Consider the following 114,440-nt stretch of genomic DNA (forward strand, 5'->3'; position numbering starts at 1 on the left):
TGCTGTTGCTTTTTTTTTTCTTTTGACTTTATACTGTTGAGTCTAAAAAGATTTGAGGGGGCTGACAGATTGAAAAGCCAACACACTTCCTCCTGACTTTTTCTGCCCCTTGTATCATAAAGGCTGACAATTGATTTGCTACTGCTGGTTGCTCTGTAAAATTAATATTCCTCAGAAGTTTACCCACCTCAGCAACATTTTTTAAGTTCCTGAACTATGTGCTAGACACTGCTCCAGGCTGTAAGGGAGATGGGTCACATCTAGGTGAGAGGAAAATCTAAAAGTGGGTAAGTTATAAAGGAAAGCCAGGAAGTACTTACCTCAAGATCAGGCTGATGGTACCTGTTTAATAACTGGCTGGGAGAGGGGGTCAGGGGCGGGGGGCATATATACATACATTTACTGCAAATTTTACTGGTATAATGCCCCCTAAGCCACTAACTAGTTTCCCACTAAATACTGTCATTAAATGGAATATGTAATGTGAATGTTGGTTGATATTACATTAATGAGTAAGACAGAAACGAAGCCAAAAAGACAGATGTTTATTCATCAGTGATGTGAGCAGCTTCTTTGCTGTGTTGGATCCTCGTCTCCCAATGTTGGATGAATATTTCATCAGTATTTTGTGCTATTCACAGTGTAATGGCTAAAGACCAGACACCAAAAATTTTAAGTTTAACTGCATTGTTATTTTTCTCCATTGCTTTCTTAAGTCTAGATGAGGCCTTGGCAAATGTTTTCTACAAAGGGCCAAATAGTAAATATTTTAGGCTTTGCTGAACACATGTGGTCTCTGGCACATATTCTTTGTTTTGTTTTATTCTTTACAAACCTTTTAAAATGGAAAAACCATTCTTAGCTTGAGCAAGGGCCAGGTTTGGCCCTCAAGCTCTGAATTGTAGCATTTTCAGATTTCCACAGTGTAAATATTTCTCTGATGGCCGATTTCAAGCTACCAACATGGAGTGTCTGAACCAAGACAAAGTATCTGAACACAGAGTTGGGAAGAGTATTTCCAGCATCCAGATACAATCGATATAAGTAACCTTGAGCATAGGTCAAGGTAAAATCATTAGGAAGTAAGGAATTTTGAGGCTTTGTTTTCAATAGAACTGATTTCACTGTAAGTTTATGTCATTTAATTTTTGATATTGTCTATGTTTAACTGCCAGCTCACAGAATTCCTAAATATTTAACCATCAGCTCTCATGAACTGGCTCCAGCTCACCACTGGTCTTCCTTCCAAGTGGATCTGAGGTGGGTAAGCTAGACTTCTGGGACAGTAGGCAATGTTCAGTGTCTTAACCTGGGTTCCACTTAGACACACCTTAAGGTGACCGCCAGTCAATCATGCCGTGTATCATCTCCTCTTGAGTGTGGGCAGGACTGTGACGTGCATCTAACCGAAAGAATTTGGCAAAGGGGATGGGATGTCATTGCATTGTCCCACTTTACATGGCAAACTAATCAGGATGCAAGTTCAGCCTGTTGAGTACAGGGAAACCCCACTCAAAGTGGTCTAAACACTGCCGAGATGGATCTGCCTACATGACTGAGATCTGGATGTAAGTGGAATTTGGGGTGGAATTTTTGATCCACAGCTCTACTTCCTCAGTCGATGATGAGGCTGGCCCTGCTCTCCTCTTGTGGCAGCCCGGAAGCCTAATGGCCAAACCATTCCCCGCCACCCACAGCAAATGCTCTCCCACAGCATCTGGAGTGGAAAAAGCCCTCTCTTCTCCTGGCTGCCTTTTCCAGAATCTCCGTCATTCCCCAAGTGGTTCGGGAAAGATCTGACATCCAATTTGAAGGGGCATTTGGTGGGAGATTCTTGCGTCCTGATTAGTTTGCCACGTAAAGCCATTAACCAGGGCTGTGTACTGGGGGATGGGGCCGAGGGACAGCTGACGTTGGATTCTGTGTCTGCAGCCCCGCCTGGAGTTGAGCAAGGTGGGAGTGGCATGGCGGCTGGCATTTTGTCATGGCCGAGGCCCTTTGAGGCTTCCCACATGCTGGCTCCAGTTGCTTTCCAGCTATTCAGTCACTTAATCCTCAGACAGCCCTGGGAAGCAGGTGCTGTCATCAACCCTGTCTCAGTCTGCTCGGGCCGCCATAACAAATACCACAGACTGTGCAGCTTCATCAACAGACGTTTAGTTCTCACGGTTCCGGAGGCTGAAGTCGGAGACCAACGTGTCAGTAGGTTTGGTTTCTCCTGACGCCTCTCCCCTTGGCTTGTAGGCAGCCCTCTTCCCCCTGTGTCCTCACATGGTCTTCCCTCTGTGCATGTCTGTGTCCTCATCTCCTCTTCTTATAAGGACCCCAGTTCTATTGGATCAGGCCCACCCTACTGACCTCATCTTACTGTAATCATCTCTGTAAAGGCCCTAGATCCAAATAAGGTCACAGTCTGAGGTAGTAGGGGTTAGGACTTCAACATATGGATTTGGAGGGGACACAATTCAGCCACAAAAAAACCCCACTTTACAGATGAGCTCACCAAAGCAGAGAGAGGCCGCGCCCCGTGCACAAGGCCACATGGCTTATCAGGAGCAGAGCCTTACTCCCTGCTACAGACTGAATGTGTCCCTCCAAAGTTCGTACATTGAAACCCCGGACCCCAATGTGATGGTGTTAGGAGGTGGGGCCTTTGGGAGGTGATTAGGTCCTGAGGGTGAAGCCCTCATGAATGGGATTTGTGGCCTTGTAGGAAGAGACACGGGAGTGATCTCTCTCTCGCCCCCTCCCTCCTTCCACCATGTAAAGACACAGAGGGAAGGCAGCCGTCTGCAAACCAGGAAGAGGGCCCTCCCCAGACATCTAATCTGCCAGCACCTTGATCTTGGACTTCCCAGCCTCCAGAACTGTGAGACATGAATGTTCGTCATTTAGGCCGCCCAGTCTGGGGTATCCTTGTCACAGCAGCTAGCTGACTAAGACACTCCCCCACACCAACCACCAGCTCTAATGCCTCTGACAACTTGTCAGGAGACACTGACGTGCTCAGGTGAAATGGCCATTGGCCGGGGTGTTATTTGCCTCTGTATGGTGCCTCCTAACATATTCAGAGCCTGGCAGAGGCTCCCCAGATGCTTCCGGGCGCCTGACTTGAATTTGCACAGGATGCTGCTGTCCTAGCAGGCGCTAGGCAGTTGTTAAAGGAATGAAGGAAAGAGGCCCGAGCTCTGAGGAAGTCCTCATTTGTCCTCATTCCAGGGTGACCAGAACAACCTTCTGATCCCCCCATTCAGCCTCAGGGACAAATACAGCCTGACGAAGCATCGAGCCACAGTGGGATCCACACCGGGGATGGTGTCCAGACCCGGGCCTGCTGCCTGGTGCTTTCCTTTCTGTCTCAACTCTGCTGTGCCTTGTCACCTTTCTCTCACTTTCCAAGCTTGCCCTGGCTTCTCTTGTCGTAGGAGCCCGCTTAGCCAAGGCTGGCCGAGTGCGGTGGCCCTGTTCACTGGCCTGCTTTGGCACCTCCAGTGGGGAGCCCTCCTGGCTTCCCCAGAAGCCTACCCCTCCCCAGCCTTGTCTCCTGCGTCTGCAAGATTTCACAGCAAAAAACCAGGGTCTCCAGCCCCCAGCCCCAGCCTGAGTGCCTTTCAAGGCCCAGCTGCCCCCATTGCCCACCCACCCCGGCGGAGAAAGCTCCTGCTAATCTGCCCAGACCAGCTCAGGTCGAGAGGTTGTCCTGGCAAAGACAAGACCGGGCAGGCCCGAGGCCTGGGTTCCCAGCCACCAGCCCCTCCTGCTTTATCGCTGAACAAAGGCCTGGCCGGCCCGGAGCTCACGCTGCTGCTCTATTGAAATCTCGAGGTGGTTCCCTATTAATCACTCTCTTTGGTGCCTCGGAGGCCAAAAAAGGAGTCAAACAAAACCTCTTTTCTAAGCAGGAAGAACTTCCCAGAGGCCTGAGCTGAGAGACTCCCCAAGCCCTCTCGCCACGTAGCGCTAACAAGATGCCTGGGCCTCCCAGACTCGCAGACAAACAAGAGCGGCGGCCTGGCTGCCTGGAGAGGGGATCTGGAATGTGACCAGCTCCGCCGCGCACTCCAAAAGGCTCGCGCTGGAGGTGGGGCAGTGAGCAAGGGGTCTCACGGCACGCAGCCCCTTCCCTGTTCTACTTGAGAAACCAAAAAGACCCAATGAAATTATGTTTTTTAAGTAGACACATACTAGGAGGATGGGAAAGAAAAGCAAAAGTCCCATTTCCTTTCCTCCTTGGATATAACCTTGAATCTCAACTCCTTTGTCTCTTTCTGTTTTTCCAAGGTTGCTGTTCTGCATTAACCAATATTATTCATTATTATGCATTATTCATTCATCTATAAATATGAAGTTTGGCTTCTCTTTTTAAACAGAAGACACAGGCCAAAACACCATGCCATCATTTCCCCAGACAAGTCCTCATCTCCCAGGGACCAGGCCTGTTATCTGTGGGCCGGCGTGTGGATTGCCCTGTGGCAGAGAGAAATGGCCGTTTTATAAGATGCTGTGGCTCCTATCAGGCATGAGGAGCAACAGGCCTAGATTTTTCTGCCTCTGAGTGGAAGCACGTTCTTTTTCATGAAAATTTAATAAATCTTTTTAAAAAGGAAAGGAAAAAAGCTGGCTCCAAGAAGACTTGAGTGCCATTCATTCACATTCAAGGGCAGAGGTCCATCCAAATCCAGTATGTGGCATTAGCTTGGAAAATCAGGAGAATAAAGATACAGCAATTCATTGTCAAGGCGTCGTCCTTCGCTTAGCATGGTAGAGAGTGTACTTCAAAGTATAGATTTTGGCCTACCTCGGATGCAGCTGGAGTCTCATGAATCTAAAACAGAGATGGTACCCACAACAGGAAGGATGAGGGACAAGTAGCATCGTTTCATTAAATGATCAAAACAGTGCTTGAACCCAAGAGAGCAGACGCTCTTCTCACAAAGAAAATAAACCTGAGAAACAAATTGTATGACTTGATTTGTGATCTGCAATGCCTACTCATTCCCTAAAGGTTAACGGAATTAAATGACTGGAACTTATTCACGTGAGGTGTAGGGATAGTCTAACCTAACGTGCACTGTAATTAAGTAGCGGGGGGGTGGAATCCTACCATGGCAGTTACAAAATACTTCTGGAACTTTGCGGTTGTGAGATTTTTTTTTTTTTAATTAAAAAAAGGACACGCTATGGGGCTGGCCCACTGGCGCAGCGGTTAAGTGTGCGTGCTCCACTTCGGCGGCCCAGGGTTCACGGGTTCAGATCCCCGGCGCACCGACGCACGGCTTCTCAAGCCGTGCTCTGGTGGCGTCCTGTATAAAGTAGAGGAAGATGGGCATGGATGTTAGCCCAGGGCCAATCTTCCTCAGCAAAAAAAAAAAAAAAAAAAGAGTGGCATCAGATGTTAGCGCAGGGCTGATCTTCCTCACACACACACACAAAAAGGACACGCTCGGGGCTGGCCCAGTGACGTAGTGGTTAAGCTCACGCACTCCACTTCGGCAGCCTGGGGTTCACAGGTTTGGATTCCAGGTGCAAACCTATGCACCACTCATCAAGCTGAGGTGGTGTCCCACATACAAAAAAATAGAGGAAGATGGGCACAGATGTTAGCTCACAGCCAATCTTCCTCATCAAAACAAAAGAAAAAGGACACTCTAAAGGGAGAGATGATTCTAATAATGGCCCTACAGGGCTTCCTAAGGATTCATCATTCCAGTTAAGGTAGGAAATTTAAGGTACAGCTGAGGGCCCGCTCTCTATAATTTCAGGAAGTGCTCAGGCACTCGATGGCTGCTCTTAAAATGCCTCTAATAATTGGAAATTTTGGTGTTTTGCTTCATGGGTTTGTAGCACAAATCAATGCACAGGCTCCCACACACACACACAAAATCAGAGACATTCCTCCCACTGCATCCTCAGCACAGGTTTTTATTTTCCCCAAGCTGGAGCAGAGATTAGAAGGATGCTAAACCTCTGGCCTGACTTCAAAATGCAACAAATAAGAACAGTGAGGAAGGTTGGCATTTGGGTTCTCAACTCAGTCCCCTTTCCCCATGATAGTTCTTCCAAAGCACAAATTGATGGTGTTTTTGCAAAGAGTAATTGATCAATGCATGTGCTAGGCAGTTATTTAAAAGGATATCAACTAAGGATTTTTAATAACATGGGGAAATACTATAGAAAGTGAAATGAAAAAAGCAAGATGTGAAACTGTGTGTGTGTGTGTGTGTGTGTGTGTGCTGAAGGAAATGCTATTAAAAGTAGTCAGCGGTGAGATCAGGCTTGCGATTAGTTTCTTTTTTATATACACTTTCCTAATTTTCTACAACGAACGTATGTTGCATTTCTAATCAGAAGCAGTGTTGTTTTTAAAATGCAATGTAGCAGAAACCGGAACAACTTTCTAATATTCTTTTTCTCCCAAATGCTGCCTTTTTTTGATGATTGACTTTTGTGGTCCATCTAAGTTCCTTTTATTCAATTCTTGCTATGCTAGCTTGTTGCTTGGTAACAATCATTTTTAATGATTACCTTTTTTCTCACCGGTACTCTTTAGTAATGCTGCATTGCAGAGCAATCTGGTGTGAAATGATTTCAGACCAGGGCAATGAACGAAACTATCTGACCTTCTCAATGATCACACCTTCCACCTTATGAGACGTGAGTACTGCTGCCAGCTCCCCAAACCATTGCGTTTAATAAATGGACTAGGAAGAATAACACCTTAAAGATGCGTGGCTCCTAGTTTTTGCTTCCACACCCAGCCATAAAAATCTCTCCTTCTCCCTGTGCCTTATACACTGCTGGTCTCCAGAATTCCTTTCTTTGGCCCTGTTGTAGCAGATGCATTTGGTTGCCTACCAGCTGCCCCTACTCCTTTTCCTGCCAAGAGAACCCACATTTTGTCCAGATACGCGCTTTCCGTCAGCTTCAGCAGAGCTGAGACCAGCTCTAAAAAGAGAATCATGATTTGGCTAAAAAGCCTGGTGGCCTCTGACCCCTTGCCAGGAAGTGGTTTGAGCATGGGCATGTGGTGTAATTTTGGCCAATGAGACATGAGGGGGAGTGGGCTGGAGTAGGGAGCCCCTGAGCAAAGTGTCTTTTTTCCTAGAAAGAGATGCATGATGCAAAAATGGTCTCTGGATCCCGGTTTGTGAAGTTGGGGGGCCTAAGGCCCCTGCAGCCACCTCGAAATCATGAGAGTCAATATGTCAAGGACAGAGCAGCCAAATGGCAGACAGAAACTGAGTCCTTGAGGGCATCACTGAGTCACTACCTCATCACTCATCCCGGGACTGGCCTGTCCCCGAAGTTCTTATATGTAGGATCACAAGTCCCCTCAGCGTGGAGCCATGTCAAGTTGGGTTTTCTGTTATCTGCAGTCAAAGCCTTCTAACTGAGCCAGTGCCGAAATTAAGTGTTTGCATGACGTGAATTCCCCCGGTCCTCCTCTACGCAGGGTGACACACACGTCCCGGGTCCTCGGAGCACTCACCGTTTATGCCTGTGAGCCTGGTGTAATTATAACCAGTGCCCCATTCTACTCTCAAAAGTGTCCTAGTTTCAGATGATCAATTATACAGTTATTGTTATGGATTGAGCTGTGTCCCTGCAAAATTCATATGTTGAAACCCTATACCTAGTACCTCAAAATGTGATCTTATTTGGAAATAGGGTCATTGCAGATGTAATCAAATGAAACCATACTGGAGCACAGTGGGCTCCTAATCCAACTTTACCAGTATCCTTATAAAAAGGGGGAATTTGGACACAGACATGCACACAGGGAGAACGCAGTGGAAAGATTGGAGTTACGCTGCCATGAGCTGAGGAACCACCAGAAGGTAGGAGAGAGGCCTGGAATGGATCCTCCCCTAGTGCCTTCAGAGGGAGCGCAGCCCTGCTGACACCTTGGTCTCAGACTTCTGGCCTCCAGAACTGTAAGAGACTACATTTCTGTGGTTTAAGCCACCAAGTCTGTGGTACTTTGTTGTGGCAGCCCTAGCAAACTCATACAGTCATCCTGCCTACAGGTTGTGCCAGGGCAGGAAGGAGTCACTTCTGGCTGCAGGTGATCAGAGGTGTCGGCTTTGCAGGGCGGGGCCTTGAAGGAAGGCTGGGATGTCAACGAGCAGGGATGGTGTGTGGACAGAGGGCATAAAAACACGTGAGCAAACGCAGAATTATAGACAACCTTGTTAACTCCTCCTGACGGTGAGGAGATGGGGCAAGGGAGCAACTGGACTTGAGGCCCCCCGAAGAGGAAGAACCCACCTGCTGTAAGGGGCAGCAGAAGAGGAGCTAGGGCATCCCACACAGGGCGGTATCAATTCAAGTGTACACAAATAACCAGCAAAAGAACAGAGAGCTCCAGGTACATAGGAACACTCAATTTATGACAAAAGTAGCACTGCAGAGCTGTGGGGGAAGACATATTTTTCAATCAATGCTGCTAAGAAAATTAGGTATTTATGTGAAAAAAGAAAGAGAAATGGAACCCCTACCTTACATCCTATGCAAAGAGCAATTCCAGGTGGATTAAAGAATTAAAGGCAAAGCTACAAAGTTTTAAGAAGACATTATAGGAGAATATCTTCATGACTTTGGGGTAAAGAATGATTTCTTAAATAATCAAAAGCACTAATGATAAATAAAAATAGTGATAAATTTGGCTAAATTAAAATTAAGATGTTGTTCATCAAAGTACAGCAACACAAAGAAAATGAAAGCGAGAAGGCCAGTCTCAGAGCAGTAGAAGATGCTGCAACAAATAATAACCAACAAAGACCAGTATTCCAAATATTTAAAGAACTTCAAAGTGATAAGAAAAATCAGAAAACCCAGTAGAAAAATGGGCAAAAGACTGGAACAGTCACTTCACAAAAGAGGCAAACCGAATGGCCAATAAATGTCTGAGAAAGGTGTTCCACCTCATTAGAAGTCATGCAAGCACCTATTAAAACTATGAGATATGTTTATGCCTCCAGACTGGCAAAAGTTTCAAAATCTGACCTAGTCAGGTGATGGCAAAGATGTGGAGCAATGGGAACTCCAATGCAGTACAGGTGGGAGTGTAGGTTGGTGCAACGACTTTGGAAAATAGTTTGACATTACCTAGAAAATCTGAACATTGCATATCCTACCACTCACAAATCTACTTCTAGATATATAACCATAACAGTGGTTCTTAAGCTTTAGCATACATCAGACTCTCCTGGAGGGTTTCTGGGCCCCACCCCCAGAATCTGAGTCAGTAGGTCTGGGGTGGGACTCCAGGATCTGCATTTCTAACAAGTTCCCAGGTAATGCTGATGCTGCTGATCTGCAGACCACACTTTGAGAACCACCTAGAGAAACGTGTGCTCATGTACTCCAGGATACATATACAGGAACTGTTCTTAGAGTGGTAGCTTAAAATGTCCATCAACAGCTGAATTAATAAAATGTGGCATATTCCTACAATGGAATGCTATAAAGCACTGGAAATGAATGAACTACCACCCCCTGCAAAATATGGATATGTCTCCCAAACAATTTGAATTTAAAAAGCCAGATACAATAGACCATAGACAGTATAATTCCAATCATAAAAAGCTTAAAACCAGGTAAAATCGAACCTTATTACTCAGAGTTGCATGCGTATGTGATAAAACCCTAAGAAAAAGCAAGAAAACAACACAAAAGTTGGTGTAATGCTTTCCTCCGGGGTAAAGGGAGAGTGATGTGACCAGGGAGAGTGTGCTAGTTATGAGGTCCTGGCCTCTCGGCTCCAAACCCAGCCTATACTGGGCATTGTGGTGTTGGGGCTGGGACCTGCCTTCCACACTTGTTTGGCCCACTGGCTCCCTCTTAGGATCTTCCAATAGGTGGCACTAGACGAAGCCTGAGAGACTGCAAGAGGAAGGAAGGGCTTTCTCCTTCTGGTTTCTACGCTTTGGATCTCCACCCGTTTCCTATCCGGTAAGCTCTATTCTAGCAAAGCCTCTTTGCTCCTTGCGGAGTATCATCGGGTCCTTATGGTATAGCAGCTTCTTTCTGCTATTTTTCTAACACAGAGACAGCTCATCGTGACCCTGGGATTCACCAGCACCAGCCAGTCCCCACCTCATGAAGTGGAGTTTCAGCTCCTCCAAGTTCCTAAGTCTCAATAATTCCAAACCCTTCGCTTTGTCCCCCACCTATCCCTAGGGCTAGTAGGCACTTCATTAGGTTGCTACCTCCAAGACACACTTAGAGTTCTCTTTTTACCCTTTCAGTTATCTAGTTAACAACTTTATACCTAGTTATCCGTTCTTTATATCAAGTTCTTTCCATTAAAATAACTTGCTGGCTCTTGTCTTGACACATTGCTTCATAGTCACCTCTAGTTTTGAGCCCACACCCCATGCAGCAAGAGGGAGACAGACAAATGGGAAATGACAATTGCCAGCTGCGTCTGCCCCTTTCAAAGAGCCTTCTACTAGGATGACCAACCGTCCCAGTTTGTCTGGGACTAAGGAGTCTCCCAGGATGTAGGACTTTTGTTGCTGAAACCGAGAAGATCTAGGCAAACTGGGATGAGTTGCTCACCCTAAGCCCTGTGACCTCCGCTGAAACACATGAACCATAGTTATGCCTATGGCCACCCCTGGCTTCACAGAAGGATGGAAAATGTCATTTTTTAGCCGGGCTCATTACCATCCCAGGCAAAATCAGAGTTATGTTAATAGGAGGGAGAGCAGAATGGATATGAGGGAGGCTGCTAGTGGTTCTGCCCTTTTAACTCCAGACCATCAGCACCAACCACCCTGCAAGGTTGCCCAAGCTCACACGGCTGTCATCAGAGTTGTGACCAGAAGCCAGGTCCTCTGACGGTGGTCTCCCCTAGGACACGCTGCCTGTTGTCCTCATTCAAACAATGATTCATTTCTGGCAGCCTAGAGAGGAGAATCCATTCTTGAGCATTTTAAATCTTCAATGGCTGATTAAACTCTGTAGGTGAGGGGTTGGGCAGTAACTTTCCCGCCACGTGGTGGGTAGTTTCTGAGCTCTAGTGGTCGCCAAAGGGGAACATGGCCGTTTAATGTAAGCTCCCTTTGTCTTTCTGTGTTTACAGTCAAGATGGCTCTATCCGAATGGAAATAAGAATTTTTTTTTTTTTTGTAAGGAGGACTAGCCCTGAGCTAACATCTGATGCCAATCCTCCCCATTTTTTCTTGAGGAAGATTGGCCCTGAGCTAACATCTGTGCCCATCCTCCTCTACTTTATATGGGACACCACCACAGCATGGCTTCACAAGCAGTGTGTCGGTGCACGCCCAGGATTCGAACCTGCGAGCCCCTGGCCGCTGAAGCGGAGCGTGCGCACTTAACCATTGTGCCACCGGGCCGGCCTGAAATCAGAATTTTAAGTCCTTAGTTTTGAGAAGGGCTCAGGAATCTTGGGTCCTGTACTCTTTTTTATGCTGTATTTATTTGGTGATTTTCTCAGACGTTAGTTATCCTTGTATCCTAGGTTTATTCTAAATATCCTTCAGCACCTCCATTTGCTACTGTTGGCTTGGTTGGAAAACGCTCGCTAGGGAGGGTTTCAAGTCTAGTAAGTCAGTCTGCCGACTCACTTTAATTTCAACAACTAGCTGCTTATTCTTTACGGCAGTCATAAGCGTAAAAAGAGGGAGGCAAAAGTATGTCTTATAGATTTAATCTCTTTCCAATTAACTTAAACTTTGTAAGACTCTCTTAGCCAACTTGTTTTCTCCTTGGACACATTAATGGGTTAAACTGCATGGGAAATATATGATCAACAGGTATTTGCCAGCCAAGGGAGGCGGGACTCTGTGCGTTTCGCGTGCGTTGTGGCCTCCCCGCGCCACACAGGACAGGAGGCTGCGTCTCGTCTGCTTCCAGTCACCCAGCACTGTGTGTGTTCAGTACAACAAGGCCCCTTATCAACGGCTGAGAGTCGGGCCGGAAGCCAGGGCTTCCCACATTCCATTTCCTTCTCTAGGATACAGATTTCTCCATAGACGTGGGAAGTTACATTAGCTTTTTTTCTCTCCCACTTCCAAACAGGAACTATGTTAATGTCTATTTAGAGTAAAATAAGAAAGAAGCAGTTCTCACCTATGGCACATAATTCACTCAAGTCCAATTTCATTGTCTCCCATTGTCTTTATCTAACGCCATCTTCTTCCCTGTTCAGAGCTCTGAAGATTTCAAGTTGAACTCCTACCCTCGGGTCTGTGTTTTTTGTTTTTTGTGGGTTTTTGCTGAGGAAGATTAGTCCTGAGCTAACATCTGTGCCAATCTCCCTCTTTTTTCGCTTGAGGAAGATTAGTCCTGAGCTAACATCTGTGCCAATCTTCCTCTTTTTTTGCTTGAGGAAGATTAGCCCTGAGCTAACATCTGTGCCAGTCTTCCTCCACTTTACACGTGGGGCACCGCCACAGCATGGCTGATGAGTGGTGTAGTTCTGCATGCCCAGGATCCGACACGCGAACCTGGGCCACCAAAGCAGAGTGTGCCAAACTTAACCACTACGCCACGGGGCCGGCCCCTTGGGTCTGTTTTTTTAAACTTAAGTTTTGGTTATGATTTTAGGTTGAACTATATGAAATTAACAATTGACTGCATTTGACCATTTTTGAGTGGCAGTGGCATCTGATTCAACCTCACACTAAGTCGCATATATTGAGGTCTTGCTCACCTGCCAGGCCCTGTGCCAAGCTCTTGACACACAGGACGCTCATTTAACTGGAGGTTGACATGAAGTGGGGAAACTGAGGCATGCAGAGAGATTGAGTAGCTTGCCCAGGGTCGTGCATTGAGTAAATGTTGGAGCTGCAATGGAAACCTAAGGGGGTCTGGCTCAGAGCGGGCTCATGTACCCATTACACCAGCGTGCCATCAGCTCTCCTGACCTCAAGGACAGAAGCATATTATCATCTGTGTGGGTTACAAAGCATTTTGTAGGAAGTACAAAGGGAAAGCTTTTAGCTTATGTATCTTAGTAACTTTCCCTTCAATTAATAATTCCTATTAATTTGCAAAGAGCAAGGAGTACAGAGACCTAGAGTGGGCTTTGGCATCAGACTGGCCCAAGAGTTAGACCTCAGCTCCACCATTTCCCCCAGCGGCGTGCCCTCGGGCAGGTCACTTCCCCTCTTTAAATCTTAGTTTCACTTTTCTGCGCTGTCAAATGGGGCTGGTAATAAAGGCTCTCCCAGGGTTGTCTGGAGAATTATGTGATATATGCCAGGTGCCTGGCACAGTTTCTGGCATACGATGAGTGCTCAACAAACCTTAACTAAAATAAGTGATGATGCAGTGAATTGCAAAAGAAAGAGCTGGGGACTGGGAAGGGGGACAGCTGCTTCTGGGACGAGTCTGCTTATTTCCTCACTAGCAGCTTCTGTGAGCTTGGATGAGACACTCAAGTCTAAGTATCCATCTTCTCCGCTGTGGAACCAGGATAACAATAATCTCTCTAAACACTGCACAAGGATGGGCTGAGAACGTGCGGCTAGTAGGGTGTCATGGAAAAGACCCTGGGCTCATAGGAGTAAGAACCCTGGGCTCCAGGCCCACCTCTGCAAGCTGAGCCATGAGACGTGGGTATATCCTTCATCCTACTCGAACCTCAGCCTCCAGGCTACAAAATGGATGTGATGATGCCTCCTTCTGTTTTGACATCTGCAAGCAAATCAGATTAAAAAAAAAAAACGAAAAACTGTGAAAATGATAAAAGCCGGGTATTATTATTATAAAACATGAAGATGTGCTCCCTAAAACGTATGCAGCAGGTGTTTCCTGATATATAAATTTGTATTTTGTCCTCTCTCTATTTATTTCTGGAAGTAGCCGGGCCTTGTGCTCTCTTGTTTTAGGGGAGCTTGGATTGCAGAACTGAAAGCACACATTCTCAGTGAGGGGATTATACCAGGGCCTCTGAGAGGGGAGAAGGAGAGGGAAAGTGCCCAGAAGGGGTGGCTCCCAGCCCCAGAGAAGGGTCACAAACCAAGATCAAGAAAGGCGACAGGTTGCAGGGTGCTGTGAGCCACGGGAACACGAGTCCTCCTCTCTTGGAGAGCCCCAAGAAGGGAACAGGGCCACAGATGGGAAGGCTGGAGCCCAGCAACCAGGCCTCCCCGGCTTGCCGAAGATTCCTGTGCCTTGGCTTGGCCATGAAGCCGGAAGATGCTCGTCCTCATTGGCCTTGGACAACGGACATATCAGCAAAGATCAGTGTGGACGAAAACCTGAGCCCTCCTCCAGGACCTTCTAGACAGTGTAAGAGGCCTCTGTGCAACCCTGGAACGGAGGGAGAGGACGCCCAGGGATGACAGACACTAAGCCATCACCCCCAAACCTCTAATCCCACTCAGCCCAAGCAACCACTAATCTACTTTCTATCTCTATGGATTTGCCTATTCTGGACACTTCAAATAAATGGAGTCATACAATATGTGGTCCTTAATGACTGGCTTCTTTCACTCAGCATAGTGTTTCCACGGCTCCTCCACGTTGTAGCACGTATCAGTACTTCATTCCTTTTTATGGCAGAATAATATTCCATTTTCTTTATCCATTCATCAGTTGATGGACTTTTGGGTTGTTTCCACTTTTTGGCTAGTATGAATAGTGCTGCTATGAATAGTCATGTACAGGTTTTTGTGTGGATATAGGTTTTCATTTCTCCTAGGAGTGAAACTTGTGCTAATTCTTAGAATGAAAAAATGAATGAATTGACAGTGGGGTTTTTGTTTGTTTTTGTTTTGTTTGTTTTTATGTTTTGGGAGGAGAGGTGGTTACAGACCTGGAAGGGCAGCTAATGTTGTGAGTGGCTTTGTAGGGGTTATCTTTACATTATAATGGCATTTCTTTTCCTTCCCACCTGCACAGCATTGGGGCTTGGATGATGAACACTCACATGAGGACTGTAATGTGGCAATTAAAAGTTGCCTTCTTTGACCTGGGATTGGAAGTCTGACTTTTTATGTTATCTCATCAGATCCCCAAGAAGTCTATTGCCATTTCCAGCACTGAAGTCCCCTGATGAACATTACCATGCATGGACACGTCACCAGTAGGAATGTCTGTCCCACAAATTCCTACCACGTCCCTGATAAAGAAGAGGGAATAATGGTCAAAATTTCTCTTTGGTCTCTGGCAGGATAAAGCTAGCTTCCTCTGAGCAATCAGTTTGTTTTTATCTTACAGACAGTGAATCTTGTAACTGAACCTGTTTCCTTCTTTGTTTAGGCTGTTAGGAAGCTCAGAACTAAAACCAGGATCCATCTCTACCAACTCTATTAGACTTTAAGGTTTGCATTTTTTGTACTGACTTTATCTGTGGCTTCATCTTATCATTTTGGTCACTATTTCCCTGTTTTCCAGTTTCCTCATTTACCAATATACTATTATTTTGATATGTGTGTATATACCTGAGTATATCAGAAATGCTTTTTTTTTTTTCAGTTCAGATGAACTTGGACACCATCAGATGCAATCAGCAAAAGTCAGACGGTGGGACTCTAATGAACACATGACCCAGTTTGTTAAATAAATTGAAAGGGGAAAAAAAAGGAGATGGAGGGAAAACATAGACTAAAAGAGATGAAGAAACTCCTGCTACGCTGTTGTTGGGAATGTCAGATTCTGTAGTCACTTGGGAAAACAGTCTTAAAAACTTAAACATACCCTCAGCCTGTAACCCAGCAATTCCACCCCTCGGAATCTACTCGAGAGAAATGAAAACACATGTCAAAGAGTTTGTTTATAGCAGAATTGTTCATAATGCCCAAACTGGAAGCAATCCATGTGTCTATCAGCCAGTGGGCTGATTTTTAAAACATGTGGTATATTCACATACTAAAGCATTATCAGCAAGAACAAGAGATGAATTGCTGATACATGCAACAACACAGATGAACTCCAACACCATGTGTTTAGGAAAAGAAGCCAGACACAAAAGACCACATATTGTGGGATTCCATGTGTGTGAAACTGGCAGGAAAGGGAAAACTCTAGAGAAGAAAGCAGATCAGTGTTGGCCTGAGGCTGAAGGTCAGAGTGAGGATTGATTGCAAACGGGCAGGAGGGAATTTTTTGGGTGATGGAAATATCCCAAACTATTCTAAAACTGGATTGTGGTGATTATTGGACAACTGTATGAACCAACTAAAATTCATCACACTGTACAGCAACAGTGTGTGAATTTTATGATATGTAAATTATACCTCAATAAACTTGTTAAAAAAGGAGAATGTAAACACTGGCCACAAATTTGATAGTATTAAGGATTTTGGGGCTTCTTTTATGGGTGATAATATCATGGTTATGTTTTTAAAATGAACTCTTACCTCTAAGAGAAACACACTGAATTATAGGAAATGATATAATGCCTGAGATTTGCTTTAAAGTAATATGGGAGGACTTGGGTGGCTTAAAGATGAAACAAGGCTGACCATAAACTGACCGTTGTTGAAGCAGGGTGATGGGTACATGGAGGTTTATTTTATTATTCTGTCTTCTTTTGTATATGTTTTAAATGTTTCCATAATTCAGAGTTTTAAAAGATGAACTTAAGAGTCTTTTTAAAAAGCTGAGTTGGCCGAGCTCTCCACTGGTCCCTGATGAAATCTGGTTGGAATGAGGTAGTGGACATCTATTGTTTCTGCCTGCTCAGCGTTCCTTCCCCCTCCTGCTAACAGCAACCAGACTCTGCTTTGAGGAAGGGCCAGCCCTCTGCAGGCTGTCTTCCAGGGTCTGCCTGTCATGGCGCCTGCCCACCTTTGGCCCAGGCCTGGGCACAGAGCCCCTGCGAAGCCAATCGGCTGCTTTCTCCTGGGGGCTCCAATCTCGTATGGAATGATGCAAGAAGGGGAAAAGCTTGGAGCTGATTAATCCCAGTGGGGCCTCCTGAGAGACCAGCCTTGGGGTGTTGCTGCTAAATCCCACAGCCGCTCTGACTCCGGCCCTTTCTGAAACCTGGATCTCAGCTTTCTTCGGTTATGTGAACTAATAAGCATCATGCCAAGAAATTCCCTTTGTGTTTAAGTTGGCCAGAGTTGGCTTCCGTGGCCGAAAACCAAAGCACCCTGTGGCAGACAGTACAGTTTACCAAGTAGTTCGTGTGTTCCCTTACATCTCTCATCTCCCTCAGGCTGATTCAGCTCAGAGCTCGGACCCCTTGGATGTTGCAACTCCCACGAGGCGATCTCATAACTCAAAGAGGAAGGAATACAAATGATACAGAGAGACCAAATTGACAGTTATGAGCCCACGTTCTGCGAAAACACAAATTCAAAGCATTGTCATTAGGACAGAAACATCTATTGGAACAAAAAAAGTTTCATTGGTCTGTAACAGCACTGTCCGATAGAAAAATAATTCGAGCCACAAATGTGAGGCACAGATGTAATTTTAAATTTTCTAGTAGCTGCATTCAAGTGGTAAAAAGAAAGAGGTGACATTAATTTTAGTAATACGTTTTATTTAATCCAACATATCCAAAATAATATCATTTCAAGCTGTAACTAATATAAAAACTATTAATGAGATTTTGCTTTTTTTTTTTTTACTAAGTCTGAAATCCAGTGTATAGTGTATGTTCCACTTACAGCACATCCCAATTTGGACCAGCCACATTTCAAGTGCTCAGTAGGTATGTGTGGCCACTGGCTACCATATGAGAAACGCAGGGGCTCTCAACCATCACTCGGGCCTGTCCACATGTGTTCTCCCGCATCATGAAGCCTTGGGATGGCCACCACATCTGCCCAGCTGCATGCTCAGGATTCTACCTAAGGCTCCTGCTGAGGGCACAACCGTGGGTGGGTCATCAATCATGGGTGGGTATTGTCTGCAGGGGGGACCCCTACATGTACCACTGAGTGGGCACTCAGAGGGCCCAACGCCAAGCAGCCGACTGAAGGACAGGAAACTTAGCATGACCCTTTCACCAGGTACAAAGGTGACTTACAGGGCCCATTAGACCTCTCTCCAAAAGAGCTGTCACTTGGGTTGTTACAGAATTGAGCAGTTAGTGGTGGAAGTAGATGCACAAAAACTTTCGCAGAGAAGAAGAAATAGAGCTGCTAAATTATCATTTACAATTATTTCCAGTTTCCAGTCCAACATATAATGAGCTTACACATCTTCGCTCCCATCCACACTACAAGAAAAACATTGAACTAACTGAAAACCAACAACTCTTCTTAGATCCATCAGAGAAGTGAGGTCACAGGGCAAACCGCTGTCAGCAAATTGGAACGACAGACAGGTGAGTTCAGAGAATCAACTTTACCAGAGCAGAAGCCCCCAAACAGGAGGACCAGTGCCAGGTAAGAAAACCCACACTGCAGTGGACAAATTGCTGGAGGCTCAGGGAGGACAAGTGTGAGAGTTAAACACTCTCAGTCCTAGGGGCCCCCACACTTTCGTGAGATTTACCACCAGAAGCCCTATCAGGTTTTCACAGGAAAAATCAGAAAAAAAAAAACCCTGGAGCTTCTATCAGGGGGAGGGGAAACAGCCATCTTGCAATACATCCAGAATGTTCTATTCTTCTCTGCAAGGCCTGCCCAGCTTCGCAGCTTCGCGGGGGCTTCCGTGGTGCTGGCCCTTGGGCTAAGCGTCTTGCTTTCCTCGTTTCTAAGTCTATTCTTACAAAACACTCTGCATTTCTTGAGGTAACACGAGTGAGTTTCTGAGCGTCTCAAGGCCCCATTGACATTATCTCTTTGAAGCCTCCAATAACCTTAAACCCATTTTACAGCAGGGGAAGCTGAGGCTCAGAGAGGCCAAATAACTTGTCTGTGGCGCATGGCTGGTTAACAGTGGAGCTGGCTCCACAGTCGGTGCCGCTTCCACTCTACCTTCATGTTGCTTTGACTGAACGTGGAAACTCAGTTTGCTTTGTTTCACTTCTCCAACCAGGCCAGGCTGGACTTATTCAGGCTGCTTCCATTGTTATCACTAATATATCGTCTGGCTGCTAAATAAATGTGTGGAACACCAACTCCTCATTCCAACTCCCCTCCTGGAATCCACACTCCTGTGGCGTCCCCTCCCAGACCGGATTAGGCTGACCTGTGTAACCACTAGGATATTGCAGAAATGGTAGAGCGGGGCTTCTGAGGCGAGGTCAGTGAAAGACCTCGCAGCTTCGTCTTTGCTGTCTCTTGGATCCCTCGCTCTGGGGGAAGCCAGCCGCCATGTTGTGAGGACACTCAAGCAGCTCTGTGCAGGGGTCAGATGGCTGGTGAGGATCCGAGGCCTCCGGCCAATAACAGCACCGACTTGCCAGGCAGATCCTCCAGGCTCAGGCAAACTTCCAGAAGATGCAGCCCCAGCCAACATCTTGGCATGATCGCAAGAGAGACCTCGAGCCAGAGCCACCCAGTTGAGTCATTCCCGAATTCCTGATCCACTGCAACTGTGAGATGATACATGTTTTTTGTTTTAAGCCACTCCGTTTTGGAGCCATTTGTCACACAGTGATAGATGAGTAACACACAGCACGTCTATATTTTTCTAAGTGCCAACACCAGTGTATTCTGTCAAGAGCAGTTTTCACCTGTGCTTTGGTTTGAACAAGTTTCCTGTGGAATCGAAGTCAGACATCTCTTTTCCTGAATTGGTGTTTAAGAAATATGTATGAGTTCTAAATGATAGGGTGGCTGGGGGTAGGCTGTCAAAGAAAAGCCAGTTAGCCTGCTCCACGTGAGCTGAGGACACAGGGTGTGTGTCTGTCAGGTTTTGGGGCTGTGGTCTCAAATGGGTAAGGAAGTGTTTCCACGGAGGATTATTCTGTGCCGCTGTGTCTGTCTCTCAGTCTCTCTTGCAGTTGTACAAAAGTGCAGTCCTTCCCAGTAATGGCCAGAGGTGCCATTGCTGCAGGATGTGAAACCCTAGGGACTCAGTGAACAGGCAGGAAGCAGTATTGGGAGTGCAGGAAGGACCCGAGAAGGATATAGAAGCAGCAGGAAGTGACTTCAGCAGACAGGAAAAGGAAGGGGATGATGAAAAGATAGAGGATGGTCTAGGGTCCCCAGTCATTTGCCAAATATTAATTGAGTTTCAGGCCCTCGAAGATGCTAGTATGGACCAGCAGCTTTCAGATTTTGAGGCTTCTCCTCCTCAGCCCCATCCACCTGCCTTCAGGCTCAGCCAGGACTAGGGCACTGGGGTTTCCATATGGATCCTGTCTTGTGCTGGGAGCTCTATTCTGCTGCCTTGCTCATATCCACCTAGGAACAAGAGTCCAAGTGAGGACCCCTCAGGGTTGTCGAGGGCTCAACACAGAGGGATGACCTCAGCATGGCTTCGTTGTGGGTCTTGTTGTATAGCTGCTACGTGCCTGGTGCATCTTGCTTGGCATGATTCCCCAACTTTGGGAGATAAAGGGAGGAGAGGGCAGAGGTAGCCCAGCCACACCCCACCCTCAGAGCAGCACGGTCCAGTAGAACTTTCTGCAGTGATGGGAATGTCCTTCATCTGCACTGATCAGTACAGTAGCCACATGGATCTCCAGATCCAGCACTTGAGACGTGGCTCATGTCACTGAGGAACAGAATGTTTAATTTTACTTCATTTTAATTAGAGTATAAATGTAAATAGCCAGTTGTGGCTAGTGGCTTTTGAATTGGACAGCACAGCTCTTAATCCTTATTTTGGGGGCTGGCCCCGTGGCTTAGCGGTTAAGTGCGCGCGCTCCGCTGCTGGCGGCCCGGGGTTTGGATCCTGGGCGCGCATCGATGCACCGCTTCTCCAGCCATGCTGAGGCTGCGTCCCACATACAGCAACTAGAAGGATGTGCAACTATGACATACAACTATCTACTGGGGTTTTGGGAGGGGAAAAAAAAAGGAGGAGGATTGGCAATAGATGTTAACTCAGAGTCAGTCTTCCTCAGCAAAAAGAGGAGGATTAGCGTGGATGTTAGCTCAGGGCTGATCTTCCTCACAAAAAAAAAAAAAAAAGATGGGTATGTGTGATTGGAGACGCCATGTGATTATTAAAAAAAAAAATCCTTGTTTTGGGTCTATAAACACAATCTCTATAGAGTTTTTTTTAACTTTTAAAGTAAAGTATCATTGACATAGAGTAAAATTCACTTTTATAGCACAGTTCTGCTACTTTTGACAAATACATAGAGTCATATAATCACCACCACAATCATCACCTCCCCTCCAAAATTCCCACATGTCATTTTGTGGTCAACCTCTCCCCAGACCTCCAGCCCCTGGCAACCGCTCTGTTTCTGTCTCTATAGTTTTGCCTTTTCCAGCATGTCCTAGAAATGAAAGGAACACAGTGCATTTGGGATTCATTTGTGTTGTTCTGTGTATGCGTACTTTGTTACTGTTCATTGCTGTGTAGTATTCCATCATGTGGTTGTTTGTTTATTCATTCCCCAGTTGAGGTACATTTGGGTTCTCAGGTTTTTTCCAGTTTTCAGCAATTATGAATAAATCCACTATAAATATTCACGTACAGGTTTTTGTGTCAACACAAGTTTTCATTTCACTTGGGTAAGAATCTAGTAATGGGGATCACATGGTAAGTTAGTTGAACTTTATAAGAAACTGCCAAACTGTTTCCCAAAGTGGCAGTACTATTTTGCCTTCTGCTAGCAATGCAGAAGCACTTCGGCTACTCCACATTCTCCACAACAGTTGGTTTGTCATTTTCCTTAAGCAATTTCAATTGGTGTGTAGTGATATCCCATTGTGGTTTTAATTTGCTCCCTAAAAATTAATGACATTGAGCATCTTTTCATGTGCTCATGTGTCATCCTATATCTTCTTTGGTGAAGGATCTGTTCACATGTCTTTTTTTGTTTTTTTTTTTTTTTGATGAGGAAGATCAGCCCTGAGCTAACATCTTTGTGCATCTTCCTCTATTTTGTATATGGGGTGCTGCCACAGCATGGCTTGATGAGTGGTGTGTAGGGCTGCGCCAGGGATTCGAACCTGTGAACCCCAGGCTGCCAAAGCAGAGTGCATTAACTTAACCACTACGCAACCGGGCAGGCCCGTCTTTTTTGTTGTTAATGCATTGTTTCTCCAGATATTTCATTGCCTGTTTTTAACATGGCCTTAATTGTTACCTCCCAAGACAGTGTACTTTTCTTGTCAATAGCTTAGTGCCTTGGAGTTAGTTCTGTTCTTTTTTGTTTCTGCGACCAGCTCCAGAGGCTTCTATCAAGGTAAGGGCCTGGGTGTCGTGGGCTCCCAAAGGTTGACCAGATTCTCCCTTGCAAGCTTTTCATTTTTCCTTTTTTGAGTGAATGCTTTGAAAAACAGCTTTAGTGTGAACCTCCAGACCTGGAGAGAGTGAGAGAATTCAGTTTCTCCTGTTGTGATTCTTGAATGGCTTTTTATTGGCCCTTTGCCTGCCCTCTCTGTTGAAGCTGTCGATCTATCCAGTGGCTGCTGTTGAAGGAGAAAGGAATTGCAAAGGATTAAATGAGTGTCTAGGCTGGGCAAGGTCACCGTGAGTCACCCTGTGCACTCCTGGCATTATTATCATACAGGTTCTTGCTCCTCAGGAAAAGAATCATCTAGACCTGTCAGATTGTGCATAAGTCTTTACATTTAATGTTAAGTTAAGCCTGAGGGGCCTGGAAGCACGTATGTACCTCTTGTCATCAAACAGACTTATTAAAAAGTGAGAAGTCACCTCAGATGAACCAGAGGAAAGAACTTTGGATGTTGTACATAAATCCCTATCTCTTTTAAGAAAAATTGTGGTAAAATACACATCACACAAAATGTGCCATCTTAACCATTTTAAGTGTAGAGCTCAGTAGCGTTAAGTACATTCACATTATTGTGCAACCATCACCACCATCCATCTCTAAAACTTTTTCATCTTCCCAAACCGCAACTCTGTCCCCATTAACGACAACTCCATTCTCCGCCCCTCCCCCCTGCTCCTGGCCACCACCCTTCTACCTTCTGTCTCTGTGAACTTGAATACTCTAGGGACCTTATAGAAGTGGAATCATACAGTATTTGTCTTTTTATGACCAGCTGATTTCACTTAGCATAATGTTCTCAAGGTTCATCCCTTTGCTGCAGCATGTGTCAGAATTTCCTTCCTTTTAAGGCTGAATACTATTCCACCGGATCTCTATACAAAGTATCCATGGACCTTTGGCTTGCTTCCAGCTTTTGACTACTGTCAGTAATGCTCTATGAACATGGGTGTGCAAATATCTCTTCAAGACCATGCTTTCGATTCTTTTGGGTTTATACCTAGAAGTGGAATTGCTGGATCATATGGTCGTCCTATGTTTAATTTTTTGAGGAACCGCCATACTGTTTTCCAGAGCAGCTGCACCATTTTACATTCTCACCACCCGTGTCTATATAAGTGTCTTTGTATGAGATAAATACTGCTTGACTCCCCCAACTTCTCTCTATCTCCCTCCTTCAACCTCTCTTGCCTGGTCTACTAGCTTCCTAACTAGCCTCCCACAGTCACTGACCCCTTTCGGATTCAGGCTGCACATGACAGCCACATATTCTCTCAAATATGTGGGTCTGCCTAAAACCTCTTAGTGGTTTCCACGGCTCCTGAGATCAACCCAAATCCTTATATGACCTGACATGGCCCCCTTCCTCTTTAGCCTAATCTGGTTCAGCTGAGTGGTCACTCTTTCTTCCACCCACAGTGACTGACCGTCAACCCCTTGAAGGCACCATGCCCCTTTCCTTAGCACATGCTGTTCCTTGGCTGGAATGCCCTCCCCGGCATTCCCAGCCCCTCCCCTAATCATCCTTGGACTTCAGTTCAAGTGTCATTCTTTAGGGAAGAGATCCCTGACCCCGTTTTTACTGTCCCCTTCCCTCTGTCAAGTAGGTTGTCTTGTTATAGTTTCTCATAAAATTGCGTTACTTGCCCCTCAAACACTTATCTCTGTACCTAAATAGTCACTCATGTGATGACTGCGTTAATATCTATTGCAGCCCCAGGCTGGAGCGTGGGTAAGCAGACAAGCTTCCCACCCTAGGCGGCCACATCTGCCTACATACTCGCAGGTCACCACCACCACTGCCTCTCCGGACTTACCACAGGGGTCATTTTATATTTATTAGTGTGTGCTCTTGACTCACGTCCGCATCCCCACCAGACTGTACGCTCCACCAGGGAGGAGCTAGGTCTATTTTCTCACGATCAATCATTACTAAATGACGCAAATGTGGAAACACTGCCCCCCTTTTTCAGGGGACGTGGCTGAATTAGGAAGGCATGGCCAGGATAACTGAAGTTCTAAAGGAATCTGAATGATCCCCAAATTGGCCAATTCCATGTTTTCAGCTAAGATCTCTCTCCGGACATCTGCCTCCCCTGATTAGACTGTGAGGGGCTTAAAGAGCAGGCGGTCTGCTTTACTTTGGCCGGTGTCTAGCATGGGTCCCAGGATATTTGATCTAGCCATTTGTTGAGTGAATGGATGACTCCAAGGAACACAGGGGATCGCAAGCATCCTTACACAAACTTGATCTTCAGTTCAAGTATGGAAACCCTTAATTTTGGTGCTTAAGTATGATCCCACTTTAGGGTGGGCGGATGGAGCGACTCAGACCCAGGAGACTGCTGAGGTCATTTGTCCCTTTCTCCAGGGACCCAGGATCAAAACTTTCCAGTTAGACACTGGGCGTTCCCCACCCCCGTCGCCCCAGGAGGGAGGAAAGGACAGCAGGCGGGGGGCTAGCCCGGGGCAGGACGCGGCGGGGGAGCGCAGCCCCCACCGCCCTCTGTGCGCGCCCCCGGCCCCGCCCCAACGAGCGCCGGCGGGCGGGGCGCGCGCCCTGCGGTCTGCGCGCGGGTCCGCCCCGCCCCGCTCCGCTCCGCCGCCGCGATCCGGCCCGGGATGCCGCGCCCGCCGGGCCGCGGAGCCCCGCCCCCCGCGCCGCGCCGCCGCCGGAGGCCGCTCGGAGCTGCGCGAACATGGCCGAAGTCGGCGAGGACAGCGGCGCCCGCGCCCTGCTGGCGCTGCGCTCGGCGCCCTGCAGCCCGGTGCTGTGCGCCGCCGCCGCCGCCGCCTTCCCGCCCGCCGCGCCCGCCGCGCCCGCGCCCGCGCCCGCGCCCGCCGCCCCGTCCCCGCCGCCGCCCGCCCAGCCCCGCCGCCGCCGCCGCCGCCGCCCGGCGCCGCCTCGGGGGGCGCGACCGCAGGGGGCGCGGGGGGCGCGGCGGGCGAGGCCCTGGTGGCCGCGGCGGCCGCCTCGGTGCGCCGGAGCCCCGGGCCCGCGCTGGCGCGCCTCGAGGGCCGCGAGTTCGAGTTCCTCATGCGGCAGCCGAGCGTCACCATCGGCCGCAACTCGTCGCAGGGCTCGGTGGACCTGAGCATGGGTCTGTCGAGCTTCATCTCGCGGCGCCACCTGCAGCTCAGCTTCCAGGAGCCGCACTTCTACCTGCGCTGCCTCGGCAAGAACGGCGTCTTCGTCGACGGGGCCTTCCAGCGGCGCGGCGCGCCCCCCCTGCAGCTGCCCAAACAGTGAGTGCGCCGCCCGCGTCCCCGGCCCGGACCCCGGGTCACCTCTACCCGCCTGCCCCCGACCCTCGCCTGGAGCCCGGGTCACCTCCACCATCCCCCCGCCCCGACCCCCGGGGACGCCCCGACCCCCGGGTCACCTCCATCCCCCCCAGCCCCAATCCCTGGGCTCACCCACGACCCCTCCCCGCCCGACACCGGGGACGCCCCCGATCCCAGGGGCCCCGAGGACTCCCCTGATTCGCCGCCTAGCCTGGGACCCGAGGGTCGCCCTTGTCTCTCCCCCACTTTGGCCCGGGGTCGCCTTTGCCCCCCTATTCGGCCTGGCTTGGAGCCCCGAGAGCCGCCTCTGCCCCCGCCTGGCCTGGACCCTGAGGGTCGCCCTTGTACTCGCACGTATTCCCGAGAAGGGTTGCATCAGGCGGTGTCGCTCAGGGGGGTGCGGGGTTCCCGGGGGCAGAGCCAGTCCGTCCCCCCACCGCCCTCCTGGCCCGAGCCCCGGGCACTTCGGGCCAGATCTGAACAGGCAGCGATATGGGCAGGGAGGGGACATTCCCATCCTGGGGGCAGTGGGACAGGACAGGAAATGCCCTCTTCTCGGTGTGTCTGAAGACGCAGGTCAGGAGCCTGCCTGCTCCTGGGATGGGGCAGTAGTACCCAGCACTCGGGGGCGTTCCGAGCCCAGTTAGGGTACCTGGATGGGGCGGTGGCACCCAGCACTGGGGGCACTCAGAGCTCAGAGTTCTTGGGCAGGAAGGGGACGCATCAGGGCGTGGAGGCCAGGGCCTGGAAAAGGCGGACCCAGGTCGCAGGGCCCCATGATGCCCCGATGTGCTTTGGCAACATCTCGGTATTCCTTCTGGTCTTCGCTCGCTTTCCCCTCTCTTCCGGTGTCCACGTACACTTCTCTCCCTCATCTGCTCTGCCCCCGGAGATCCTTGCTTTCTCAAGATCTGTAGATCCGCAGAAGGCCTATTTAATTACTCATTTCCTCTTTAGACACTTTCTTTTTCTACGTAGTAATTGCTTTAACTCCTCGCTAGTGTTCATCTTTCTCCAGTGTGCCTCGTGGTCCAGAGTTGTCTCTAATTATTCCCTCTTTTATAAGCGCCCTGAGTCCAGGGAATTTTTGCTGGGGTAATTCCCAGGGCCCAAAGCTTGTTTCTGTAAACTTCTTCCCTTTGTAGGGCCTTGGCATGTTGGTTGTAAATACTGTATTGAATAGTTTTCAAATGCAACATCAACAATGACTCACGCCTGCTTAGGGCGTGAAAGGGAGAGTATATCTTGACTTCCCAAACATGAAAGGTATGTATTTCGGTAAAATCAGGACCTGGTGAATAACAAAGTTGTTCTAACTCTTGGTTGTTATTACTCTGTGGTATCTTTTCCGTAGCCTACCCACTCTCTCCATTCTGGCCCATTAAATGCATTTCAGGGCCAGTCGCTCTTCTTGTGAGAAAGTGATAGGTAAACAGCTCCTTCCCCTCCCTGCCCTGTGGCTCTTAAAGGTCTGCGCTTGCTCTGTGCCGTTGTATGTAGTGCAGATTCTGTAAGTGCTTTCTTGAAGCAGTCTTGTTCTCAGAGTTCCTGAGAATAGGTGCTCTCCTGACCAGGAGCTGGCTTTCTGCATCTTGAATGCACTAGGATTTTCTCTAACTCAGGGGAAGAAATCTCAGCCCTCAGAGTCATCAGATCATCTGCTAAATAGGCGAGTACCAAACCTATTGTTTATAAAATGGCATTGGTGTTCACGATGCCTGTAGGTCGGCGCCCAAGGAGCTTGCCTTGTGAGTGGGTGCATCTCGGAGCTTGGGCTTGTAGCTGGCAGCCTAACCTTTGACCGCCCTCTGGCCTGGTGCTCTGCCCACCCTGTGCCTGTCTGACCCACTGGCTTCAGCTGTGCTTCTGAGCGTATCCACGTAGGAGGTGCTGTGAAGTTTACAAGAGCAGAACAGACATGCAGAAGGAGAAACGCTGAGTGGATGTCTGTGTCTGCTCTCCTAGGGCAAGGCTGTTTGCTTCTGAAAACTGACAGAGCCTGTTGACAAATATGTTGAGCAGTTTTATGTTGTTTTTTATTTTGGAAAACTTAGAAACCTAAGTCATCACATATATGCAATGGGCTGTTGTAAACTTCTGTTTAGAGTTAGGTCCAGGTTCTTTGGCCTATCACGTTGCAAGTAATCAAGAAATTTTAATGAATTCAGAGCAAGGAAATTGAATGTGTACATTTTTTCCAAAACAAGAAATTCATGACTTTCAAAGAATGGCAGTAATTATCATCTATTTCCTCTCCAGCTTTGGTATGAGGTTTTGCCATTAATACTTGAAATTATGAATTACTTTACAGTAAATTTGAAATTCTTCTTGTATTGGAATGTTGTTGACTCGACCATGCTTGGATTTAGTGGACGGCAGTTATGTGAGACTCGGAGCTTTTTCTTTGCATGATGGTGGCGTGCACCACCCCTCCCTACACAGGACTTCCACCTCGAGTGGCATTCGCATGTGCCTCACAGTCCCTCACAGCTCCACTGTGTCATTCCTCCTTTTTCTGTCCCACTCCGGAAGGCACATGGTTAAGAGGAATATCAGAATTTACCCCCATTTGTTCACACCGGTATGGTTTCCCAAAACTGCAACGTGTTTAAAGCATTGGTAGAAAAACAATTCCTTGGGACCTTGGTTAGAGCCGATCTTGATATACTACCACGTGCTCACACTGTGCTCGCAAGTCCAGCGATGGCTCCCTCCCGAACGGAGGGAAGCGCACACGGTTGTGATTCCCCCTGCGTTCCCCCCATAGACTGCACGGCGTAGGAACTGGCTGGCATTAGGTGCACACACTGAGTTGTGTTCGTTGAGGGATCAAATCAGTGACTAAATGAATTTGCAGCACGCATGGGGCAAAAGCTGTGTCATTGACTTGGCCTGGTTTCCCGAGGTAGACGGTCAGCGTGCGTGGGGTGGTGTGGACAGCCTTCCCGGGTTGTGTGGGCGGGTGTGGTTTGTGTGTGTGACTGTAGTTCTTCATACCATCCAATTTGGAATTTGAATTAGATGTTGTTTGTGAACTAAAAAGACCCATACACAGCCCCTTACCTGCTCTTCCCTCTTTTCTCGACCTTTCTAACACTTTTATAATAAATACGGACTACTTGAATAATTGTGGTAAAAACGAGACTTCTGTTTGTTGTAGCCTCTGTTGTAGCCTCTGTGAGTGGTAAGATTTATGGGATTCTTTTTACTTTTCTTTGTTTTCCAAATTTTCTGCGATAAGCATGACTCCTTTTTTTTTTAACACTTTTTATTACAGAAAGTTTCAAGAACTTCCACGTCCCCTTGCCCCAGCCTCAAAATTATCGTCTTGTGCCAAGCTCGCTTTATCTCCGTGCTTGCTCATCTTCCCCTTGCCCCCAGTTATTTGGAAGCGAATCACAAATGTCATATTCTGTCTGTAAATACTTCAATAAAAGATAAAGATTCTTTTTTAAAAAACCTAACCACAATGTCATTATCACACCTTAAAAATTAATAATAATTTTTTCTCATCATCAAACACCCCATCACTGCTCAGATTTCCCTTACTGTCTCATGAATTTTTTCTTTTCTTACATTGTGTTTATTTGAATCAGGAACCAAATGAGGTCCAGAATTGTGATTGGTTGCTGTATCTCTCACATCTCTTATAATCTCATTTTAATAGGGTCGTTTCACTCTCTTTTTTTTCTCGCCAAAGAACCGGGTCATTTGTCCTGGGCAGTTTGCCACGGTCTGCTTTTACAGATTGGGTTCTTGTGGTGTCCATTTAGTGTGTCCTCTCCCCTGTCATTCCTGTACATTGGTTTTTGGACCTAGAGATCTGATCAGACTCAGGTTTGATGTTTTTTGCCGACTGCCTCCGAGGCAGTGGTGCATGTGTCTGTCAGGAAGCATAGACGTTGTCTGTCTCCCTTAGCCGCTTTTCGGTCATTGCCTAGCTCCGTGAATTTATCATCACCTGTACCATTGCCCTTCATTTTGGTTGCCAGCGTGCGTACTTCGCCCTGCTGACGCACTCTCTCTCTGAAAGAAATACTGTGAATGGCATGTGTTACGGATCACAGCTTCTGCACATGTACTGTGATACAACGTAATTAATTGTAACCACCAAAGCATCTTACTACATAAATAGTTGTTTTAGGCCCTGTGAAAAAATACAGAACATAGTTTCTTATTGCTATTCCGACTGGTCACTTGAAGAATATCGAATTGGTTACTAACCATCATACCAGTAGTTATCAGATTGAAATTATTTTGAAATTAGTTGGAAAATGCCCTAGGCTTAGTGAAGACAGCAGGTATTTGGTGAATGCCTTGCTCCCAGGCATTCCTGGAAAACAGTGACTGGTTCCTTTTCTCCCTCACCCTGTCACCACGCCTCCCCAGTCCCGTGGGAGCTGCAGGGTCCTTATGTGACCCGATGCCTTGGTTGTGGGTGGTTGGTCCAGGAGTGGGCGTGTGTGCTGAGCTCTGTTTGCACTGGGGACAAGAGAGGGTGTCAGATCAGTCTGTTTTTAGTGGCCCAAACTGGAATATGTGAAAACTGAGGTTGTGCTGGCTCTGTCCCACTTGGAGAGAGGAGCTGTGATTAGAGAGGAGGGCGGTCTGTTGGGATGTGTGCGGATGTGTGCAGAGCTGAAGGGCCCTGGAAACCACGTAGGAAAGGGTCACTCAGGCCTGACTCCTTCAGACGTAGATGAGGCGGCCCTGGGACTAGAGAGGAAGAGATGGAGCTGACAGATCTTCTAAAGGAAGGAATGTTCCGATTTGGTGATTGTTTGGTTAGAGGAGATGGTTTGAATGTGAAGCTGGAGGAATGGTAACTGCTATGGAATGAAGCTGAGAGATGGGAAGGAGGGAGCATTTAGTGGAAGGAAATGAAGCTTTAGATTCAGTCGTGCTGTATGTGGAGAGTACGGTCAAAATACAGAATGTGGTATCTTCTCTAAATAAATGCTTTACTCTGGATTTCTTGCTGGTTGGCAGTTGTGTATTACATATATTTGTTCAAAGTTAGACTGTCATCTTGTTGAAAACTTACTTTAAAAAGGTTTTTGAGAGTGTAGCAAATTGGGAACTAGTCCTTTGAATCTATGTTAATAAAAATAGTGCCACTTACTAGTAGTTTAGTTCACGTTGAGTTTTTTGGGCTTATCACCCATATAGGAAAACTTATATAGTATTTTAAAATCAGTCTATGAGAAGGATGTTATTTATCATGTAGTATGTGTTGAATTGAATTTATAATAAATTTATGTAAGCCTTTGTCATTGCTGAGGAATAAGACTGATTGGTGCTAAAGTGTGTTATGTCAAGTTTTAATGGTGTTCATAGTTAATACTTTTGACAAAGACGCAGCTATGTTTAAAATTTTGTGCTGAAATGAATGAAGGCATTTGCTTGGAGATACAGTCATTTACTACTTGCTGTTTTTGCATCTTGTGAATGTCAGGGGATAAACTTGCTAAATTAATGACAACTCGAATTACAGCAATGCCTCGTTTCCATAATTATCCTCCATTTAAAGCATTTCATATTAGAATGAGAAGATTATATAAAATGCTTTTACTTTGATTTCTTGGAAGTAGACCCTCCGTTGTGACTTGTTAGGAGATTTCCTAGTTAATTTTCATTGCTGCCATCACTTTTCACGAGTTTCTTGTTTTCTGGTAAAATGTTGCTGATTGGTTAAAAAGAAAGAAAAGTGGAATCTGTATGTGAACATATTTTGTGACTGTGTACAGGGAGCCAGGGAGGCGTGCTGTGTGTTGTCCAGAAGTCTGGACAGGGGCTGTGAGAGCAGTGTGACCCAGCCAGTTTACTGAGGACTGGTCCCTCGCTACAGCCCTCAGGCCTCACTCCACCCACTTCTAGAATGTTGACAATGTGGGCTTTCTTTGGATGTGATGAGGATGGGCTAGCGTGCCCTTACTTTACTTAGACGTAACTGTTCTAGCGTTAAATCTTGAGCTGCTTGCAAATGTGTGGCTTTTCTCTCCCAAGAATAATTTCCAGTAGACACACAGAATGGAGACGGATATTTTATACATGATTTGATTACAGAGAAACTTTTTGCCCTTAGTCATCTGTAACATGTTTAACCACGCCGAGAAGGAGAAAGGCACAGACTTATCTTCCGTTTGTTTCCTCCGAGGGCACTCGTTCTTCCTGACATGTGTATGCAGAGCTGAGCTCTGACCACGTTGCACCCTGCTCGAAACCGCAGTGGCTGCCCAGTGCCCTCAGGGCCAGGCCCTGTCCCTTAGCAAAGGCCCCAGTGTTTCTGAAAGTCTTCCCCGAACCTGCCACCCTACGTTTCAAGGTACACGGTTCCCTTTGGGCAGAGATGCCTCTGGGCATCCCATACATTTGTTTATTGCAGCAGTTCTCAAGATTTTCAGTCCAAGAGCACTTTTACACCCTGCCACATTACTGGGGACCCCAGAGAGCTTTTGCTTGTGTGGGATTTGTCTGTTATGCTTACCATGTTAGAAATTAGAACTGAGAAATTAAAATGTGTATGTTAATCTACTCAAAAATAGTAATAATAAACCTATTTCAAAAATAACTTTTTGAAATGAAACTTTTTAAAATGAAAAAATAACTATTCTCCCCACAAAAAACTAGAATAAGGGTATTCATTTTTTGTGTGCGTGTGTGAGGAGGTCTAGCCCTGAGCTAACATCTCGTGCCAATCCTCCCCTTTTTTCTTGAGGAAGATTGGCCCTGAGCTAACATCTGTGCCCATCTTCCTCTACTTTATATGGGACACCGCCACAGCACGGGTTAACAAGTGGTGCGTCGGTGCGTGCCTGGGATCCGAACCTGCGAACCCCGGGCCGCCGAAGCGGAGCACACTCACTTAACCGCTTGTGCCACCGGGCCAGCCCCAAGGGGTATTCATTTTTTATAAAAATTGTTAATTTCTGGCTTAATAGGAGACAGCTGGAATCTCATAGCTGCTTCTGCCTTCAGTCTGTTGTGACCCATTGTTTCTGTTAAGTGCTATATATGAAGAAAATCCAGCCTCACACAGATGTGTAGCTGGAAAGGGAGGGGTATGTTAGCGGCCTTTCAGATAATTGGGGATGTTGTTCTTTGATACTTACCAAAAGTTGACAGGTGGTAGTTTCTTAAAGGTTAATTGCAATGTGGAATCTGAAACTTGTGGACTTTTGTGCTGTTACATTAAAATCCTTTGCTCTGTCTTGCATTTGTCAGTGCATGATTTTGTAACCTCCTGCATTGATCATTGAGGAAAATATTGACTGAATTATGCAGCTCTCGTAATGTCGATATGTCTTATACAAAGAAAAGTATATTTTACCTGTAAGTTCAGTTGGTAGTTAAATTTGATCCCCTTGAGCCCAACAATTCATATTTTTGAAAATAGAAATCTTTGGAAGGATCAGGCTTTTTGGTGTAGTTTAATTTTTAAATTTGCTTTATTTATTTATTTTTTTTAATAATTTTATTTATTTTTCCCCCAAAGCCCCAGTAGATAGTTGTATGTCATAGTTGCACATCCTTCTAGTTGCTGCATCTGGGACGTGGCCTCAGCATGGCCGGAGAAGCCGTGCATTGGTGCGCGCCCGAGATCCGAACCCGGGCCGCCAGCAGCGGAGCGCACGCACTTAACCGCTAAGCCACGGGGCCGGCCCTAAATTTGCTTTAAAAGTTGAATGGCAGTATATTTTTGTAGAAATAAAAAAGTCATATAATTTAGTCATTGACCTTATTAGCATCTTGTGACATAATTTGGTTTAAATTTGGTATTTTTTTGTATGTATAGTCAGTTCCTGATTATTTCAGATGGAGCCATCAATTATTTGTTACTTTCCCATAACCAGATAGGGCGTCTGGGCCTTTCCCTCTTCCCAGCTGGTCCCCGGATGATGCCCCTGCTGTGTTTCTTCAGCCTCAGGTGTGGGGCCACTAGGGCAAAGGCAGAGTGTGGGGGGGGAGCATGGAGAAGGGGCTGGAAGTAGAACCGTGTGAGTCCTCAAGAGATGTCAGGGACAAAACGTGCTTTTATGGAAATAGGCCTTGTTTGGGATTTTCATGGAACCTTTCTAAGCACACTTCTAAAAACATGCTGCTTTTGATAAACATGAACGTTCCTTCTCTCCCTCCCCAATATGATACTTTTCTCAGTGGATATCTTTCTCTCTTTCTTCCCTCCTCATAGTAAGTCAGGGTGACACAGAGGGTAAAAGCAATCTTCTGACTATTCTGAAAGAGCTTTGCTCTTTTAGATTTGTATCACAGAAACAAAGGTACTTACTGTTTTTCCAAATGGACAGTTGTAAGCTCAGACATGCTCGGACACCCCCACCCCCTCGCACAGACTTGCATTGCCCTATTTCACGGGTATTCTGGGTTTTGGGGGTAGCATATAGGACTCAAAAAATAATTTTGTAGCTTACAGTTGGACTTGGTGCCAGATCTTTGTGTAAGATGGCCGTGTTGATCAGATGTGGTGACTGTGCTGTGATGGTGGATCCACAGCCATCCATTGCTTCGTGAGCTGCAGGGAGGACGTCAGCTGGAGGCGACTCCTGGCTAGTACTCGTGAGCCATGCGTGATTCAAGCTCAGATAAACACACGAGGTGGGGGGACCAGTTGTCCATGGAAAACCTTCCCAGAAATACTCGCTCCTATCGTGTGGTTTGGATACAGTTTACTGATGAAATTAAGGAGCCTCCTGTATGCTACCAGGGCTCTGTGGCTGGACATGTAGTCAGTAAAAAATCATTTGTACTGGTAACTCTTTGGAGCTGATTTTGAAAGAGTGTTAAAATGAAATCTGAAGATACTGATGACAGAGCAGCCAGGTTGGAGGCCAAGAAGTGACATAAAAGGAAAACTGCACAGTAGAAGTTTGTGTTCCTCCACTTCTACCCTTGGGGACATAAATATCCTGTCTGCTTGGCAGGTATATCCCTGAGGCTGGGAACAGTGACTCATCACAGCCGAGGAAAACATCTCTCCCCTCAGAGAGTCCCCCTCCCTGTGGTTGGATTTCACATTAACCGGGCACATGTACAGCCCTTACTCGGCTACTGCTACAGGAAGACTCGACAAATATTCAGCTTTCTTAGCAATTGTATTTTTCTTCGTAAATTATGGTGTGAACAGATTTTCCAGGCCTGGTAACTCTTGGGTTAGCCAACCAGGGATGTCAGAGAGAGTCTAGAACATTCTCCAGTGGCAGAAATATTGGCTATCTGTGCTGTCCGGGATGGTAGTACTAGGCTTGTGTGGCTTTTGAGCATTTGAAATGTGGCTGTGTTTCTGAAGAACTGAATTTTTAATTTTGCTTAGTTTTTCCATGAATTTAGGTTTAAACAGCCACGTGTGTTGCTGCCGCTGGTGTCCTTCAGGAGGTTGCAGGTCTGTGTGTCCCCAGGCTCCTGAGTGTCCCACCACCTCAGTTTACCCCATTCACCTCGAAGGCACAAGTATTGTCTTTTGCATTATGCTTCGAGGTCAAAGAAACCAGGCCAGTCTGGTGTAGGCTGTGGGACTCAGGCAGACCCACTAAATAAAGTTGTCTGTGGTCATACGGTGTGAGGTGAGGAACCCGCCAGCCATACCCTTTCTTAAAGACTGTTCTTGAAACGCCTTGTTGCTGAGTAGGTTGGTAATTCTCTTCAGTTTCTACCACCCTAGAATGAGCAGCTTCCTTTTTCCCTTTATTACCCTCGTTCTTGAGGCCAGAGGGAAAAGTAAAGGGATCTGAGAGATGATTCCTGTGGATAGCAGATAAAGAGGAGAGAGAAATTTGCTGGTTTAGGGGGAAATTAAAAAAAAAAAATCTCTGCGGCCCTTTGCAGCCCGGGGTTTACTGTGAATATTGGTTATCGGTGGATTACGTGTGAGTCCAGCTCCTTAATAGTAATATTTGGGTTTATATCCTTGCAGAGTGTGTAATTCCTTTATAAACAAATGTGTGCATGTTGCGTGTGGCTGCCGTCTGCACGGCCACCATTCATCCCAGGTGGCGCTGATCAGCACCGTTGGTCCTTACACCGCGTGAGTGTTGATCAGTGTCGGTAAGTTCCCTGGGAGCCGTGCTGAGTTCCTTGCACGTTATGTTCTTGGTGCCAGCATAGTGCTTGGCTCTTGGAAGACACTAAACATCTGTTGAGTGAATATTTATTGATAGACATAATCTTCTGTAGCCTGCTGACTATTGTAAGAGGTGAATTCCACCATCTTGCTCACAGGACATCCAAAATAGGTGTTTCTGATCAGTGGTCAGAAAACACCGCCCTCAAGTGGTAATACAGGGACCCAGGCTGGCCCCATCTGGTGACCCCACCGTCCCAGCTTGGCTCTCCAGGCTGCAGTGGTGTCTGATCAGGGTGTCTGCGGGAGGGTCGTGCGGGGGAGTGTCGATGGGCCAGGCATATCTCACTTCTGCTTGTGTGCCAATGACCAGAGCTCAGTCCAGGGCCGCTCAAGGGAGGGCCGTGTGCCCAGGGAGAAGAGGAAACACTTTGGTGAACAGCTAGCCAGTCTTGGCCACATTTAGATCCGGGCAGCAAGCTACAGCCTGTGGGCCAGATCCTGCCAGGCTTCTGTTTTTATAAATGAAAGTTTTACTGGAGCACAGCCACGCCCATTCGTTTACAAGCTGCTTATGGCTGCTTAATTGAGACGAGATCATGTGGCCTGCACACCTAAAATATTTACTGTCTGGCCCTTTATGGAAACAGTGTGCACACCCCTGCTCCAGATCATAGACCTTCTTCCCTGTCGATACATTTTACTGAGATTAATCAACACCTCCTATCACTGGTTTTCTTTATATAGAGCCCCTTTATTTCTTGTTGTGTTTAATCCTGGGTGTTTTATGTGTTTGTTTGGGGACGGTTAATATGAGTGGGATCTTTTTTTCCCTTATTATTTTCTGAAGAGTTAGGACTTACACGTAGGAAAGGTGGACTGTGCGTGCATGTGTGTACTTGCACGCGTGCGTGTGTGCACGTGTGTTTCTTTTCTTCTTTTGGGGTGGGGGTATGGGCTTTATAATACTAATTTATTTATTTATTGTTTTTAAAGATTTTATTTATTTATTTTTTTCCCCCCAAAGCCCCAGTAGATAGTGTCATAGCTGCACATCCATCTAGTTGCTGTATGTGGGACGTGGCCTCAGCGTGGCCAGAGAAGCGGTGCATCGGTGCGCGCCTGGGATCCGAACCTGGGCCACCAGCAGCAGAGCGTGGACACTTAACTGCTAAGCCACGGGGCCGCCCAATACTAATTTATTTTTAAAATTTTGTATCTTGAAAAAATTTCAAGCATCCAAAAAAGTTGCAAGACTAGTAGAAATAACTCCCATATATCCTCTAGGTTCATCAATTTTTAACATTTGGCCAAGTTTGCTGTAGTATTTCACTATATGTTATCTGAGAGAGGGTTATATACATTGTGCCCCTTTTTTCCTTAATGCTACAATATATATTTCCTAAGAAAGAGGGTATTTTCCATAACCGCAGTCTTGTTATTAAGTTCAGGAAATTTAACATTGCTGCAATGATGTTATTAATCCACAGCCCATATTCCAGTCTGGTCAGTTGTCCCAGTGGCGTCCTTTGTAGCATTTCCACCCCCGCCCAGGGTCCAGTCCAGGAGGGAGCCTTGCATTCGGCTGTGCTGTCTCTCGATCTCCTGACTCTGGAACGGCTTCTCAGCCCTTTGTCTTCATTGACCTTGACATTTTTAAAGAAAACAGGACGGTTACATTATTGGGTGTCTCTCAGTTTAGATTTTTCTGGTTAGATCCGTGTTAAGCATCTTTGGGAGCTGGGAAAGGGACGTGCGCCCTTCCCCTGGCATCACATGCAGACTTGTGGTGTCCTTCTGGACGGAGTCCACTTGGATCGCCTGGCTTAGATGTCGTCCGGCTCCTTCACCAAGTGGTAATTGCTTTTCCTTTTGTAATTAATAAGTAATTGTTGAGACTCAGTGCTGGAATAAAATACTAATTTTGTGTCTAGTCTCATTGGTCATTTCTAGTAATGGTTCTTTAACGCACTTTTTGTATGGTTGTCTAGGTCATAATCTTCATCTGCAAATAATGATTATTTTGTCTCTTTCTTCAACTGGTTTATATCTCAGTTCTTTTTGTTGTCTTATTGGATTGGCCTGAACCTCCGAATAACATTGAATAAGTACAAGGATAATGGGCTCTATTCTTGTTTCTAGAGTAAAAATGGCTTTGCTTCTTAACAGCCACTTTCTTAAGGTGGCCTTCCGGTGCCTTTCTGAGGCGAGTCTCGGGGGCAGCCCCTTACAGCGCCCCAGGGTTCGTGGTGTCGCCTCGTTGTTGCTGTGGTGGTTTGTAGTTCTGTTTCTCTGGTACACTCTGAGTGCTGTGGGCACAGGACTGTGCTTTTCTGGTTCACTGCTGTAACGCCAGTACCTACCACTGTGCTTCGCCTATAGTTGGTGCCTCGTAAATGCTTGTTGGCAAAATGAATAAACAAACAAATAGGAGAGATCTGAATGCAGAAAACAGTCTGGCCGAAGAAAGTGATGGGAGGTTATAGAAAAGGTATGGATGGCTTCGTTACCTCCTAGCTGGCTGCCCTTGTGCAAGTGAGTAACCTCCAGCGTGGGGTTCCTCATCTGTAAAATGGGCACACTGCCCACTTCCCGGGTGACTGTGAGAACTGAAAGTGGTACGTTAGGAGTATCACCTCGGTGCCTGGCGTATAGAAACACTCACCACATGCCCGAATCATCGTCATCGTCACTGCTGTCACTGTGACCGTGTAGGAGGGGAACTGTGTTGGCTCTGCAAGGCATCTGGGTGTTGGAAGTGAGATCTCATTCGTTGGTAGGGAACTGTTGCAGAGCCTCGAGCTGATGGCAGTGGAGTGGACCCGCCCTCTGCCTCCCAGCAGAGGCCCCAGTCACTGATGGCATTCTGGCATTGGCTGTGGAACAGGCTTGGCATCGCCAAGACCCCTCCCGGCTCCTAAGGTTGTATGTGATCAGAGAGAACAGTAGAGTTTTTTTTCTTGTGTTTCCCTGAGCTGCTTCTCCAGAGGATGGGAGCTCAAAGTACAGGGGATTTGAAAAGATGAACTCGGGTTACCTTGAATCAGTTTGAATAACCTTTGTAGGGTGCACAAGCGGGCTAAAACTTAGGCAGGGCCCTGAGAGAGATCAGCAGGGCAGAGGGCTGTGATGTCAGGCCGGCTTCGCATTCAGCCAGTTCCATCACCTCGGGGTTCTGACCACCGCCAGCTGGGCCGCAGGACGTTCTGCAGAGGAAAAGTTATGAATTGGAGATGGAAGCCCAGAACTGATTAAATAATTCATATATATTTTAAGACATTTAAAAAATACAGGAAAGTACAGAGGATAATTTAACATGTAGTTGTGTACCCACGAAGAATTGACACTTGTGCCCATTTTGTCATATGTTAACAACACGCTACAGATGACACTGAGGTCTCCTCTGTTCCCCTTCCCACCTCATTTCCCTCGCTTCTCCAGAAGCAGGAGCCTTAGGAATTTAGCTCCAGTCCTCTCTCATACTTTCCTGCACGCAGAGATGTCTACGAATAACACGTGTACTTTTGTGTGTGTGTGGGGGGTTCCAATTTAAGTAAATGGTGTCACACGGTCTTTTCATTTTACTGTGCGTGTTTTCCCCTTCTCCAAAAGATTGCCTCATGGATGATACTATCTGACAAATAACTGTGACTGTTTACTCGTAGCCCTAATATTTGGACCTCAGTCCTTCCCGGCTCTGCACCCTCCTTGCCTACCTGTCCCTGTTCTCGTAGCTCTAACCAAAATGGCTTCTTTCAGTGCCTGGAGTGGCCTTGCTGACCTCCAGCGCAGCTGTGCGTGCCCGGCCGTCAGGAGCTCCCTCTGGGTCTGAGATTGAGCATCACTGCTGCTCCGCCCCACCGAGGCCAGATCGGTTCTGGGTTCCTTGTCCTGTCAAAGGGCTCGTCTCCAGCCTGCCTTTCCTGAGCTCCTGGCCATCTCTGTGCTGGAACTGATGGAATCTAAAGGTCACCCTCACTCCCCGTGTCCACGCTGCCAGCATCCAGTCAGTTACTATTGCCTCTGCTTTTACCTTCATTGGCAAGTGAGTGAGTGCTGCGTGTTAGGTGTGTGGGGGCTGGGAGCACCGAGGGGAGCAGGACAGAATCCCTCGGCGAGACACCAGGACCACAGAGAGCAGATGTGCCGTGTGATTTCAGGAGAGTGCAGGGCTCGATGAGGAAAACCAGCCGGGAGGACGTTTAGACAGGTGGGCGGGAGGGCCTTTCCAGGGAGGTGATATTTTACGACCTAAATTACAGGCAGGAGCCCATGAGTGAGAGGCTTCCCAGCAGTGGGACTTGCAAGTTCAGTGGCTCTGAGGCGAGGAGGGAAAGGAAGCCAGAGATGAGGGGACAGCGTCGGTCGCCTGTGTGGAGGGAGCCCTGGAAGGCTCGAAGGAGAGGAGTGACGGGAGCAGCCCTGGCCACTCTGTGAGACGGACCATGGGGGCCGTGCTCGGGCACGGGGACCAGAGGGCTGCGCCGAGGCTGTGGCAAGAGGTCGATAGACCTAAAGGTCCTTCGGGACTTAAGTCAGTACGCTGGGTGATGGGCTGCCTCTGAGCACCACAGGGGAGAGCTGTGTAAGGACAACTCAGCGAAGCCCTCAAGAGGAGCCGCCTCTCCAGGGTCGGGGTCAGCCCAGGGTGCGGGGCCCGGAGTCCTCGCCTGATATGCTTTCTTCCTGACCTCCTGGTGCAGGAAGGAAGGAAGTGGGCATAAAATTTAAGGAGCCCACGAGACTTGGGGGGGTTTTATTCACCTGGGAGTCAGGGACAGAACATCATTAAGAAGAAGTGTTTTATTCTGTGTGGCAAAACTAAAAGCTTCAGTATTAAGACTACATGATCTGGGGAAGCCCCAGACGGGGGGACTGTTGCTTCATGAAATTCATCAACTAAGATCTAGACCACAGTGGAATGGACCAGGTGTCACAGAAAGACTGGATTAGTGGCGGAAGCGTTTGGTTGTCCTCAGCTCTCAGTCTAGTCTGCATTTTCTTCTACTTGCTGGGCCTGTGGAATGCAGAGAGAAGCAGCCGGAATGATTCCCTAAGACTGTTAATGGGGCGGCCCTGAAAGTGCATGGTAAGCTCTTCGCACACTGAGCATCTCCCTGCCGACTCCATTCACACCAGTGAGACCTGGGGTCTGGCCCGCCATTTCCAAATAAAACCCAAAGAATTTGTCTCTAGCTGCCAAGAGCCTCGGCCCTGGTCACTGTCTACTGAGCCAGACAGACACACGCCGGGGCTCTGGGACGGGAGGATGTGGCAGGGCTAAGGGGAGTATGAAGGCTGGAGCAGTGGCCCTGGGGGGTGGGAGAGGAGCGGTGTCTCAGGAACTTCACCAAGGGTGACACTTGCAGGGGCCTCTGAGGGTGGCTGTGGGCAAGGAGGAGGACAAGGGAGCAGGTAGCAGAGGGAGACCCAGCGCATCTGGGGAAGTGGACAGAGTGTAGGAGGTGGGGGGGTGTCCTCAGGGCCTTCCTGCAGGCTGTTCCCTGTGCACGGCGCCCTGCCTGTGGGCCCCGTCCTCTCCAGGCCTTGTGCCCTGGGCTGGCTGTATCCATCTGGAGGGACGCTTGGTTCTGATGTTAGGAGGCGTGCTATTCATTCTCCAGATCTGAGGCCTGGGAGGGAGAGAACCTGACCACCCCTCCCCTACCTTTGCTGACCCAGAGGTGAAATGGGTGGGGAGGTTCTCAGAACTCAGTTAATCACCATTTGAATCGTCAGTGCTGTCCGGGATGCCTCCGTGCCTTCCCAGGCCATCTTTCTGCAGACTCTCCGCAGGCCAGCTCCTCCAGGAGCGCCCTGACCCCTTCATCCCCGTGCGTCTGTGCCTCCTCATCTCCCTGTGCTGTCTGGTCCCACAGCTTTTGTCTTTTATGTGTATCATCTGCACAGGTACGCGGAACTCTAATTGTATTTGGGAATAATTAATTCTTCAAGCTTCCTACCTTCTGACGTACCTCTAACCTCTACGGGCTTGAACTAGAACTCTGACATTTGGGGATTTGATGCACATGTTCATTTTTAATTTTTCTAATCAATAATTTTATCAATTTTTAAATTATAGCTCCTCGTAGCTTTCAGCATTTACAGTTTACAGAATAGTAATTTCATTTTGTTCACTGTCATCTAAGAAGCCAGGGCGGTACGACATGTTTTTAACAAGATAACTGTAAAAAAGTAGGTAAAAATTCTAAAGTCAGAAACTTTTTAAAGGAGTTGATCATTACCTCTTTGGAGAACTTGTCTGTCCAAAATGACTCTTTTCACAGTTTTCCAGATTACCAGTATGGTAGTTAGCAAAAAGGAAAAAGTCTTGAATTCTAGAGCTCACTTGGGAGTTTTTCAGCCTGCATTCTCTAATTTTCTTAAAAGGCAAATTCTTCAGTGTCATTTCTTTTTTGAGGAGCCAGTTTTTAAAAGAAGGCAAAAAAGAACAGTGCCTTTCAGCTTTTATGTTCTATATCCATATAAGCTTTATTACTGCACGCTTTGTGGCATTGTATCTGCAGTCCGTGCTTACGGAAAACTGGGAAAAGACGGAAGTGTGGATGGGGGAAAGCCACGGTAGCTCCCCCCACAGAGGCGACCACTGGTACCGCTCAGGGCGTTTTCCTGCGTCTGTTTCTTTTTAAAAAGCCTTAGCAGGCACTTTTCTGAAACTGCATATTTTCGAGTTCACAACTGCCAGCACTCCGAACCCCATCAGTCAGGGACTTTACAGCCCTTTTTTATGTTAATGTCTGTCTAAACCGGTAGGTTAGGAAGGTTAGGATCGCTTTGCATCCTGAGTTAGTTCGCCCCCCTGGCCCCGACAGCTGAAGCCTCCCACAGAAGGGAGGGGTCACAGCGGGCTCCTCAGACGTGGTGGTGGCCCCGTGCTGCCTGGCGTGGTTCCTGTGACTCCGTCTTATCAGGAAGGAGCCTCCCCACCCGTCTTCGTCATAGACCCGAATTCCTACAGACTGGATCAGATAATGCTCCTGGTAACCAAAACGCAAAATGTGGATTCTAGTTTTTCCTCAATTGTTTTCAGAGTGGAGACAAGTACAGGAGATCCTGACGCGCCTAGTTAGAGACTACCACAAGGTGAAGCCTTTGGAGTGTGTGCGGGAGGGGTTCTTCCTTTGCTGTAAATGTCTGTCGGTCGAGTAGTGTTGAGCCCATGGTCAGGGTGGACCCTTCCTTCACCTGCCTGGAGGCCGTCCTGACACACCTTTCGTTTGCGCTTCCCCTTCTTCTGGCTGGAGCTCCCTCTCAGGGATCTACAGAGACTTCCCGCTGTTCTCAGCTCGTTTTTTTTGTTTTTTTTGCAGGGTTTACAAATATATAGAAACTGAACAAATAACAGCTTGTGAAAAAAATCTCATGAGGAAATAACTTACTACTTTGCACCTTCATGGAGCTCCACTGTGGTTTCTTGGTGAAAATGAACAACCCAAGGGCTTCCTGTCTTCGTCCATGATGGGGGAGAGATACCGTGTTAGCCCGGGTGCGGACCCCACGGGCAGTGACCCCTCAGAGCCCAGTGGCAAGTGGGAGGGAGACCTTTCCAGGCTCAGGGGAAGAGTGATGTTTTTCCCTTTTCCTGCTGTCCTGTAATGCTGTGTCCCCATTTCTTATCAAGCACGTGGGCACTGTGGAGACAGGTGCCCCACAAACACTGACGGAGATACAGGAGTTGTTGGGAATTCCGGACACGGGGGCTGGCGGTGTGGGGAGGGTGGGTGCCGGGAAGGAGTGTCTGGCTAGTTTTTATTTCAGAGAAAACGGTTCTGATGAATAGGCCATCAGGGATAAATTGATGGGATTGAGAATGCCATTTACATAACAATTAAACTAGTTTAGTGTACCCGACACTGCTGAAACCAGGCTTCTCCCTGCGCGATTATTCAGTGTTATTAATCTGTTTTATGACCCAGTTTCCCCAGATGGATAATTTCTTCTGTGTAGTACTAAATATATTCAGCGATGGGAAGCTGCAGGAGCTGGCGAGTGGCTTTAGGAGCAGGCCGTGGAATGATTTCTTCCGCCTCTGGCAATTTGCTTGAAGGCTTGGTCACTGTCTTTCCAGTTTGTTTGTCCCCGACCCACATGTTCTTCTCATTTACGTGTGTGAAAGCGTACTTTGCCATCGATGCGCAGTTTTTCACATATTCTCCCAGTTCTGAATAAATGTGGAGGAGGAGATCGCCGGGCACAGGGCCCCCTTGGTGGCCGGTGAGGATTGATCGGAAGGATGAGGCGTCTCCCCGGGTCCAGGCGCTGTTCGGGCTTTCCACGATCGTTAGGAATGTGCTCTTGGAAGGGCCTGCGTCTTAAGCCAAATAAAGGCCTTTTCAAATTCTGCTTGGAGCTGAGACTGCTGCACTGTGTTTAGTTTTGGGTTTCGTCCGGGATGGCGTGGAGGCTCTAAGATGAGCCTTGTTGCTTTGTAAACATCATCCGTTTGCCAGCCAGCGATTACCCCAGCCTCCCTGAGGAAACTGGCCATACTTCCTGACTCGCTGGTCTGCCTGCTGTTGTATCAGCGGCTGCTAATTTGGGGGAGATTAACCTGAACATAAATCAGAGTGGATCTTGGAAGAAAACCACTCCCTTGGCAAAGGTTGAACTGGTCAAAATCTAATTTGACCTTCAGATATCCAAAGTAATTTTCTCGGTTCAGTATGGAATTTTATGTGACAGAATGAGAACAGAACAGAGGTGACGAAAGTATAACAAATTGGTGTGATCAAAATACAGCAATTTGCCCCAAATAGTGTAAACTTCTACTTTGGTGTCAGCTGAAAAAGAGTTTTCTCCCAAATGTTTCTGCGGTGAAGCTGCGGCAGCTGCAGGGGCAGACAGGGGCGGTGGGCTCTCCAGCCTGTGGCGTGAGTGCTGGCTGCACCGGTGGCCCCGGCTCCTCTGGGCTTCTCCCACTTGGGGAGTTTGCGGGGAGGACTGGCAGTCAGCTGCTGCTTCTGGAAAAGAGGCTGCTGGAAGGTATTGACTCCTGGAAGCAGCCGGAGCAGCACTGGGTGGCTGTTAACCCTCGAGCCAGGTCCTCACATCCTGGCGTGTTATTCATGTTCTTCTGGCCCCGAGTGCCATTCCTGCTCCCTGTCTCCCGGAGAACCCCCACTCAGCCCTCCTGGCCTGTGCAGACCTTTTCTCCCCCAGTTTTGTTTTACCAGGTCAGGGGAGGCTCTTCGCTGTGGCTCCTTATCATCTTTATTTCTCTTTTGCAGCATCAGTCACATTGCTATGTTCATTTGCCTCTGTGACTAGGTCACAAGCCCTATCTTCTAGGATAAACTGCCATTTATTTTTATTCTTAGGGCCTGTACAGGGCCAGTCAGTTAACAAGCACATAATACTTGTTGGTGAATTAAAGGCTGACCGAGCACACAGTGGAGTAGGACGTCTCTGGGCAGGCCTGGGCAGACTTGCTGCTGCTGGCCCGTGATCTGGTGAGCATGGGCCCAGTATACCAACAAGGGCCATATCCCGGAACTCTCACCCTGTCCCCCAACAAGGGCCTTATCCCAGAGCTCGGACCCTGTCCCCCAACAAGGGCCTTATCCCAGAGCTCGGACCCTGTTCCCCAACAAGGGCCTTATCCCAGAGCTCGGACCCTTCCCCCAACAAGGCCTTATCCCAGAGCTCGGACCCTTCCCCCAACAAGGGCCTTATCCCAGAACTTGGACCCTGTCCCCCAACAAGGGCCTTATCCCGGGACTCGGACCCTGTCCCCCAACAAGGGCCTTATCCCAGGACTCAGACCCTGTCCCCCAACAAGGGCCTTATCCCAGGACTTGGACCCTGTCCCCCTACAAGGGCCTTATCCCAGGACCTGGACCCTGACACTTATCCAGAAACTTGGGCTTTTCTCCATGAATGCGGACCATGTCCTCCAAAGCCTGGGCACAGTTGTTGGCTTCAGGACAGGCATGTGTGGTCTGCTAGGCATTGAAAGGATGAAGTTTCAGAATTTAACTTTGGTGAAGTTGTGAACTAATTTGCCACAGTGAAGTTTAATTCACATGATAAAAAATGTCAGTTGCATGTTATGCCATTCATTTGAACATTTGAGGGGTGAAATTCTACAAAGTAATCCTAATTCCTGAGTCACCTCATGCTATTTGTGCCTCCTCTCTCTGCCCAGTAGCAGCGCTCGTCTGCATGGTGGGTGGTGGGCTTCCTGCTCCTCCTGGTGAGAGGCTGGAAGGAGCTCATGCAGGGACAGCACTAGGGTCGGTCCTGGTGCACAGGACACGCTGTGTGGGTCAGCTCTCAGTGCTGTTCTGAAGCCTGAGAAGGGAGCAGCAGGCAAGAGAAGTGATTTCTTAAAATTAAATTGTATGGTAGTGAGTCGATTCAGCAGCAGTTTTTATTGTCAAGATTTTTGACAAATTTTAGTTTCTTTGTTTTCTTGTCTGAGGAGTTAGAAGGTCAGAGCTTAAATAGAAGCTGTCATTTACTGTTCTGGTGACTTGAGGACTCTGGATGAGTGACTTGTGTCCTCGCAGCCTGGTTTTCTGTCTGTGAAACAGTGCAGATGCCCGCTTCCTTTCTGAGGTAGTGGGTGCCTCAGGGAAGGTGCTCGATAAAGGGAGTTGCCTTCCTCTGGGTCTGCATACTTGACCGGGTTCATTTACAAAGACCCACAGGTAGGATTCAGATGCAGTGGACTCAACGTTTGGTTTGGGTGGAGTAATGGGGATTTACGTAGAGGACTGTGTTCTAGCTGTAATAAAAATGTCACCTGGACTGCAGAGAAAGTCGTGCTGCCCGGTTCATGCCTCTGCCGGTTCTGCGGCAGCGGGCGGTCTTCTTGCTGTGGAGGGAGGGCCGCTCGGGGGCAGGCCGGCGGCTCTGCAGCGAGAGGCGCCTGTTCCGGGGGTCTGCGCGGGCCGGGCTGCTTTTAATAGAAACTGAGCTCCGTGGAGCCACTTAACCTCCACCACGTGGAATTATAGCAGGTCCATGTCCTGAATTTCCCCCCTTTCATTGTCTTCAGTTTGTTGTTGTTCTTCCTTATCATTGCCCTATTGTTCTCATTTCTTTCCTATTCTCTGTAGTTCTTCCTTCTTGCTAGAGATGTGTATCCATCGATACTCCCGTGGAGCCATGTTAGACACCGTCCTTGCCCCTGGGGCATACGGGAACCAGCACACAGTGCATAGACTTGCAGTGTTTCAGCACGCCGAGGGCTCTAGAGGGTGTGTAGAGCAGAGGCCCCGAGAGCCAGTTAAAGGGCAAGGCTGGGACTGGATCCACGTCTCCTGACCCTGAGTCAATTTTGCTTTTTCTACTAAAACACGATGTTTCGTCATGATGCCATGCCTGAGACAGAGTTTATTCTCGTTCAGTTTAAGAAGCATTGTGCTGGCATTAGTCCTGCAGGTGCTGCCAGAAACACAAGGGCACTGAGCTCCTGCACCGGGAGGCTTTTCGTAGGGCAGCTCTGGTAGAGCAGACGCAAAGGCCGAGTGCTCACAGGCTGTATTGTGTGATGTACCAGTCAGGGAGGCTAGAGTGTAGTAACAAATACACCCAGTGAACATACAGTGGCTCACACACAGAGGAAGTAATGTTCAGGTGGGGGTCCTAGTCGTAGCCAGCTCCTCCTGTGGTGAAGAGCTCCTTCCCTGAGGGGCCACATAGTCAGTTGCACCCAGCCTGTGGAAGGGGAGAGAGCGGGGAGCAGGCACTCTCCCTTCTTCAAAGAGATGGCCCAGAAATGGTTTCTGTCCTACATGCACATTCCCCTGGTGAGAACTAGTCTCAGAGGCACACATATCTACACAGGATGCTAGGAAATGTGCCCCGAACAGAAGAGATGGATTTTGGTGAGCAGCTAGCAGTCACTGTAGCAAGAGAGAGCTCATCTGGACATTGAGGAGGAGGGACCTTAGGTAAAGGAGGATGTGGTGCTCTCAATGGACCTCAGATGTCTTGGCAAGTGAAGGGGTAGAAAGGTATGCTGAATCCCATGGCCAGTGGGAAGCCATTGGAGGTGTTTAGAGTAGACAAGCGATGCGATTAGCACCTCATCTTAGGAATACGAGTCAGCAGCAGCCAGTAGGTGGGTTGCAATGAGGTGGCCACTTTGCAAGAAAAGATCTAAACACTCACGTCTGTAGGAGAAGAATGATGATAGGAACTGTGTATTTACTGGCCTTATCATGTGCACTGTCTTACCATATCCCCATAATCCCATGAGGTAGGGATGGTGTTCCTACACTTTAGAAAGGAGGGACCTGATTCAGAGAGACTAGGTACCTTCCTGAGGTCCCTCAGTCTGGATGACCAGGCCAGGCTGAGTTCACACACAGGGTCGCCAGGAGGTAAATGTTCAGACGTGCAGACGGTAAAGAAGTTTTGTGACCTTGGGGAGAAGGGATCAGGGCCTCGAACGTGAGCTGGGCCTTGAACGAAGTCGAATTTGGTTTAAGATGAACTATGGTTGGGAATGGGGCGGGACTCCAGGTGGTGGACGGGGTTCCCCGAGAAACAAGATGTGCCTTTGGAGGGAAGTGCGGGGCGGGTGGGACTGGGGGGCTGGCCAGTGTGCAGAGGAAGGACGTGGGCCATGGGGGGTGTCTCGGGAATTCTTTTCCAGCAAGTCTGAAACTAGGCATTCCCATTCTTCCATATTTGAGGTGGATTGCTGGTGCTTATTTGCTATTAGTTCCTTGGTTTATTTGCCCTTAAACGTACGACGGGTGAGGAGAGTGGAGATGAAACCCAAACACGATGTTGGATGGTCAGATTTACAGAGGGCATCCGCTGCCCGCTCCCCACGCAGTAACTGCAGGTGCCGGGCTCACCTCGAGGTGCTTCACTGCAGTGTGCGGTGGCTGTCTCGTCAGTGTGGTGCCTCCAGGCGGACGTGTAACTAGTGCTGTCGGTTGGTGTCGACTTTGCGTATAGTGCAGACTGCAGGGGGTTCTGAATAATCCGGAGAGTTGACCCCTTCCTCTAGGAGGGCAGGGTTTACTCTCCTCCGTCTTCACCGTGTCTTGCGCTTCACGTGGCAGTCACTGCAGACGGTGCAGGTGCTACGTTGATTCAGTCTGAGTGTTCACCGCCGAGGAAGAAGCCCTCCTGAGAGGTGGCGGGGCCCCTCTGTGCTGCCTGCTCCTTCCTTGGGCGGGTGCTGACGATGGACAGGGTCAAACCGCTGCTCTCTGTGAGTGCTGGTTCATGCCTGTAATGGGGAAGATGCTCGTGTCTGTGTCTGACTTCATATACCAGCTATCTGGCTTCCCATTTTACACCCGGGTTTTCTGTCCTCTCACCGGGCTCATCTGTGACGCCCTCGGGTAGGTGCTGTTAGTTCTGTTTGTACTCCTGAGTGCTTTCAAATCCATTTATGATTAAACACTGCTCAAACAGCCCGGTGAGCTCTGTTGACACAAAGCAGGGCTGGTGGGTCGGTGCGATGGCGGGTGGCGGTGAATCATTTCTCTCCGTTCTGTTTGTTTCCACTTGGCAGGAGATGACATTTATTTTTAAGTTGTGCTCAAAGCTCTGTGACTTCTGCAGAACTCCAAACAAGATTTCATTTTAAAATTATGGTAACAAAGGGGATAATGGTCAGTGCTTCCGAGGGGCAGGTCCCATCCCTCGTCCCCTTCAGTGGGTAAACTTCACAGCTAGACTCATAATCTAATAACTTGTTTTGGGTAGTTTATCCAAGTAAATTTGTCGCTTAAAAAAATCTCTTCTTGCCCTGTTAATTTGCTACTCACTTACTTTTATTTATTTATTTATTTTTTGTGAGGAAGATCAGCCCTGAGCTAACATCTGTTGCCAATCCTCCCCTCTTCGCTGAGGAAGATTGGCCCTGGGCTAACATCCATGCCCATCTTCCTCTGCTTTATATGAGACACTGCCACAGCATGGCTTGACAAGCGGTGCATCAGTCCATGCCCGGGATCCGAACCTGTAAACCCCGGGCTGCCAAAGCGGAGTGCGCGAACTTAGCCACTATGCCACCAGGCCGGCCCCTCACTTAAATTTTGAAATAGTCAGCAGAGAAAGGTTATACCCCTTCAAAGCCCGTTGTGTAAGTTTAGAGTGAAAATGTTTCTTCTGTGTAGTTATTTCAGTGCTTTTGTGTGCCAGGCCCTGGGCTGGGAGAACGTCAGGGCCCCTGCCTGCACAGGCCCTGGTGCAATGGAAACCAAAGCAGAAGAAAAATCACGAGACATGCAGCCCACGCAGCTCCTCCTTCTAGGAAAGCCCACGTGAGGTCAGCTTCCTAAACAGAAAGATTCTGATGGCCGCGGTCCTTTTGGTTTCTGACTCATCTGTAGGGTGTCTTTTAAGTTGTCTGTCTTTGAGTGCTGTGAAGCGCCCACTTTGTGACTCCCAGGCCTTGTCACTGTCACATGGACAGGCCGAGGAGAGAGGAGAGATCGTCTCTGTAAAGTTAACCTGCTCGGAGCTTTGAGGGGAAGCATTTGCCTCTCTTCTCTGCTCTCTTCCACATGGCCCAGGTGTGAAGATAAGATCCAGTTCTTCTTACGTTCTTTCCTAAAAGTAGGCATGCCTTTTTGCTTGTTTTGTTTTTAAAAGGCATGTCTTACAAATTTTGATTTAAACATTCTCTGAAGAGATAGTACGTTGCCACAGTTCAAAACTCCAAGGGTTTACACTCAACACTCTCTCTCTCTCTCATCCATGCTTCCCTCCCAGGTAATCCGTTTCTGGCTTCTTGTATGGGGAGAGCATAAAACTAAAAGTAAGTGTCCTTTCCATCCTGAGTTCCATTTCTCCAGAGAGTCGTGATTAGCAGAATGTTTCCATGTGCACCTTCAGAAAGTGTGTGCACACGGAAGTGTGCGCAGAAGCATGGTGCTGCTCTGCATCTTCCTTTCCTTGGTGCAGAACAAGATCCACACCAGCAGTAATCAGGCTTTATGTGGGGATGCAGGGGGACCTTTCTGGCCAGCTGAGTTTCATGGCTTTGTCTAGTGCAGAAAATATTCAAGGGCCGTGTAGATGGAATTGTGCTGTAGTGTTATGTGCCGTAGTACACGGGGGGCTTCATTTCAGGGAGCCATCATATGGCTTCAGTTTGCTGGCAAGTGTGTCTCGGAGTGAAGCTGTTAGTGTCAGGCTTGTGTGTGACATGGGGCCAGGTGCGGAGGCCGCAGGGCAGTGGCCTGGGTGCAGGCTCTAGTGAGCTCGTCTGTGCACCCGCTGCCCAGCCTTCCTCTTCTCCGGCAGCCTGGCTGGGGCTTGGGCCTTCTTTGGCCGGTGGCGGAAGGCTGGAATGCCTAACCTATGAGAAGCCTTCTGTTTATCAACAGTCAGCTTTTGACTTGAGCAGAGCCAAGTTTGGAATGAATGAAGAGGATATTTTGAAATACTCTGGTGTTGTGAAATACGAAACTTTGCAAGTTCTTTGTTTCTCGCTGTAGCTGACTGATAGGGACTGGGTCCTGCCAAGTGGCTATGTGGTGCATGTATTAAGCTAGGCATCCTTGGCTGCTCACAGCCAGGCACTCTCCGGTTCTCTCGCTGTGATTCCACCCAGAAGAGTGCTCACACCCACAGTTGATTCTTTGCAGATAAAGAAATGTAGGAAAAACAAGCAAAAACAATCCTTCCAGTGGCTAGTCATGGGATGGAAGTTGCTAAACTGGGACCCCACCACATGGAATCTGTAATTAAAGGACCAGAAATAAGGACCAGCAAAATGTGGTGCCTGTTTCAGAGTTTGTGGGAAGCCCACCCGCAGGGTGGAAGCTGTGGTCCCGTGTGTGAGTGGATTTCTGACTTTCCGGCAGGACAGGCAGACAGTGGCTCTGCAAGTTGTAGAATGCACAGACACCACCTTGGTCCCATCTGCCTCGTGGCTAAGGCCAGTCTGGGTGAGAAGGTGGCATTGCCTGTGACAACCAGGCCTGTTTCCTGTAGGTAGGCAGTGGTTCCAGAAAATGGCCTTAATCCTAATCTTGAGCTGTCGGCAGTCATTAAGCTAAATCACATAAAGATTTTTCTTAAGCTTTAAGAGTGAGAATAATTCCAGCCAGCCCTCCACCTGTGAGTTCACGGCTGGTGGCTCAGAGGCAGTTTACCTGTCTTTCTGTTTCACCGAGTGTCGATGCGCCTCTCCGGTGTGACGGTGAGCAGGAGAGGCCTGGCCCCTGTCCTGGGGAGGTGGCCGACGGTGGGCAAGGCCGAGGTGAGAAGATGTTCCCACCACGGGTAATCTCGAGAAGAAGAGCAAGGTGCTGGGAGAGGGAGGACGTGGGGCCTATGTGGATTGGGGTCAGAGGCAGCCTCTCTTGAGTATGGCCACTGATGCCGAGTGGGCCCCGGCAGGGCAGAGGTGGGCGCCAGGGTTCCAGCAGGGCAGGGCAGCCTTGGGGCTGAGAGGAGCTTGGCCTGGGCCAGCGTGGGCAAGGGGGCCGCGGGAGGGAGCGGGATGGCGTCAGGGAGGCTGGCAGGGCTGGCACGCACGGCTTGGAAGTTTGCATTTTCTACCAAGAGCCATGGACAGCTTCTCAGCTGAGGAAGCACCTGATATGTTATGGGCTTTCACAGACGCTGTCCTGCTGGCGTGTGGAGAGTGGAGGGTGGGATGGCGTGGCCACAGGGAGCCCTGGGTGCTGTCCAGTCACCCAGGAAATGGAGTCAACGGGGTGTAGGAGGAGACCCCAGAACTTCCATCTGGTTGTTTTTAATTTTCTCCCTTTATAGTTATTTGTCATCTTTTATCATGTATGTATTAGTGGAGAGTGTTATATGCATAGTTTATAAATAAGCGAATATACCTAGTTAGGTAGTGAGGCTAAGACGTTTTACTGATGGGCGATGCAGTTAGCAAAGTTCAGTGATGAGAAATCTTGGCTCACGGGCAGACTTGCGTGCTCCAGCCCAGCATCTGATGAGTGTATGGGTTTTTGCATGGAACTTAATATTATTTTAATTTTTAATTTAAAAAAAGCCTCTAAATATTTAATAAATTTTCCCTGAATTGGCCCTTAAAAAAAGAAAAAACTTGCTCACCACTAACTTAGACTGTCGTGAAATTGTCACAGGATGACTTTCCTCCTTGACTGGTGTGTCTTACAAACCTAGAAGAGGTTCTCCGTGTCGTTTGGTCTGTTTCCTCTTCCACTGAATGGTGAGCGAAGCTCACCGTGACACACATGACTGAGTTTAAAAGGCATGATGGCGACAGCTCGTATTGGACTGTGCAGAAGAGACAGAGTAGGTAATCCCCTAGGTTTTTAGTGAAGGAGCGCAGGAAAATTGTGGAAGAAATAAAAAGTAAGAAAAATGAGAGATGTCCATACAGTTTTCATTCCAAAATTAGACTTCTTACTTTTTTTTTTTTTTTTTTTTGGTGAGGAAGATTAGCCCTAAGCTAACATCTGTTACCAATCCTCCTCTTTTTGCCGGGGAAGACTGGCCCTGGGGTAACATCCTTGCCCATCTTCCTCTACTGTATATGTGGGATGCCTGCCACAGCATGGCTTGATAAACGTGTGTAGGTCTGCGCCCAGGATCCAAACCTGCAAACCGTGGGCTACTGAAGCGGAGCGCACAAACTTAACCACTGCATCACTAGGCCTGCCCCGCTTCTTACGTTTAAAATGCAGCCCGTTATTCTGAGGAGCTAGGACGTGGTGCAGGCCCTTCCCAGGGGAGATGAGCTGGCTGGGAGCCAAGTGGCTGCCCAGAGTCCTGGGAAAGGCCCTGCCTGCTGTGCTTCATCCTGGCCTGTGGGGCTCATTTTGGGTTAGGCCTGGCTTCGGGGTCCGGTCATGTCCTGCACCGAGTAGATGAGGGCGGGAGGGGTGTGTATCTCAGTGTAGATTTGATGTGGGTCCCGTGCTGCATGAAGATGAACACCACTGAGATGGGGCCACGCTTTGTTTCCTCTGTCCTTCCCGAGTGTCCCCGCTCCAGCGACCATCTGCAATCTTTTGTTCTAGGAACTCTCGAAGGTGGGGCCCAGGTTCTCATTTTAGCCTCTGATGTCCGTTGGCAGTATTTCCTTAGCTAAAGAAGTGTTCTGTGAATAGGTTTTCCCTGGAATCTTGGCCAGAGGACGTGTGGAGCCCCCAGTGGTGGCCGTGCTGAGTGAGCGGGGAGCTGCTGCGATGCTGGGCGTGGGCAGTCTTAGTGTTCTGTGGGGGCCCACGGAGACGGCCTAGGGCTCCCCTGTTAACACAGCGAACGCACTCTCGTCTACATCGTGGGAGGTGTTCGTGGCCTCTGAGAACTGTGATTAGAGGAACGTTATGGAAACATGGTTGGCCTGCGGGACAGTGAGGAGGGTGAGCCCGATACCCCTGCCCAGCCTGGTTTTGGGGATCCTGCCCCTCCTGGGCCACAGGCCCCTCACCCTAGCACTCCGCTGGGTCCCCACTCCTTCTTCTCTCTCCCTTTGGTTTAGGTCTGGCTCCCAAAGAGCCAACATCTAGTCCAGAAACGTCGTGCGCAGAGAGCTCTCTATCCAGGTCTTCACACAGCAGTCTGTTCGTGAAGAACCCCCCAGAGGGGTGGCAAGTGCAGGCACCCCCAGACCGTGCCATCCAGACAAGAAGCAGCACTGGGCTCAGATCCCGACCCCACCACATATCAGCTTGGTGATGCTGAATAAAAACCTGAATAAAAAACTCCACTCCCCCTCGAGCCCCATTCCCCTCATCTATCCATGTGAAGATGGTGACAGTGGGCCTGGCTGATGGCAGTGCTAGGGAGAGTCAGGAGCTGCTGCTGCTGCTGCTGTGAGGCACCTGCTCGGCACCAGGCGAGGGCCCGTTGCTACAGGACACACTTAGCAAAAGAGCTTGTTGGTCAACATTGCCTAAAATCGTTGGCCTAATTTGCCTCCTCAAAGCTATTTTGTTTTTTTGGATGTACTAGGCTTTCAAAGACCATCTTTGAATAATCTCACTGAGTTTGAAGCATGCTAAAAATGGTAGATGCAGCTTGTAGCTGTGCCCGCCGGGCCTGTCCGGCCCTGTCTGGCATCTGTGCATCTGCCCCTGCTCCCCGCGCACGTTTTCTTGTTGCCATGGCGGTCACCATGGGTGCAGCACAAACATGAGTTCTGGGAGGAATTCAGGAGGCACTTTCTTTCTTCTGTTCTCTCTTTCAAGCAGATGTTGTTCAAAATAATTACCATTAATTTTTAAGAAACTTAGTGACCTCGCATTTTCTGCTTCTTAATTTTTCAAGCGCCTTTGGTGTTTTGCATTCTTTGTGTGAGTGAAAATGATAATGGCCTTGTACAAGAAGCTCCTGCTGCACTGGTCAGTGCCGTGCTCGGTAGACAGGGTTTGGAACGCAGCCCACCCTTCCAGTGGTGACTCAGTGGACAGTCCATGGTTTGTTTTTCTTCAGTAGAGAGCTCTGACTTATTTTCCTTTCTAAAGCCAAGCAGTTTTGTTTTGTCCAAAATGTGTAATGGAGAAGAGGTATTGCGCCTTGCTGCGTGTGTGTTTCATGCGGCTCTGCTGCCTCCGTCACAGACTGCAGTAGGCCGAGCTCCGGGCCTTGCAAATGTCGAGGCTGCTTCTGTTTTTCTGTCCCACCGTTCTTAGCAACAAGGCTTCCATTTTCAAGGTGACCTCCTTGTCCAGGGTGGTTGCTGGCACCCTGGTCATCACATTTCCACTCTAGGAGTGGAAGGAAGGGATGATGGGCAGTAGTACTCATCTGGTAGCTGTCTGTCCACCTCTTCAGGGACTTTGACTTTTTATTGGTCATCCTGGACTGCAGGGGAAGCTGGGACACGGGCACCCAGAAAAAAGTGCGGGGAGATGGGGGAGTGGGTTTTGGGTGGGTGCCCCACCTTCTGCACTCTTCCCCCAGCAGAAGCTTGCCCAGGCCCGCCCTCGGGTGCCACACCCACTGCCCATCGCACCCCTTCATCCCACTCCCTCCACGGAACCCCATTCACTAGCGTTTCCCATGGGCGTCGGCTCTGTGAAGGGGCTTCACTCTATGGGAAGATGGGAGCTGCTGCTTTAGAATGACAGTCCTCAGCTCCCACCACCAAGAGCACCCTTAGGACACCCCGCTCTTGTTTTCCTGTTGCTGCGGCGGACAAGAGAAGGGAGCCCCTCCGTCAGCCAAGATGCTGCTTTGTGGGGATGTCCCAGGGGTGTGGGGTGTGGAATTAGGTGATGTTTACTGCTGTGCCAGGAGAGAAACCCAGTTCAGTTACTATTCCAGGAGCCTAGCCCCCCTGAGGATAAGGGCAGGGAGAACGGAGCCTGGCTTTCTCTTTCACTCTTGGCGGCGTGGGGAGGTTCTGGCATGTTCTGTCTGCTTTGCTCTGGGGTGTACAGGGCAGATGCTGCTCAGGCCTCACGTGGTGGCCAGCACACCTGGCCTCCACTTTGATGTCGTTTGCAAAGGATTTCTCAATCTCTGTCAATGGTGATCACTTCCTGGGCTCTTTCTTACCGGGTTTCAGTTCTTCAGGGAAACGGGCTGGCCGCCCAGTGTGTTCTCAGAGGGGAGCTGCACACGCCCCGACGGCGCGCCCTCCCTCGCACTCTCTGAGGGTACACTTGGTGTTTCCATCCAGGTTTCCTTGTGCCTCGTTGCATTTTCCAAATTAGGAAGGTGAGTGAGCTCAGGCAACTGTGATAAAGCAGGATGCGATTTGTCAAAGCATCCAGACACTGTCCTGTTTGTTGTGACAAGTGGAACGTTTTTCTCTTTTTTTTAACAGCAAAGACTGCCTGCTCTTTACGGAGGTGTAGTTGAGGTTTGTGTGAGCTTTGCTGCTGCCTTTGAGGATGTTATCAAAAGGAAGGTCTTGAAACAGAAACACGTGACTTCTGACTTGGATGGCAATGCCTGTGTGAGGCGGGGACAGGAGGTCCCTCAGGTTTGCCTAGAACATTCCTGTTGCTTTTATTTGGGAAGGACAAGACTCTTGCTCCAGAGCTTCCCCCCGGGCGGTGGGTGGTGATGGGTGACCGCCTCTCTGGCAGCCCCTCCCGAGCTCCGCTTTCAGCTTCTGAAAGCATTTCCTCCGCCAAGTTTAACAAAATTGAACTTGGGCCTTTTTGAGTTGCCAGAACCCAGAAAAGAAGCATGTAGAGCTGATTGCTGCTTCATTTGCTTTTGCTTCTCCTGCCCTCCACAGTTCAACAGCTGCTGTGTGCACAAGGCTTGTCTCTTCACCCCTCTATTTTATGGGAGAAAAGATAACACGGGAGCCTTCTGTAATATCTTCAAAATACACGTATTTAAATATGAGGGAGTGTCCAGAGAAATGGAGTATTTTAGTTAGTTGATATACCTAAAGTGCTCAGTGCACGGTTACCTGGCATGTATAATAATAGCAGATACTAGTTTTTAACTATTATTATTATATTATTGTTGAATTTCATGTTAATTAAGGTTTAGGCAATAAACTATCAATTTCGCAAATTATTCTGGAGTAGAATGTCCCTCCTCCAGCGCCGTGTCTCAGCGGCTGACAGTGATCCACCTGACCAGGCCAAAGTTCCTAATGTCTCATGGACATCGTCACTCGTAGGGTGGGTCTGTGATCTGAGGCCGTGCGTTACTGGTGCTCTCTGCATAGCATTTTTAAGTGTAAATGCGATTATTACTTACTTTGCACTGATTTCCCTTTCAGTCACACCTGGTTCTTGCCTGGGCCTCCCAGTGGTCTTCATTTTCAAAAATGCTTGAATACTGTGTCCTCCAGGAGGAGAGGGAGAAGCTGCACGTAAAGTGGAGATAATCTTGGCATCTGTCTTGAGATGAGACTGATGTTAGGCAAATATTGGTCCCTGCACAGACTACTCCACTCCTCTCCCCATTTTAGTGACACCTTGACCTTGAAGCAGCCTGGCCTGCAGGATGCCAGATGGAATGTCTCAGCCTGCTGGACAGCAGTTGGGGCTGGCTCAGGCCTTTCCATTTTCACGGGAGCCTCTTTGTTCAAGACTGTGGACGTGGATTTGAGTGGTTAAATTGGTGGTTCCCAGCCGTCGGCGTGTGTGGTAGAGTGGTGACGCTCTTTCTTACCCACTGAATGTTCTGATTCTTTGGCTAGTTGATTCTCCTAAACACAGTGAAGGCATATTGTCGATATCCTTGCAAAGTTAATCCAGGATCAGAAAAGTCTGGTGATTTCTCTGTGGTTTGGAATCTCCACAGGTCAGATGTTAGCCATCACCCCTCCGTGTGGCCGTGGCTTGTTCCTGCGCCCCTATTTAGCATTTATGTCGTTCTGTGTCATACTCGTCTACCAGTTTATATGCGTTTACCTCCTGACAGACTGTTCCAGAAAGAAGTACATTGTGGGGAACTCCTTCCTCCACGTGTGTGCTCTTGTGTGTGCACCATGTCTGCTTGGAGAGAACAGACCAGCAGCAGAGGTGCCGCTTACCCTCAGGGAGCCTGCAGACTGCTTAGGCAGTCTTAGGAGGTCCTTAGGAGGACGAGCTGCCCCCAGCAGTCCCTCTGAGCCATGCTCTGCAGAGAAGCTGGCCTTTGGGAACGGAGTCTTGAAGGGTGTAAGTCCATTGGGACAAGGACCCTCCAGCACTTAGTGTCAGTCAGGCACCAGATGAACATTGGTTACGTCAAGTCACTGTGGGCTGCGCCGTAAGAAGACCTGTAGATGGAGCCACTTGGACTTGTTTAAGTAATTTCCTTAAATCAGCGTAGAAGGAACAGATAAGAGAGAACTTGAATTGCTCAGCGCAGGTGAGCTCTGCTCTGTCCCTGTGTCAGTCCCAGAGAGCAATGGGGTGTTGTTACCGTGACCCTGGTTCATAGAGTCCAGTCTCATGGTCTGCATTTAAGCCATGCGGTGCAGGAAGTCCCTCTCAAGGGCCTGTTCCATTTGGCATTGGACTTGAGGAAGCCAGGACATTTGAAGTGGTCATTCTGACCTTTGTCGCTCCTCCATTCACCCAACTGGATGATCCTTGGTGTTTTTCGAGAAAATCTGGGTGGTATTTTCTTTTCCAGATGTATTGGACTCTCTTCCTCGTTTCATTTTCCAGACTAAGGTGTGGGAGCTCGAGTTACACAGTAGTGTTTTTGGTTTGTTTTCAATTTGATACATCCCCACAAAGGGATAAGACTGTCCTTGGGAAGATGGCCTGGGGTGCTCCCCCATGGTCCCTAACTCTGCCTTACCTGCGGCTCTGCCGGAACGCTGTGTCCGGGCTCCAGGCCCCGGGTGGATGTCCCCCGTGATGGTGAGACAGAGACCGCCGCCTGGAGGGTGGACCTCAGTGGTGATGGGGGTGGGTCATTTCCCGATCGACTTCAAGAGCTGGCAGGCAGTGCGCCTTCTCCTGGGGCCCAGGACAGAGCAGGTGTGGCAGGCCCACTGCTGGCCCTTCTTCTTGCATTTACCAGGTCTTAGGCAGAGTTTCCCAAACATATCTGAGAAGAGGGCATTCTGGGGGGTAAGATTTGCTTGGGGAGTACCTGCTAAAAATGCAAATTCCGGGGCCTCCCCAACCCAGATGACTCACAGTCACCTGTGAGTCTCTTAGCCTCAGCGGAGTAATACTATAGACGTTACCCCGAGTCCTCCCAGTGACACTACGGAAGTTACCCTGAGTCCTCCCAGTGACACTGTGGAAGTTACTCCAAGTCCTCCCGGTGACACTATGGAAGTTAGCCTGAGTCCTCCCAGTGACACTGTGGAAGTTACCTCGAGTCCTCCCAGTGACACTGTGGAAGTTATCTCAAGTCCTCCCAGTGACATTATAGAAGTTACCACAAATCTTCCAAGTAATACTATAGAAGTTACCTCAGCTCCTCTGAGTAATACTATAGAAGGTACCTGGGATTCTCCAAGTGATACTATAGAAGTCACTACAAATCCTCCAAGTAATACTATAAAATCCTCTGAGTGAAACTGTAGAAATGGCCATGAATCCCTGAGTGGTACTATAGAAGTCACTCGAGTCCTCTGAGCAATACTGTAGAAGTCACTCGAGTCCTCTGAGTGGTACTGTAGAAACGACTGTGCATCCTCTGTAGCTGGATTTGGTAAGCATCACCTAGGAGATTGGTGCTCCTCCCAAGAAGAGTAGGGGAAATGATTTTGAAGGGACCACGAACCCCAGGGCATGCCTCCCTCTCCACCTCCTGCAGGGGGTGCCCAGGACAGCCAAGCCCTGTGAGCCCACTTAGCAGGATGTGCGAGGGTAGGTCATTGTGGCCACATTTGGCCGGCCTCCGTGGGCTTCCATGGTTTTCTTAGCTGGTTCAGTGGGATTGCTCACTTCTTCTCCACTCAGGGTGCTCCTGAGAGGGGGTCTAAGACTCTGTTTTTAGAAAGAAGCCCCAGCTTTGGCTGAACCTTTGGCTACAGTTTTCACTGCGTTTTAGCCATTCACCACAGGGACTTGAGTATCCCACTATCCTTTTTCTTTTTTCCAATAGAAGTAGCTTTTTTGCCTGATGATAAAAATAAATGCGTTGTCTTTGTTTAAAAAAAAATAGACCATGGAAAACCATATAAAGAAGAAAGCTAAATTACTTCTAAATCAGAAAATCACCACCATATTTAACACGCATGCTGCATAGCTGCACACCAACGTTGTTGTTGCGAGGACGAGGACCAGAGCCGAGTGTGCGTGGCTGGTTAGTGGTGCACAGGGTCCAAGCCATATCTCTAGAAGCAACCCGCTCCCAGCTTGGCACAGCCAGCCCAGGGTCGCAGCTGCGTGTGTCATCGACCCAGGACAGCAAAGCCGAGGGGTCAGTTGGAAGGTGGAGAAAACCAGGAAATGAGTCCAGGTGGCAGCTTTGATTCATGGAGGAGGACGAGGGCGTGGTAGAGGAGGGTGAGTTTTAAATTATTCTTTGCCTCACATACATAACAGCATTTATTTAGTTTTTTGGACTAGGATGGCTTTTGGATTTCCCTTGGTGGGTCAGGGACCATGCAGAGCTGGTGCCTGACCAGGGACAGCGGCCATGCTGCCTGCCCGTAGCCTGGCCATTTGCTTCCTTTCGCTCCTCTGGGTTCAGCTGCTGTTTGGATTCTCCACGCCTTCCGCCTTCTTGCTGTGTGGGTCCCTCTGTAATTTGCATTCCCTTTGCTGTGCTGTGCCGCTGTGGGGTCTCTGCAGGCCAACAGGCCCCACAGCTGCAGCGTCTTCTGCTCGTTTGTTTGGATGTTCTAGCAAAATGTGTTAAATTTTTAATAGAAATAAGATATCTTAGCTTAAAACATTTTAAGATTGTCAGAATTCTATGATTTGGCGGTTTTCTTTGTAAAAGTTTTTTCAAAACCATTTCCTGAACAGTCTTATTTTTCTTTGGTGTTCTTACAAAACTCAGAGCCTCTAGTCCCGTGGTGTTCTAATTTCCGACCTTACGTACGTGAGAACTGCTGTGGTCGGGGCCCGCCGCAGGAAAGCTGCCTGACTGCACGAGCCTGGAGCAGGCTGGCGGGGGCGGGCGGGCGGGACGGGGCCCCGAAGGCCCTGCTGGCTGGCTGTGGGTCACGCGCAGCTGGCCTCCAGCCTTTCCTTCAGAAGCTGAGAGGCTGGACCGTCTTCCTGTCCGTTAGGGTGGGCCTGGGCCCTGTGGGGCTTTCTCCCTCCCGCTGGAGCGGCACACACGGCAGAGCTGGGCCGGGCTTGGTACTTGATGAGGTTTTGGAAAGATGCATCACCCCTTGCAGAATTTGAAAGTACTGGTTATCAAGTGTATAACGGCTCTTTTGTTTTCTATATTCTTGAGCCTTTCCTTCTTTTTGTTTTTTTTCTTTTGGTGAGGAAGATTAGCCCTGAGCTAACATCTGTTGCCAATCCTCTTTTTGCTGAGGAGGATTGGCCCTGGGCTAACATCCGTGCCCATCTTCCTCCACTTTATATGGGACGCCTGCCACGGCATGGCCTGATGAGCGGTGCGTCGGTCCACGCCCGCATCCAAACCCGCGAACCCCGGGCCGCCGAAGGGAGCACACGAACTTAACTGCTATGCCACCGGGCCGGCCCTGAGCCTTTCATGCTTAAAAGACATGGTAACAACATTTAAAGAACGTTTTTAAAAAAGAGCCACCTCCGGTAATGCCACCTTCTCCCTCGGGCTGTTTTCATTCGTCCTTCCCGTCCTTGTCTAGTGACGAGAACAGCTGGGAACCGTGTCAGCGCACACTTGCTCTGTACCAGGCCTCACGCTTGTCTGTGGTCTCTGGTTGACTAGAGAGGGGCCTGCAAGTCGGTGATTTGCCCCATGTCCCACCACAATGTCCCAACAGCCTATTCTCAAATCAAGTCTCTGATTTCAAACCCTGTGCCTTTAGCTGCAACATGCGTGTACCATTTGATCTCTGCAGTCTTCATTTGTCAATGTCATCAGCTTTGTCCCTGTTCCTCCTTGGGTCTGTTTTTAGTGAGTGCTTAGCATGTGTTAGATACTCTGTGTGCTTCTAATTACTGTGGTTGGAATGTTTAATACTTACAAGAACCCTATGAAGGTTCCTGATGAAGAAAACAGGTCTGATACAGTAAGAGATTTGCCCAAAGATATACAGTGCTGAAAAGTGTCCTTTTAAGTGGCCGCATGATATTCCTCACTGAATATGCACCATAGATCGTTCAGCCACTCCCCACAGGGAACTCTTTAGCTGTTTAGAGTTAGGATGTAGGTTTGGTTTTTGTAACCAAGGTCAAAATAACAAGGGTGAAGTTGATTTCTTTTACATTTAACAGTCCTAACATAAGCTGATATGGCAGCTCCAGGCTCTTTATGTTATGTTGCTCTGTTACCCAATGTCCACTTTATGATCCACCATGGCTGCTCCAGCTCCTGCCATCACAGCCACATTCTGGCTATTGGGAAGAGGAGAAGTGAAGAAGACACTCTTTGCCTCCTAAAGGCATGACCATCTGTGACTCATTGACCAGCATGGTCTCTTTTTTTTTTTTTTCTTTTGGTGAGGAAGACTGGCCTTGAGCTAACGTCTGTTGCCAATCCTCCTATTTTTGCTTGAGGAAGATTGTCGCTGAGCTAACATCTGTGCCCATCTTCCTCTACTTTATATACGGGACGCCCCCACAGCATGGCTTGATGGGTGGTGTGTAGGTCCGCGCCTGGGATCTGAACCTGTGAACCCTGAGCCACCAAAGCGGAGTGTGCAAACTTAACCACTACGCCACTGGGCTGGCCCATGACCAGCACAGTCTCACAGTTGCAAGAGAGGCAGAGAAGTGTCGTCTTTAGTTGGGTGGCATGTGTCCAGTTGAAACTAGTTCACTGTAGAAGCAGGAGGAGATGTGTGTCCAGGGAACTAGCCATCTTTGTCACAGTCTGCCCTTTTGGTCACCTAATCCCCGTTGTCAAAGGAGGCAGCCCCAAGTCCCATTCAGTGACAGCATGCTGTGTGCATTCTGGAAGGAGCTCTATCCCCAGCCTCCCTGGTCTCGCCTGACGTGGGCCCTGGAGGTGAGGTGCTTCCTGGCTACCTGCCCCTCCCTGGGGCAGGTCAGGGTGGGACGGTCACACTTTGCAGGCCGGGTCTGTGGTTTCTGAGGCAGTAGAGTCTCCTCAGAAACTTGGTAGGCTCCCCAGCTGCTTGCTATCTGTCGTGTCTGTTTGTAAGAACCACAGCAAGGATCCTAGTGGCAGGTGTCAGTCTTGAAGACCCTGGTCTTTCTGTCCCTGGGCTGGGGCCCTCTCTGCCTCTCTCACTTGAATGGTGGCTACTTCGAGGCCACCCTCGGGTGGAGTCTTCTGTGCCCCAGGCTGATTCCATTATCCAGCCAGATGGCAGCTGCTTGAGAAAGCATGGGGCGTTCCTGTTCTACAGTCCATCGCATCGGCCTGCTGAGAGCCACACATGCATCCCAGCACACACCAACATGGAGTTTCCCCACGAGTCCTGGCATGGTGGCGGGTTCTGTCCACACGGGTCCATGCTCAGGTACCGCAGGGGAAGGTTTGCCCAGCACACGAAAGGCCACCAGATTTCTAGCCTGCAACATTCGTGTCCTTACCTCCTAAACACAAAGCAGTGAGCTCCCTGTGTCTTAAATTTTTGTGACTGTGCCATTCAACTTCTAGCAAACACCGATTCTACAGTGGTTAGGAAGCAGCGTGGCGGCTTCACGATGCCTGGGTCTGCGTTTTAGGATCCCATGCCTTCCTCCCTGGAGCTTCCTATGAGGGGCATCTTCTGTAGAATAACGGTAATCAGGTATTAAACCTCCTGGCCCAAGCCTCCAAAGCTTTCTTTTCTTTGTCTTTTCTGGGAGATGATTCCAAGTCCATCATCCAGCCTTCCTTCTGAAGTTGTCTTTCCTGTGTCACATTTAATTGTCCAGGTTTCTTGTTTTTCCCCAGAGGTACCTTTTGGTGCCCTCAGTCCTTGGTGGCAGCTGCCCTCTCTTGTCTCGGGGGCTTGGGTGGGCTGCGTTCTCTTCTGCCCCTGGATGTCTTTTTCCTCTGTGTCCCCCCCCCCCATTGTTTGCCTTGGTCCTTGTCTTCCTGTTGGAGATGCTCCCCAGACGTCTCTTCTTTCCTGGCTGTGTGTCCACATTGCAGAGTGAGGTACTCAAGCTGGTCAGCTGCCACGTGTGCCTGGGTGTTCGGCGGGTGGGCTCCTTGTCTGGTGGGCTTCATGGGGGGCCCACAAATGTCGGGTCTGCAGCTATCCTCTGGGCCATCTTCAGCTGGGGTGTGTTGGGAGAGTCGGGGTGTCATGGTTGGTGAGCAGAACTTCAGTCGTCGTCCATTTTCAGTGTGGAGTGTCACTCCCTGTTGTGTCAGTGCCCCCAAGTGCAGGCTTCTGTGGTTCACCTGCTGGGACAGAGAAGGACAAGGAGCCCAGGCTGGGGTGTCAGGGGGCAGTGACGGCTCTGGAGATGAATAATCTATTGTGTGAATTTTTTTTTAATCTTTCTGGAAACCTTCACATGTGCTTTCTTCTCTCTCTGGTTATTTCTCCTGTCTAAAATAAGTTAATTGTATTTATATCAGTGAGGACTAAATGAGCTATTTTTATTCTCTGACAACGCCTGCTTGGTGTGACAGGTGGTAGGATTCCCGCATGAGGACGAGATGGAAGTGAGGGTGATGGCCCAAGTCACTTACTCATTAATGGTCTCATGGGGCTGGATCCCACCTGCCCTGCGGTGACCTTGACCTGATGCTGAGTAGGGCAGCCTGGCGTGGAACCAAGGCATTAGCAGTTTTGCTCAATTCCCAGGAGCCCTGGGCTTCCACATGGACCTGGGAACTAAGACTGGAGCAGACCCCGATCATGGGAGCTTTAGGGCAAGAACTTCTTGAAAAACAGCTTGATTCAGGTATAATTCACATGCCATACAACGAACCCAGTTCAACTGTTCAAGTCATTGGTTTTTAGTGTATTCACAGAGGTGTGCAACCATTACCACCATGGGTTTTAGAACATTTGTATCTCCCCTGAAAGAAACCATTAACTGTCACTCTCCATTCCCCACCTCACCCCTCCCCCCAGCCTTAGGCAACCACTGCTCTGCTTTCTGCCTCTATACATTAGGGCAGGCATTTTGTAGAGAGATCTGAAGGGCCATCCCTCTGAGGGTAGATGCTTGCTTGTGCGGGAGCCCTCCCCTGGGCTGGGGGACAGTGACTTCCAGGGGGCACATTCTTACCTTTAGCAGGATTCCTGGCAATGAAGACGGGCCCGCAGTGGGTGGTTGGGTGTAGATTGAACATGGAGCACCTGCAAGAGAATAGCTTTAATTGCAAAACATGCTCATTAAAACTCCAGCTAAGGCCCTACACCAGAATGAAAATATTACAGGGAGAGAAGTAATTGGCGAACTCCGCCAGCACCCTGGGGGGACATCTATTTAAAATTAAGTAACTTCCTGGTGTTTTCTCTCCTCCTCCTAGGTAGAACATAGTCTGCCTCAGGATAATTTCTGGAAGAGTGAGTCAGCAGATGCTTTTAAAATAGCTTTTGCAGTAAATAATATAAAAAGGTTTATTGTTAAACCTTAATTGGAAAATTACTATTACGACAGGAAACTGTCCAGCTAGTATCAGTACGGTGTTAGATTTTGCTAGTAAGGATGTACCCAAATCCCTGACCTTGTGTTTTGTTTCACCTGAACCTCAGTCTGTATGCTCGTATTATCACTGGGATGATTCTCAGCCCCTTGAGGGCCCTGAGGGCAGAAGTCAGGCCGGGAAGTGGAGGAGGGGTCTGAAGCGTGTGCGGTGTGCTCACTCGGGCACCTCTCCACCTCCGCTCAGGCCAGACAGGCCTGACGAGAACCTGGTGTCCTGCCCCCATCCAGAGGTTCAGGCACCTCTTCTTGTCTTCACCCCAACCCTGTTTTCTAAGAGTTCCTGTCTGCCTGGTGACCACTGTCATGGGCCAGAAGCCACATCCTCTTTCTACTTGGCCTTGGTGATTGTAGGGTGATGTGATCTCGTGTTAATGTAGGGACTTGCACGACGCAGAACATCAGAACCCTAACTGTGTGCCCTGTCGGCAGATAGTAAAACGTTGCCTGTTTTGTTCATTTGCAGCAGTTGAAGGAGGAGGCCATAGAAACTCTTTAAATTTCTGTCCTCATTACTGCTTTCATGTCTGACACTGGTAGAACAGGTGTGTGTGTGCGCATGTGTACGCACACCCCCACTGTTCATTCAGTCCTTCGTTTGCAGGTGGAGCTCGCCTTAACCCATCAGCTCACCTGTGTGGAGCCCTCAGCCAGAGTCCTGGCTCCGGACCCTCTCCTCACTGCTCTGGTTCGGGGACACCCTGCCCATCCTGGGACACAGCTGGGGTGGGTGTTGGCTCTGTGACTTACAAAAGCCAAGAGGCCTCCAGGACTGTAGGGACCATAGGCCTCAGAAAGCATCTGAGAAAAATGCATGATGTAGAAAATCTAGCCAGAATACTGATGGAGAAAATTTTCCTTGGGTTGTGGAGAAACTAAAGAAAATGGAGACATCAAACATTTCTTTAACTATAGCCTACAAGAAGAAAACTGCAGAATATTTTTAGATAGCCTTGGGTGGCCCTTTACGCAGAACCATAGGGGTGATGTTGACTACATGTTACAGACACCCCCACCCCATCCTTAACATTTTGGTATTTAGGCCACATCTCCCAGGATCAGAACAGCATCAAATAGGAAAACAGTTTCAGGAAACAGTAATCAAAATCCCTTTGTTCTGATTTTAGATTGGAAATACAAACCTAGTACCCAGGGGTCAGCCAGTGACCTGGTGCTTCTCGGCCAGCTGCAGGCTCTACCTTTGTGGTGACGTCCAGCCCGTCTCTGCTCGGATATCTCTGGAAGGATCAGTCCTGGCCAGTCAAGCCAGTTTGAGTTACTCCTTTTCTCTATGAAATGTGGGCAGCTTGGCTTTCAGGGTAGATGCTTAGATCGCTGAGTCATTTCATGAGAAGTGGGTCTTCCCAAGCGGAAGGCTCAAGAGCACCCCTGTTGCCCAGTAGGGTGCCCGTTCACTGCCTTCCATGATCTCAGAACTTATTTCGACCTGTTCTTAAGTCTTATTTATACATTTGATTGATTGATTACTTGAGGAAGATTCACCCTGAGCTAACATCCGTGCCAGTCTTTCTCTGTTTTGTATGTGGGTTGCCGCCACAGCATGGCTGCCGATGAGTGGTGTAGTCTGCACCCGGGAACCAAACCTGGGCTGCTGAAGCGGAGCGTGCCAAACTTAGCCACTAGGCCACGGGGCTGGCCCCTAAGTCTTGTTTTGTAAAAACTCTTTTACTAAGAGTAAAAGGGAATTCAAATCAAGGGGGTGTTTGCCGTGTCCATGGGAAGTTGGAGGTAGATTTGCTATTTAAACGTTGGTACCAGATTAAAAATACAGGCAGGATGGGCCAGGCAGCCTGCTGGCTGGGGCTTCCACCCAGGGGCACTCTGACAGACACTTGTCGAGTGCTAATCCTTTGGTGGATCCAACGCCTTTCTGAAACAATTAACAGTGCAAAGATGGCTGTTCACATGCGTCATTTCTGACCCCTCCATTCTTTACAAAGAGCCTTTCTAAACAGTTCCAGGTGGACTGTGTTGCTTGTCTCTCTGTGGGCAGCCTGCTTTCATTTGGGTTTTTGTTTTTGTTTTTAACTAGGTAGTGCCCTTAGCAACTTGTTGATAGCCTGTGAGTTTAGAAATTAGAAGGTGTGCTGGATAAATAATGTGCAGACTTTATAGGTAGAAGTTTCTCAGAGGTCCATCAGCACCTGATGTGTGAGGCTGCCTGCACCGTTACCTGCAGCGCTGGGTTTGTCTGCATGTGGTCATCTGCCAGTGGAAGACCCGAGGCGCGAGGGGTCGAAGGCCAGGACTGATCGTGAAGCCAGTCCTTAAGCTCCGCCTCACAGCGTTGTCCCTCTTGGAGACTGCTGCCAGCAGGCTTATGCGTGGTGGTGCTGCTTTTTCATGCAACAGCTGCTTTCTGTCATCTGAGTAGCAGGACATCTGTCTTTAAAATCGCTGCAGAGGCGGTGACCCTGGCATTTCAGTTCTCTGTGGGGTGGTGACTCCCGCGTGGGCGTTGCGGCAGTGATCCTAGCAGACTGGAAGTAGCTCTGTCTGTCTGGAGCCTTTGTTGGAGATGACGTCATAGGTATTGGTCTGGGGATATGTGTGTCTGTTCTGTTCACATGCGCAGTAAAAGGAAAACTGGTGTCAGTGATAGTACGTGTCCTAATGAAATCATGAGGAATACGATTTTTGGCACCTCTGCACCACAGAGTGATCATGCGAGTTAAGTCACATAAGTTACAGTGACTTAGGTGAACTAGAACATTCCTTTACTGAATTTTGGCTTTCTTTTCTTCCCATGCCTAACATCTCGCTCTCCCTCCATTGCAGGTGCACTTTCCGATTCCCTAGCACGGCTATCAAGATCCAGTTCACATCACTGTACCATCAAGAAGAGGCTCCAGCATCCCCCCTCCGGCCACTCTACCCGCAGATCTCCCCTCTGAAGATTCACATTCCGGAGCCGGATCTCCGGAGCTTGGTCAGCCCTGTCCCTTCCCCGACCGGCACCATCAGGTGAGCAGCCTGCTCGGCCCGTCCCCGGGCCGCTTAGAGTGCTCGCCACACGATTTCCTCTACAAAATCAGGGCCCTGCGCTCTAGCAGCTTGAGAAAGAGGAAGACAATGCAGAAATTCTGTGTTCTATACAGTATTAGATGTGTTTCTGGAAAATTGCATGTAAATGGAAATTTTGAAACTATTTTAAGTGCCTCAGGGGACCTGACTACTTAAGTAAAATCTCTGGAGAATTCTCTTACAAAGTGAAGAATCACTACCTAATGAATCATTTTTCCAGTTTGAATGTGTATCTGTTAGAGCCTTTTAAAGCAAGCACAGGTATGACATTTTTAAAACATTGAAAATATTTTAAAGTAATCTTTGTATGCCAGGATTTGGTGAACTTTATTTTTCTAAACTTTATTTGTGGAAATTCTTTGCAAAGTTTTAGAAATTAGTCTAGATTTTGAAGAAAGGAAAGTCCTCAAACTTTCTCATCCTTGGCGAGTTATAGAAATATGACAAAGGCTTGGGGGAAGGTTTCAAGGTGACACGTGTCACTAGAGATCCTTGTAAAAGTGGTTGAGCTGTCAGCTCAGTGGCACAAGGACTTCCTCCAACAGCCATTCTGCTTCAGTCTACAACAGGAGTCCTGTGCCTTCTTCCCACGTTGTCATAAAGCAGGTTGAAGAGACATATATTTGAGAGTCAAGATTTAAAGAATTTTAACATAGTTTACTGCTTCACCACGGATATCTTAAAATGAAACTAGCTTTTTCTCCTTGCTGCATGTGTGTGGCCCTGAAGAAGCCATGACAACTATGCCTTAGTTTCTGCTGCGGCACCAGCAGTTTCCACCACGGCTTATGCATCATTGGTGCGAAATGTCAGCCCAGTGGAAAAGGCAGATCACATCTTAATATTGTTAGGAAAATAGTTTTGACCTCCCATACCCCTGAAAGGGGCTCAGGGATTCTCAGGGTCCATCTGTGAACCATACTTTGAGAACCGCTGCTCTGGCTGAGCGAAAGTTTATTGTTGCTGCCGTCTCATCTGTATATAAGGTATAGTCCCTGCTCTTGCTAACCAGCCATCTTCTGGTAGTCTGTTTTTTGCGCCTTTTAAAGGTTTACGTGTAGAATCACACATTGGTTTGCCTTTGCATAATAATCAGTGTTTCACGTGTGCCATTTGGTCTCCTACCAGGACATGTTGGTTGCGAGATGGGACTCGTTTGCACTGAGTTGCTTGGAGTTGGTTGCCTGCAGAGCCAGGGAGTAGCTGTGTCTTTCTCTCATGGAGAGCAAGTTCAGGGACAGCACTGAGCATGGCATGGCCCAGAACTCCACTCTGGGCCCTAAGTTCTGGTTCTGGCCATATTTCCAGTTAGTGGGAGAACTGGGGGCAGGTCTGCAGCCTCACTGGGCCCTGTTTTCCTCGTCGATAAAGCCAGCATGCTGATGTCCTAGTTCTCTGTGATGACGACGATAACAACTCACTGAAAGCCTCGTGTGCGCTAGACCATGTGCTTGGTTAGCTCTGTACATGCGTTATTTCATTTAGTCCTTACAGCTTCATGAGACAGCCGGTTTTTTCTTAAGCTCATTTCAGATTTCTAGCAATAGCTGTTCTAAAACCCCAAATTTAGCATGTTCTCGTTGTTCTTTCAGACATTTCACTTGAATTTAACCTAAAACATGAGTACTTGGAGGTTGCGATTAAGTTGTGCTATGAAAATGCTCTTACATTTCCTTATACATGTATCAATGATACATAGATAAAAAATTATATGTAGTAAAATGCTGTAGCCACTTTGGAAAAGAGTCTGGCAGTTCCTCAAAATGTTAAACAAAGGGTTACCACATGACTCTGCAACTCACGGGGTCATAAGGTCCAGTGAAAACTTGTACCCAAAGGCTCATGGCAGTGCTATTCATAACAGCCCAAACGTGGAGACAACTCAGATGTCCATCAGATGACTAGTAGATAAATAGCACGTGGAATATCCTTACAATGGAATATTATTTAGCCATAAAAAGAAATGAAGTACGGATACCTGGTACAACATGGGTGGCCCTTGAAAACATGTGAAGTGAAAGAAGCCAGACACAAAAGACCACACATTGTATGATTCATTGATAGGAAATGTCCAGAACAGACAAATCTGTAGAGAAAGAAGGTAGGTGAGTGGTTGCCAGGGGCGTTAAAGGGAGTGACTGCTAACTGTTACTGGGGTTCTTTCTGGGGTGATGAAAATGTTACATAGTGGTGATGGTTGCACAACTCTGTGAATACACTACAAACCACTGAATTGTACACTCTAAACAGGTGAATTGTATAGTGTGTGAATTGTATTTCATGAAGCCGATAAAAAACCTTCGTGTCCTGACACGTTTATCCAGTAGCTCCTTCAAGCGGCCGTGGGATCATAGCCAAGAGTGTTTCATGCCCTGCTGGGACCTGAGAGCTCTTGGAGGCCTGTCCTTTGCTGTGTGCGATGGGCAGCGAGGGGCCTTCCACGTCCAGTGGAAACCAAAGCAGGTGGTCTCCCTGGGTTGGCATGGGATTATTGGTAATCAGTTTATAATCCAGCCAAATAGACGCTCTTTAAGAAAGAAAAATGTTTTGGTACCTGGAAGGCTTCATAAAATAAATATATTTCCCAGGAATATTCCAAATGAAAATAGTGGCCAACTGGTTAAGATATTCACGCAAAGCTTTGTGTATTGAAGTTGCTCCTGTGTCAGGAGGGAGGCGGTGGTTCAGAAAGGAGGTAGGAAGAGAGATTTGTACTAAGCAGAGTGGAGCAGGTGTTGCCAGCGCTGTTCTGAGAAGTCAGGGCGGTGTGGCTGCGGTGGAGACCTGGCCCAGCAGTTTATATTTAACTCGATCCTCAGCTGGGGTCGGTTGGTGGGTGGTTGGTCCCCCTCCATCCCCTTCTTTGATGACGCCCAGGAGGGACTTGCTTCCAGTTTTCATCTGGGAGAATATTTGTGGAGAAAATAGTAACTTTGGGACTGGCTCTCTTACTTTTTGGCTTTTTATTAAGCATCACAGAAAAAGCGTTTCTGTTTACATCCGTTTATCTGAGCCCTGCGGAATTCAATTAAGTGTCGAGAAACCTCAGAGGCCCTTGAGGTTTTGCTTGCAAGATCCTTCTCCTCTGTGCTCTCTCATGGGGTGGAGCCCACGTGTTTACAAACAGCGCCTTCCTCTCCTTGGGGACCCTCCCAAAGTGACGGGGGAGGGCCCACATCAGGAGGTGCAGGAGCGGGTTCTGGGGGCCACGGGTGCCTTTGTGAGGAGGCCGAGGGCGCCCCCGCTTCTCCTGACTCGGTGGCCTGCGCTGCACCCCCCCATCGCCCGCTCGCCGCGCAGTGTGGGGACCTCAGTGGGCGGGTTCCTCCCTGGAGCCAGGTTTCTCCAGCACCCCGCCCTGAGCTCTGTCCCCTCCAAGACTTTAGGAGTGGCTGTACCTGCTGGAACATTCTCCCGAGTAAACAGCCCCGCCTGCCCTCCCAGCAGCTGCCTGCTTTCTTTCTCAGGTTTTGCTTCCCCTGGTGGCCAGGCCAGAGTGTGTATGGGGGTGTGTGGTTGGTTTTTTAAAGTTAGGTGGTTTTTTTTGGGCCTGAAGTACTCCACCCAGAAAATGAATGAACTCTCTTTGAAATAAATTCTATCTTAAGCAACATTTTGTCAACCTTTTTTTTCGTTTTGCAAAGAAGTGGTGTTTTTAGGAAAGAAGAAATTGGTTAATCATTTTCTGAGTTTTACAAACACAGAGGCCAGTCTAAAAAGTGCTCCATAAAGCTAGAGTTTTAAGAAAACTGCTGAAATTAAACCAGAAAAAAGGCATAGGACAGAAAGAGAGTAGCTAATTTTAACCAACAGCAAGATTTTAGAAGCTATTTCTTTAAGAAAGCTTGTCTTGATTTTTCCAGTATAGAGACCAGAAACGAAAGTAATTTGTTTTGTGAAATCTGGCAAAGGTTAGCAGAACGTTGTATAAAATAAAAATTAAGCAACTGACTTCAAAATCTAAGCCACTTGTAATCCTGATCTTCAGGCATGGGCCTCCCCCACTGCTGGAGGAAAGCCAGCCCTGGCACGGTTGATGTTCTGCACTGTTAGATATCTTTGGAGTTTGGAGGTTATCGGTCTGCCTTAGAGGGGCTTTTGTTTTCCTGCGAACTTTGAATCCTTCCTTAAGAGCGATTATGCTGCGTCCAACTTTCTAGCCGGGGCCCTTCCTGTCTTCTCAAGCACGCCCTCCAGAGGAGTGGTTCCGGGAGGTTTACATCTTGCAGTGCGGGGACCCTTGTCCGCTGGTCGAGGAGCCTCATCAGTGGTGTATCACCTGGGGGCCGTTTTCCTTTCCCACACCTGTGCTTGTGACCTCACACCCCCAGCCCTACTTGCACCCACCTGGTCCCTTTCCCCATCTGAAAACTTAAGAGAAATAAAAATTGGTTCCTCCACACAGAAAGGTGGGGGCTCCATGTTCTTTCTATTTTCCCTTCTACCTAAATCCATGCCAGGGTGTTTTTTTGGCTCTAAAATGTTGAAAGTTGAAAGAAGCTTGTACTTAAGTTCTTCTCCATTGGGGTGGCCATTTCCGGTTCTTGGGCACATCTCCCGGGGCCCTCGGAAGGTTCACCTTAATGTTTTCTTGGGTGTGCCTTCTGGGCAACGCCTGGCTGTGGGCACAGTCGGCCTGTTGTGCTGCTCTTGTGTGGGCACATGGCTGCACCAGAGCCCTTCCCAGATCTCACTCGGATTTGGGCAGCAGCAGGACCTGGAGGGGCGGAGTGGAAGGCAAGAGGGGAGGGAGGCCCGCAGGAGGCACACCTGCACTGCCCCCAGAGCTGAGAGCCACACAGTGGGGCGCTCCTGGGGGGTTGGGGGCAGCACTTCGCGGAAAGTCCCACTAGGCCAGTCTGCTGATTGTTTTTCCCTGAGGCAAATGCTTTTCAGAAACTACTGAATCTTTTAAAATAGCTTCCCATGATTTCACAGCATTGAATTTGTCTTACCGGAGCACAGACATTCTTTAAGATAACTCTAAGAAACTGGCCTCTGTGAATTTTCTTTCCCTATTTTATTTTTTCAGATTATAGAAATACTACATATGCATTATACAAAATTCAAATATTTCAGAAAATGAAATCTCCCAGTGATACTCCCAGAGATAAGTCTGTGTAGTGCATCTTCCTGTGAACGTTCTTCACCTAACAGTTGTGACTGTTCCTCCTGCCCAGAGAGGCCCATACAGTTCATGCTGTCCTACGACTTGATGTCGTCTCCTTTTGCACTGTGTCTTAGGCACCTTTCTGTGTCACTGCATTTTTAGTGGCTGTGTAATGGCCTGTCCCATGGATGTGCCATAGTGTGTTTACTCAGCTCCCTCCTGGGACACACAGCCCATCCCAGTGTCTCACTCTCATGAGTGGTGCTCTGATACCCTTCCTGCAGGTCAGGGCCTGTCAGTAGTCTGAAACTGCCTTTCTGAAATGTCTGCACATTTTATACTGAGGTGTTCGAATTCTTAGATTTGGGTATTGTTAAAAATATGCTCTTTAGGGTCGTGAGCCACAAGATTTTAACAACAACAGTAAAAATAGAAGCTGTTACTGACATGCATGCCAGGCCCGTGCAGGGGGCTGGAAACACGATCTGTCCTTTAGTCTCTGCAGGAACCCTGCGGGGCGTAGGCATTGCCACCTCATTTTACGGATGAGGAAACTGAGGCTCAAAAAGAATAATGCTGTCCGGCAGGTTGTGTTAAATGGCTGAGTGATGCGTTCAGCGGGTGCCCACGGCCATAGTGGTGGCACTGGTTTATTTCATTTGTTGTGCTAGAAAGTTTACTTTTATCAAAGTAATACATGCATGTGATGTAAGAATTCAGACGGTTGTCCAACGATCATGACGATAAAATACAGTCCCTGGCCACACCCACCCCATCAGTCACTGCCCGAGACAGCACCTCCAGCTTCTCCGTGTCTGCCGGTGTCTGCTTACCCCTGCGCCTCACAGTCACATGCCCTGAGCTTCCTCAGGTCCAGATACGTTATACATGGACTTCTCATATGGAAATGGAGGATTTAGCTTTTCCTCCCCACGCCTTCCTCCCAGTACAATTACATCAGAACTTCCCCTATTATAGCTGTGGTGTATCTATCGGTACAGTGCTTGGCACTTACTTCCTGGTGCTCTGGCCTGTTCTCCCCAGGAGTTCTTACGGTCCCTTTTCTGTGTTTGGTTAGATCTCCATGCACACTGGACTAGCACATCCCACCCTCTGCCCAGTGTGAACGGCTCGTCCTATTTATGTCCATCGATCGCACCTTTGCTGGGAAGACCTTGCTCTGGAGCCCAGGCCTCCTCCCGCCTGGACCAGGTCTGGGACATCTCTGACCCAGGGATCATCTTCCCCACTGTCTAGGAATTCCCTCTCTTGACTCCTGTGTCCTTCTTCTTCCTGATCTGCTGCTGCTTTTATTGGAGAACATCTTCCAGTTGCTTCCTGGGAGGAAAGGTACAGGAAAGGTTAATTTTTTAAAAAATTTTCCAGGCCTGAAAATTATCATTATTCTCCAGTCATGCTAGATAGATGGTTTTCCTGGGTAGAGAATTCTACATTTTCCCTCAGAACTGATGTTGCTTTCTGGCTTCGAGTGTTCTTCTGACTCCGGATCTTCTTGGACGTGACGTTGCCCCTGTGGGAGCACGTCCGTCTTGGGGTGTCCGCAGCAGGCTGCCCTGTCTCTCTGCTAGGCTGGGGAGGGTTTTTTTTCCATCCGTTTGGCTGGATGTGTAATGGGGCTCTTTCAATCTGAAGACTCGTTTCCTATCATTCTAGGGAATTATCTTCTTACTTCTGTGAAAATTATCCCCTCCAAGCTCTTGTTCTGGTGTCTCACCTTTTCTCTCCTCCATCCATCTTTCTCTTGTCTGCTTCCTGGGAGATTTTCTCAAGTCTCTCCTTCCACCCTTCATTGAACTTTTATTTCTCCTCTTTTTAAAAAATGTTAAGAGCATTTCCTTGTTCTCCGAATGTGCTTTCAGTAGAATCTTACTGTCTCAGAGACCCGCTCTCCTTCCCTCTCTGGGGAGGTGACCGTGTGCGTCGCCGTCTTGTCCCCTCCTGGGCCTGGGCTGGCTCCTTGGGGCTGTGTGAGGCGCATCCCTCAGACAACAGGGCTGCCTCGGCTGGCTGCTCAGGTTTAAGATGAGGTTCTACATTCTTCAGTACAGCTGGGGAAAAACTATGAGGTGAGCCTGTAAGTTTACTAAAATGATGTTTTGAATAAGAAATTCTGTATACTTTAATTAAAGCATTTATTTTCTAGAATAAAAAGATCCTGATTTTCAAAAGAAATTCAAAAGGCATTGATGAAAAACAGAATTACTATTTACCTCTCTGTAGTCATCAAAAGTATAGTCTTCTGCCTGAAAAGTCTCTGTCAGCTCAACTGCCATCCCATCAAGGAGCTAATTATATTTTTCAACTGAAAATTAATAATCCAATTAAAATCTCAAGAATACCGGCCAAAAAAGACTGAGGTACTGGAAAGCTGCTTGGATCATCTCTGAGGTGGAGTGTGGGACAGGGGCTCAGGGAGGGACTCAGTGCCCTCTCCGGGGGCGGGCGTGGGGGGGCATAGAAACCCTCCCCCAGCAGCCCTCCTGGGGCCCTGCTGTTCAGGGTGTAGACTTGACCTGTTCCCCCAGCGCCTCCCCCACCATCCCCTGCAGAGGCAGGGCCCCATGGTTCTCTAGATGAGACCTGGGAGTGGGGCCAGGGCGGGGAGGAGACCTGACCGTGTCTCACAGACGTCAGCCCCCCACACCTGGGCCTTCCCACGTTCCCACTGGATTTCAGGACTGTGAGGTCCGCATTCCAGGAGGCTGGCGTAGGAGGAAGATGGCCGGAGGCTCTCCCACCTGCACAGTTTTCCTGTGGCCCCGGGGCGCTTTCAGGGTCCTGCTCACATCCCAGGGCAGAGCTGGGCCAGCCAGGGGTCTGCCGGGGGGTTGGGGACAATCTGGGAGGGTGGGGGTGCGCCGCGGCAAAGGCTCATCGCGGCTCCAGGGACAAACTTTTGTTGGCTGGCCCAGCGGTGGCTTTGGGCCTTTTGTCAGATTTGTTTTTCTCAACTTGAGTTCTTATCATCGTAGTAAGACCTGGAAACACTTTCTCCTGCTAGGCTGTTCATTCTTTTACAATATTGTAAACGTAGGCTGCAGTGTTGTTGCCAGGTATGTGTTGGACGGTCCCAGAAGTCATGATCTAGGCCTGGGCTGTCACGGGGCTGGCATGGGTTTGTCCTGACGAGACAACGGCCCAAATCCAGAGCAGCTGCTGGCAGGACAGAACAACCGTGAGCAGTCGCACTCATGACCTTCACTCTTTCTCGCCTGAGACAGAAATGTGACTTAGGAATAGTTTTTCCGTAGAAGGGGAGGAATCGACAACTGCTGGTCTGACGTGCATGTTCAGCTTCATTTCCCCTCTTAATCTCAAGTCAGGAAGAACGGGCATTTGTTTCATGAGACACCTGGTAGGTCGTGGCTGTTCGGCCTCTGCTGCTTTATCGGGTCCCGGAATTCAGACTCCCACACCCCTGGGCAGTGGGGGACCCCCCAAAGTGAGCGCGTCTTTGTTTCCTTGCCTGGAGCCTGGTGTCCCAGGAGGGCCCCGGCATGTCTTCATTCCGTCCCCTGGAGAGATACACATGTGTGTTTGTACTCTAAGAATTTTTCCCGGTTTTGCTAATTGTCAGGAGTTTTTCAGGGGAGTAGGATAAAACTCTGGTGTTGGACACCGAATGTCCTGGTCACTTCCCCAGGTGGGAGCCTTGCCTTAGAGCCTGTTGACTGTCCCACTGCGCCCGCCCCCCCAAGGCCTGTCTCTGTGCATTTTATAGCCCGAAGATGTTCTGCTTACATAGTGTGGAGCTCTCCTTCCCCTCAGATGGAGGTGTGATGTCAGAGCGCCCGGGTGCCAGGCACAACCCTCCCGGCTGAGGCCCGCCTGCGTGGACAGCTCGTTGGGGTTTATTGAGAAGCTAGCTGCCCTGAGGCCAGGAAGGCTGTGTGTGCAAATGCACGTTCTCCTGGGACAGGCCTGCTGGGCGGGCTCTGGGGATAACAGGCAGTGACTGTCCTGTCCCTGCTGAAGCTTCACCAGCAAGGGTCTGTCAGCAGGAGCCGCCCAGCACCGCAGAGTGGGCGGAGCTCCCTGCCTCTCTCCCTGTTCGTGAGCCAGCTTTCCAAACCTTATTCCCATTTGAAATCATTTTAGGGGAGTGACAACCTGTTCTCTCTGGATTTTGCTTTCAGAGGCTTAGACATCAATTTTCTGCGTTCTTTTACAAAATACTGACTTGGGACGGGCAGCAGGTCCCCGGTGTCTGTGCCCAGAAGTGTCTGTCTGTCGTCTCTCCACGGTAAGGGCACCCCTGTCAGTCCCATGCAGGTAAAGAATCCGCCTGCACCTGCTTGGACTTGGATGAAGTTTTTGCAGACAAGCCCTGTTGCTGCCATTTCCACTCACGCTGATTTCTTCCTGATCTGTCTCGGGGAGGCTGGTGGTTTCTGGGCGGTAGTTCTTGGCCTCCATGGTCCCGCGTAAGGCATGCTCTTCCGGTTCGTTTGTCTTCAAGTCCGGAAGGGGCGTTGGATGTGTTTGGGACTGGAGCAGAGTGAGCAGGGCTGCTCTCGTGCTGGCGTGGTCTGCAGCGCTGCATCGTTCAGCAGAAGGCAGCACGGAGAACCTCAGGACCAGGCCCTCGCATCGGGGCCGTGTGTCCAGTGAACCCCGCTTTGTCCGCCTGGGGCGGCGTTTGGTTCCCAAATGGGTGCATTTGAAAAGCCTGGTTTTGAGTGTGTGGACATGTTACTGGTAAGGGCCTTGCTCTCCCCTCCCACCTGACCTTAAAAGCTTGGGTTTTGTGTATTTGGTTCAAAATTAAATTCAGAAAAAGCTGCTTCTGTTACTATTTTCTACCTCTAACAAGCTCTTTGATGGTTGTTGATTAAAGTTTCTGTACTCACAGGACTTACCTGTCTCTACCGTATTTAAGGTCTAGTGGAGAAGAGAACAAGAATTCTGAGATAAGGGTCCTTAAATTCTGTTTGGCTCACACGGGTTCATTACTGAGAAGGGAGAGTGTCCATAGTTGAGTTTATCATTAATATCAGTTGCCAAGGTTCTCTCTGTCACAATGTTTTATTTTTTCGTTCCTCCCTTCTCTCTTTAGTGACTATTTCTTGGGCCCCCCCACATGCCGCAGACGGGCCCCCGTCTGAGGGAGACAAGCATGTAAACCAGTGGTTGCCATGATGGGCCCATGCGAGGAGGAAGGTTCTGGGGTACATGTTTCCAGAAAGGGGCACAAAGGGGTGACATTTGAGCCTGATTTGTGGGGATTTGGGGGCATCTTGTTATTTGGACACTGAGGGGAAGGAGGTTCCAGGCAGGGGACATGGACAGAGCTGGGGAGGAAGCAAGAGTGCGTGAAGCATTTTTGGAGAACTGCGGCCTTCTGGATGGTTCTGGGTGGGGTGTTGGCGTTGGAGGCGCTCTCTTGAGGGCAGGGGCCTCCGGTCTTCCCCGACTATAGGGAGACGAGACGCAGACAGGTTGGCCTTGTCACTCGCAGGGAAAGTGGAAGGAGGGGGACCCATGATTCTACATGAGGTTGGCGACCCCCAGGCTCTGGTCAGCTCCCAGCAGGAGCTTCTTCTCTGGGTTTGTTACCCACCTTTAGTGCTTTCGTTGTTTTTCTCTGAATATTTTGTAATAGAATTAATTTTCAGAATAAAAGTTTTGATGTGGTTTGATAACCTTGTTAATGAGAGGAAACGTGCCAGCCTGTGGCCGCTGAGCCGAGCCCGAGCAGGTGGCGGTGCGGGCAGGGCAGAGACCCTGCATGCTGTGCCCGCAGTGCATGCTGAGGACCAGGTTGAAATGGGAGTGGCCTCGAAGAAGGAGCCGTAGATGTTTCCAGCCCACGTATTTGGTTGCAATTTCAATCTTGGATTGTCACTGCGGCCTAGGAGAGACCAGTGCACATGAGCCATGCGGTTGAAGGTCCGTGGCCAGGAGGACCCTGGCGGGGGCAGTGTGCCAGTTTACATCCAGCAGGTACCCAGGCCTTCTCTGGATTCGTGGTTTCCCCGCCCTGTCCTCAGGGCGCCATCGTGTGGATGAGTGAGCACTAGACAGCAGCTGCATCACGGTCAGCCCGCCCTGCCCTGGAGGCCGAGGGTGTGCACTGCGCCACGATGGGATGCGACCTGCCCTGCAGGGCCCAGACCTGCCTTCAGGGCCCGAGCTCCCCACTGCGAGCAGAGCTTGCCCTGTCCCAGTCTTGGTTGTGGACACTGTAACTGTTCTCTGGCTGCACTTGGCGCATCTTTTATAAAGGGTTGGTGCAGCGTCATGATGATGTAGAAAAGGGAAAGTGTCGTGAATTGCTCTGTCCCCCTGTGTCATGCAGGTAGGTCCTGAAGTCCTGTTTGCGCCACAAAGTCTTCCTCTCCAGTAGCACGAACTGAGGATGTGTCCTTTCTCTCCGCAGTGTTCCCAACTCCTGCCCGGCCAGTCCACGCGGAGCCGGCTCCTCTGGCTACCGCTTTGTCCAGAACGTGACCTCAGACCTGCAGCTGGCAGCAGAGTTCGCTGCGAAGGCCGCCTCGGAGCAGCAGGCAGACACGTCTGGAGGGGACAGCCCCAAGGTCTCAGTCCTCACAGTGCAGTGGGCCATGTGGGGACCGGGCATGGGGCAGAGCAGGGGCTCCGGGGACGCAGCGGGCTGGCAGTGCCGACGTGGAGATGAGCTGCACCTGGCACGGAGCGCTGCCTGGGCGCCTTCCCGCCCAGATAGGACATTCGCTCATTTGCTGACCTGACGGCGCAGACAATGTCCCTCCCCCTCTGTGCCTCCTTATCATTTGCTCCTCACTCCATCTGCTGGTGACAGAACAGTTTAGAGAGTTTTAATTATAGTCTTTGAGAAGAATGACAGGTTTTTTCCTTGAACTTTGTGTCTTAGTTCATTCTCATCTAACTGTTTTTAAATCAGTTTGTAGGGGAGGTGAGAAATTTCGGAATTAAATTACGGTGAAAAGCTAATTTCTCCTTCCCACGAGGCAGAAATGGCCGTTCCTAGTGTCATGCAGGCACACGGCAGTCATGGGGGCCAATTTAAGTAGACACCTTTAATCTGTTGTCCTTGTTGGAGGGGTTCCCCATCAGGAGGTGACCTGTGGTGGACTGGACTCGAGCTGATGCTGTGCTGTCGGTCTCTCCTCAGGATGAGTCGAAGCCGCCATACTCCTATGCGCAGCTGATCGTGCAGGCCATCTCCTCGGCGCAGGACCGGCAGCTGACGCTCAGCGGGATCTATGCGCACATCACCAAGCATTACCCTTACTACCGGACGGCCGACAAGGGCTGGCAGGTGAGGCTGAGCCCTGGAGACCCACCTCCGAGTCAGCCTCTGAGGGCAGGAAACGCAACAGGCGCGTCTCTGTCTTTAAGATAAACAGATAGGGGCACAGGGATGTTTGCATTGAGCACCTACGGGATCTCTAAAAAGAGCTACAGTCCCCCTCCCCCATGTCCAGAAATGTGAAGGTGGTTACGTTTGTAAGCTCCCTGTGTGTTATAGTTCCATGCTGACTTGGAAACACACGGTATGCGTTATTTACAGGAGGGTCCGCATGGATGAACTGTGTGTCTCGTCTTTGTCTAGGATCGTGAGACCCTGGTCTGCATCAGGCTTCACTAACACCTGCTGTGCCCATTTATGTTTTCCCCGTAGTTACTGTTCCCGTGTACTAGCTGATTCAGTACGGGTGTTGAACTCAGCGTACCCCTAGACTGTGCTGAGCTCTGAAGAACGACCACTCTGCCTTTGCATTTCCCCAGTAAATCATAGTTATCTTGCCACCCATGGAGAGCCCTCAGTGCCATGAGCAGCCTGCCTTGTCACCTTTAGTCTCGCGTCTGTCGCGTTCAGATTTGGGGCGGGTTGGGGTTTGTTTTCTAATTTGCTAATAATTGGTAACTCTCTTTGCTTGTCTGCAGAATTCTATCCGACACAACCTCTCTCTGAACCGTTACTTTATTAAAGTCCCTCGTTCCCAGGAGGAGCCTGGGAAGGGGTCTTTCTGGAGAATAGACCCGGCCTCAGAAGCCAAGCTTGTGGAACAGGCATTCCGGAAACGGAGGCAGAGGGGCGTCTCCTGCTTCCGCACCCCCTTTGGGCCTCTGTCATCCAGGTGAGCCCCTGCTCTGCTCCTCGGCCAGAGGCCCAGCTCCCCAGACGCCCATGTTCACAGTAGTATCTTGGGCACTTAAAACTCTTCACCTTTTTTTTAGAGAGAGAATATCTCAGGACCATGAACTTTGTAAGAGTGCAGTTAGTAAGTGGGCTGCCGACGGTTCCTCTAATGTGTCAGTTCCTAGAAGCTGACGTGTGTGTAGCAGTGGGAATGGAATCCAAAAACAGGGAGGAGTAGAAATGGGTTACGTTTGCAGTGATTCTCTTGGAAGCATGCTCTCTGTTGGAGGGTGTGGGGGACCCCATAAACAGCCGCCCTCTTCCCCGATGGAGTGCTGTGTCTTAGAAGGGACAGACAGAGGGTGGGACTGGCAGAGCTCAAATAGACTTTGTCATGAAGAAAGCTGATGTCGGGGTGTGGCCTCTGTCTGCCTCCGAGCAGGGCTGGGCAGCCTCTGCATCCCCAGCAGCACTACCTGTCCACTGGTCAAGGCTGCTCCTGCACCAGTCGCTCGTGGCCAGCGGTCCAGTGGAGACTGGACAGGCCCAGCAGTCTTGCTGAGGTCACCGATCCCAGGGAATGGCGTGCAGGAAGAGATGGAAGGAGGCTCTCAGAAATTCTTCTACTTGGAAGGAAACATTAGCACCTGAAGCATTCCATTTCAAAATTGTATTTCAAACATGATTATGTGAAAGACTGCTTAAATGTTTGGAAATTAACTTCTGGAACAGGGTCTGTGGTTTGATTCTCAGTTGTCTAATCAAAGTAGAAACTGGAACAGAGGTGAATAGATCGTAAGATAGGAATTCAAAAAGTGTTTTTGTTTTTGTTTTGTGTGAGGAGATTAGCGCTGTGTTAACATCCGCCAATCCTCCTCTTTTTTTGCTGAGGAAGACTGACCCTGGACTAACATCCGTGCCCATCTTCCTCCACTTTATATGGGACGCCACCACAGCATGGCTTGCCAAGCAGTGCGTCGGTGCGTGCCCGGGATCCGAACCAGCAAACCCCGGGCTGCCACAGTGGAGCGCACACACCTAACCGCTTGCGCCACCGGGCCAGCCCCCCAAAAGGTCTTTTAACATCATTTGAAATATTTCAGCTGAGCTCAGATTTTCTAAAACACCACATTGCTTAAATAGGAATGTGGAGAGAAATTTTATTAAACTATTAGTTTGCTAGGGCTGCAGTAACAAAGTACCACAAATTTGGCAGCTTCAACAACAGGTATTTCTTTCTCACGGTTCTGGAACCAGAAGTCTGAGTTCAAGGTGGCAGCAGGGTTCCTTATGAGGCCGTGAGGGAGAATCTGCTCCAGGCCTCTCTCCTAGCTGCTGGGGGCTTGTGGGGAATCTTTGGGGTTCTGTGGCTTGTAGAAGCATCATCTGACCTCTGCCTTCCTCTTCACATGGCGTTTTCCCTGTGCATGCTCTTTGTCCAAGTTTCCCCTTTTTATGAGGACGCCAGTCGCTGAATTAGGGCCCACCGTACTGACTTCATTTAACTTCACCTCTGTAATGACCTTGTCTCCAAAGGAGGTCCCCTTCTGAAGCACTGGAGGTTAGGACCCCAACATGCCTTCTTGGGGACACAGTTCAACGCATACCAGTGACCAACACCATGTTTCACTCGTAGACCAGCCCATCAGCAGCTGGGGGATAGTTACTGGGGCTTGCTTTGTGTGCCCAGCACTGCCCAGCAAACCAAGCATGAGGAGTGTCTGTAAAGGAGCATAAGTGGGCCTGTCGTCAAGGTCACCTTGCAGTTGGGGACTCAGATCTTATGCTTCGTAGGATTTGCACAGAGGAATCAGGGGAAGGAAACCCTCAGGCCAAGAGGATGTGTCGCAGAAGCTTTGGTGTGGGCTGTGTCTTAGGGAGCAGCAGGGGACTGAGTGGTCTCCAGAGTCTGAATTTATTTGGAGCAAGACAATAGGTGTGTGTGTTGGGAGTGGGAGGCGGGTGGACACAGGACTAGTTTGGTAGAGTAAAGTCAGATTAGAGAGGACCTGAGAGGAGTTGGAGCTCTTGTGGGAAGAATTAGGGCTGTCACAGAGTCCCGGACTGGGGACTGACCTGGTCACTACCAGTTTGAGCGTTGGAATAAGCAAACAAGGACTCTAGGCCTGGGTGGAGGCAGACGAGTGAGCCGAGAAGTAAGAGAAGCAGTAGGCGAGACTAGAGGGGCCAGGAGGGCAGAGAGAGCCAGGTCTCTGCCCATGGAAACCGGGGAATCTGCAGCCCCCTATGTCCAGCGGAGGGAGACAGCATCCTATTCATGAGTGTGCTTATAGTGCTGATTGTAGAGCAAAACGAAGACTTGTTCCTCCCCCAACTGCATCTGAGCAGCCCCAGCTCCCTGCCTCTCTTGGTTTGTGTTGACCTTGTGTGTGTTCAGCGGCGCAGGGGGACTGTGTCCTCGTGTCACTCGTGTGTCTTTGACAGTCCCCTGAGAGCTGATTATGTTTGCGAGACTGTGAGTCTCGATGCTTCGCGGCTGTGCCAGGCACACGCCCGCTGGCAGGAGCTGGGCAAGGATGCTCTGTTTTAGACCCCAGGCACGTGGGGACGGAAGCAGCAGGGTTCCATAGATTGTTATTCATGCAAGATAAACACTTGTGCTCCCAAAGCTCTCTGAGTTGTAGATTTATCCTGGTGGGAAGTTTTTGCTCGCCCCACAAAAGCTTGTTTTAACACAGGACACTGAGCCACTTTCCTGGGAGAGCGGCTAGTCCCTTCAGGAGCTAAATCTTCTCGAGTATGGCTTTTGCTGGGCAGCCACAGGTAGCGCAGTCTCCTCCTGTTTACGGGGGCTCTGTCTGCTGGGGTGATGTGACGTGTGTCGGGTGGCAGGTCGTCACTGCAGGATGTTAGTGTTGGAAATCCCTCCTGATCACAGAGAGAAACATCGGGAGAAGTCGAGCAAAGGCAGCATGCAGGATGTGGGTGTTAGGATGTTCGATGGTTTGTTAAACGCCCTTTTCATTTCCTGGCCTGTTTACTCACTACCACGTGCTTTCTCTCTTTTTTAGGAGCGCTCCAGCCTCACCCACTCACCCTGGGCTAATGTCCCCTCGTTCTAGTGGCCTGCAGACTCCAGAGTGCCTGTCTCGGGAGGGCTCCCCCATTCCACACGACAATGACTTTGGGTCAAAGTTAGCGTCTGTCCCAGAGTATCGGTATTCCCAGAGTGCACCCGGTAAGAAGGGTTCTGTCCTTTGACGTGAGGTGGCCGACTCAGACTCGGGCCCTGGAAGGGAGCGGGCAGAGTCCTCAGTGGCTGCGCTCCTTCTCTGCAGGCTCTCCCGTCAGTGCCCAGCCAGTGATCATGGCCGTGCCTCCCCGACCTCCCAGTTTAGTGGCCAAGCCCGTCGCCTATATGCCAGCTTCCATAGTGACGGCCCAGCAGCCCTCTGGCCACGCGATCCACGTCGTGCAGCAGGCCCCCCCAGTCACCATGCTCAGGGTGGTCACCACCTCCGCCAGCTCCGCCAACGGATACATCCTTGCCAGCCAGGCCTCGGCCGGGGGTGCCCACGAAGCAGCGGGCACAGCAGTGTTGGACCTGGGCAGCGAGGCGAGAGGTAAGGTAGCCGTGTGGTTGCTTGGCTGGTTCTATACGGCCGTCACTGGTCTCCAAAAAGTAGAGCCGTCAGCCTGGGCCACAGGGGCTGCAGAGGCCAAGTGTTAGGGACACAGGCTGTCTCTGGGGGCCGATGGCTCTCAGGCTGCTGCCTCCCCTTCCTGCTGTTTGTTTTTTGGGGAGTATGTCCTTGTAATCAGCACTAGTTACCCTCTGAAGCGCGTTCCTCCTTGTATAATAGCACCTCCCAGGGCACAGAGCCCCTGAGGTCACAGGGAATTAGGTTGGGGGGCCTGCCTAAAATCGGAATTCAGAGGATGATTCCTCTGGAGCCCCCAGTGAGGAGTCCTTAGAAACCATTTAAAGTAAAAAATAGTTGCAAATTCCTAAATTAGAAATCTGGATCCCAGGGAATTAATGGGGTAGATACTGAAAATGCAACCAGAACTGTAAAAGACCCTGTGAAAGCAGGAATACTTTTGAATTCAGCAGCATCTCCTGCGTCTTGTTGACCGCTGTTAGCTAATTTCAGCAGTAGTGCCTCCTTTCAACACCTTCATAATGACATGCATTTCGTTGCAAGAAGAATAAGTTGTGGCTCCAAATGCAGATCATTTCCTTCCAGATCATACATTTTCTTTCTCAGAGTAAATGTGGGTTGGTTAAAGTTCAAGGTATTTACATTTTTTTCTAAAACCCTATTAATCATTTTTCTCTTGTTTCAAAATGTATTTCGTCAGTGGGATTTTTCTTTTGAGAACGAGTGTTTTTCCCCGGTGTCAATGCTTAAGAAGCACGATCCACTTTCCCCTCTATTGGACTTAGCGCCGAGGCGTGAGTGAACATGGATGGCGGTGTAGGCGAGGTGGGGTCCTCACACGCTTTCTTCCTGTAGGCTTGGAAGAGAAACCCACCATTGCGTTTGCCACCATCCCTGCTGCCAGCCGAGTGATCCAGACGGTGGCCAGCCAGATGGCCCCAGGGGTCCCCGGACACACGGTCACCATCCTGCAGCCAGCCACACCAGTGACCATCGGGCAGCACCATCTCCCGGTCCGGGCCGTCACTCAGAATGGCAAGCATGCCGTCCCCACTAATAGCTTAGCCGGCAGCACTTACGGTGAGGCCCTGCCTGACCTCAGCCCCAGGGTTTGGTCCGTAGGTAGTCGGTAACCGGTTTTCCGGTTAATCAGTGGGTCAGTCAATTTGTTGTGTGCCTGCTGTGCGCCAGGCACTGTGGTGATGCTGAGAAGAAAGCAAAATCCCCAGTCCCAGGGCTGACACCACAGGGTCAGACAAGAGATCAAAGGGGAAGACAAAGGGGTTTCAGGTGCCCCAGGAGGGAGTAGGACACAGATTAAAGCAGGGGAGGAGGTGGGGCTCAGTTACCAGTTGGTGGTTCAGGGCGGACAGCGTTTGTTAATGACCTGCCAGAGGTGAGGGTGGAGCCATCAGGGGTCTAGAGGGATCCACACAGAAGCAACAGCGAGAGGAGACCAGGGATGGAGGCCCCGTGGGTGGAGAGCAGGCCAAGGTCAGGGAGGGGGTTGTGCACGGGGTCGCAGCCACTGGAGGAAAGGCTGGCCGAGGTGGGAGCTGGCGAGGGCCCAGAGCCCAGGGCTGCTGGGTAGCTGTACACAGCAGCTCTGGGTGTGCTGGGAGCTGGGTTCCTGTGTGATGGACTTAGCCCTGTGGAGCGATTTGGCATGTATTCAGAACAGGTCAATGCTGGTCCTAAGCGGTTCCCCAGCGTAATCTCTTTGTCCTCCTCTCCTAGCCCTCACAAGCCCCCTGCAGCTCCTTGCGGCCCAGGCTAGCTCGTCCACTCCAGTAGTGGTCACCCGGGTGTGCGAGGTGGGGCCCGAGGAGCCGGCAGTAGCAGCGGCCACCAGCACCGCCACCCCAACCAGCACAGCCACCGCTGCCACCTCTGCCTCTTCAGCCGGGGAGCCTGAGGTCAAAAGGTCCCGAGTGGAGGAACCCGTCGGGACTGTGACCGCACAGGCCGGGGTGATCACAGCTGCCGGCCCGCAGGGGCCCGGAACCGGGGAGTGAAGTCGCCTGCATGTTGGAGGAGTGCAACACTCGCCCAAAGGAATTCTGGAGCTGAGCCGTGACAGCTGCCATCGCTGCCGCTCGGGGACCGTGATGGGAAAGCTCCACTGGCTGAAGCACGGTGCCAAACGGACAGGACAGCCTCCATCTGCCTGCACCTGACATGCTGATCCTCCTTATCATTTTATCTCCTGCCCCTGCTATGGTTTAACTCAAAACACATAAACAAGTTCAGACCGCTGATTGTATGATTCTGGGAGTTCTTTGTTTTTATCTCCTTCGCTCTCAGCACCGCCCTTCTCCAGGCCTTTGTCCAGGGCGTGGGGAGAAGGGTGGCTTGGCGTCCCAAGGAATGTATCCCCAGCAGACCGGCCACGAGAAGGAGCCAAGCTTCCGGCGCAGCCTTCGCCCCAGGAGGACTGGACAGAAATGCAGCCTCACACAGACAGGCCTTCCGAGGGAGAGGACGGGGTGGGGGTACGTCCCTGTTTGTGATGGGTTGGGAACGGGCAAGAGAAAGGCAGGAACTGCCCGACTTCAGACTGTTCTATGGTGTCTTCTTTCCACAGGTGACACAGAAAGTATCGGCATTAATGGGAGGGGTCTGGTTTGGTTTTGGACCCTGGGTATTTCTTGTTTCGTTGAAATGTGGAATTCAGGCTTAATTATAATCTCAGACAAACACAGAAGGGATCATCTGTTTTTGAAGTTTTCATCTGTAGACGATTTAACAACTGTAGTAGTCTGGGGTTCTGGCTGGCATTAATCCCCTGGGAGAGTAAATCTGCTGCCTTGTCTGTTAACTTCAAGAAAGATGGACGGCTTCCTGGATTGGTCCTTGAGGCAGAAGTTGTTTGGATGAAAGAGCAGCCAAGAGCCTGCAGCGCTGGCCGTGCTTGGACCTTGTGGCCTTGGGAAATCGGTGCAGCTGGGGCTCAAGGCGGAAGGAGGTTGCCGACCCGACAGGAGGCTGTTCACAGACGTGTGCTCTGTGTTCTCCGTGGTTCTGGTGTTCCGGTGCTGGCGGACACCACGGGAAAGGCAGTGCTGAGTGCAAGCCACTCACACTGCCTTTCTCACCACTTTTTCTTTACCACCCCAAAACTTACCTACTGTTGTAGTTGGAACCATCTCTTCTGCCGGCAGCCCTGGAGCCTCCAGGCCCGTCAGCAGCAGCTGGGAGTGGGCTGTGCCTCCCCCAAGCCCAGCTCTTGCTGACTCAGTGGGTCTGGCCTGCAACGTGGTGAGAGCCAAGGGCGGCCCGCTCCAGGCGAGTGGCACCAGCCTCCCTGAGAAGGGACCCCTGCACTTGCCCTGCGCTCTTGGAGCTGTCACCAGAGCAGGAGGTGAGCCTGTCTGATTTATAGCCCAGTTTGGGGGTCAAGTCCTTCAGCTTCTCTTGGAGAACATTCTCAGGAAATGTGAAAAGTGACTTTAAACTTCACTAGACACCCCGGCATTGGTTCATCAGGTGGTGGACACAACTAGAAACAACGACAGACTCTGCACAGAGCTCCGGAAGTCCCAGGGAAAATGGTTTTCTTCTCAGAAATAGCCTGTCATCGGCATTAGTCTCTTAGCAGCAGAGCTGCTTGCTCTTCCCTGAGCCCAGCTGGCAGTGCTGCCGAGCGAGCCACAGCTTCCGGAAAGCCCCCAAGAGGAAGAGCCGACGGTCTCACGGCCTAGGACCTGGCTGCACAGGAAGTGGCTCAGAAGGAGGGGGAACCTTGGAACAGGATTTCGAGGCAGTGCAGGTAAGACTGGCTCATGTGCTGAGCGTGACCCGGCTGCAGCTGGAGGTGTGGATGTGACGAGCTCTGTCTTGTTGCCATGGTTGTGCCCATACGCCACCGCCATCGTCAGTCACTGGGCCCCCACCGCTGCCGGCTCGCCTCCTTCGGCCCGGACCAGGGAAATACGTGTTCTGGTGTTCTTCAAGCCCCAAACCAGTTGTTTCTATGGCACTAAACCTTACACGGGAAATAAGCTCTTTTGTGAAGTGCATGCCTGTTGCTCTCGGTGAGGTTGCAGAGAGGGGAGAGGATGAAGACGCGGGGTGTGCTGTCCTGTGGTGCAGTTACCCCGTCCGTTCCACATTGACATTTTCTGTTACCTTACGGAAACTGTCTCCTCCCGAGCGTCCAGTGTGTGTGGGCAGGAGTGAGAGAATGAGTGAGCTGGGCTGAGGTAGGCGCCATGTGCACCAACAGCCTCGGGGTCCCCTGTTGCTTCTTTCCCTCCCTCCATTGTCATTCATTCCTGGGGCTGCACTTCAAGGGGGGATTCGTGTGCTCGGGGACCATCCTGTCTGCCACAGGTTTGCCTCCTTGGGAGGCAGCGTCGTCTGCAGGGAACAAGCACAGGACAGTTGGCCACGGAATAGTGTTGGTCTTTGCCTCCCTTTGCTCGATGTGATCGGTCTGGCTCTGACCCTTTGCTTTCCTGACTTCTGAGATGTTTTGGTTTCTGTCCCTCTTCAGTGATGTCCCTGTACAGTGATGATCCCACTGTACAGGCAGTGGTTCAGGGAGAAGGGAATAAAGAGAGGTGGGTGGATGGAACCAAGAGGACAAAGTGTTGATGGGTGGCATTCTGCCACGTGGAGAGCCTGCTGCTTTTTAGCTCCTGCTGGGACTAAGAAGAAGGGACCCCGTAGGGTCAGCTCCGACTCAGCTCAGGGCAGGGAGAGGAGGGCTCAGCCTTGGGGGAACTGCCACTCTGAGTTCACAAACAGCTTCTGGATGAGTTTTTGGTCATCTGACCATATGCCTGGCTTGTGCCAGAACTTGTCTGGGAATGGTAGCCAAAGGCCCAGGAATATCAGTGCCCAAAAGAGATGCACATCACAGCCAGAAAGGTTGCCTGCTAGCATCAGAGCCAGCCAAGTGGTGGTCTCCCTCTGAACTCATCTGTGGAAGCGAGAGCGCCAGGCTGGAAGTGACCAGTGAACCGCGGCCCTTAGCATCTGGTGGCCTGTGACCCGCCACAGCATCGACTGTAGAGGGTGGGCTGACTCCAGCCAAGGTTGGGAGAAGCAAAACTACCGCAATCTGGCACTATGCCAGTGTCACTGCAGCCTCAGAGGTCCGAGAACCTTCTGTTTGATCACCAGTAGCTCCAGTCTGCGTGAAGAGGTCAGCCAGGCAGAGGTGTGCTGGCGTTGGGCAGGGCCTGCCGCCGTTCTGACGCAGGGCGCCCGGCCCCTATAGTTCCAGCCGCTCCCTCTCCGTCCAGGTACCTGGTGTCCACTTCTCTGCCTCCTGCTTGACCGGTCATCACATTTACCAGCACCACATGCAGAGAAACCTACTCTCTGCGTAGAAAGGAAGTCACAGAAATAACTATTGTTAAATAGTTGAGCATTTCCCACCAAGACAGTTGAGTACAATGCTGCAAGTGAGAAGGGTTGTACCCAAGAGCTCACCAGCTGCTGGGACTTTACCTGGCTCAGTGGCACTTTCTCCTGTGCCGACGTCAGACCTCGGCCGGTGTCACACAGAACCGCGAGCAGAGCCATGCAGGAGACAGAGCCCCCGGGAGGCGTGGGTCCTGGAGCCCCGTCATTAGCTGCCTGCATCTCTCTCCACGCTGAAGCTCTCCCAGGTACCGTCGGCCTCTGCTGAGGGCAGTGAGTCTGTACTGCGGCGCCTCTGAGGGGCTCAAATGGACCTTTTTAAATCCTTAAAGATTACACAACTTGAATACCTTCGTGAAGGGAGATGTGTGCCAGACCGGTCCTGGTCCTGAGACGTGGTCTTCTGACCTGCTCCACTAACACTCTGGGTCAGGCAGGATCCAACGGCCGGTCCCCTGTGCAGAGAGGCGCCAGGCCAGTGCTGGGAGGAGCATGGCCTTCGGGCAGGCACGCGCTCAGGCCACAGCCCATCATTTTCTTCTCGAGTCTGGTTTGTTCATGTTTGGGTTTGCTGTTTGTTTTCTTTTTTCTCCATTTAAGAACCAAGCCAAATGAAAAAGGTCAAAATGGATTTCTGAGTTGCTAAAATGAGTATCCCGTGATTCTTGAGGGAATGGGTTGGGGGAGCTTTACCACGGCCAGAGGGCGGAGGCCTCCCCTGCCACCCTGGCTGCCTGGGCCCCAAGGATTCAGCCGAGCCCCCTGGTCCCTTTCTCTACTTGCTGGTCCTAGTGAGAGACTGGTTTGAGATCACAGGCATCGTTCAGCGAATGCTCTTACATCCTCTGAACAAGGATCTCCCCGGCCCCCCAGAGTGAGCGGTCAGTCTCCAGAGCACCCGTTGTGAGCTCCCTTTCTGTAGACAGACAGCCCTTCATTGCGAGTCAGAGAGCTCTGACGGGGAGAAGCTTCTCTTTGGCTTTGGAGTCAGTTTCTTACTTTATAGAGACAAACAACAGACCTCGTGGAAAAACGAAAACCGAGTTGAATGTCAGACAATGTTAGAGGAGAGGAGAGGGTTCTTCCCAGAACTTTCAGAGAAGAAATAAGCAGCTGGTGCAGGCGAAGGAGCTGTTTTTCTCCAAAAGCCTCAAAGTCTGCTTTGCTCTTGAGTGACTTCGTCTGGGATGAGGGACTGTCGCCATCTCAGGGTTCACACCTAGGTTCAGCCCCACACCTCCTCACCCTCCGAGAGACCAGCTCCCCTGAACACGGGCTGCAGGATAGCCACTGCACGTACGCTGCCTCTTGTCTCAATGCTGAATAAATAGTGCACTACTTAGAGTAAGTTACCAAAAAATGAGTGTGAGACTTGGCAAGTTAAAAGAGCCAGAGTGGCTCAATCAAAGCTCCATCCACCTCGTGGCCGCACAGCTGCACCAAGTCAGCGTGGGGGCGGCCGCTGGAGACCCTCTGGCCACTGCACTCCTAGTTTTGGTTACAATGAAAGTTTTGGTTACACAGCCGCTCGCAAGCCTCCCTTTAATACCTCTGCCTAGAGGCAATATTATTTAATAAGAATGATTTAAATTATTCAAATGTGCTGCTATGAAGATAGGCTTGACCTTCAGATGGGACCATGATACGGATGGTGGCTCTGAGGTGAGGGCAGAACATCGCCACAGCAGTGGTCTCTTGCCCAGTTTCTGTCTATTGTTTTCACACTATTTTCCTGTATTTTATAAATTCTTTTCATTTTATAAGTTCCTTTCTCGAGGCCTTGTACTCCACGTTAGGGTTTGTAGATGCTCAGGACACGGTTCCCTCCATCTGCGCTCTTACTTTGTTCTGGCTGGGGGCTGGGACAGGACATCTGCTCCTTGTGTTTTCTTTTAATACCAGAAGCTGCTACCTTCGCTGTCCGCGGGAGAGTCTGGAATTGGTGCTCTGCAGGATGTTTCATTGGCACCGTGGCCCCTGCAGGGTGGTGAGCTGGGCCCCGTGCCCTGAGCTGCGGCGTCTCCCTTGGCCTGTGGTTGAAGTCTGCCCTCGGCCGGTGCTGGCGAGTCTGCCCGAGTTCAGTTGGTGTGAGGGCTCCTCCTGGAGCACGGCTGTCTTGTTGGGAACTGCTGCTTCCTCTCTCCTCCCTGTTGCCCGACCCCGGAAATTATAGCTGCTTTGAAGAGTGGGTTTTTGGGATACAACCATGAGCATTTCCTCTGAACTGAAATTAAAAATAGGTCCATTTCACTGACTGTGTTTAGGGAAAATCATCTTACTCTTCTGTTAAAAAGAAAGAAAGAGAGGTCACTTGCCGAGCTGTCTCTAACCTTCAGCCGTCCGCAGGTCTGCGTGGGGTTGTCTCTGCCAAAAGGTCTTTCTGGCCCCGTCTCAGGCCCCCTTTCCCAGGCTCGGGCTGCACCTCAGCTCTGCTGCTGGAGGGACGTTCCCTGACCTGCCTTCAGAGCCATGTCCTGGAAGAAGGTCACCATGGAGGGGCCAGATGCCAGGCTGCTGCCCAGCTGGCCAGGCCAGCTGGGCCGGGTCCCAGGATGACCAGAGGTGCTGCCTGGCGTGAGGCTGCACTGGCTCCCCCGGGAGCACTAGGCCTCTAAGCAGAGGGGAGAGGTTAGCGTCCGTTTCTCTGTGTGACGAACCTCACTGTGCCTCCATCACATCGAAGTGATGTCTGCACCTGCTGCTTGCGAGAGGGCAAACCTCTGTTTGGAAACTACCCTGGCTTCTGCCCTGAGAGGCAGACGTTGTCCCTGGTGACGGAGGCGCTCCTGCAGCTTAATCCTCATCAGGAGAGTGGCTGAGCAGTACTCTGACGCCCCGCCTGCCACCAGGGACTAGCGTTTGCACTGCATTTTCACGCAGGACTGAAATGAAAACTCTTCTTTGAAGCAGTGAGCCTTGGGGGTCCTTATTTCCTTTTTACTTATCCTAATGGCTGGTCGGCATTCTAGAAAGGAGTTAAGGGAGCAGTCACTTTACTTCCATGCATCTTTGTTTCTCTCCAGGGAGATACACCACTCAAAGGGTTTCCATCATTCTTTGCACCTGCTGGTCATTCTGGTAGCAATTGGCACAATGTCGTGAGAAGAAAAATTCGGGGGGCCAGTGAGAGGCAGCAAAAAAACCACTTCTTGACTATGGTTGACCAGCCGAGTGCTGGCTGCACAGGCCCGAGGGCCTGGACGTCTTCAGGTTACGTCCTCCAGGTTTTAGTCACCCACCCTAGGGTGGCAGAAGAGGTCTCTTAAGTTACTCACTCACCTTTTGCCCCAGTCCAGTTATTTTAAGAGTCAAAATAGAATTGGAAGAATTCTGGTTTATTATTATTTATTTGGGAATCTTTCCTAGAATAGTTTGCTCATTTGATTCATCCAAATATTTATTGATGGTTTACTCTGTGTCAGAAACAGTAAAAAGTGCAGGGGAGGCCAGGCCCCATAGGGATGTAGCCCTTTGAACCTGCGACATGGCCTGGATTAATGTTTAAATGGCCCAGCATAGTAAAAAGATTCTGTGCTGCATCTGTGAAGAATTTTCTTACCTGAAGTAATGGGCCCTACTCTTCTGAGTCGTTTCCTGGAGTCACAAGGAGCATCCCTGAATTCCAGCTGCGTTGGCTAAGCTGGAATGAGGTCTGTGACTCTGAAATGGATTTTTTTTCCTGTGTGAAGTTAACTGGCCTAAAGGATATTAAACTGTGCCTGTGGCCTCATAAGCTCTTAGCCTCTAAATTTCTGGGTTAACTGGTCCAGGTTTCTTGGGGTTTTTTAATCAGTAAAAATGGGATTGAAAATCAAACATTTTAGGTTTGGCCCTTCCCTCCTTCCTTTTAAGAAAGGCTCTCTGGATACTAGTGTACCTTAATTTACACGGCTCGGTTTCTGTTTCGGGATGGGGGTCGGGGAGGAAAGAGACAAGCGTGTCTCAGATTCTCACTGGACTCGGCCAAGTTCAGACCCACAAGTTACGTGTGTCCTGCAGACCCCAAACGCCCGGCAGCTCGGCACCTGTGAGGGGGCATTAAATGCTGAGATTTTTTTTTTCTCATCTGACCGATAATTCTTCTGTAAAGATAGTTTGGGGGGTGGGTGTTGTTAGGGGTGTGTGTATGTATGTGTGTGTGTGTATTTTTTTTTTTTTACAGTGGCTGTCTAAAGTATTTTTCACAATATGTTTAATAATCAGTGCTTTAAAAAGCAGTGGTATCCTATAAAGTGGAAATTTAGGTTCTAGCGGTTGGATATGAAGTTTAGATCATGTCATATTGCAGTGTTTCACCACCTGTGAGTAAAATCTAGTTGGTGGGAAACCCAGGAAGGATCGCGAACAGCCCAGCACGGTGGCGAGGAGCCAGCGCCATCATCAGAAGACAGACACAGCAGCTGGCCAGCCTGCATTTTCATTTCAAATGGGATACAGTATTTTTTTAATAAGGAGCCATACTTTTTTTTAAAAGTTTGAGATCTGAATGTGATTTCTAATTGTATCAGACGTTAATGTTTCAAAGCTATAACAAAGTTTAAAATTTCTACTTTTTGTTTTTCATTTATTTTAACTGTTCTTTTATCTATTAAATTGTTGTATGTGGATGGGGAAGTTTTGTTTCTCCTCTTAGCATTTGTTTCTATAACCAGAAATAAAATTATATATTAAAGAAATGACACCAGGGCTCTGTGTGGTCCTTGTGAGTGGCTGCTGAGGGACAGACGGACAGGTAGGCAGACAGCCTGGACACGCAGCCCCCTCTGCCCCCTGGAGTGGGGGCACCTGACCCCGAGGGGCCGATACCGGGGGAGATGTGCTTTCTCCCATTTGTCCTCAGTCACCGACTCCCGGGAGGAAGCAGACTGATGAAGGACACGCTCTCTGGAGGTGCTGGCTGTTTCCATGAGTTCCCCGAACCTGAGCATGCACAGCTCTAGGGACGGAAGACAACTCACGTCTGCCCCAGACGCGGAGGAACCAGCAGGGCCTCCCCTGCCCCGGCTCCCACAACTAGGCTGGGGGATGCCCACAGCGGCCTCGGTGGGTCCTTGCACCCACCAGAAGTGGCCCCTGGGCAGACGTAGGTCCTTCCTGCTGCTCAGCTACATGAGACCCTCCACCCCTTTTACGTGCTGTCTCCTAGGCCTTGCTTATTCTCGGTGCTGAGCGGGAGGTGAGAGGCCGCAGAACAGAGGTGGTCGGGCATGGACTTGGGTCAGACAGACCTGGGGTCCATGTCCAGCTGGGGGACTCTGACCTGCGAGAAGCTGCATTTCTTCATCTGCAGAACAGGCACCCCACCTCACAGAACGTTCTGCGGATTGAGGGACATGGTGCGTCAGGACCTCCTCTTTCCCAGTGCCTGCCGGATTTATAGGGAGATCATTATGAGAAGACACTCGGGTGTCTCTGCTGCAGACTACCTCTGACTTGGAGTTTAATAAAAATGTGTGTGTGTGTCACAAACCCATCTTTTGTCAAGGTTCTCTCGTGTTTGTGCATGTGACCCATCACCTCATTCAGCCAAGTAAATCACTCGGCTTCTTCAGGCTGCACAGTTGTCCACGTTGTAGGTGAAGTTTGCACACGTCTTTACTTTCCTTCAGGTTACTCCACCTCCACTGTAAGACTCCACCTGTAAGCCTTAACACAACATGAACAGTCATTGTAATTTAAGATTTTAGCCAAACAGCAGGCAAGAGTGAGAATAAGAATTTTCGGGAGCTACACTGGCTAATTAGCATCTTTTAAAAAAGCTAGTTAAAGATTTGTTTTTGATTAAGACAACCGTTTCTTACTAGCAAGACCTTAAAATAACATGTTACAAAAATGTAAATTTGGTAAGAAACAGTTACTACCCTTGGTAGTATCACTTGGGGTGTGTGGAGAGAGAGAGAGTCCTCCCACTAGTTAAGTTCTCAGTAACAGTTAAGCTACCCTGTGAACCAGAGAGCAGCGAGTGCGGATCCCCGCACAAAAGACAGATGGTGCGTCGCAGCTGTGTTCATTATTGCCCAAATTTGGGAAACCAGATATTCATCAACAGTAGAATGGATGAATTGTGGTAAATTCATGCAGGCCTACACTGAATCGGACCCGGCGATGAGAAAGAACAGCTACAGCACCACAGCATGGATGAAGCTCACAGGCGTCAAGCTGTGGGGAAGAGCCAGCAGAGAAGGCCACACTGTGGGTTCCATTTGTATGAAGTGTACAAACAGGCAAAACTAACCCAGGGTGCTAAAAGCGAGGCCAGCGGTTACCTCTGGGAGGGGAGGGGGCTGTTGACTGGAATGGGCACTCGGGTCAGTGGGGCCCTGGCAACATGCTCTCTCCAATCCTGGCAGTGGCCACACGGTTTACAGCAGTGCTGAAGCCAGCGCACGAGAGCTGCTCGTGAAATTCTCAGGAATTTTGTGAGCCAGCTGTTAAAGCCATTATTAAAATTTTAACTATATCAACTTACAACTAAATAAGTTAGTTACATTAAAAACAAAGGTGCTAAATACTTGATTCCTCACTATTATCTGCCTGTTAGCTGCGCTCTCAAGGTTATTAAGTCCATCGTATCTGTCTGGTGGGCAGACTGGCACGACTGCCAGTGTCCTCCCAGTTCTGTTCAGTGACATCACATTGGCAGCTTGAAATCAGCCATTGCTGGAGTATTTCCATCACCGAAATGATCAGACACTACAAATCACCCCCTTCCAGCAGAGCCAGTTACACATGGACAGCATATCCCTGAGTTAGAGAAACGTAAAACATTGAGTTCATTTGTGCACTTGGTGTATGTTTGAACTTAATAAACATTTTTTTTTTTTAGCTATGAAACTAATATTTGAACTCCTTTCCAGGTCTCAAATTCTGTAGGTCTAAACGTAGTCACTTTGAATTTGATTTCTATGCCATGGCTCAAGTAAAGCAGCAAACTCCCACCAAAACCACGTCGTGGTGAAGCTGCTGTGGTAGCTTCAGACCCAGTTTGCTCTGCTCTGTGTTTGTGGTTCCGGGGCTGGCGCTCTGCAAACCTGTCTATGCTTTGCCAGTTCCTCCCTGTCAGGCTGGCTGACACGGCGCTAGAGGGGACTGGAAGGCAGGAAGATGCTTCCTGTTCTCGGCAACTTTCTGCAGCAAACGTTCTGGCCCCAGCAGCTGGCTGCAGTCAGTGCTTCCAGCCCAGCCAGGGCCAGCCACGTGCCAGCCGTGTTGTGCCTCCTCAAGGGCTGTTTCAGCTCCGTGGGACCCCTCCACCAAGCTCCTAAGTTTTAATAATTCTACCCTCTTCCCTTTGTTCCCTCACCACTAGGAGGAGTTGCTGCTCCCTGCTCCCTCTCAATTCTTCAATACCTGCTTGGCAGTTCTTTACGGGGAATCTTCTAATACCTGAGGGCTTTCCGTCTCCTGAGTGGCCACCAGCTGAGGCTGTGCACAGTCAGTGCTGACCTCACACGGCCTCTCAGCAGCTCTGCCTCTGCATCTCGGCCTCTGGAACCTAGACTTCTTGCCGCTTCTCTGGCCATTCCTCAGCAGGCAGTGGACAGAGTAGCTACAAGCACTGACCTGGAGTCCAACTGCTGGTTCAGATCCCTCCCCCCTTTACAGGTGTGTGACCTTGGGCACCTTAACCACTTTTCTAGCTTCAGTCAACTCATCCTTCAAATGGTAATAAAACTCTCCTCAGAGCTGTCCCCCAGGTCAGAGAGCGCTGATGTCCAGTGCTTAGCGGGCAGCAGGCTCTCCAGAGAGACTGCCCGTAGCCAGCTGCCTTTGTCATTTCCTTTCCTCTTCACCCTCCGGCTCCTGGGGGGCGTGGGCACCTCACTCACGTGCTTGCGGGGCAGGAGCACTGTCATGGCCTCGCTCACCACCGCTGGCCCCCATCTCTTCATCCTCAGCACCGGTCGCCTTCAGCATCTCCACTTGGGCGCTGTAAGGGCATCTCAGAACCACCGAGTCCAGAATTCCCGCTGTTGGGTGCCTAGCCTGTCCTCCCTCCGTCCCCTTCCTGTTCTCCATTCAGGTGTCTTCTCTTTATCCCTCTGAGGCTGCCCTGACCCGCCCATCTGAAGAACACCCAACTCTCCCGCTGCACTCCTCTTCCTCTGCTTTATCTTCTTTCATAGCATTTACCACGAGAGGCTTATGTGTATGTTTGTATATTTGATAACTGTCGCCCTTGTTGGCTGTAAATTCTGTGAGGGCGGAGACTTGGCCTCCCTTGTTCACTCTTCCCAGAACCTAAACACTGCCTCGCACTGCGTAGGGACTCAGTCATTGCTTGTTCATTGAATGAATGACTCCACAAACTTCCTCATCCTCTCCTGCTGCAATGCTAAGTGAACCGCACCACCTGGTAAGCCAGAAACCCACTGTTGCCTTGGATTTTTCCCTGTTCCTCCCGCCCCCAAATCCAATCCAGGTCCTACAAATCCTGCCCCTGAATGGTTACTAAATCTGCCTACTTCTCCATCCTCGTGGCCTTTACCCAGCTCCACAACCTCCCTCTCTCTCCTGGACCACTGTCTGTACCAGCCCATCCAGTCTCCATTCTGCTGCCAGACACCAGGTTCCCGCCCAGGTGCACTGACGCTGCAGTACTGCATGCTGCCATGAGTACCTCAGCCTAGGCCTACCCTCCCCACCTCTCGGTCTGCCACCCTCGGGCTCATCTCAGGCTCCAGTCCCTCAGAGGTCTTCCTCCTATAAGAGTCGCCCAGTTTAGGGTGAAACGGCATTCTCACGCTGGATTCTCACTGCCCAAGCATGGCCCTGTGTCCCCACGCAGTCTGCAGGGTGGAAATACTGTGGCCGACAATCTTCTAGAATTGCTAGAAATTAACTTTCCCCCTCTCACCCTGTCGCCTCAACTGTAAAACAGATACCCACGGCCTGTGGTTATGGGGGGGGATTGAATAAGATTTTTTTTAAGAGTCTCATGCTGTACTGACTGACCTAGCCCGCGACCACAAGATTTTTTAAAGTAGCAGATACCGCCTATGAGAGGTGCTAAATAAATGGGAGCTTTAAAAAAACAACCACAACTTAAAACAAAACTAAGAGCTGCAGCTGTTCCCTGCAAACCGCTGGACAGGACCCAGCCCCCAGCCGCGGAGTCTGTAATACTTTCAGGTCGGACTGATCACAGGACCCGCACCGACGGAGCTGTTGATGAAACAACCGAGAGCTGGGGGGACGGCGCTGAGCCCGGTGACAGCCCGGGCTCCCGGCGTCCATCAGGAGCTCTCCGAGTCCCGCGGTGCCGGAAGGCGACCGGGAGCCCACCCGGCCCAGCGGTCTGAGCGCTGACGTCCCCGCCCCCGAGAAGCTCCGCCAAAGTCCATTGGTCGGCGGCCCGTCCGCTCTGCCCACGTGACGCGGCACGTGATGCAACCCGGAAGCCGGCGAGACAGGGCACGCCTCCTGGAGTCGGAGCGGCGGAGCGCGCGGGTTGCGTGTCCGTGTGGTGCCGGCGGCTGCGGGATGTTCACGGCGGGGGCGGAGAGTCTGCTCCGCCAGGCCAGGTGCCCCGGCCGGTCCCTGGGCGCGCCTAGTGGTGGTCTGAGGGCGGGGCTCGGGCGCGGCGGCTCGGAGGTGCCCGCCGGGACCAGCTCTGGAGACCCGAGGAATAGGGAGGCCACGCCGGCCAAGCACGGGGGGAGGAGGCCCGGGGAGGGTCGAGGTGGTCCCCGGAGGAGGTGGCGCCGGAGCAGCGCCCTGAGGATGAGTGGAAATGAAGGGGAGTGGGACCGGCTGGTTGGTTGGCCAAAGGCAGGGAGCGGGGTATCCAGAAGCTGTCAGTGGCTTCAGGGTCAAGAGGGCAAAGCTACAGAGAGGCTGGAGAGCTTGTTGGATTGAGCCATGGCAAGCTGTGTGTGCCAGGCTCAAGAGTTTGAACCTCCCGAGGGCTTTGGGGGCCATGGGAGGATCTTGTGATTTAGAAAGATCGCTCTTCTGCTGATGCGTTGAATGGGCTTCTGGCCTATAGCTGGCTCGGGACTCCCCTAACTAGTCGGTAGCCCCTTCCTCACCTACTAACCAGTCATGGGAGAAGGAATGTAGGCTAGGACCAAAACCCCACAGTCCATCAGACTGTCTAAGACTTGATGCTACTTGTTTAAAAGAAGAAAATGCAGCCACAACCACAAGCCCCTGCTAAACTTTAAAAACCAAAAAACTGGATTCAGAGCTGTTGGTGGGAAAGATTAGGATGGTTGCGGCTGCTGTGATTATAGTGAAGCAAGATCTTGAATGCAGATTAGGGTCTAAAGTCTGTGAACAGGGCAAAAATCTTTTATAGTCAAAATAACCCTTGAAAGTCTGTTAGGAAGGTGTTTTGTGGATTTGCAGCACCATCTTCCAAAAAGTCCAACACTTTCTGTCTTTCCATATTGGATATATATTCCAATATTCAAGTTCCAGTATTCCAAGTTCACTTGAATTTAGGGACTGTATTAAATGAAAAAATAGGTATCTTTAAATCCTAGCATCTCACTCAACATGCGACATGCTCACCCCAAAGTTCTTGCACAACTGAGACCCGCTCAGAGCTTCATTGGGTTTGCCTCTCCCAACTCACCTTCCACTCAAGGTCATAAATTCGTAGAATGAAAGGCAGAAGGAATAGCCCACAATATTTCACTTCTTATTTCTTTGTCTCTCTGTCTTGGGTGGATTGAGGATAGGGTATGGTTAAATATCCATAAGTAAAATGTATGAGTTATACAATTTCTCTGTTACGATTTGAGGAAAGTTAACAACTATCAGTTAGGTTTTACTAGTGTTTCTATATATCTTATGTTAATTAAGCCTGTGGTTTTTGGTGGCACTTTAAAATAAATTGGTAAGGTTTGGGAGTTAGGATTTGGAGTGAATTTTAGTTTCTCTAAATTTTTCAGAGATGGAAAGCAAGCGTGGAAGAAGTTATCAGAAGCATCTCTTTTAAGCTGAAGAATAAGTGAAGAAAGTTGGGGGCAGGGGGTGCAGCAAGGTCAGGGGAGGTTTCCAGAAGGATGAGACAACAAGCTCAGAGAACGAGTGAGGCGTTAACCAGTGAGAGAAGAAGTCAAAAGTATTGCAGGTAGAGGGTCCTTGCGAAGGGTCAGAAGCAAGAGAAACAGGACTTGTCGGCTCTTGGAGAAGTAAGGAGGGCCGGGCCTTGTAAGATTGTTGGCATCTGTAGGAGTTTGGGTTTGAAAGCTAAGGGTTTGAGCAGATTGGCCTTTTAGGAAGAATCCTGTGATTTGGAGAGTTTACTGGAAGGGATTAATTTGGGATGAGGAGGCCCACCGTTCTGGGAAAGATTCTCCATTATAATTGCGAGACAGTCTGGTAGCTCCTCGCTCAGTCTCGGACCTGGCCTCTTGTCTCTCTGTGTCCTTCTCCTCATCCCACGTGTGCCTGTTCTTTAGTTTGTGGGTGACTGGACCCAACTCTGGCTAGATTAAGTAAAACAATGCAGACCGTAGAGGGGCCGTGGCAGTGTTGAGGAGTGGCGGGGAATTCACTGGGATTATCTGCCAGCCTTCAAGTGAGAACAGGAAACACAGGAAGCCGCCCCAGGCCCCCAGCTCCAGATGTTCACCGAACCCTCTCCTCAGCCCCAGGGCTGGGGACGCCCTGTCTCTCGGTTCAAAATTCCAGATTCCCGAGCTCAAGCATCCGAGCCGTCCAGAATGGGTTTAGTGGACTTCAGCCACAGCTTGGGGGGTTGGGTGAGGACACGGCTGCATGGGGGGCCCTTCTCCCAGAGCCCCCAGAGGTCCCTAGAACAGCGAGTTATCGGCATGTTACCTTTTCTTGGCTTTTGGACTGAAATAGAAGCCTAAAACCAGGTTTCCGTTTTGAGACTTTGTTCAATATCTTACCTGTTGTCAATGCTCAATAGATACATTTTTTAATTAAGCAAATTAAGTGTTACAGTAAGAAACTATAATAGGCTTACTTTACAATGTGTGATAATATTTGCCCTTTAATATGTAAGATTTGACTCTTGTTCCCAGAAGTGAAAGGCTCACTGAAGGAATCTTGAAAAGCAACTTACTTTAGACTAAATTTCTGTTACTTTTGAGTGAGACTCCTAAAATCAATCAGTTTTAGTTCTGCTCCTGGAGTAACAGAATCCAAGCGTGGAGTCTCTGTTAATGAGGTGTGTGGTAGTAAACTATTGGGGTGATGGTCTCCCCGACAGCCCTTCCCGGCAGGGGAGGGGAATGGCTCCATGGATCCTGAATCCCAGGGAGAGAGGAAGTGGGTTGGGAGCCAGTCAGCAGATCTATCACATGAGATGTCGTGGGGTGGTGGAATCACTTCCCACGACACCCAGGTTTCTCTGCTTGGTAGGGATGTTCCCCCAGCCCGAGAGGCATTCTGTCGCAGCTCAGGGCGACATTTCTGGATCCCTCGGCCAGGTCTCTCAATGCCAGGTTGCTGACATGGTCTTCTTCGCTTAGGGAGATCCAGGATGAGGAGCTGAAGAAGTTCTGTTGCCGGGTCTGTAAGCTGCTGCAGGAGGAGGACTTGGGGCCTGATGCCGTTGACGCCCTGCAGAGGCTCTTCCTCATCGTCTCGGCCACGAAATATAGCAGGAAGTGAGTGGGATCATCTTTGGGGTATGGCAGGCCCGGGGGGGCACCTTGTCAGCGCCTGGCAGGTGGGCGCAAACGTCCCTGTGGCGTCTGAGTCTGTGTCCACTTAAACCAGCGCTAAAGGTCCTCAAATATGAAAAGCTCTCTCCGCCTGCCGAAGGGCCCCGGGCCGCCTCTCTGGGCTGAGAGGGGCGCAACTGGGAGCCTGGGAGCCGGGTGCTCTGGCGGTGGTGTGACGTGCCGCCCGCCGTGGCCTTGCCGTCCCAGGCTGGAGAAGACGTGTGTGGACCTGCTGCAGACCACCCTCTGCTCGCCCACGTGCCCTGAACAGCTCCAGCTTCTCTGCGCCGCCATCTTGAGAGAGATGTCACCCTCCCACAGCCTGAGCCTGTCCTGTGACCACGTCCAGAACACGCGGCAGCTGAGCCTGGTGGCCTCTGTGCTCTTGGCCCAGGTAACGTGACTGTCACCGTCTGGTCGGCTACCTGCCCTTGGTGGCCCTGGGGCCTCAGAGAACCAGGAGGCTGGTCCGTGGTCCCCACGAGGGTGCCGACTTGCCGCATGGGCAGGCTCAGCTTGGCTTCCCCTTCCATTTGACAGTTTTTATGGCGGCCTCGGCTGTGCCAGGACACCTGGTGCTCGGATGCTTCTGGAACAAGCAGCAACACCTGCCTCCTCCATCTCTCTGTTCTCCCTCTTCCCCCTCATTCCTAGGGAAGTAGCCAGGACTCTGTGAAGGCTCATTCAGGCCGCAGGGCCTGGACTGCTCTGGTGACATTCCTAGGTGTCTGTATGAGGTGGCATTATGCATTAATGACACTAATAGAGCGGCAGCCTTCAGAGTTTGGCAGTCCCCTTTCCAGATATTTCTGACGGAATGACCTGTTGCTCAGGCCCTCGGACAAGTCAGTGCTTTGCATTCCGCTTGTGTTTGGTTTGCAGGGTGACGGAAAGCAGGAGGTCAGGAGCGTGGGCCAGCGCGTCTGCAAAGTCCTCGAGAGCCGACAGCCGGAGGGGCCCAGTCTGAGGCACCTCCTCCCGGTCGTGACGAAGGTCGTCAGCCTCGCCCCGGGCACCCTCCACGAAGGTATTCGCCCTTCCTGAGGGGCTGTGTGGGTGGCTCCCAAAGGAGACGAGCGCCCACTCGGGGAGGCCCGAGGGTGTGGACTCTGTCGGGAGAGTCTGGGGGATTGAACTGCTTTCCCACGGTGTCATTCCCTCCCCCCGCACTAGACCAGGCTAACCTGCTCAACAAGCGCCTGGTGGACTGGCTCCGCTATGCCAGCGTCCAGCAAGGGGTGGCACACTCCTCTGGCGGCTTCTTCTCCACGCCCAGAGGCCGGCAGGTGAGGCTGGGGATGCTCTCAGCACCCCCGTCCCTGGGCGCCCCTGGGCCGCCCTGGCCAGCCTTGCCCGCAGGGTCCTGTCCACTCCTCCTGTCCTTCCACCTGCCCTGGTTCCAGAATGATCCCTCCTTCCTGTTTCCACTCAGTGGGGCAGGGGGAGGTGCTTTGGGTCACACGGGGTCACAGCCCCATAGCCCGTGACACTGTGCCTGTTGAGGTCTGGAACTTGTTGGTGGCATCACTCATCTGACAGAGGGCCATATTCTTAACTCAAATGCCAGCATTCACGCATCTTACAAAGGGCGGGTGCCCCCTAGTTCTAGAAGAGTGTGGACGACCAGTTTGGTGTGAGGACAGGGTGGGGCAATGGCTCCCGATCCCACGCAGCCTCTTCTCTGCCCCCCCGAATACCTGGCAGACCCGCGGCCTTTCTCAGCCTCAGCCCCTAGCCCAGGGGCTGCCTGCGCCCTTTGCAGCCCAGGGGCCCTGCAGCAGCCCTGTCCCTCCTTGCCTCCTGCAGCCAGGCCCTGTCACCGAGGTGGACGGGGCGGTGGCCACAGATTTCTTCACGGTGCTGTCCACCGGCCAGCACTTCACGGAGGACCAGTGGCTGAACGTGCAGGCCTTCTCCATGCTGCGGGCATGGCTGCTGCACAGTGGCCCCGACGGCCCCGGCACCCCCGACGCAGGTGGGACGCGGGTGGGACCCAGGGTGCCCCTGGGTGACAGTGCTGCCTTGGCTGAGCCACTAGATGCCAGGAGGCCCCTCCCAGACATGTCAGAGATGCCAGAGTGATCATTTAGGGCAGATGTCACAAGGTTATTGAGACAGCTTCACCAAACTCCCCCTTTGCAAGCCCACCAGCGGTTTAGACCGTCTGGACTCCTGGGGGCGGGGGGGGAACCTGACTGCACTGAGGGCGTCTGGTGAGGGTGACGGTGGCCGGGCTGGGCATGGGCCCAGTGCCGTGTCATCTGTGACGGCGGCTCTCTTCACACCCTCAGGACAGGCCAGTCGGTCCTCGAGGGCCCCAGGGGTGGAGCGGCCCCTCCTCCTGCTAAGCACCTGTCCTCTCTTCCAGACGATAAGTCGGAGCTGGAGGGCTCCACCCTGTCGGTGCTCTCGGCCGCCTCCACCGCCAGCCGCCTGCTTTCCCCCCAGGAGCGGCTGCGGGAGAAGGCCTTCGAGTACTGCCAGCGCCTCATTGAGCAGAGCAACCGCCGTGAGTCCTGGGCTGTCCCTCCGCGCCATGCTGCCTCGGCCGCTGCTCTTTCCCTCACTGCTCCCTGGGGGCTTCTGTTTCCAGGCATCACCCCCGGGAGCTTGGCTGTGGACAGAACCCATCCTGGCTCCTCAGGGCTGCGTCCCCAGCCCACCAGGCATCAGTCCCAACCTCACATCTCCCCTGGGGGGTGGTTCTCTGCTGGCCCCATCCTGTCCCTCTGCTCCCAGTTGTCGGGTCTCTCCTTGAGCTTCCAGAACACAGTGCACCTTCTCGTTTGGCTGTTTTGATGCTGAAACAGAGACTAGTTGACTTTCTTCCTTCCCCCAGGAGCCCTGAGGAAGGGGGACTCTGACCTGCAGAAAGCTGTAAGTGCCCGGGGTTGGGGGGGCAAGCAGGGGGCATGGTGGGGCCCCCGCCCGTCTCCTCTGAGTGGCCCGGGTGTCCCCACAGTGCCTGGTGGAGGCCGTGCTGGTGCTGGACGTGCTCTGCAGGCAGGACCCGTCCTTCCTGTACCGCACCCTCTCCTGCCTGAAGGCCCTGCAGGTGCGGCTGTGTGGGGATCCGGCGTGCGTGCGGGCGCTGCTGCCCGTCACCCAGTTCTTCCTGACCCACGGTGAGCTTCCACCTCAGCGCGGGCTCCTGGGGCGGGGGCCGGCCGGGCTCCCTGGGAGAGCCGCGCAGGTCATGGTTAGGGTGGCTTTCTCTTCACGTGGCTCTCCTCCTCCCTGTTGGGCAAACGGCATTGCTGTGACAGACCATTTGCACTGGGTGGTGGTAGTGTTTAAATGCATTTACATAGTGAATTAAAGTGTCATCCACTTTATGTCAATCTCAGAACTCTCTTCATGAGAGTTCATGCAAGTTTCCTGGAAGGTGCTGTGAAACCAGGCCTTTCCTGAGAACGTTCCGCATCGTGTGGCTCAGAGGGTTGGTCTGTGGCTGGAGACACTTGGGAGGGGCTGAATATATTCAGCTAGGTTTTCCTGTACAGATGGACGTCTCGGAGCCGTTGGTGTCCTGGAGACACACATGGCCGTGGAGGCCTGGCCTGAGGCTGAGGGGCCCCACCCAGCAGCAGAGGGTTCTCGTGCTGAGTGCAGGCCTTCTGCCCTGACCCACCCTGTGCCTCTCAGGGGAGGCCGCCGCCGTGGACTCGGAAGCCGTCTACCAGCACCTATTCACCAGGGTCCCCGCTGAGCTCTTCCACAGCCCCATGCTGGCCTTCGAGTTCGTCCAGTTCTGCAGGGACAACCTCCCCCTGTTCGGCAGGAGCCTCGGCATTCTCAAACTGAGCTTCCCTAACCTCTTCAAGGCATGCTCGGCCATCCCGGAGCCAGGGCGGGGGCTGGGGGGCTGGGGCAGGGTGCGCGGGGCCCTGGGCTCTCCCCTCTGCCCATGGGCCTCCAGGCGAGTCCTGGCTGTGACTGCAAGGCCTGGTGGCTCCCAGGCCTCAGGGGAGGTGGCCTGGACTGCAGGGTGGAGGGTGAGGTGCGGGGTGGCCCTGGGTGTCCATACGTCACGTATGGACAGCGTCGCCATCAGAGGAGGCCTCCTGCCCGTCCTCTCGGGAAGGCCTAGTTAGGCCTGACGGTGGGTCGGTCCCCATACAGTCTGTATAGATTGGAGCATCCTCGGATCTCCACCTGGGAGCCTTGCCTGGTGTGTTCAGCGCTCTGGTGCTGGTGGCTTTTGATCTGTCTTTGGTGACTGGCACGTCACTGCCTGGCCTTTTCAAAATCAATTGGAGACTCAGTCCTGAAAGAAAGGGAGTCTTTTTGGACTCCTGGGTCACAGTGAAGCATGACAAGGGGGAGGGACCAATGCAGACGCCCCCTGCCCTATGGCAGCACGCCTGTGATGGCAGTGATGAGGTCGTGGCTGGCTTTCTCCCTCTGCGGCCGGCCCCTGGGCTGCTGGGCTGCTTGCCCCACAGACGCCCTCCTGGATCCCAGCTGAGCTGCCCTGCTTGTCCCTGCAGTTCCTGGCCTGGCACAGCCCGCCCCTCACCTCCGAGTTTGTGGTGCTTCTCCCGTCACTGGTTGATGCCGGCACGGCGGTGGAGATGCTGCATGCGCTGCTGGACCTACCTTGTCTGACCGCGGCCCTGGACCTGCAGCTCAGGTGCACCCCAGGGCGCCGCCTGCCCTCGGGGCCCACTGCCAGCCCTGCCTGGTCGTGCACACCCAGCCCTCTCCTCACCGTTCCCTCCGTGTCCCCCTCCCCTGCCCCGCCCTGCAGGTGCCAGACCCCCCAGGCCCTTCCCATCACCCTGGGGCTCATCACCGGGTCAGGGCACCATGATGTTATCATGACAACTGCTCGTGTCTCCCCGGCCAGTGGGTGCCTGTGAGGGCAGGGCTGAGTCGGGCCTCGGTTGGCCTGTGTCCGGAGCCCACGTCTGAGTCCGGCCTCAGGTGTCTGTCTGCTCACAGGTCGTCGCCGGCTACGTCCGAGAGGCCGCTCTGGGACGCCTCGCTCAGGACCCCCGGCTGCCTGGAGGGCTTCCGGGACCTGCGGTTCCAGGGTCTCTTCCAGCACCTGCTGCGTGCCCAGGCCAGCGGGACCACAGAGAGGTGGGGGCCGCTCGGGTGGCGACCCCTGGGGTGGGCTGGCTGCTGGGCGTCCCCGGCCCCACGGCCCCATTCAGGACTCGAGAGCACCCTGAGACCTTGGGACATGACTGTGTGGCTGGAGCCCATTCCGAGGTTCCCAGGGCAGCCGGGCCCTGGTGGCCACCCCCGGGCCTTGCACCTGCTGACCTGGAGGGACAGCCTCGGTCACCCCCACCACACAGGCACTGGACTTGTGCTCAGCTCTCTGTTACCTGACTCAGTCCTCATCACCCTGTGAGGTAGGCGCCGTGCTGACTCCATTCTGCAGGTGGAGAAACTAAGGCTTAGCACACCCTAGGAGTGGGAGGGCAGGACTGGAACAGGCCTCCCGACCCCAGACCCCTGGCAGCTCACCCTGTGCCAGCCCTCCCTGTGTCCTGTAGAAGCAGGGCCGTGCTGAGGATCGAGCGGCTGGTGACGGGAGCAAGGCTTGGCAGCACGAGGTGTGCATGGTGACAGGACAGCCTCCTCCGATGGGGGCAGTGCAGGCGGCGTCCAAGCTCAGTCCAGGCCGTGGCACGACGACCCCCCCGCTTCCTGCGGCCCCGGCCTGCAGGCTTACACAGTCCTCGTGGTCACAGTGTGTCTGTGGGCGCCGGCTGGGGCGGGGGAGCGGGCAGGCGCTCAGGGTGCTGCGCTGTGTCCCCCAGGTTAGCGCCCCTCCACCAGCTGCTGCAGCCCATGGCCAGCTGTGCCCGGGTGGTCCAGTGCGCCGAGGCGGTGCCCACCCTGCTCCAGGTGTTCTTCTCGGCGGTGACCCAGGTGAGCCTGCTTCCCAGATCCCGCGTTCCCTGGGGCCTCACGCACCCAGGCAGAGGGGCGGCCAGAGCGAGCACCGCGGCCCCGCCCTTGCCCTTCGCAGAGCCTCAGCTTCCTCGGTGGCACGAAGGTTAATCCTGCTGAGGATCCCTGAGAGTCCCAGGGGAAAGGGCTGCACATGGCAGCCCTGGCTAGGGTCCTGTCCCTCCCTCCAGCTGCCCCCACCCCCCCAGAACAGGGGCGTGTGAGTGGCCCCCGGGTGGGCAGACACAGCCGGGACCAGAGTAGGTGTGGCCGAAGGTGGTGTCGGCTGGGCTGGACTGAGCCTGCCTCGCCTCTCGCTCTGGCCCCAGTTTGCCGACGGGGCTCTGACCAACCAGCTGGCGCTGCTGCTCTTGGAGAGGAGCAACTCGCTCTACCAGGTCCCGCAGTACGAAGCCCGCGTGCACAGGTGGGTCCCTCCTGTCGTCCTGCGAGGCCTCCTCCCTCCTGCAGCACGACGGCCCCAGGCCCAGAGGTTTCACTGAGCCCACACTTGGCTCGGCACAGCTTCGAGCCCCCACTTTCTCCCTTCGGTCGCTACGGTGCCCTCGGCCCTTCTTCCGGGCTGCCCTCAGCAGCTCACATCCTGCTCTCTGGTGTCATCCCCAGGCCCAGCCCAGTGCTTCCTGTGTCGCTGCACAGACCCCTCTGTCCCCAATCCAGAATGTTCCCGTGTCCTTCCCTCCTCTCCCAAGCTATCTTCAGCGCTGGCCCAAGTCCCTCTTCCACAGTGGTTTCCAGACTGACTGTGCCCCTTTCTGCGGGCCGGATACCTGCAGGCTTGTCCCCGCTCCCCTCTCAAGCCCTGGACCAAGGACCAGAGCCGGTCCCAGTCTCCTCCCCAGGGGGCGATAGGTTCCTTTAGGGGCCAGACTGTCTTTACCTCAGCTGGTGCTCAGAGGCTTTCCCGTCCACCCCTGGCTCTGGCGCTAGATGGGGGACCATGGGTCTGGGGTGGCGAGGGGCCAGCCGCAGCCCGCGAGCGCCCTCTCTGGCAGGGTGCTGAGCTCCCAGTTCCTGGTCCTGTGCAAGCTGCACCCCTCCCTGGTGGTCGAGCTGGCGAAGGAGCTCCTGGAATTTGTGGGGAGCGGGAGCGGCATCTGCGGCCCGGGGAGCATGCTGACCGCCGTGGTAAGGCTAGCCCACGCACCGCCCGTCCCTCTCCCGACACCCGAGCGCCGGGATGGGGGCTGAGGCGCCATGCCCCTCCAGGTGTGGGCCATTGGCGAGTACCTGTCGGTGTCCTGGGACCGGCGGTGCACTGTGGAGCAGATCAACAAGTTCTTTGAAGGCCTGGAGGCCTTGCTGTTCGAGGTCACCCAGTCCCGCCCCTCTGCTGCCCTGCCCAAGTGTCCACCCCAGGTCATCACCGTGCTCATGACCACGCTGACCAAGCTGGCCTCCCGGAGCCAGGACCTGATCCCCAGGTACTGGTTAGGGGTGGGAGGGGGAACCTGTGGGCTTCCCACGGGGAGAGCACAGTGGCTCCGGAGTCTGCCCTGTGTGACCCTGTCCGGGTGTCTGGACGCAGGGTCAGCGGCACGCGGTTCTGGTTGGGTGCAGGCGGCCGGGGCTGTCGGCACTGCCGCCCCATTTCTCTGAGCTAAGGCCACCCTAGCTGGGTGCCTCGGGGGCTGGGCCCCTCCACGAGACCCCTTTCCACGTGAGGGGTGCACCTGCAGCTGACTGGCTGGGACTCTCTTGTCCCCAGGGTCTCTCTGTTCCTGTCAAAGATGAGGACGCTGGCCCAGAGCCCGGCCACGAGCTCCCTGCACTGTGAGGAGGATGCGGACGCCGTCCGCACGCGGGCCACCGAGCTGCTGAACCTGTTGAAGATGCCCAGCGTGGCGCAGTTTGTGCTCACACCCAGCGCAGAGGTGTCCGAGCCCCGCTATCACCGCGACACCAACACGGCCCTGCCCCTGGCCCTGCGCACGGTCAGCTGGCTGGCGGAGAGGGAGGCGGGCCTCCTGCCGGGGTGAAGGGACGGCCACCAGGATTAAGAGCCTGTATTAGGGTCAAGCCTCGGCTTAGTGATCAGAGAGGAAGTGAGGAGGGCGTGAGTCCCAGGGAGGAGCCCCGGGGGCTCTCGGCCCCTCACGCTGGGCAGGGCTTCACGTTCACACCCTTTGGGTGTTTGTCTCTCTCAAGCCTTTCTCCCGGGACATGCTGAGCTGTGTGGTGGGACAGCTGTGACTCGTGGCTTAGCCACTTTGGGGCTGGACGGGAGCTGCCTGCTCTGTGCCCTGCTGGTCCTTGTTTGGGGGCAGTTAGGGGTCAGAACAGGTATGGCAAAAATAAACCCCTTTAACAAGTATCTGTGTGAACCAGGCAGGGTCTATTCCCTTTCCCTCCGCCCAGGGGAGAGGGCCGGGGGTGGGGGAGCCCAGCGGGCAGCCCCCTAGTGCTGCTGGGCCAGGATAGCAGGCCGTGGGGACATAAGGGGCCCTTGCCCCACCGGGCCAGACACCAGCAGCTGTGCCTTCCCACTCGGTGGCAACGTGTAAAGGGCCGAACCCAGTCCAGCCCCAGTGTCCCAGATGTTCCAGAAGTGACAGATCACTATGTATGTGTTCAGGAAGGAAGAGTGTGTCTCCCAGAGCTGACCACTGCCCCTGGGAACATGCATTCCATCAGTGGCCTTTTTCAGTCCACCTTGTGCTCCTGAAGGCCCTGAAGATGGGCAGCCTGGGGCTCTGGGCCCTGTGGGGTGGCCTGGAGCCTCCTGCCATTAGGAGAGAAGGCAGGCCAACCAAGCAGGGTGCTCCCCCTGTTGGCTCCTGGCGACCCTGACACCCGCCCCCGCGAGCCTTACCCAGAGCAAAGCCGGGTCGCTTTGATATTATCCAGGCAGGGGAGACCCGCTGCGTCTGGAAGGGCAAGAAATGTACCCCCAGCCCCAGCCCCAGCGCTGCCGTCCACTGGTCCATTCAGGTCTGCTTCCTGCCTGTAGACCAGCGCTGCCCGGCGCGGTGACCGGCCCTACCACCAGGTGGTGCTGCTGCTCCGCCGCGCCCCTCCCCCGTGCGGTTTCCCCCTCCAACGTCCCGAGAAACGAGAAACGGCAGCCACGGAGGAGGCCACTGGGCCGGCCTGGCGGGGAGTGTCGCCCATGCTCTGCCCAGGTGACGCACACGCGGAGCCGAGTAGGGGGCGTTGAGGTGGGCAGCACCAAAGGACCCCTGACCCTCCCGAGATGGGCCAAGCCGGCCCTGCGAGCCCCCGCGCCGCCCCTCGGTTGCGCCGCGCGCCTCGGACGCCCGGACCCCAGCCCACCCCGACCCTGCTCGGCCCTTGGGACTGGAGTCCAAGGGTGAGTGTGTTCATCTAGAGAAAATTCCCTATCGCTTGTGCCAGATCCCTGGGGGGCTACTCTCAATTAAGCTTAGCTCGGGCTGTTGTCACATCATCTGGAGATTGTAAGTTGGGTCCCAAGCCTGTGTCAGAACTCGTTTGTGGACCGATTTTGAGGGGACCCTGTTCTTCCGGCTTCGTGCAGAGCCAAGGCCATCCGGAAACATTCCCTTCCTGTTTCCTGTGAGGGTCGACTTTCGGTCTAGAGTCAAACTACCCAAGTTCAAACCCTGTGTAGTTGAATCCTACCAAGAGCAAGAGGGAATCGTGGGTCTCCATGCTCCCGCGCAGGGGCACGGTACCATCCACACCCCTGCTGTGCGCCATCCAGCGGGGGAGCGGGCCTCCCGCGCACTGACCGTGGGCTTGGCCGTCAGGAGGGCAGCAGACGCCACAGGCTGGACGTGTGCTCGGAGGCAGGCTTGCCCTCCTGCCATTGCTGTGAGAACGTGCCCCAGCCAGTCTGTGGGTCCACGAGGCTGGGGGCACAGAGAGCAGGCCTGGATCCCCCTGGAGCGCGGAGCCAGTTCCAGCCTGGCTGAGCGAGAGTAAATGACTGTTGTTTTTCAGACACCGAGTTGCATGGTTTTTTCTCTCAGCGTTATTAGGGCCATGCTGACTGATAGAGAAGACCACAGTCTCCCTGCTCGTGTCCTCATCTGAAACACCGGGACAGTAACGGCACCCACCACAAAGAACTGTGAGAACATTGAATGTGCTAACACTTGTGAAGTGCCGGGCGTGCTCGGCATACAGGCTCTGCACACATGTGACTCTGGTTAGTTCCCCTTTCTCAGGGGCCCAGCCCTTCGGGAGCTCTGGAGTTACGGGGTCCCCCATTTGGCCCACAGCTTGGGATGGCCGAGGTTCTGTCACCTCCACACCGCAGAGGAGTGGAGAATTGAGACCTGTAATTCCACAGGCCTCCGGCCAACTGCCAGCCTCTCTGAACTCACTCTTTTCAATGTTGGGGTCCAAGGATTTCTTTTCTTTTGGGTTCAATCACACATTTAAATGACTTTTTAGGGGCCAGCCCAATGGTGTAGTGGTTATGTTCATGTGCTCCACCTTGACGGCCCAGGGTTCGCAGGTTCAGATCCCGGGTGCGGACCTACCCACTGCTTGTCAAGCCATGCTGTGGCAGGTGTCCCACATATAAAGTAGAGGAAGATGGGCACGGATGTTAGCCCAGGGCGAATCTTCCGCAGCAAAAAGAGGAGGATTGGCAACAGATGTTAGCTCAGGGCTAATCTTCCTTACACACCCAAAAAAAGTGGCTGACTCAATTGAAAGGCAACTTTAAAAAAAATGACTTTTTTTTTTTTTATAATTTTATTTATTTATTTTATTTATTTTCCCCAAAGCCCCAGTAGATAGTTGTATGTCATAGCTGCACATCCTTCTAGGAGAAGCGGTGCGTCGGTGCACGCCAGGGATCGAACCCAGGCCGCCAGCAGCGGGGCGTGCGCACTTAACCGCTAAGCCACGGGGCCGGCCCAAAAATGACTTTTTTAAAAATACATTTTATCCAGCATTTTGGGAACTCGGTGGTGGGGGCCCCTTCAAGGTGGCGGAATTCTGGTGCCTCACATTGAACCACAGCAAAGGCCCAGGGCAG

At 50.9% G+C, this 114,440-nt stretch overlaps 2 protein-coding genes across 4 annotated transcripts; both read left to right on the forward strand.

The window, feature by feature from the left end:
- Positions 1-24,939: 24,939 nt before the first annotated feature.
- FOXK1 (forkhead box K1) lies at positions 24,940-95,577 on the forward strand. Its single transcript, XM_004440884.3, is given in 10 exon segments — positions 24,940-25,108; positions 25,111-25,486; positions 68,441-68,626; positions 80,197-80,353; positions 80,932-81,078; positions 81,708-81,901; positions 84,936-85,102; positions 85,203-85,487; positions 86,382-86,606; positions 87,264-95,577. Coding segments are annotated over 10 exon segments (2,184 nt in total). The 3' UTR covers positions 87,542-95,577.
- Positions 95,578-100,306: 4,729 nt separating this feature from the next.
- AP5Z1 (adaptor related protein complex 5 subunit zeta 1) lies at positions 100,307-111,785 on the forward strand. 3 transcript variants are annotated; one of them, XM_087417495.1, is made up of 18 exons: positions 100,605-100,744; positions 103,141-103,149; positions 103,349-103,486; positions 103,751-103,937; positions 104,426-104,570; positions 104,717-104,829; positions 105,350-105,518; positions 105,912-106,052; positions 106,383-106,420; positions 106,506-106,668; positions 107,189-107,367; positions 108,034-108,176; positions 108,488-108,628; positions 109,318-109,429; positions 109,780-109,877; positions 110,467-110,599; positions 110,681-110,895; positions 111,180-111,785. In XM_087417495.1, the coding sequence occupies exons 1-18, from the start codon at positions 100,620-100,622 to the stop codon at positions 111,448-111,450; spliced, it is 2,520 nt and encodes an 839-aa protein (XP_087273621.1). In that variant the 5' UTR covers positions 100,605-100,619; the 3' UTR covers positions 111,451-111,785. The 3 variants fall into 3 exon arrangements, with proteins under 3 accessions (XP_087273620.1, XP_004440939.2, XP_087273621.1); XM_087417494.1 differs by lacking the exons at positions 100,605-100,744; positions 103,141-103,149 and adding an exon at positions 100,307-100,420 and having other exon boundaries at positions 108,470-108,628; XM_004440882.2 differs by lacking the exons at positions 100,605-100,744; positions 103,141-103,149 and adding an exon at positions 100,308-100,420.
- Positions 111,786-114,440: the final 2,655 nt, after the last annotated feature.

This window comes from Ceratotherium simum, chromosome 26 (assembly GCF_057802395.1).
Source record: "Ceratotherium simum simum isolate JZ-2026a chromosome 26, ASM5780239v1, whole genome shotgun sequence".
Lineage (NCBI taxonomy): Eukaryota > Metazoa > Chordata > Mammalia > Perissodactyla > Rhinocerotidae > Ceratotherium > Ceratotherium simum.

What these genes read in the sequence shown, in the direction of transcription:
- AP5Z1 (XM_087417495.1), top strand. Translation starts at nt 100,620, where the DNA reads ATGAGTGGAAATGAAGGGGAGTGGGACCGGCTGGTTGGTTGGCCAAAG. An exon ending in CCCGGGCACCCTCCACGAAG is followed by an intron (nt 104,571 to 104,716) that starts GTATTCGCCCTT and finishes CCCCCGCACTAG; the next exon opens with ACCAGGCTAACCTGCTCAAC. An exon ending in GCCAGCGGGACCACAGAGAG is followed by an intron (nt 108,629 to 109,317) that starts GTGGGGGCCGCT and finishes TGTGTCCCCCAG; the next exon opens with GTTAGCGCCCCTCCACCAGC.